The sequence below is a fragment of the Solea senegalensis genome, linkage group LG5 (assembly GCF_019176455.1).
Source record: "Solea senegalensis isolate Sse05_10M linkage group LG5, IFAPA_SoseM_1, whole genome shotgun sequence".
Lineage (NCBI taxonomy): Eukaryota > Metazoa > Chordata > Actinopteri > Pleuronectiformes > Soleidae > Solea > Solea senegalensis.
In genome coordinates this window covers 18,361,646-18,505,824 of record NC_058025.1, presented here as the reverse complement: position 1 = coordinate 18,505,824, position 144,179 = coordinate 18,361,646, and the positions used below count along the sequence as shown (strand labels likewise).

General features: G+C 40.5%; 6 protein-coding genes across 7 annotated transcripts; 2 read left to right on the top strand and 4 right to left on the bottom strand.

Moving 5' to 3' along the window:
• Positions 1-30,834: 30,834 nt before the first annotated feature.
• On the bottom strand, positions 30,835-64,961 carry LOC122769992 (protein crumbs homolog 1-like). The gene is made up of 13 exons (XM_044026929.1): positions 64,737-64,961; positions 58,374-59,069; positions 57,550-57,745; positions 55,408-55,547; positions 52,946-53,131; positions 52,753-52,866; positions 46,890-47,843; positions 43,310-43,851; positions 41,928-42,093; positions 39,842-40,703; positions 34,294-34,410; positions 34,007-34,133; positions 30,835-33,618 (listed from the first exon to the last, which is right to left on the bottom strand). The coding sequence occupies exons 1-13, from the start codon at positions 64,804-64,806 to the stop codon at positions 33,397-33,399; spliced, it is 4,392 nt and encodes a 1,463-aa protein (XP_043882864.1). The 5' UTR covers positions 64,807-64,961; the 3' UTR covers positions 30,835-33,396.
• Positions 64,962-82,118: 17,157 nt separating this feature from the next.
• LOC122769029 (Golgi-associated plant pathogenesis-related protein 1-like) lies at positions 82,119-85,271 on the top strand. 2 transcript variants are annotated; one of them, XM_044025288.1, is made up of 6 exons: positions 82,119-82,286; positions 82,418-82,444; positions 82,587-82,790; positions 83,480-83,557; positions 83,822-83,971; positions 84,986-85,271. In XM_044025288.1, exons 2-6 carry the CDS (start codon positions 82,438-82,440, stop codon positions 85,069-85,071), a joined length of 525 nt encoding a protein of 174 aa, XP_043881223.1. In that variant the 5' UTR covers positions 82,119-82,286; positions 82,418-82,437; the 3' UTR covers positions 85,072-85,271. The 2 variants fall into 2 exon arrangements, with proteins under 2 accessions (XP_043881223.1, XP_043881224.1); XM_044025289.1 differs by having other exon boundaries at positions 84,728-85,271.
• A 7,224-nt stretch (positions 85,272-92,495) lies between these two features.
• Positions 92,496-95,320, top strand: tubb2b (tubulin, beta 2b). The gene is made up of 4 exons (XM_044026622.1): positions 92,496-92,627; positions 93,461-93,569; positions 93,655-93,765; positions 94,015-95,320. Exons 1-4 carry the CDS (start codon positions 92,571-92,573, stop codon positions 95,073-95,075), a joined length of 1,338 nt encoding a protein of 445 aa, XP_043882557.1. The 5' UTR covers positions 92,496-92,570; the 3' UTR covers positions 95,076-95,320.
• A 446-nt stretch (positions 95,321-95,766) lies between these two features.
• On the bottom strand, positions 95,767-97,905 carry bcl2l16 (BCL2 like 16). The gene is made up of 3 exons (XM_044026623.1): positions 97,803-97,905; positions 97,140-97,713; positions 95,767-96,008 (listed from the first exon to the last, which is right to left on the bottom strand). The coding sequence occupies exons 2-3, from the start codon at positions 97,620-97,622 to the stop codon at positions 95,880-95,882; spliced, it is 612 nt and encodes a 203-aa protein (XP_043882558.1). The 5' UTR covers positions 97,623-97,713; positions 97,803-97,905; the 3' UTR covers positions 95,767-95,879.
• A 26,498-nt stretch (positions 97,906-124,403) lies between these two features.
• Positions 124,404-129,982, bottom strand: si:dkey-90l8.3 (LIM domain transcription factor LMO4-B). Its single transcript, XM_044025293.1, has 5 exons — positions 129,616-129,982; positions 127,661-127,899; positions 127,453-127,549; positions 127,090-127,248; positions 124,404-125,128 (listed from the first exon to the last, which is right to left on the bottom strand). Exons 2-5 carry the CDS (start codon positions 127,873-127,875, stop codon positions 125,120-125,122), a joined length of 480 nt encoding a protein of 159 aa, XP_043881228.1. The 5' UTR covers positions 127,876-127,899; positions 129,616-129,982; the 3' UTR covers positions 124,404-125,119.
• A 6,297-nt stretch (positions 129,983-136,279) lies between these two features.
• ccn1l2 (cellular communication network factor 1, like 2) lies at positions 136,280-144,054 on the bottom strand. The gene is made up of 5 exons (XM_044025354.1): positions 143,768-144,054; positions 142,036-142,252; positions 140,600-140,956; positions 138,456-138,658; positions 136,280-137,561 (listed from the first exon to the last, which is right to left on the bottom strand). The coding sequence occupies exons 1-5, from the start codon at positions 143,834-143,836 to the stop codon at positions 137,262-137,264; spliced, it is 1,146 nt and encodes a 381-aa protein (XP_043881289.1). The 5' UTR covers positions 143,837-144,054; the 3' UTR covers positions 136,280-137,261.
• Between the last annotated feature and the right edge of the window lie 125 nt (positions 144,055-144,179).

Here is a 144,179-nt window from a genome sequence, read left to right as displayed (position 1 = left end):
GTACGCAGATATGTATAGTGAGCCTGACGTCTGCACGGGGCCCCGTGCACGAGAAGCACACACATGCAAATCTGCACACAGACACCCAGTCACGATACATGCAAACAATAAATCAAACTGCATTTACATGAAATCCAGGGAGAGGTAGATAGATACACATGCATTTATGTCATGCAGGCTGTATTCTTTAGGGAATCTGAGGCTTTCAGCAAAAAGGGTTGGAGAGGGAGGGGGTGGGTTGTAATTGTCAAATTGTCCGTCTTTGAATTCCCCAAAGAACATTGTATGTAAATATGTTGAACACAATCCTTAAGCAATTCCTTGGTTTTGTTTTCCAGCTCTGGTTTATGATAAATGAGCAAGACTCAATGTCACAAAACAAAAAATTTGTCAATGTAATTCAGTGGACAATGTACACACACACATATGTATATACATATATATATATATATATATGTATATACATATAACATAATAAAGCATGGATAAACAACTAAGCTCCTCCTACTCAGCAGTGTATTGTGTGTGTGTGTGTTCATGAAGTTCTCAGTGCCAGCTGCGCGGGACTGGTGCTGCTTCCTGGGGGCAGATGCCTGCAGTGCTGCCTCCATGATCCCAGCTCTGTTCCTGCACCAGCCCCTGCAGTCTGCTTCACACCCTTGGGCGGGGGCGACGACACACACACACGCGCACACACACCCTTGAATGCATGCACACACAGACACACGGAGTGACTGTGGATGGACGTGCAAATGCACTCACACTCTCGCATAGCCTACACACCTCCAAGGCTCTGGAGCATTAATTAAGCAGCCTACAAGTCTGCCACACCACGGTCTACCTCCATCACGAGCTGGAAAACAGGAAGAGGGAAGAGAAAAAAAAAGAAGTACAATTTTAAAACTCAAGCCACAGAATTCAGGAGAACTGCAAGGTGTGACTGGAGCCTGGCCACAGTGAAATTGGGAAAAGAAGAGTTTTGTAGTGGCTTCTTTTTTTAATGCCTCTGAACATCAGCTCCCCCTGGCCTTCATCCAGTTAATCCAAGCACATTGTTACTGACACCACACTGGCACCCAGAGGCCCTGACAGGTACTGCAGCCTTGCTACCACACTATACCCCCTCACCACCACTGCCAAGTCTATAAATAGACTCTAATTAACCATAGCACTGCACCTTTGGAGAAGCTGTTTGGAGTGGGAAAGCATGTTTGTTGTCTTGTATCTATAGAAGTCTCTCCTCTCTGGGACTGAAGCAGGACAGACGGTCTCCACATCTTGATAAAAACATACAAAGAATGTGAAGAGGTGCTTTGCCAGCAAATGGTCATTTTTTCGCAACATTAGGCTGATGCGAGTTTCCTGACCCAACAATATGTTCAGGTTAATTATTGGACTCTTCTACTTTTTAAACTTCACTTTAGAAACACGTGCAGTGAAACCTGCAGTGTGGTATTCTGAGGCATTGACACATACTCAGCCGCTGGCTGTTTAGCCACTTAATAACAGACTCACATTATACTATCCATGTCAGCATTATCTTAATATAAATGACATGTATATCTCACTGGTACTGATCCACTGCTGCCTCTCCTTAAGTTCAGATGTTCAGGTGTTTGGAATCCCCGCCCCTTGTTTGTTTCCAGAATGTTTCCTAGGTGTCAATAAGCCCCGCCCCATGGTTCAGCCCCCCCTTCTGTAAGTTTGGGATGCAGTCTGAGCGAGTACATGTACAATCACTTAAATGTGAGTACTTGCCGATACTGTGTACTTTGTACTACCATTTCAGCAAAAAACATGTTTTGAAAACAAATTTTATTTGTCTCATTTTGACTGCGATCAAAATACATTAGATATTGCTGTTGTTCAAACATTTACAGTCTACTGCAAAAGTATTGGGTTTTGTCATTAGTTAGTTTGTCATTTGGGTTTTAATGAATATATCACTATTTTAGCGTTTATTTCCAGGTATTTACATCCAGATATGTTTAACAACTTAGAATATAGCCATGTTTGTAATGGAACACCACATTTTTAGTTGTGTAAACGTGTGGAAACAGATTTGAATTCATTATATTAAATATTTGGTGGCAAATCCTCTGCTGTGCGTTGTGTTGGTTCTTGGTTGGTGAAGGAGCTACTTTTCTCCTCTTGACAGTCTAGCAGAGCACTGGTTACAGACTGCTCTACTTTTGTCGTCATTGCTTATCTAGTATCTCCAAACTGCTGACATTGCGACACATTCGCTTTTTGCTGCACACCTGCTCAGCTCACTTGAAGATATGTGAAGTGGTGTCGGGTGCAGCAGTATCGTTTTACAAATAGTACATATGAGGGCAGCATCTGACCCAATACTGGTGCCGGTTTCGTTGCATCACTACTCTTCACGTCAGCCATGATCCTTGGTTGATGGCCGTCACGTCACAGCATAGAAAGATATCTCTGTATTGGCCTAATGTAAGTAAATGACCGTCAAACTAGTCTGATCTCGGCTTTTGTGACACAAACTTACCAAATGAGGCAGCAGTAGAACAGCAGGTCCTGGGTCCCTATAAAAACATTCATTTTCTCTATGGACTTTTATTGTGAGGGGTTTACAGTAATAGTGATATAGTTTCCAGGCAGAAAAAGTGTAAAAGTGTCTATAAGTGAGACAAATCCAATAAACATCAGCATCTGGTTGCCTTTGGTCAAATATATCTCTAATTATTCAGCCACAGAATATGTTTTCCATCGGAGTTTATATTCAAGATGCTATTAAACAATAAAATAAGTTTTATTTGTGTTCATTCAACATTACTTTTGTGATTTTACATTAAAAACACAAATTATTAAGTATTAAGTTTAGAATATGCAATTAATCCTAGTGAATCACAGAAGATTGTGTGATTAATTGGTCAAAAATGTGATTAAAAATTAGATTATTGATGCAGTGTGGTATAACTTTGAAAAGCATCCTTGAGGTCAAGAACACATAAGTACAACTCGGCTTACACACATATACACAGTACATATCATGCTATTTCTAGCACTTGATATTGATGAAGAAGAATCAATATGAGATTATTGAGAAAGCAGGTTTAATCAGATACAACAGAATCCCTTTTTTCTTTCTGTTTCTTGAATAAAATGTGACGTCTCATCCGATGTTTGGCCCTGGCAAACTAATATTTTCTCTAATTCTTCAAATACTGCAAATAGTGAACTACGTATTAATTGAAATGTCAAATATAATCTGGGAAAAAATGGGTTCTTTGCAAAATGAAATTCAAATTGGAATTGAATGTAATTGCATTACATCTGGAACACAATGTTTGCGAGACGCTTCATACGTCTGTGCTTTTCTTACCTAAAGAATGGACCTTGATCTGAATCAATGGGAAGTGAACAGAAATAGGCTCCTGACCGCGCTGACGCTGACATTCTCTCTCTCTCTCTCGGTTATGAGTAGGCCCTGGCTGCAGAGACTGTGGCAGCTGTCTGAGCGCGTGTTTTGCCCATGTGGGGCCGAAAATGCTCATGGTGCGCTGATTTCCAATAGGTCTTCGCCTCCTCTGCTGCTCATGGCCCGCGGCTCCTTCCTCCATCTCCTGCTCCTCCTCATACATTCAATCAATTGACTGACACCACTGACCAGCTCCCACAGCACGCTGCCAGAGGAGGAAAGTTATTGGAGTCGTGTGTGTGTGTGTGTGTGTGTGTGTGTGGGGTGGAGGGGGTTGTATCAGATATCTCCAGTGGGGTTTTGCATAATCTGCACAAATATTTCTTCTCAATGTTAAAAAAAAAGTATCTATTTATTTTCAACACAAGAACTGATGGTGCTTCGTTTGTGTCATGTGTCATGAATCGCCACGAAGAATTTTAAACACTACAGTGAATTAACAATTCCTGTGTGCTGTGGAGTAAGAATGCTGCATTTCTGGAGTTTGGTGCATCCAGGAAAGTATTCTAATGGCAAGAAATAGTAGCAGACATATTATCATGGATGTTGTGAAGGAGCACCTGAGGACAGCTGGTGTAACACTAGACATAAAAGGAGAAGTCGAAAGTGGAATTAGACGGAATTAGACGGTAAGCAGGTGAGACTTTTCTGAGGTTGCAAAAATCTTTCTTGGCCTCCCTGCTGGCAGCCATGTTTCCAGTGAGGACAAGTGTGTGTTTCATGCTGGTTTTTCAGTGATGGCTGCATGTACAGTGCAGACAGTGTTGACTTTGGCCTTGTCCACATGAAAACAATACATCTCCATGCAAATTATTTGTCTTTGTCTTTTTTTTATTATTATTTTTTTAATAAAGCTGTATTCAAACAATATATATTACAATGCACAATGTCTACAATCACAGAGACAAAATAGCATTTTTAGGTTTTCTCACCCTCATGCTCAGAAAACATGAATTATACCTTTCACTTTGCCCAATTTTGTAGTTTCCAGCTTTACTGTTATGAGGGACTGAACTACTCCACAATCCCAACCAAATTTCATCCATAGTAGAATTCCAAGTAGATTATTAGATTGTTGCATGGACCAAAAGTGTATATAATTTAGTGTTTAGTCAGGAGATTAACACAAAAACTAACAAAAAACATCAACAACTAAAAAAAAGAATGACATAAAAATTTGAACATTTCAATACACATCAAATGTCTGCAGAAAAAAATAGGGAATCAGTTTTCATTTCCTATAATCACAGCTGTGTTTCAAAACCTTTACGACACACACACACACACACACACACTCTGCTGATCTGTTCAGCTGTTTTTGTGTTGTGAGACTTCACCTCTGAGACAGGGGAGCTGTAGATACCAGGTGTGTGATAGAAAGTAACTTCCTCTGGGAGCACAAGGTGCCTGCTGTCATAGCCACCAGTGTACCAGTGTGTGTGTGTGTGTGGCCACCACCTCAGGGAGCTGGTCAGCTGTTGTTTCATGCAGGAGATAACACAAGTTAATCAGGCAGCAACGTCAGGTGCAGCTGATGCTGAACAGTCAACACACACACACACAGTTTGCGCTGCTATTCCTCATAGGACACCGCATTGACTTCCATTCATTTGGACAGCCTAAACAACATGTTATCCATAGTAACTTACCTATAACTTTAACCCTAATCCAAACCAGAGAGGATCAGGTTTTGGTCTCCATGAGGACTACTGGTGCTAACACGGTCAGTGTTTATGTCAGAGACGGTCCTAAAGAGGTAACAAATACAAGAGCACACACACATACACCCCTCCCTTTGCACCCAATTAGCTCTGGTACCAGGTCTCTCATGACAGGGGACCACAGACACGCCCGCCATGAACAGGTAAGCACAGACTCATGAGCAGGCCTGTACATGTAACATGATAGTCCAAATGTGCACACACACTCTCTCTTGCTCTTTCTCCCTCTCTCTCTCTCTCTCTCACACACACACACACACACACACACAGATTGGTGCAGCTATTCCTTTAAGGGCACCGCATAGAAATCCATTGATTTGGAGAGCCTTAACGAAGCATGACCTTAACCATTACCAGTAAAGGCGTATACATACAATTTAAATCTTAGACCTCAAATTAACCAGTTGTTCTACCTCATGAGGACCAGGTTTTGTTATCAGTGAGGAATACTGGTCCTGACAAGGTCAGTGTTTATGTCAGAAAATGGACCTGACGAGGTAACACACACACATTAACAGAGTCTGTGGACATGGTCAGACTATTCTTAGTTTGTCAAACTTTACTAGCACAGTGGTGATGTTGCCTCCGACTGTCTTCACATTAAACAAATCACCTCTGTGTGAAGTGGGGGAACGAAAGTGCTTGATTTTGATTTTCAGTATGAATACAGACCATGAGAGCGTTGCTTCACAATCCTTCTGGCTTTTTGAATTTTCAGCAGGAGTTGTCAGAAAAGTTACCACAGGGAGAACTGGCTTGTGGCGGCTAAGCATTCATTGTGATGTCGCTTTGTCGTTTTGATCCTTCGATGTCAGCTCTTCCTATCATCATCGATGCACTGTGTACATGTGGGAGTGAATGGGTGTGAAGGGGTGAATGGCGAAAGGAGTGTTTAGGAGCTTTAAGTGGTCATCAAGACTGGAAAAGCACTAAATAAGTACATTTTTCCATCGGTTCATCCATATTCTAAAAACTGAGACTGAAGATGTTTTTCAGCAGAGCTTTAGATGAGCATATCAGATTTTTGGAAACTTCTGCTGTGTCTTCGTGTCCTGAGGGCTGACATAAAGACAGACAGAGGCTCTTTGTGGCTGTCACTGCTTCTGTCTCCATCTTTATTTCCCTTATGTACTCACTCCCCTCTTCTAAATCTCTCTCCCTCAGTTTCTCCCTGTTTCTGAAGCCTGTCTGGAGAATAATTAAATGGCTGACCAGTCAGCCAGCTCGGCATCAGCCATCATCATCCTCTCTACCATCAGCTCACAGTGGGGCTGGAGAGAGAGAGAGAGCTCATGCACAACTGTCTATGCAGGTACCACTGATATGCATTTCCCATCCCATTCCATCCTAATTCTTGTTGTAATCCTTTCAATTCAATTCAATTCAATTTTATTTGTATAGCGCCAAATCATAACATACATTATCTCAAGGCACTGTACATAGACAACATCAAGGAGAGCAGAGACCCCCAACAGTTCACACAATGAGCAAGCACTAGGCATCAGTGGAGAGAAAAAACTCCCTCTTAACAGGAAGAAATCTCTGACAGAACCAGGCTCAGAGATGTGCGGTCATCTGCCTCGACCGGTTGGGGTGAAAGGAAAAATGGGGGATAGTGGAGAGGTGGGGGACAGAAAATGGGGGGAGAGAAAGGACAAGAGGGAGAGACAGAAGAGAGAGAGGGAGACCAGCAGCAGATACACAACAACTGTATCAGGTTACAAGTTTATACAGTTACTGATATCGACTTTTTAATTTACAAAATAATAATAATGGTGACGATGAGCGTAGCCTCGGAAACTGGATCTTGATCCTTCAACCTGCATGATGAGAATACGGAGAGAGAGAGAGAGAGGGAAGGAAGGAAGGACACAAACTAGGGAGAGAAAGAGACAAGGTTAATGACATATAAAAAGTCATAATCAAATGCTGAGTGTGCTTTGATTGGTTTCTTGGGATCTATGGCACTAAAGATAGGGTAAGATCACCGGGGTCAGAGCCAATCACAGGCAGAGGATGGCAGGTCTCTGATCAGAGTGAAAAAGTGGATGTCAGAAGATTAAAATCTGTGGCTAGAAAGTGATTTGGCAAGTCTTTTCTCTAGGGCTGTCAACCCAAGGATTAATGCAATCCTTTTTTTAACGCAATTAATGCAAGTTATTACTTCTGGTGTGTGCTGACCTCTGACATGAAAGCCAGAAATGATCCACGCAAAATAATAATTACAATAATAATAATAATAATACCAACAATAATGCATTTAATTTAAGGGCACAGTATATTTACAGTACATGATTAGAAGAGCAGAAAAATCCAATAAAAATAAATAAAATACAAGCAGTAAAAATACAATATTTAAAGCTAGAATTCTAAGATCTAAAAACAACGAGAAAGTTAAAAAGGATGGGGGGGTGTCCATAGGGATAATGCAATTCTGAAATGTTGTGTCTTGAGTCTGGATTTAAAGGTGTTGTGTGGGAGAGAGTGTGGGAGACAGACGGGGGGGCAGAGTGGCTGAAAGTCCTGGACCTCGTAGGATCTTGTATTGTATTCAGTATGTGACAGGGAGACAGTGAGGTTGTTGGAGGCGGGGTTGATGTGCTCCATGGATGGAGTTCTACTGATGATGTGGGCTGCAGAGTTTTGGACCAATTGGAGCTTTCGGGGGGGATTTGTGCGGGAGACCAGAGAGGAGAGAGTTGCAGTAATCGAGACGGGATGTTACCAGTGCACGTACGAGGATGGCGGTGCTGTGGGGTGTGAGTGAGGGGCGGAGACGATTGAGTGATGTTATTGGTGTGGGCAGTGAAGGAAAGTGTACCATCGAGGATGACCCAGACTCTTTACCTGAGGAAGAGAAATATTTCAGGGAAATATGCATAAGAGTGTGAGAGTGTAGATTTTGTACCAATCAGTAGGACCTCTGTTTTATATACCTACAGTATACAAAAATTTGAACTTCGGAATTTAAACCAAAATGCAAAGCATAACAATGAGACCAAAGATCATATTCATGGTTAATATTCAATGGAATTATTTTTGTAATCGTAATAAAACTTAGTGTTGTCATTATTTTCTTGAGTCATGTGACAGTTATTAGCATACATATATAATCAGTGAATGCAAGAAAACAACATAATTCCTGTAACAACACATATAAAATAATAGCTAAGGTCAATAAAATGAACCATTAAATTGATCATTTTAACCTGTAATGATGTCATGATACTTTTCAGTTTACTGTATTCACTATCGTTGGTTCTGCCATTCATTTACAAATCCATGGTTTAAAGCCTGAAGCAAATGTGGCATCGGTATTCATGAAATCCGCTTGCGCATGTCAGTAGCGTACTCCCATCATGCCTTTCGCTCTTTATGGACGCGCCGAGCAAGTCGAGAATGCAGACGGCTCGTTCACATTGCCGAGAGGCATTATGGGAGTAACACATTCTCTATGGGCGGCATAACCCGGAAATAAACCAGGAAGGCAGAAACGTTTTTGGCATATGCACTGGGTGAGCAACTCCATAGGAATGAACGGAGCCAAAGGGATGGTGCTCTCTTCAGTTCTTATAATACATCCATGGTAGGGCAAATATTTATTACGTTTTTGGCTCAACAACTTTATTACATTATTGGCAATTTATTACGTTATTGGTTTTATTCCATTGAAATTATTACGTTATTGGTTTTATTACATTATTGGCCATTATTACATTATCGGTTGCTACAGGCCTCATAAAAGAGTGAGCAGCTTACTCACAACATTTAACAAGTATGTACTGGAGAAACCATGTCCATGAGGGTGCTACACTGTACAATGATGATGCTGCAGAAAACAAGTGCAGACTCAGAGAGGATAGAGCATCCACCAAACAGGCCCAACCCAAACCCACTACCACTGTCCCCTGTCCACACTGCACACAAACAATTGGGTCCAGGACTGACCTCTATGCTCATCTAAAGACCTATAAGGACCAAGAGGGAGGACAGTCATACTTGACTTTGAGTGACATTATAGGGACTTATCTTCCTTCCCCATAATGCAAATTATTACATTTTAAGGTGGAGATGTTATATGGTTAGGATGAGATTAGATTTAGGGTTAGGTTAATGTTAGTGTACAGGTTAGGGTTAGGCCAGTAGTAGTTATGGCTAATGTAAGTATTTTGTCCTCTGAAGTCATGGAAACCAGACTGTGTGTGTATGTGTGTGTTCTGTTGGATGTAACTCACTCCAATAAAGACCTTTACCATGATGGCAGCCGTCAAACTTGGCAGAGGTGGTTATGATTGCGGGCAGGTGCGTGGCAGGTGTAAGGGGTCTCTGCAGTGAGATGTCGGATCTGAGTGTTTATTGTTTGCCATGATTGTTGTCGTTACGGCTGGCTTTGGCATCATTGCCACGGTGTGTGCTCCAGTCTTATCATTACCGTCCCACCTCACCGTAGTTCTCCACATGTCAATTTACAGTACAGACTCCTCTCAAGAATTTCCCCTGCTGTCATGCTGTTGAAGGCTTCCTCTTCCCCTCTACTTCAGTTTTCCCTCTTTGTTCTTTGCAGTTCGTCACTATGCTTTCAGAAAGTGTGTAGACACAATTTGTGTGTGTGTTATATAGGAGATGGGAAGGGGGGTCAGTGAAGCTGGCAGCTCAGACTAGCTCTGTTCGGCTTTCCGGGCCTTAATTGAGACATACTGTCAGAGTGACAAACACATTTGCATGCGGTGTGTTTTTCAGGATGTGCCTGTTTTTCATCCAGTAGCTCACCACTCTGTTAATCAGCTCTCTGTCACTCACAAAAAGAACACACACACCGTGCATATGGCTTAAAAAGCTGTTGGAATGGTCATTTTATTCAACTTAGCACGAAAAGTAAAGAAATGTGTGTTTGGTCGATTATTTCTTTGTTGTAACAGTGCTTATGGTCACCGAGATGACTATAGATGACAGAGACTATACCTCCAGGATTCAGGATTTGAGAGATGGAATGGCATGCATTCAGTCCTGACCTCAACTCCATCTAACACAGCTTGGGCATGCTGTTCATGCCAGAATGACCAACACAACCACATTACCTGACTTGCGATAAATGCTGGTTTAAGAATGAGATGCCATCCCACAGCAGTGAGTGACCGAGCTGGTATATATACAGTATATACTGGAGGCGGGCCATTCCATCCTCTCCACTCCCTCAGATGAGTATTGTCATCTTTCTTGACCATAAGCCCTGTTTCATTTTGTCAGGGAGCGTGTGACCCACACTAAATATGTGGTAACATTTTTTAAATAATTAATATTATAATTAATTAATAAAAATTGTATTTTTCTTATTTTGGATTTTAAAAAAAAGAAGCCGTGTTTGGATTGTTTTGAGTAGGTTTCGTGATCTTGTTATTTATCCTGGCAAGATTAGAAAAGCTCTATATAAATACAGACCATTTGCCATTTACAGAGACGCAAAAGTTGTGAATAAGCATGAGTGTTATCCAATGTTACCATTTACAGTTCTGATTTTGGTATTTGTGGCTCCAATGCATGTGATTAGTTTTATATGTTAAAGTGTTTCATGTATTTTTAATATAATAATATAATAATATAAGTCACTTCCAGGTGCTACCTTGCCTAGAGCAAAGATAATCAAGGGGTTTTATGAGAGTGAATGTCACAGTTAACAGAATTTATTTCACAAAACAAATTGTTAATTTCTACAGAAAACATGGTAGACATATATATATATTCCTTTATAATGGGCCATAATATTGAGATAAAGGTCCTTTATTATAAACTAAGGTGTTTATTTTATATATTTTTTGGTTTATAACAATATGAAACTGAAAATGAGAGACTGTGTTTATCTAATTAATTAGTTAATTAATAAGTTCTTTATTGTTTCCCTATTTCACCTGTTTTACAGGACATTTATGTCTGGCTGTTTGTCCTGCTATCCAGGACCTGCAACACATGTTTAGGACTGTGGGAGGAAACCGGAGTACCCAGAGAAAACCCACACGTGGGAGCACATGCAATGCTTAAACTGGAATTTGAACTAGTGACCTTGGCCACGGCCATGTGACCCCTTATCTATTCACCGGACGACCAAATAAAGCCTCCCTCATTCTAAATGCACTTATAATTATCTGTGACTACATTTACCCATACAGGTCCAATCTGAGCAATAGTGTGAGAGTGTACTGTAATGAATGTCAAAGATGAGCACTGAGAGGTATTTTATTCTTGCTGCTCTGAAAGAATATGGATTTGGGCAGGATCGGACATGCTGTGGTTTCAATATGTATGAGCGTTTAATATGCACTAGCCCTGCTCCTTTATATGCCACAGCAGGTGTGGCTCAAGAAGCACTTCTGACCCTGCCTGAAAGCAGCCACATGGGTTTGGATTCTTGACCGTATGCTAAAACGTTGTTAATATATGTATTTGTCATTTGAGAAATCATACTTTATTGGTTATTTTCCGGTGTTGACCGACTTTGTCGAATATCAAAGTTTCTCCAAATAACAGGGATGTCATATCAACATTTCTACAGTGATGTGGTTCTTAAGTGTCTGAGGGACTGATCGTGGCATATACCTCACAAGTGAAAGGTCTACAAGGGAGCAGACTCAAAAGAATTCCAGACGAAACGTCAAAACATACATTGCAAAAGATATAATGCTGTGTTCTTTTGGAAAAAAAAATTTAAATGATGTGTTTTCTTAATAGAGTGGATGTTGATGCCATTTCCTGGCTCAAGGTTACCAGAATTCTGAGACTGGCAGTCAATATATCATTACAATATTAACATTTATTGACTAAATAAAATGTTTTTTTGTATTCTCATAACAGTATGTTGTTCAGTAGTTCAATGCAAGTGTCACAAGGATTTTAGCAGAATTTGCTAAATTTAAACCTGAAAGGGCTTTTATTAAACCAGTCCATAGCAAACATAGAGAAGAACAACAATTCACTCATGTAAAGAAGAGTCACCTTTATTTCTACATTGGGAGTCAAATAACATAATGTGATAGTATTTGCATATAGCTGTAACAGGTGAGTTTCGAACTTGGGAAGCTCATGTCCTTACCATGAGCTAATGGAGATGATGTGAGTGTCTTGGTGATTTTATATATGTCCCTGGCCATAAATAATACATTATCAAACCAAAGCTGCCGTCCATACAAAATCTCACCAAGGGCCGTTATTGGCCGCAGGCCGTAGTTTGGACACCCCTGGTTTAGAGTGTCCAATTAACCTCTGCATTAGAGGTGGTCGAGTCACGTTAGATAACTCTCTGAATCTCTGATGAACCCAGATCCACCGAGTACTAACTACAATATTACTAAACTATAAACCCCATCGCGTACATAACTCTTATAAACATGTTAAACTCATTAAAAGATCAATTTAGCCATAGTAGCAAGTATAGCTGCTAAAATTGCATAACTTACAGTCCGTTTGCACCAGCTGAATCCTCCTGTCAGTCAGTTCAGCAGCACAGGGCAAAGCACACGGTTAAGGCCAAAACGAGTCAGAACCGCTGTTCCACCGGTGACGAGTCTGAACCTTGGTAAACCACCAGCTACAACCAGAAACATGTTTAATGCCAAGGCAGGCACTGCTATTTGCAGGAATTACAGATTACAGCTTTTCAAACGAATAATAATGTAGTAATAAAAATAATTATGATAGTTTTACGACCAGGCCTATGGGGGAAAACCTGATTGCAACATCGATAATGAGACTCCCTCTTCCCAAGTCCAAAAAAACCATCAGCAACACGTCAAACAAACAATTTTAACGGTTTATTCAAATCAACCAAAAAGGGCTGCTGGCAGTCTGACTGTGAGTGGTTTGAGGAAGTCCACTGCAGCTGGGATGTTCAGGCCTCTTATTTCGGATTCCTCCTGTCATTACAATGACCAGGGTCATAGAATGGTCCTGTCTCAATTAAAATGTGAATTTTGGAAGTCTTCTTGCAAACAAGCATGTCAACTTCCCCTGACAGTTTTGCCTCTCACGGCGATGCAGATTATTGATTGGTCAGAGCCAAGAGCATTCCTACGACATCTCAAGACCACTTTTACGTGGTTTCGGTCTTGTCTTGGTCTCGATATCCTCTGGTCTTGCTATTGTCTTGGTTTCCATTTAGGCGATCTTGACTACAAGTCTACATCCTGACACCCCTAAAAATGTCTTTTTCAGAGTTAGGACCTGATTTTAGGATTAGGGTGGTAAGGGGCTAGACAATGCATTATGTCTATGAATGTCCTCACTATGAATGCTATACAAACTTGTGTGTGTGTGTGTGTGTGTGTGAGCTTTGGCCCGACCGTACCTGTAAATTACTGTAAAAAGACTGTTTTCATTATTCTGATTTTATCATTAGATTTAGTTTCTGCACTACTACTTTGTCCATTTGCTGTTTTTTTTTTGTTTTTTTACATATCTTCATAGCTAGTTGGTGGGACTCTAAGAAATAAGTAATTTAATTTGCCTTTATGAGGGAATGACATATAAAAATCTATGAAATGTGTAACAGAACTTTCTGTACATCATGTTCTCTCTGTCTCTTCTGATGTAACTGCATAACATAGCACACAGAGGTGAGAAACACCTGCTGCACAGAAGCACTGAAACAATTTACCCACTAGTAGTAACTAAAGTGTGTTGAGAAAAAAATGAATTCCACATTTCAACAGTTCTGTTGGAAAGATTGATCATTTCATACACAATGGACAGTATCTTGAAGTCTGTAAGTGGTCATTTTGAATTAGTTACTTAATAAATCAGTCTACTCAAATACAGCTCAATTTTGTCAACTCCAGACTGTAACTAGTATTTTACTCACCATTTTAAAGTAATAAGACCATACAGATATGTGTAACTACAGACTATGGGTCTTTTAGAGGCAGAATATTACACAAGTAAATTCTTAATCACGTCTAATGAAGTACATTGGTGTAATGTAAACATTAGAGGCCTATTAACCCTTAGATGCGCCTTCAAAAAAGTAACATTAACACACCTAAAATGTACTCATAAAAGTATACAGCTATAAAAATGTTATACATTTGTAGATATTATCTTCATTTTTTTTTTAGGTTTTAGACCAACCCTCATGATGTACCTCCATTTTATGATCTAAAAAAACACCAAAAAAAAATCAAAATACTTCATGCAAACTGGATTAGTTTTGGTTTCATTATTGCAGCCTCATATTGTGTAAGAGTAGCAGAAACATTTGTTGATATGTTATTATTTTTTTTGCAATGTCAGTTTTCATAAAATACTCACGTTAACACACCCAGAGGACCAAAATGTGCTCATACAAATACAAGCTATAAGAATTGCATACATTTTTATTTTTATATATTTTTTGGACCAACATCAGACCTTATCATAGATATCAAATACATTTCATTCATTAGTCCCAACTCGGAGTGAACGACGCCAGGGTGTGAGACAGAGCATCACAATAAATGTCACACGGAAATGTTACATGTCTGATTATCTCTCTCCCCCAGCTCTTTCTCTTGGGTTGGGCCTTCCCCTGTCCCTCAGAGCCAGCTTCAGCACCAACCCTTCTCTCAAGTCCCTCAGTCCAAACCGCCATATTTCCCTCACATGATGCTGCAGAGCTGTACGTCACTGTTAAAGATTAATCAGAAACTGTTATCATTCAAAATGTGAAAAAAGTCAGGAGCAGTGACAGTCTACTTTACACTCCTGTTACAGTTGGAAGCAGTGTGACTCTCAGTGCCATGTTGGATAGCGGGTCAATGGCCTGGAGAATAGAATAGAATAGAATAGAATAGAATGCCTTTATTGTCATTATACAAGTTGTACAACGAGATTTACTAGTTGTACAACGAGATTTACTATTGTACAACGAGATTTACTCGTAGAAGTGCAGGAGAAGCTTATTACAGCTCGAGTTGTTGATCTGAACAGTGAGGAGTTGAACAGTGAGGAGTTGACTTCAGTTGTTTTGATCGAATATGGTGGTGTTCGTGTGAAGAAAATATGACGACATCTCCCCAAGGGTGAAGCCAAGGGGTTTGTTCATAGAATTCGGTTCACAGATGAGAGGCCATTCCATATGCCCTACCGAGATATTTGAACTATTCAGAACTATCTCAGCCTGTTGTGTTACCTTGATGACGTGCTGGTCTTTGCTCCGACTGAAGAGCTAATTCTGGAAGGGCTGGAAATGGTTTTCAGTCACCTTCACCAGCACAACCTGAAGTTGGTGCCAAAGAAGTGTTGGCTGCTCAGGAGGTCTGTGAAGTTCCTGGGGCACTACTTTGATGAGTCTGGTGTGTCCACCGACCCTGCCAAGGTCAAGGCTCTCGGCAGAATGACCATGGCGGATCTAATGGCGGTTGATGGAGTCACCCCATCTCAATCTCACATCAGGTCTTTTCTGGAAATGGTTATGGCAAGACCCCTCTTTGACCTCCTGGCTGGCCAGAAGCAGAAGTGCAAGGGCAGACCACACACAAAAGCCACTGCTCAGTTTCACCTGCTAGATAGATTTTAAAGTTAAGGAGCCGACAACGCCACTTTGGGACTTTCACCCAAAGATTATTTATATCAATTACAAGGACACGAAAAATGCAAAATTAGCGTATTATGGCACTAACAATATTTTAGACGCGGCAATTAAACAAAAAAACAAACCTTGTTGCCGAGTATGATGCCCGCACAACAATAGGGGGAGAGAGCGAGACACACGGCGCTACCGGCATTCACCTGCAACCACACTGTGTTAGCTGTGACGCACCAAACAGTATGATGCAGAGGGGGGGTACACTTACCACCGCAAACTGGAGAGACGGCGCACCTTGAGCGTGGCGTGTAAGCCCAGCCGCTCTGCAGTAAAACAAAAACACTCCGATCAGCACACAGGTGAATGGGCATTAGAGACGTGAAGCAGCGCACAGTCCTATTCACCGAGAGCCAAACACTCCGACCGGAGGTGACGTGTTTACAGGAGTGCAGAGAACGAGAACCGGTAGAATATGCCGCATTTATAGTCCCGTCCACCTACAATGCATAGCTACCATTGGTGTTCAAATTAAGGCCGTCATAGTGCATGAGATGGAGCACATCCATGCTGCTACACTAACAATGGTTAGCCCGAGGTACATGTGCTTCCAACTTTTTTTTCCCCCGAATTCTCAACTAGAATGTGGTGAACTTGGAGGGTGACGTCACTCCCAGTTCTGACTTCCAATGAAAATGGGACCCAGCATGAGTCAGGCTCCACCCTGTGTTACCAAATATGGTTAATAACCAAACAAAATAACCCAAGATAGCACTGGACATAATACTCAACTGAAAGCTTTAAAATGACTGTTTATAAACCAGAGGATGATGGGTTTATTGTTGGATAAAATCCAGAAATGTGGCCTGAATCATCTCTCTCTCTCTCACACACACACACACAGGCTCTGAGCCACTTGGCTGGGCACTGTCAGCTCCACTTGGCTAATTAGCTCTGTTGTTCTCCTCCTCCCTAGATTCTCTCCATATTAAGTACAGACAAACAGAAACAGCACCAGGCTTTCATGGTCACTTTCTCATCTCCCCCATAGTATACAGCTGTGAACAAAGCATGAGTGAATCTGGCTCCCTGCATCCCAGCTTAAAACTGCTGACTGTGGCTGTGAAGTGACCTGTGAACAGGAAACGGGACACTGGCTTGATTGCACATACTGTATCTTGCACACATCACAAATGCATTTCAAAATAGATTCTCAGTCTCTATCAGCAGCACCTGTCACCTCACAGCAGGAGTCTGCTCTTCTTTCTGTTCCTCTTCTCTATACTTCATTTCCTCATCTTTAGGAATTTTAAATAAATTGTCAGAGCTTTTCTGTGACTTTTTACATCCATTTTTCAGGCCAAAGGCATTTTAGCTGGCTACCAAATCAAGGGCAGTTGTACAGTGACTCACAGTGAACAGAAAAAACGTGCGGTAAGGGTTTTTATATTGTTACAGCATTTCAGGAGGAGTTAGCTATGGCTCCTGTGCATCATATTTTTCAATGTGCCAAAAAATGTGAAGACTGAAGAGAAATTTCATATTTATTGATTCCACGGTCGTAATTTTTGTGCTCAGCCACTATCTGCTATAATATGTGAAGAAGATTAACTGTATTTTCTACACAGGTTTTTAAAACAGAAAAAGTAATAAAGCCAATGTTGTGTTTATCCACCTGCCTTTACGTACATGAAATACTATTTCACGTTTTTGCAAAGTGTCAATATATGTATTTAAGGTGAATGGTGGAATGAAACGTGTGATTTTTGACAAGTGTGATTTTTTTTATAGTCACTCAACAGCCATTTTTGTGCCTAAACCTAACCTCATTCATAACCAGGAAATGGCTGTCATAAATGTCATAAATCTAATTTCCTTTTTTTTAAATACTCTCATTTTAAAATGTATCAGTATTAGACCTATAAGAAAAACAAAGAAGCTTTCAAGCATATCACGAGAAATTAATCACAATATTACTAATATAATAATATTACATAATATCACTTTTTAGTGGTCTAATTCCATCAGTTAATTTTAACGCCCTAAAGCTGATGCTAACGTGGTGCTGATGTGACGATTACTTCCACTCTATTTTTGACAACTGCATGATCGCAACAGTGAGCTAGTATCAGAACCCTGAATGAATCTAAAAGGATTCCAGGAATCCGTCACTCTTTTTATTTATTAGCATTTTACTATTGTTACATGTCAGATTATACCAAAACAAAGGGAAGCATATGAACTCTTTTTTACTACTTAGCCGAACAAGCAGCCACTTCACTAACAAAACATCAATGTTTGTTTTTGTCTTCTAAACACAATTAAGCCCAAGCTTTTTTTACTTGTTTTATTTTGAAAAACGAAATGCTTAAATTTCAAAATAGTATCGGACATTGCGCACCTGTGAATGACATGTGCCAGGATATGACTTAAACAGTAGGCTGAATGGGCTGCTACCGCCTTAACATCTATGCTTGTTCCCTCTCCAAATATTACTTCTTTTTTTGTTTTAATATATTTTTTAAAATGTATTTTGCACAATGAAAAAAAATGTACATCTTGAAATATGAATCTGCTGCAACACGCATATGCAAAAATAACATGTTAATTTCAATACAAAACAAAGCATAAATGACCTCTGCTTCCTGATACCGATATCCATCCACAGATACCAATATCAATCCGAAAGTCATTTTGCAGCTTTTACACAGTTATTCATATACACAATCCTCTAACTGTGTAGAAAATAATATAAATTATAATAAACAACCCACAACATGACAGCTAAAATGCTGTTGTGCATAGTGAAGCATGGCATATATGATTTTTGGATTGGTATGAAAACAACTAACTGCAACCAGGCTCCTCTTTGAGCTGACTACCAGCTGTCAATCACACTACTGTCCATTGTTTATCATATAAAAAAAAACTAACAATATTAATTATTTTGCTTAGGTCATAAATCAAGTCCCATAGACTTTCATTCTGCTACTGTCATCGAACTTCATGGGCTTTAATTTTCAAACCAGAAGACTATGTCTGTATAGTCTCAAATGCAAACACGTGGCCTGCCTGTGTTTTATATACATAAATTCATTTTGCATCACAAATGTGTTTTTTATTGTTTTTTTTTTTGAGACTTCTGGTCTATGGCCTGTACATGTTTGCATGCATGTGTATGTACGTGTGTCCTCTTTAGGACATAAACACTGACCTTGTCAGGCGCGTTAGTCCTCATGGAGACCAAAACCCGGTCCTAATGAGGCAGACCCTCATTTATGCGGAACTGGTTAAGTTAAGGTAAGTTAACTTAAGGGCTAAGATTTGAATTGTGGTTAGGTTAAGATTAAGTTTAGGCATTAACTGTTAATGGTTAAGGTTAGGGACAGGCTGTCCCAATGAATGGAAATCAGTGCAGTGTCCTAAGAAGATTAGCTGCGCAAATCTGTGTGCATGTGTGTGTGTGTGTCTGCGTGTGTGCGTGTGTCTGCGTAAGTGTGTGTTTGAGGTGGAAGTGGTGTGCGTTTCTATTTCTGGGCCAGGGGATCCTCTCCTGCAGGTCTAATTATTTTAATGAGGGATGTCTCCCTCTCTATCAGCTCTACCCAAGGGTGCACATTAACATTCCCCCCACATAGTCATACACACCAACACTCACAATTAACTACAAATTCATCAGCAGAGTAAATACTCTTACTTGCCTCTGAGTAAAACTTAACTTCTCTGTCAAAACTCTCACTTCAGTGAGAAACACATTCCCTCACCCCCACCCAGCCACTCCCACTCCCACCCCCGGGTCTATAGCAAATTAGCCCAGATTGGATGTGATTCCTGGGCTACTTTAAGTCTGTCTCCCTTCACTTCCAGCAGACACTTAAAGGTGAGAAGACACCACATTTTTTTTTTAAATAGATCAGGCAATATGCAATTGAATCATTATATTCTGCCGCACTGTATGACTCTCACCCACTCATCCAATTTAGAATCCAAGACGGGTGACAGCAGGATATCTAATGATGTTTCTGTTGTGACCCGCAACTATTACCTGTGTGCATGTGTGGGTTTTTGTGTGTGTGTATGTATGTGTGACTGTTTATTAAGCTTCAGAGAGCAGTCTTGCGTTGCCAAGAGACAGTGCGGGCTCCACTAAGGGCCACAGCTTTATTCATGAGAGAGACTTGGAAGCTGGGAGGGTTAGTAATTTAAACTGATCTGATGAGCAAAGCCCAAGGATGTGAGATAAACACACTGAAACCTGGATGGTTTCCCTCTGCTCATCAGTCTCCAGCCACAGTCAGGGCTGCAGCTCGTGTCTGCCCTCTGATGGCCACAACCACTAGCTGCACTACAGAGGATAGACTCTACAGTATATTTCTCAGAAACCGATTTAAGAACTCACAATAGAAAGTTACGGTTGAAGTCACTTTGAAATGTAGTGACTTAAATAATCATTACATTCATTGTCATTTAAATTCATTCAAGTAAAGTATAAAAGGAATAGAAACCTATTTGTTATAAGTAGAAGCATTGTCCAGTGAGGAATGAATAGATAGATATAATAGATATAGATAAGATTTTTCCTGAATGTGCACAAAGAAAAGTTTTACCAGATCAAGACTAAATTGACTGAGTAAAACCTGTAAGATCGGATTTAATTTGCTTCTACAGTATCTTTACTTTGTATAAACCAATTATCTTCATCTAAAAGCTTCCCATGGGTGCTGTTTACGTTATAATAAATGAAAGATAAAAAAAGAGAGAAATCTTGGCAAAGGACGCAAGCAGCATGTGCAGTTCCCCTGCAAAAATGGGCTAAATGATGGACAAAGAACTTACAGTGGCTCAAAGTGGTGCAGTGGTGTAGAAATGGTAAGAATACGCTTTTTTGGAAAGAAAAAATATAAGTTATCCACAAAATTCAATTGCATTCTAAATTATGATTATTTGCTTCACCAATAGTGATGTTTTATACTCACTATTTAGGCTGTGATTATACCCAATAATCACAGGCTGAGGGGGAACTCTTTCTGATGAGGTATTGATTATCCTGTATATTTATCATAGAAAGCGTCTTATAAAAAATAAATATGGCAGGAACGGAAGATCTGACACTATGACCTGCACTGTTTGCATTATGGGAATGGGTATTGTGCCCCTTTATTTTTTCACATGTCACTTATTGTAACAGCTGAAATTCTAAATCAGAAAAAACTCATAATTAACAGGCACTGAAATTTGGGTTTGATTTAATCCCACAATTATGTTACTTAAATGTATAGTCTTTAAACGAAGTTCACACTAATTGGTAAATATAAACAGCTGTGGGGCTTCAGGGGCCTCGGGTAAAATGGATCTCTGGTCTTTACATCAAACCAAAGCCACGAGCCATGGAGCCTCGCCTCTGCTGCAGTCTCCTGTTCACAGCTGATCAGTGACTTAAAGGGTGGTTGTCACACAATTGTTATTGCTGATAGAAAAACGAAGATTAATCTCATCATTTAACAGAGGAAAGCCTGGGATCGTGACCGGCGAGCTGTATCACAAACCCTGCCTCTGTATTTCAGCTCAGTGACTGTGTCAGACGGAGTCTGTGCTCCCATCATGGAGGGTGTACTGCACAAATAGTTTTCATAAGCTGATTCTAATGATTCACTATACTGAAAACAGCTGCTTTACGCTTGACAAAGTCACGGCAGCTTCATGCAGTGAAACGAGGCGAGGCGAGCTTGAACCGTGTAGCGGAAACACAGCATTACTCCGGTAACTACCGGGACATGCTATTGTGCCGCAGCTGCAGGGAACAAAGAAAAACAGATTACATTAAGAAAAGGTTCACATATAATCTTTAAACTGCTAATATTTTAAGAATATGTTTGCCAATATACATCACTGTTAGCATTTTCAGCCTGGAAACAAATCACACTTATGCACCAACGTCCATAGAGAAAATCAGCATCGCAGCACACGTGAGTTGCAGTGAGTTCATGACGTTTTATTGTTGATATCTATTTTTATGTTGATAATTTTATGATGCTTATGACATTTTTCCTAAAGCCGCTTTTTATCTTTTAAATTGATGCAATTTCATATACCCTTGTAATAATTTGAAATTTGTTTTTAAATGAAAAGTGTATCATGAATAATATCTCTTATATAGGCAACTATCTAAAAATGTTTTATAATAAACATACAATGTCAAGTATTGACAGATCTGAGCCCACACAATGCTAGAATCAGCAGGTCATCTCACTGTTGCCACAGCCATAGTGACAGAACAATAACAACAAAGACGGTATGTGTGTGAATGATGTACTGTGAAACAAATTACGGTAAAAACTGCATTAATGGTAAACGTTTACATCGAGGTAGTCATCTTGTAATCCTAAATACAAGCGGTTGCTCCGACTTTTAGAGTTGGAAATACGAGTTCAGGTGTTGATTTCAAGTTCCGACTCCAAATGCATCATAAACCTAATCACATTTATAAGCAAGAATTATTGTTATTATCACCCTCATTTTCTCATTTCAGTCTATAGATCGTTTACTAATGTCATTTTGTTTCAGAAATGTGAGCCACATGAACCGCATGCATCTGTGGCAGAAACACACAAACACATAATATTGTGGGGACATGGGCTGGCAACACACACAGTAAACACGCTGAGCTTGTTGTTGACTAATGTGTAACTTTCTGCTGTGGTTTGTCTTTTTTTCTTCCATAATCAGATTCCTGCAGGAAACAAAGACCTTTGTTGGCCAGAAAATGAACGAGCCAACAGACAATAAGAGCAGAAAGCAGAACATCAAGTGTTCCTAATTCAGCCTTTGTCAGGCAGAGTTGAAGCAGGGGAGTTTACAGAGAGAACCCACCTGGCTAAATGAATAGGCAATGCTATCAGGGTTTAGAGGAGTCAGTCATTTTCTAAGGCTGCCATATAATACGCCGTCTGTCAACGATGACAAGTCTCAGAAACACACACCTCTAATCTTAACCCCTCCCCCTGGCTCCCCTCAACCACAGCACACAGAAAAAATGACACCCTGCGCAAATATTAAACATTTTCCAAGGCTTTTTCCAACATCTTCTTTTCTCTCACACTGTTTTAGCACCCCTCCCTCTCCCTCACACTCTGTATCTCTCTCCCATCCCATCTTGTCCTTGTCTCCTCAGAAGCTCTGGCAGTCGGATCATCTCTGTCTCTTAGTGTCAATTAAAAGTGAAATATCTGCATTTGTCAACATATCATTTGTGCTGGGGTGCTGCGATGCACTGCTGATTTGTCGGCTGATTCCTGACACTAGGGAGGCAGCAGTGCCGAGGCGGCAGTCTCCCTCATTAGACCTGGAGATAGCACCATGATGGCTGACAATGCTGGGACCCCCCCTCACATCCCACCACCACCACTTACATGATACTAACCCAGGAACAGGCCTCGTCTGTCAGTTCTGTCACTTGCCAGCCAGCCATCCAGTCAGTGAGAGTGGAGGGCAGATGGGTGGAGAAGGAGATGTGCAAAAAAATGAGTGGACGTATGAAGCATTCTCCCTGCTCAGACAGCCCTGGAGAATGGCACTATAATCTCATTTATTTGTGTTGCTCTAAGCCAATATATAAGTTTTCTCTAATAAGGATTTTAAACTCTGGTAACAGCATTATTTGCCACACAACAACACTGCATTCTGATTTGTTTCGTAACTAATATATGTTTCTACCAGATTACATTTGTTATTGGCATATCACCAAGTGTAGTTAAAGTATTTGAGGGAACATTCTCACGTGGAGGTGACAGGTTACAGCACGCTACAGTTCAAGACCATTTTGACACCAGGTGTTTATTAAGAGGTACCTGTGAGCACTCTGCCACACTCTATATGCAGATATGTACATACTGAATTTTCAGTCCCATTTATAAATGGACTATACATGCCTGCCCCACGATGCTTGGTGCTAGAGGAGGCTGTAAGAGGTTAGCAGCAGCTAATCACTTCTATTATGGCTAATTACATAGCAAGTTGCTAATGTTGCTTAAGTAATGGTGATGTGATGTTTACTGGATCCACCAAAATACATCTGCAACGGGGAGAACAACCTTTCCTGAATACATTTCATTTACATTTAAGCCTTTAGCAGACACTTTTATCCAAAGCGACTTACAAGAGAGGAATAAGCTAAATAGAAGCATCTTAGAAAGAACTCCACTCGATAGGAACAGTGGACTGAGGGTGAGCGTGCCAAAGTGAATGCAAGTGCAGAAACAGATGGGAGGGGTAGGGTGCCAGGACAGAAGATGTTCTTGGAAGAGTTGGGTTTTCGAGAGCTTCTTGAAGATAGACAGGGACGCCCCTGTTCTGGTAGCGCTTGGTAAGTCATTCCACCATCATGGAACAACGCAATTCTCTACCTTCAAAACTCTACTCAACCCTCCGCCTCCACCACCCGCTACCAACCTGATAGTAGACGCCTTTGCTTCATTGTTTATTGTGGCAGCTATCAGCAGTCAGTTCACTGCTTCTCCGGTAGAGGGCCTCACCAATCCTCCAACATAGCAGTCCTACTACATACTAAGCATGCAGAAGCCTATTCTAAACGCCTTACGTAGCTGTCCTACTACATGCTCACTGGACCCCATCCCATCCAACCTTCTGCAATATATAGCTGATCATATGATCAATGCTTTACTGACATCAGCTGCATTTTCTACTGCTCAAAAAACCTTCCCTCACTCCCACTCAGGTGGAAAACCGTCGGACGGTCTCTCTCCTCCCGTTCCTCTTTAAGACCATTGAAAGGGCGGTGTTCAAGCAGGTTCCTCTCCTGAAATGACCTCCTTGAACCTAACCAGTCTAGCTTAGCCTTAAAAGAAGCCACAGCGGTAACTAAGTCCTCAGAACTCATCCTGCTGGAACTATCAGCAGCATTTGACATGGCTAATCACCGTATCCTATTGTCCATACTCCATAGGAAAGGTACACTCCTGGTTCATATCCTACCTCACTGGGCAATCGTTCAATGTGTCCTGGCTAGGTTACACATCTGTACCACACAGCCTTGCCACAGGGGTGCCCCATGGCTCGGTGCTGGGGCCTCTCCTCTTTGACATATACACCACCTCGCTAACTCAACAGGCTACCCGAATACATATGCTAACATGTATGTGTATGTTTGCAGAAACGTCTAATGAAGACACCAAAATTTAACCTATCACAAACTTTTCGTGGCACACGAGAGGCAGGCTTAACACGATGACAACAGAGAAGTGATGTCTAACAGATTTCTATACATGCAGCATGGTGGCCACCGAAGACCAGCTGTCTTTCCATTCAGTTGTTGTTTTGCTCCACGGAGCTCACCTATGCAATAGTTGTTACTTGATAGCCATCGCTCCAAGAAAACTACAAACAGGTTTTTTGACACCAGTGGTGGTTGCTGGTCTTTGAAGGAGTTGAAGCCCAGTTATTTATACATGAATTCCTACATAAATTCTGCAAAGAACAACTAGGATTATGTGACAATAATCCATCTATCCATCCATTTTCTACCACTTTATTCTCCGCAGGAGGATCGTGGGGGGTGCCAATCTCAGCTGACATGGGCAGTTCAGTAGTTCAATGTGATAATATGTAAACTGAACTGAAACTGAAATCCTATAGTAGTGTATATGCACATATGGTAAATGAGAATGGTCTATATCTCTAAGCAAATATCACATAACAACCAGCTATTTGTCTACAGACTTACCTCGCAAAATCCCTAAAGGACTGAAGTGGAAAAAGTTCCAAAATCTGGTTCTGCCTTTCATAAAATCATCATGCATGCATCCACGCTGGCCCACTGCTCCATTGACTCCCAAAAGCAGGGCTACCGTGGAAGGGATGTTTTTGCCAAATTTGTCCAATCCCCTTCAAACTCACCACAGTGAAAATAACCTATACTGTGTTGTCCCATAGAGAACAGTTGAAGCTGTGCTTCAAGCAGAGGCTGCTATGAAAATCAAATTGGATGTTTCATCATCCCCCATAAATAGCTGTTTCTGAACAAACAGCTGACATGTTCCAGTCGTATTCTAGATGCAAATGTTGATACAACACTGTACATATTTGACAACATCACTCTGCTTACGTCATCTATTATATAGGTATATCTACATACACTGGTCATGCCTCTTGGACGTGGGAGGTGACATACTCCATCCCAAATGAGATTCCCATTCATACCCATTCACTCACACATTCATACAGCACATTTTTCTATCACACATCTTTCAAACCCATTCAGCCTTCAAGAGCAACACAGGGTCAAGTGTCTTGCCCAAGGACACATCAACATGTCGACTCCCAGAGCTGGGAATCAAACCCATAGCCCTCCAGGTGAAAGGTGACTGATCTACAATCACCCCAAATGCGGTATATCCCCCAGATGCAATCGGGTGTTAGCAACTGAGTGGTTCCTGTATGACCTGTGTTACACACGAAACATACTCAGACACACAATCTCACATGCAAACACACACACTGTATAGATATGCTGTTTTTTGTCTTTCAATAAATGTTTCATAATTACACAGTGCAGTCTGGCTTATTATGCATAAGAGTGAATATTGCTAACCTCTTCCCCTTCCTTCAATTTAAGCTTTTATTAATGTGGCATTGTGGTTTATCAATTTTTAAGTTGATTTTTAATCATAATCCGAATTGATAACAAATTGATAACTTTTCGTTACCTGAGCAACATCAATATAACATGTTTAATTAATATTGTCAATGTTAATATTATTGATATTAATGTTTGATAGACAATGCCTGATACAAAAACACATAATTGATGGTGCCTTGTTTGATCCAGCAAAAATAAACAAATAAAACCTGCCGTATCTTTAACATGAAGACAATATGATCATTTTATACCCTAATATCTATCTATCTATCTATCTATCTATGTATATATAGATACTCACCAGACCGGAAACTACACATATATATATATGTATATATGATGTGTCCTTGGGCATTTATATGTATGGGTTTGGATCATTGAAGTGTGTTTCTGAGCTGAATAATAATTATCATTTCATTGATGTTTTCATTGGAATTCAACTACAGGGATCGATGTGTCACTAAAATCACTGAAATTAATCGACCGGTTCTGGTCTGTCACCTCTAGTTAGGGTTAGGGTTAGGGTTGGGTGGTGTTACAGTGGATGAATGAAGGCTGCAGTAATAGAATGAAGTTGCAGTTGGTCTTGTGACTTGCAGAAAAATGGGCGCCATGCTTATTAATTTAAGAAAAAAAAAACATTCTGCAACACTGCAACAACAAATACATTGAGCAGGATGAATATCTCTCTGTCTAGTACTTCTGAATTAAAGAAAAAGTACCAAATCATTGTTCTGAAATGTAAATTAAGTTTCCCCTCACTTTAGATTATGTCTGCTCTTTCTAAATTGCTTTGTTGTTCAGTGAAACAATCTCAGGGTGAAATAGCAGCATTTCTGGATTGTTCACCCACAAGGAGGAGGAGGATGTTTGTCCTGCCATCATTAAAAAGCAAGTCTTGACCAAGCCAGAAGCAACCATAGGAGGGAGTCGCTCAGAGGCACAAAGGAATGTACCATTGCAGCATCAAAGAGGGATGAGAGAAGGGTGGGGTTAAAAGTTGAACTCATCTGTTTTTTCTTTATTTTCCTCGCTGTGTGGCGGGAGAAGGCCTGTTTGAATTACAACCGTTTTTTGGGTTGCTCTTTTTTTCTTTTTTTTCCAAATGTTCATACTTAAACAATGAGCTTTGGTAGTCTCACTGCTATGATTTACAATTCGGACATTGTGTGATAAAAACAAATGTGGGATAAAGCCAAAATATGTTGCTTTTTATTGTTACAGTGTCATCTCTTTATATCTAGCACATGTTTAAATGAGCTGCAGGCTCTCAGAGGTGTGAACTTGTGTGTTTGAAGGCATTTGTTGTGCATTACTTTAGAGTCACAGAGGAAGCTACCACTGTTATGATTTATGTATTTATTTTTTTACTTTGTATGTTTTTTTGTATTTACGGTAATCTCTGTTGAGTCTTTAAGAATGAAACAAAAAACATCTTAATGTTGGGATGTATTTTTGTACATTCATAGATGTACTGTGTCAGAGAGTGACTGTATTAAATAAATAAGCGGGAGAGAGATGAAACTAATTAGAGTAACTAACTGACTCAAAAATAGGAGACACTACATGGCTGCATGGGGAAGGTGTGTCTTTAGGAGCTTGGAGAAAGTGACCAGCTTCACCACACAGAGGACCATACCAGGATAAAAACCCTGCGCCTTCACACCATAGACAAAAACTGTGTTTTTAGCTTGCAAGGACTACTGCTGAAAACACAGTTTTTGTCTTCATATATAGATAAAGTATCCATCTATCTATCTATCTAGACAAAAACTGTGTTTTTAGCTTGCAAGGACTACTGCTGCCTCCTGCTGGATGCAGTTCATTAAAGATCATCGCGTTAATGTGAAGTGAGATCTCGCTCAGTGATCCCTGATTATTGTGCTTCAGCTGAGATCAGAGTGCATCTTCCATACAGTGGCTTATGTGGCACTGCCAGACGATGTGGCAAAAAGTCTTCAAAATGAATTCATTTAGGGCACAGGAATACTGGAGTGTTTTTACTTCAAAATTGATACATTAAGTTGTGTTTGTGATATATTCCATATTCCCACAGTCTGGGTCAGGACCAACAGATAGTCAGTTTGGAGAAGATTTTCAAATATTTTTACTTTAGATTCACAACTATTCAGACATCCTTATTGCATGTACATTTGCTTTCAGTAACATGTGCATCAAATTATAATTAATGTTTGATTTATCAAACACTCAATATATCTCTTGGATTTGGCGGGGTTACCTGTTCAAAATATGTGTTAATGGCAGTAAAAACATTATGATTTTTATTTATTTATTTATTCAGCTCCTAATGTTTTGTCATCTTCACAAATAAAACATATTCAAACCACTGACATATTTGACAGACATGAAACTGTGGAGAAAAATGAATTGTCATTGTCTATGTTGCTGTGAACTGACAGCATTGTGGCAGCTCTGCTCTAGCTCTGAAAAGCAAAGATGTCCTGCTTACATGTATGGCCCAGGCCTTGTTGATGAATCACATGTGATTCCAACGTAAACAACAACCTAATTCACACTTTGTGCAGGTCAATGAACTTATTCCATGAAAGAGGAAAGAGAAAAAACACCACATGCTTGGAATCAATCTGTTTGTCTTAAATATCACTGGTCGCATATCACTGCTGTAACAATAGAAACATACTTAAGTGTGTAGGCAGTGGGGTCAGTTGCATGCTGCTTCCTCTGCAGCAGCTTGGCATCTAACCTAGATCTCCCCCTTCTGGACTCTGCAGGCATAACTAATCAATCACAAAAATTTATCACACATGTAGGTTTTCTTTTGGGTTTTAACATCCTACTTAAACTATTTTGCATCTTATTTTAACTGTTTAAGAATGAATTAATTGCATCCTCTTAATAACTAAATATCAGTCTCCTGTTCACATACTGTTAGCCCTGTACTGCTGTATCACATTTGAGCAATATAATGGATTTGAGTGAAATTAAGTTAATAAAAATGTAAATACTAAGGCCCTATCCACACGGAAATGTAAGGAAAGTGATTTTTTCTTTGCCATTTTGAAAACACAACATATTTTCAGGAAATTTCTTCATTCAACTGAAACCAGCTTAGACCGCCTCTGAATGCTGCAGTTCATATGCCAAGCCTGTGTGTGGCGCAGTAGTACTGTTACAGAAAGACATTGAGACACAGAGTGTACAACTGTTTTTTTTTTAAACAAAACTTTACTCGCATAAGTATGCCTTACAATGTATACAATCAGAGACACTGAGACAAAATGAAGAAAGACAGGACTCAAAGAAAAATGGAAAGAAAATGAAAGTTAACAAATAGCAAACAGACCAAATCATCTCCAAACACAAGAAGAAGACATTGATGACGAAGATAAGCAACAGTGAGTGTGAGCGCAAGAGAGAGGTGTGACTGTGACATTGTTTTCCCAAAGAAGTGTATTGGTTGTCTACATGAAAACATGAGGGTGATGTTTTTAGATATTTTGTTCTCATCATCAGTTAACTATAAAATAATCCTGGTTACAGCAAAGTTTGGCAGCAATGTAGAGAACAGAGTGAAAGGCAAGGACCTGGAGAACACCTAGTATGTGCAGTGGACTGAATCCTTTGTGTTAAAATGGTCTCTCAGTTTGGTTCACTAGGCTACACACTCTGATCTGACAGTTGTCCAGAAGACAATCATTGACACCGTTGAGGGTAAGCCACAAAAATCCATCGCCAAAGAAGCTGGCTGTGCTGTATCCATGCATGTTGACACAAAGTTGTGTGGAAGGAAAAGATGCACAACCAACCGAGAGTACCGCAGCCTTGAGAGGCTTTTCAAGCAAAATCGACTCAAGAAGTTGGGTGAAATTCACAAGGATTGGACTGAGGCTGGGGTCAAGACAGAGACGTGTTAGGGAATACACTTGTCTTACCTGGGTTAAGGAAAAGAACTGGACTATTGCGTAGTGGTCCAAAGTCCTCTTTTCAGATGAGAGCACGTTTTGTATTTCATTTGGAAACCAAGGTCCTAGAGTCTGGAGGAAGGGTGGAGAAGCTCTTAAACCAAGTTGCTTGAAATCCAGTGTTAAGTTTGCTTTGGGTTTTGGGTTTTTGAAAACCAAACTCACTAAACCTGTGTGTGAAGAATATATACATATACATGCATATATGGAATGATGTAGAATGGTAGCACATCTCCCAATTAAATTAAATAAATTGGTGTATAATTAATATTTTTAAAGTTTCAGATGATGTCAAAGTCACTTTGTGCAGTGACATAAATACATTTTTACATACCAGTTATAGACCTTATGTTTAGCAGTAAAAGAAAGTAGACGCCCGCCTTTATTTTTGTGCAAGACTCAAATACATCACTTCTAGAGAAACAGGTATCATATGTGCTATCAAAGCAGTCGGTTTACTCAAAATATTTGAATAGAACATGAATGTTTTGATCACCTGCCACAAACAAGACGGGATGTGGATGTGAAGCACTATACAAACATTTTACTCCTCCAAGGAAATGCTTAGCTTGTTCCTTAGAGCCTTACGTTTGAAGAAGTCACCGACGTGTCATTATGTGGTTTCACTTTGTTGAAAAGAAAACCTGCAGAAGATCATCCTGTACCAGAGAAGTGTCAGGACTATTAAATGCCGGCAAAACTCCCAAGGTGATGTCAGGAGCTGCAGGTAAAACCACAGCTAATTACAACTGTGTTGTTAGTGCTCTGAGGTGGTCTCCCAAGTAACAGTTGATAAAGTTGTGTAATTAAAACCAGATTATATTACCTCATTTGTTATTTCATTAATGAACACCAAGTGACAACATAAAGTAATTCAAATATGTTAAATGAGGACACTTCCTCATGTGGCCCTCCCACTATTAAACAAATGTGGAACTGACTTGCCATTTTCATTTGTAATTCATCGTTTTGAGTGTTCACACCACATAATAATAATAACAATAATATTAACAATAAGAAACAAACTCATCCGTTCACAGGTAAAGGAAATTATGGGAAGTGCTGCAAAAAAAAGTCAGTACGTCAGAAATCACCATAGACAAATAAGGTTTTATGTGAAGGGAGGCAATTTCTCCCACCTCTTCAATTTGTATATTGTTTATTGCAGGCTAACTGTATCTGCCTTTAGTTATTTAACATAGATAGGTTTGAATAATCTTATTCCACTTTTGGAAAAGAACTGTGCATCTGTATTTCTACAACTATTGCCTTAATAAGCTAAAAATTAGCTACAGTTGTCTTGCATTCTTTTTTTTTTATTTCTGACATTTGAAACAATTTGTTCCCACAGATACTGACGTCTGATGACCACACAATACATTTTCAACCATAAAACACCATTTTCTTTGAAGAAATAAAATTAAAAAGTAAATAAGACAGTGAATTGAACTTAAACAAAAAAAAAAAAAAAAACACACATTCTACACAACACATAGACGTAAAAAGCTCACAGCATTAACACAGTAAAACAATAGTGGTTAAATCGTTAGCCATACAGTGCTCACAATGTAATACAGCATTTATTAACAGCTGCGGAAGCTGCGGTCGATGTCCATCTGCACATTCAGGACGTTTCAGTGCAGCATGTGGCTTTTCAGTCACAGGGAAAACTGCAGCAGTTCAGAGGCAGGCAATTATCTGCTCCCCTCCCCCCCCCCTCCCAACATCTGCTGATTAGTCCACAGCAACTACAGTTTTGTTCAACCCTCCTTCGTTTTTCTGATTGTTATTTAGTGCATTACAGTTTAGGTCATCATTTTCTTTCTGAGAAGAAAGCTTCAATCACAACTCCCCCTCGAGTTGTAATTCCTCACGCTTTGAGTTCTTAATTCAAAATGGCTGCTATAAACAGTGGAAAATGTGTTGTTGTTGTTTGTTTTGTCTGTGGACATGTTGCTATATGACTTTTTATATAAAAATACTGCATGTTGTGTTCATCAAAAGGACTACTCTACTAGTATTACTCACTCATCCTCTACTGGAGCCAATTTCAGCTGACATAGGGAGAAAGGCACGGTAACATACAGGGATTCATTTAGAGTGTCCAGTTAACCTCTGTGTGGTTTTGGACTGAGGAAACCCAAGCGTTGGTTGAAACAGGATTCAAATCTGTGACATTGTTTGACAAACTGGAACAAATCTCACTCGGGTGAGGTGTCTGACTTAAAACCACTGAGGTAACTGGAATGCTAATTCTTTATGTACAAGAGACTGTGATGACATGACGGTGGGTCATTTTGGGCGTTTTGCCTGTGGCCCCAAAGGTGTCATGAAAGACCTGCAGAGACACATGGTGGACAAACACTGACGTAACTCATTATGTCATCAGAGCTGAACAAATGCAGAATTAACACTATCAGGAGGCCTCTAACAAACATCCAGTCAGATGAGATGATGAGTTTCTGTCTCCAGAAAATCTCACAATTAACCAGATGTGCTTTGTAGATGTAAGTAATATAATTACAAGGAATGTGTTGTTGAAGGAATAATATTATACACTTTCAGAGTAAAGTGTGATTCGGAAGAATTTGTTTCAGATGTGTTTTCCTCCCTCTTCACATTCCTCTTTCCTTCTATCTTGCAAAATAAAGTCAGATGTGGAATCTGCAGATCAAGGTTTTTGAATAAATTTCAGTGATTTTTCAGTCTGTGTGGATTTATTTCTTTGCATCCACAGGTTTGTTTTTTCTTTCCTTTAGATCGTGCGCTGCTCATTGGCTTTTGGTCTGAATTAAGCCTGAGATTGTCCGCAACATAGACAGATCCAGGTGGGAGCATATTTGGACCACAGGAGTCCTGACAGGACAGCTTGGTCTTCACCGCCCTGTCAGTAGCCTCACTCGTGAAGCTTCAACATCAGTAGTTTTCCCAGGCAGAGGACATGTCATTGACTTGTCCCCCATCTTCTTTTTTTGTAGGGCTACAGAGCCCAGCAGTGTCACACTGCAGGACACATGTCTTCTACGCCCTATACATAGATACAGTACATCCACTGGATGTAATTGTGTGAGGCACAGTTTCAGGACTCAGATCAGCCTCTCCTCTGGGGGCACTTTGAGGACACTGCCCATCTCCAGCCTGGCGCCAGCTACTTCCTGCGAGCTGGGGCTGTATGTGCCCTCCGACTGACGCTTCTTCCGGGCTGTCATGACGAGGAAAAACACCACCAGGATGGCGAGTAACATACACAGGGAGAGGAGAGGGATGGTCACCACCAGCCAGGGAATTCGTTCTGTGCGCTCCTCCTTCTGCAAGAGCACAGATTTTAAAACAGTCATTTTAAAGTGCAGATTCTAAAGCTTTTATATGAAATGTCAGGGGTTATAATTTCATTATCAGATGATTTTTCCTTGATGATTTATGCAGCTCCTTTGTCCCACACTAGGGTGCAGGAGAGAGAGAGAAAAAACTTTGGTTTCCAGTTGGGAAAGGTTCTCTATAACTGACAGCTTCTAGGAGAAAGGGAACAAACAGGGAGTGTGCATACCACAGTCAGCTATGGTTATTAGTCTTCAGACATTACTTCTAGATTATGGTTCATTAGCAGCTCCGGTGAAACTGGGCCTGAGGTGTGGATTTGAAAATCACTGCTCACATCCAGGTTCTGTGAAAGTAAATTTGCTCGTTGTCACTTACATTTCTCTCACACAGCGAGCCACTGAAGCCCGGCACGCACAGGCACTGGAAGTGGTTGAGTCTGTCCAGACAGGTGGCACCGTTGAGACAGGGGCTGGAATCACACTCATCTATTTCTGTCTCGCACCTGAAACACATCAGCGGGGTTTAAACACAATGCTGACTGACACAGACCAGCTGCTCATACACACTCTCTCCCCTGACCTTTACACTTGGTTCAGACGCACTTTCCTCCTCCTGTGTGTGTGTGTATGTGTGTTTGTGCGTGTGCATGTGTGTGTTCTCACCTGGCACCAGTGTATCCAGGCCTGCAGGTGCAATTTCCTCCAGTGCTGCCTCCGATACAAAGCCCTCCATTAAGACATTCAGTTTTTGCGTCACACGCCACTGGGGGGAAACGCCACCTATTCGACACACAGATTATTATTTTAATACAGTCTTAAACAATAGTCCTGTTATAAATCCTTCTCTAAAGCCCAGGCCAAACTGGATGCAGATTCCCCCAGAATGGCATTCCTCATTCACTGCCCATGTTCATCAATCATGTTGAACCACAGCCTCTGGATTCTTCACGACTGACATCAGGTCTATTTTTTTGCGCATGATGCAGCAAGTATGACCAGAAAACACACTCAAATAAAAGTCTTAAAAATGGATTGTATGTTATGCAGATCTGGTGTTTCAAAGCCACATGCCAGGAACCCATACCCGATATTGGACTGGGCTAAACTGAGCCACAAAACTCAGGAGGAAGCAAGCCTACTCCATTTATTCATTCATTCATTGAATACCGTTTCTACTGTTATCCACCACACAAGGCTGGAGTCAGTCCCAGCTAACATTGGGGCGAAAGGCAGCGTACACTCTGGACAGTCCAGAGTTTGGGTCTTTTTACTATAAGGCTAAGCAACAGTGCGCAACACTGCTCATTGTGTTTTGTAATTTTCTTTCCTGGAAATGTCAAGCTTTTAATGCAACAGGGTTCACACTGATGTGGGTTAACGCTAATAAACAAATGTCTATTAGACATTAAAGCATTCCACACAAAGCAGATTAAGTCTATCAGCTCCAGACGACTGTGTATCTCAGTATAGCACACACAAAGTGATGTCAACACAGATGGAGACAACAGCCACTTTTTACTAGTATATTTTCTGAAGTGAATTCTACTGCTGACAAAAAAAGTCGTTCAGCAGTTTTTTGTGATAATTGGTTCTTGTACTAGAGGCAAATCTAGCAACTTTCTGTCATAAACCTAAAACACGTCCCTACATGTTTTAGATCACTAGAACACGTTTTACTAGACGTGTTCTAGTTATGTCAGCACCGGCAGTCGGCTCCGTGGCAAGAGCGCTGCGCCGGAGCGTGGTAGACAATGGTTTGGTCCCTAACTATACCACCTTTTTAATATTTTTTTTTTATTTTTACTACCTAACCCTGTCTTTTTGCCCTAACCCTACCCTCAGTAACATCTGTTCATATTCAAATTGGAAAATACTACCTTTACATCGCATTCAGGGTTTTAAAAAAAAAAGACCCACAGTCACGTTTTCAGAAAACGACCTATATGTACGTTTTCAGGGGTTGAAAAAACAACCTATTTGTACATTTCAGTTGCAGGACAGGTTGATCTCTTGCATTAAATAATAAACAATAAACAATAACATATAAAAACACAGATTGGTCCAAATGTTAAGTCTTTGTGACAACTTGCGTTCCTCATCGACCTTGTCACTTTGTCTGCAGACTGTTTTTATTCACTTTTGAAGCGAGAATCCATGTTCGGCAGGTGTGCCGGACACAGGAATTATGATGGTGGTCTTCCCCCGTTTCGCCCAGTCGGGTAGATTTCCCTGTTTAGCTATAGACATCCTGTTAAGTTCATCATCAAGCTGATCAAGTTTGAGAACTCTGCTGTACAGATACACAATCTACCTCCATGTATGAGAAGTGCTTTATAAATAAAACAGCCTCAGCAGACCTCTGTGTGAAGCAGACCTGTTGCACAGCAACACAAACACACCAATCCTCAAAATTCTCCAAAGGTTAAAGCAACACTTTGTACCTTTCACTGGACTTGGTGTAGCTGCAGCAAACCACACCCTGATGAAAGCAGATGTTTGGGAATTTCTCTGATTTTGGCTATTTGAGACTATCATTAGGTAACACACAGTGTTTCTACCCATGCACTAAACTTGCACAGTGCAAGGACAGAGTTTCAGATGAAGCGTTTGAATGAAAGTAGCAAATTAACAACATTTTTAAGTGCAGTCTCTCTCTAACACCAAGGCAGAACATTCCCCAACATACTAGTTCAGTCATCTGATATACAGTAGATACCTGTAAAGTATTTTACGGATAGCAGATCACAAATTACTAAAAAACTGGCAAAGAAACAGAAAGTTGAGATTGGCCTAATCAACATCAACACAATTTGTTGGGGGGGTTGCTGAGATCAAACATAACAAACTCATGTTTGAAAACAATGAAGGGGTTCCTCTTAGTGGTGGGCGGATCGATCCAAAAATATCGATATATCGATCCAACGTTGGTATTGATATTGATCGATACCAGCGTAATGGTATCGATACTTCAGTTCCTGTCCTGTCCGCGCTGCTGCAGAGGTGACCTGTCTGTCTGTTTCTGTGTAAGTGTCGCTACTTTGAGTGCTGCTGCTACTGTCACAGCGCGGAGCACAGCCAGGCAGGCACACTCTGCTCCTCCTCCCCCCTCTTGTGCTTTATTGTCACGTGACCCAAAGTAAAGTGTGTAGTTTTGTAAAAAGCCTGTACAGTGGCAATACAACTAATTTATACAAACACATGAAAAACCAAGCCAAGGAAAATACCGAGCTTCAGAGACGGTCATTAACAGAGGCCTTTCAGTTTGGCAGAGAATATCCAGGTAGATTTTGTATTCTACTTGAAAGAAAAGAATTTGTTTATAACATTTGTTGTGCAATGATAATTTACACTTTGTTTATTTAAGAAAAGAAGTGTACTGAACAGAGATAATTTGTGACAATTGTGTGCACTGTTTTGTTTGTATTATGTTAATAAAGTATTTTACTGTCCTGGATGGATTACTATTAACTAATATTTAACTAATTAATAATACAAACGAAAGGACAGAGCAGCGTGAAAGGAGCGCCGTAAGTATCAGTATTGGTATCGGTATCGGCGATACTGACTGGTATTGGATCAGTATTGGATCGATACTAAATCTTACGGTATCGCCCAACACTAGTTCCTCTCTCATGTTTTTGTTGTTTCTTATTGATGTTGCTTTAAGTCAGCAGAAACAAAACTAATAGTATCCTTTATGTGGAATGACGTTCAGGTAGAATGTTATGGTGAACTACTGGGAAGAATGAAAAGCATATGAGAATTATCAAAGCTGCCTAACAACAGCATGTGATGGAAACATCCAGTCCACACCGCAGCCTTAGACAAACTGCTATTATTTTGTAGGTGCACCAAAATGCCTGTAAAAATGCAAACAACCTTAATTTTCTCAAGCACAGTTCAAAGACCCAAAAAGAGTGATTATTATTATTATCATTATTATTAGAGCCTGCGCACTTGAGGCGAGGACCTATTGTTATTCGAGGAATTCTTATTATTTGTTTTAGAGTTCAATCTCGAATTTGATCGCTTAAAAGTGCGTGAAAACGGACTAAAATTGGCACACAAACTAGAACTGGCGAAAAATGTTACAAAATAATGGAAATTTAAAAAACAATGCAAAATGGCTCAGTAGCGCCCCCTCAGGTCAAAAGCCTATAGACCCTTTCATTGTATACAAACAGTTTGGGGTCAGAAAACGTCACAACAGGTAAGCGAATAGCATGTAGGTCCACGGTCCTCCACCAAATAATTCTGAATATGTTCTTACGTTGCCTATTAAGGACTGCGAACAATACCTAAATAAATTAGTACTAGCTGACGGCAATAGTCTGCCTGACCCAGCTTCCATAAAAGATTGGGTAGACGATATTACCAAGTGGCCAGATATCCTTATAGATAAACCTAGCCCAAACATGCGAGAAAGTCTACGCGCATACAAGTCTTAACAGGAACGTTTTTAGCACACCATGTTAACTTGTCAACGCATTAGCCAGCCGGCAGCTAACTACAAGCTAGCTACGTCCAAGACCACAACATAAATTTAGGCAGCATAGGTTTCATATACATATGTGCATTGACACACACATTTCTGTGAAATCCAAGCTTTTCATTGTAATGTAACAGAAAGAACTGATAAATGACAACTTACATGAAATGAAGTGAGCACTACAAACACGAGTCTCTTTGACTGCAGTAGCATTTGTCTGTGGCTTGGAGCCACAGACAATGTCTATTTTTTTGAAAGAGATGAGATCCTGTAGGGATTCTGAAGAACTTGACACCATTGCTGATTCTATTTTCACAGCCAACTACGCTACAAGTGGGCATCTTATGTGTTGGACTGTTGTACAAGTTAATGGTACGAGTGTGTTTTCTGACCCCAAACTGCATGCGCACATTACTGTGATGTAGCACTCTAAAGGGTCTATGGAGTGGGCCAAAATTTAGTTGTGCCGAATTTCTCGAAATTTGGCCCAAGATGAACAACCCATGACTGTGGGCGTTTATCGTAGCAATACGAAAAACACGCATCAATTCCGCCATTTCGCCGCTAAATTTGAAGTGCCCCGTAACTTGCCCATATATTGACCGATTGGCTCGAAACTTGATATGAAAACGTCTGCAAGACACTACCTGCACACAGGAAGTAGGTTGTCCGAAAAAGGAAGTGCCCTTTAACCCGCCATGACAGGAGAGAACTGACAATTATGAAGGTAAGATTTCTGAAATGAGACTGCCAGTGAGGTGAAACTGATACTACAGTAGGTAGGAATGTTTTCAGCATGGCTGATCAATAATGTTCATGATACCTTTTAAGCATAATAACAGTGGCGAGGGGTCACACGGTGGTATAGTGGTTAGCACTCTCGCCTTGCAGCGAGAAGACCCGGGTTTGAGCCCCGGTTGGAACAAGGGCCTTTCTGCATGGAGTTTGCATGTTCTCCCCGTGTGTGTGTGGGTTCTCTCCGGGTTCTCCGGCTTCCTCCCACAGTCCAAAAACATGTGGGGATTAGGTACATTGGACACTAGGAGTGAGTGTGAGAGTGAATGGTTGTTTGTCTTTATCTGTGTGTGACCCTGCGATGGACTGGCAAACTGTCCAGGGTGTACCCCGCCTATCGCCCGATGTAGCTGACATTGGCACAGCGTGCCATACCTGCTGGTCTATGTTGCATGTTACTCCTGACAGATGTGCTGACAGTGTATGAATGGGTATGAAAGATGAGTTGAGTGGCAAATACATGCACTGTATGAAAGTGTGAGTGATTGGGTGAATGGCAAAATTGTAGTGTAAAGCATCTTTGAGTGGTCAATACTAGAAAAGCGCCACATAAATATAAACCAAGAGAGAAAGCTGGAGTTTCTAGAGAAAACCCACACAATCATGTCGATGATTGTGTGGGTTTGTGATTGTGATTGTGTGGACAATGTCGATCTAGTGGCTAGCACTAGATCGACACAACTGCTTTTTGTGTGTGGGTTTTCCTCACAGCAAGTTCGTCACCAATTTGAATCCCAATTTCACTGAGCATCTTCATGTGTGGAGTTTGCGTGTTCTCCCTGTGTGTGGGTTTTTGCTTCCACAGTCCAAAAACATGCAGGTAACCACTGCACTGCCTCAGTACAGGTAGAAGCAAATATGGGTTTTCAGACTCTTCCCGAAATAATCTAAAAAGTGCATTATGGAAATATGAAGGTGTGTACTTACTGACAGCGCTTGCCGATATATCCAGTTAGACAAGAGCAGGTGTGAGTTCCCACAGTTTCCACGCAGGTTCCTCCATTCACACATCTGAATTCCAGGCAGTTATCTAGCTCCTCTTGACAGTTTTTCCCTGTGTATCCAGGCTCACAGTCACACTGGTAATCTGCCTGGAGGTCTGTACATGTTCCATAGACACAAGGATTTGACAAACACTCGTTTATCTCTACCTCACACAGCTCCCCCTCCCACCCTGAGCTACAGCTGCAGTTAAACTTGAAAAACTGGTCCTGACAAACACCCTGGTTGAGGCAGGGCTGGGAATCACAAACTGGTGCACCTTGGCACCCGATGACTGGCCCATGACCACCCAGTCTGGAGAAGCTGCTCATCTGAGGGGCTTTTGGAACATTTATGAGTGGCAGGTAGACTCCACCCACTCTCACGTCCGCTAAGCATCCAGTGTAATTCTCAGCCAGCCGGATTTCTGTATCATTGAGGAAGTTGAGATTGCCAGCAACACCGAAGCTGCCACCAGCTCTTTGTCCATTCACAGTGAGATGCCACCGCGATGCTGACTTTGTGGGGTCAACCATGGTCAGCTGGATTTGGTGCCACATTCCATCTGCTATGTTCCTATCACTTTTGAAGGCCAGCAGCTCTGCACTATCCCCACTGTACAGCTTGACGAGCAGAGAGGAGTTGAGCAGGAGCACACAGAAAACCTCGGCTTTGCTGGTGGCCCGCAATAAGATCCCATCCTTGTCTCGCGTTCGTATGTCCATGGTGATGTTGGTAACAGGACTCCTCAGGGAGCTGTTGGCAACATACAGGAGAGAGTTGCTGTGGAACATGGCTTCAGTTAAACCTGTGAGAGGAGAAGACCAAATCTTAGCATTTTTGAAAGTAAAAGATGTTCAGAAAATGTCTGTCTCCACAATGGAGCCCTCCTGCATACAATCAAACAACTGTTCAAATCAATTAAACTTAACAAAAGTAAACGTTCATAACTACTTTTTTGATTTTAAAAATGCTATTTTCAACCAAAACTATAGTATAGAGTTCCACTTGCTATTATCACACGATCATTTTGGAAGACAACATTACAGTTCACATCCATAGACATACAGTATAAAACTAGCAGCATAAATACCTGGCAACTCATCTCTTTGAGACACATACTATGACATAAATAGAATCATTCATGAAGTTGCGAATCTAGATGCCAAATTCACTATTGTTACAATGCATATTAACTTAAGATCTTGTTTATTTTACATGCTTTTATTGTGAGTGTATTGGAGGGAACTTTTTGAATTGGGTTGAAAATATAATGCTGCCTCTCTGGCTTATTCCATACATGTCAAAATCACCCAGGGTTTATTGTAAAAACCAGAATCAGTATGTCAGGTTTTGTGATACTGCTTAATCTCTGTGGATTATAGTCCATATTGATCTCTTGAAACCAGCCACAGTGACTATGTGGGCAAAGTGAGTCATGTGATGTCCGGAACTCTATAATGTATTTGGATGTGTGTTACAGTGGTAAATGTTTTCTCTCTCTGTTTATAGCGGTGGTAAAAACAGATGAGAGCCCTAATCTCAAGAAAAAAGAGCACAGCTCGTGTGACATATGCACGTCACATGGTATTTTACAGTGTATGGTCTACATTTCTTCAACCTCTAGTGCCACAATTAGAAAAGCTGTGCCAATTAAAAAAACAAATGCTATGTCAAAATTATCAATGATAAATGGTAATAGATCCGTGCTTCTTCCTATAAGTGACCTGGGGTCTATAGCAAGAGTAACTCACTTACTTTATGATGGACTCTAATATATACAACCAGCAGAGTCAAAAGTAAACTGATCATAATGCTTTTTGTGATGTTAGCACTATTTGCAGGACTCTCAGGGTCATGATTCTTTGTTCTTTTTATGTCAGTGAGCATCATAGATTGACAGTTTGTCCATACATTTAATGTGAGACGGCACCAGTCAAACTTTCCTCGACTATGATTAAGATTAACTGCTAAAATCATTTCCACTTAACCTGGCTTGATTCGCCCCACTTTGATAACTCGGATTACTCACACTCATAACCATCATGTAGGTCCACACACCGCACTCCATCCAAGCAAGGACTGTCAACACACCACAGACGAGTGTCACACAGCCGGCCTGAGAATTTGATGGAACAGTTACACTTGAAGTCATTCCAGGTGACCTGGCACTGTCCACCATTGAAGCAGGGCTCATCCTGTGCACAAACAAACACAGATGGATGGATTACACAGTCCCTTGTAAATTCTCTCACCTGATGCGACCACTTGGGTTAAAGCTGTAAAAAGACTTAGTGATGACTTAGAAGACAAAGTGATTCAAAAGCAGGTCAATGTTTATGTGGTTGGGGCAATACAGTAGTGCCCAGCTGTTTGTCAGCAGCACAATGCACAAATACAAATGGTGTGAGCTGCTTTTATGTGGACCAGTTATCAATGTGATGCTGTTTGTTTATTTTCATAACAAGCCACAGTGACCATCATGAACCAATGTTAGTTGGTGTTTTCAAATGGACTTAGAACATTTGGTATGGTGCCCACTGGATAAGTTGGCTTTGCTAATCAGCTCAAACAATCAACTTGTTCAACACTTCAGCCTGATTTATCCTTCATCCTTTTACACTTCTAAAGATTGTCACCCAACAAAACTTAAACAGGTTTTTAGTTGTTTCAGAAGCAACTGCACACAATCCTCCAGTTATCAGTTTACTTTGTATCATCCTAATCGGTTCTGTCAGCTGTTTTATTTGTGTCTACTCTATTCATCCATTGTCTACCACTTTATCTTCCATATGAGGGACGTTGGGCTGCTGAAGCCAATCCCAGGTGACAAAGGGTGAAAGGTGGAGATGAACAAGCACACACACAGACAAACAACCGTTCACACTCGCCTTCACACCTTTGATCAATTTAATTTGAATCAATTTGAATTGAATTTTACTGAGAGGAAATTTAGCACAAAAGCAGGTCATTGGTGCATCAATTCAACCAATCAAGACATCAACAGGGAGTGTCTTGTCTGAAATGCATCATTCTGTTAGGTATAAATTTTGCTCTCTTGTAATTAATCTAATTCACATTAGTCCAAGCTTACCTTTGCATAAATGCTAAAAGAAAAAGCATATTAGCATAGCTAGAAGCTGGTAGCAAGTATCATGCTGTTATTACAGAGGAAACAGTCCGGACTTTAGAGTATACCATTTTCTCTCCTTACAATAACAATTACTCAAAACCCCATGATTATGCTGATTCCAATTAAATGAAATTTATTTGGTCTATATTCATTTAACAGCTGCAGCAGTAGCACCTGAGGTCCCATTAGTGGGACAGTATAATGGAAGGAATTACCACGACCTACCATCATCATTTTTTGCTTCTCTACTCTCATACAACTGTAAACTGTATTTATTTTACCTTGCATGTGTTATCGCTTTGGCATCCTTGCAGCACGCTCATCTCTGTGCTGGCCTGGTAAACTTCCACCGTGTCTGGATGACCCTCCATGGTTAGGTGCTTGTTGTCCAGCCGGATGTCCTGCAGACAGCCCTTGAAGTTTCCACCCCAGGCATTCAAGCTGTTGCCTACAGGGAGCCCCCCAACATAAGCGACATCCCCTGCCTCTACACTCACATTACCTAAGGCACGATGGTCCCCTGCTTTAGTAAAGACCACATGGCCATAGCGAAAGGTAAGAGTCACTAAGTTACTGTGGCCATCTGTGACAACTGTAGCCTCTGACAGCAGGGTAGTGTGAGGGCTGTAGATAGCAACAGTGCCTTCCTTCAGGTAGATTGTAAGGTAAGGCTTTTCTTCTCGACGGAGCTGCAGGAGCAGACCATTGTGTTTGAGGGAGCGCATTAAAAACGAAACAGTGAAGTTGTCTCCATGGGTTTCTGAGATACTGAAGGCAGAGTAGCTGGTGGTGTTCTCATGGCCGAAGGTCCAGGATGGGTACTCTAAGGTGGAAAAAGCACAAAGAGTCACATTTTTATCCCAACGCATATTTACATGCAATATTTTACTTAAATGTTGCACAAAATATTTTTTTACAGTCACAAGATGATTCAGTGTGGTTCTGAGGAAGCAGTGCAAAGAGAAATCACTTGTGCATCTGGGGTCAGACTTGAATATAATGAAAAGCACAATGATTGGTCAAAACACTTGCTAAGCTTGTCTACCTGCTCATGTCAACATCTCCAGGAATGTCTAATAAATCCATTGCCCATTACATGCTCAGCACCAAAGGCATTGAATTAGGCAAATAAAGGGACATCATTTTCAGAGGATTTATTGAGCCTACAGGGACCAGACCACTTGGTTGGGACTGTCCTGATTTGAAACCACATGTCTCAAGTACAGTGTGAGTCATGCATGGTGAAATACTGCTATAACAGATCATATCAATGTCATAATGGGTGGAGTGACCCTACCCTGTGTGCGAAAGACATCATGGTCGCAAGTTCGATCCCACCCCTGGCTGATTGTACTTAATTCCATTGTAAGTCGCTTTGGATAAAAGCGTCTGCTAAATGACATGTAATGTAATGTAATAATGAGAGACAAATAATTGAAATAGCTCATACTAACTTGGATGGGTCTTAAGCACCACCCCTTGAGCTATCTCAGACCATGGGCTGCACGGACATAGGAGTCATTATGATGGCTGCTGGGTGTTGATCTTAAATGTGAGATTTATTAGTTTTAACAGTTTTAATGATTTTACCCAACATTTCAAACCTAGCCATTTTTTAAAAAAATCATTAAAATTTGTCTGAATGACAAGGGCTGTTTATCAATTTTTTTTTGTATTTTATGGATTAAGTATTCCATCTATTCTTAAACTCTTCTTCCCTGATAAGGGAACCAATGCCCTCGGTACCTGATGCCACGTCACACGCAGCAACAAATTCCATGTCTAACTTTGATAAACACAGACACAGCCGTGCTGCATACCCACAGAGGGGTCAGAGACTTGGATAAAGCTCATAAAACCATTCTTATGTTCACCAAACACAGTTAAAAGACCAATCGATCAAAACAGCAGGAGTAGAAAACGGGAATCAACTTGACTATGTAAACGAAGAAAGGAGTGTCAGCTGGACAGCAGAACCATTTTTATGACTTTACAACCAATATTTAGTAGTATCAGCTATACTCGTACCCTTTGCCATGGTTAATAAACTTACAAACCCTCCTAATCAGTTAGCTCCAGAATTCCTTTTCACAAAAAAGGTGCAACGAATTGTCTGGCTTTTCCATACAGCAAAACAATAAAATAATACAATCCCTAAAACTACCCAGGTCTAACTCACCATGTAAATATTTCATGCAGTTGACCAAAAGATTATGGAGGAAACAATTTAGCAGTTGAACACTTGCTGTCTTATCTGACTTTTTAAGTCTGTTCAGACTGATCTGCAACAAATAATAAATAGTTCACTTCTATCAGACACAGTTCCTAAACCTCTTAAATAGCTGTCATTAAGCCAATCTTAAAACAAATAATTCTGGACAACATGACAACAATAAAAACACAATCCACGACTCATGGCGTGAACGGCCCACGCCCAACATATAAAGCCAGCAAGAATCAAAACCTGTGCAGTGCCTGCCCTTGCTTTAAATCAGCCAATGAGAAGCACTCTGGGGCCCTGAACTACAGGCCCCACTGCCGAAACAGAGGAGGCGCAGCATCAGGCACAACAAACTATTCACACACAACTACACAACATAAAGTGTCTACAGAGGAAATTACGTTCATCAAATGAAAACTGCGGACATTTAATTGGTCACAAAGTTGAACTTATTATTAACTCAACGACATTTTTGACATTGGAAAATTTATCAAAGCTTATAATCCTCCTTTGCACAGCAGTGCCCTCTGGTGGGGCTCAGATCTGACCCTCAGCAGTCATATCAAAGCAATAACCAAAACAGCTTTCTATCATCCACGCTTTTCACCTGCAGTGGGCTCGACTATTGTAACAGTATTCTCACAGGACTCCCCAAAAAGAGCATTAAACAGCTGCAACTCATTCAGAACGCTGCAAGATCAAAGCACATTACGGCAGTTTTAAAGTCTTTACACTGGCTTCCAGTCACTTATAGAATATACTTTAAAGTTCTGCTGCTAGTCTACAAATAAATGTGAGTATATTTAGGGTTAAAAAGGGTTAATCCAGATTAAAAACACTGCTTATATGCTATGTGCCATATGATTGAACTCTTTGAAGATTTTTTGATCTTCTGCACTTTTTTGCAGTTTTTTTTAATTAATTTTCAAGTAAATTGTTGTCATTGCATTTAATGGTCAATTTTGATCAAACTTTCTGTTTTATTTAATTTATGTAAATTGGGTTTTGTTCAAATTGTACATTTTAATGTTTCCAAAATGTTTAATGTTATTTTGTGTTTATGTAAAGCACGCTGAGTTGCCTTTTTGTATGTAATGTGCTAAACAAATAAAGCCTTGCCTCACCTTGCCTTGTATCATGAAGAATATTTTCCAAATGTAAAAACATGATAAAGCAAAACCCAGCCCAACAAGGCAGATGGCAGACTTCACCGCATTCACGCAACAAGCCTCCGTCTGCCTGGGTCAAAATTCTAAAAAAAGTTATTCTAAATTCCAACCAGACCCTGTAGGACTCTGTTGCTGATAAGTGTGGAAGTACACACTTGAGTTTGAGTGTTTCATGGAGTTTACAAACAGTTATTTTCTGATTTTTAATCATCAGGAGAAAAACATCATCAGAAAACCGTTTCAATGTGTTTATCATGTAACTTTGATTAACCTATTAAATATAAACACAATTTACATACTGCTTTACCAAGATGTTATTGTTGGTTTTTGTGTTGTGTGTTTTTTTTTGTTTTTTTTATGAGATAAACTTAGATTCTGATTCATTGAACGATGGATACAAAAGCCACAGTGTGATCTTTCTAGGGACCCATAGATCTGGGTGAATCTTTACAGACCTAAAACTACTCTCACCCTTCTCACAACGTTCTCCGTAGTAGGGCCGGTGACACTGACATCTGGCACGAACCCACATGTCCACACACTGCCCACGTTGCATGCATGGGTCACCCTGACACCAGTCTTGTTTGGTGCATCCCAGTTCCAGGCCATGGTTCTCTTCTCTGATGAGGTCCTGAGGCAGAAGCAGTGTATGGTCAACTCTGAGGTCTTCCATACAGCCAATGAACCCACTCCCACTGGATGCATGGCGTAAATAACCCAGTGGTGCTCCTCCCACATAAAGCTGTTGAAAGGAGCTGGACTGGAGGAAGATCAGTTGGTTTTGGTACTCATTTATTACACGCCACGCTCTCCCACTGTCAGGTGTTACAGTCAGGACCAGCCTCTCATTCATGGTCACAGAGACCTGGTGCCATTCTCCATTATTGACTGGGCCAGGGTAGATGGCCTGCAACAAAACCATCCCTGACAGTATCGTGGCTTGGAGCGAGCCACTAACAAGCTCCAAGGAAGCATATCGCTCCAAGGTGCCGCGATAGTACATCACCATGTCAGGTAGAGTGGTCTTGAATCTCAGCTGCATTTGGAGGCTGTGGTTATGGTCATCATTCTCTTGTCTGGTCCGGTTTTTGAAACCTGGCAGCTGCATGTGGACGTAGCCCTCAAAGTTAAAGGAAAACGTGGTTGAGGTGTTGCAGTGTTCTCCAGCCCAGCCAGGCGGACACAGGCAGGTATATCCATGCTCTCCATCCTCAGTCAGCATGGGGTAACAACCTGCTCCATGTTGGCACTGGTGGTGTTGGCAGCCAACCAGGCGGATGTCACAGTCTTTCCCACCCCAGGGCTCCAGGCCAGGCTCTGGCGGCGGGCAGTGGCACTTATAGGAATTGACAGCATCTTTGCATGTAGCACCATTCTGGCAGGGATTGCTATCACACTCATTGATGTCCACCTCACAGTGTACACCTGCATGGAGAGAAGCACACATTAAGCATTTGAATTATTTAATTTAGAATTAATTAACTTAATATAATTAGCATTCGACCAGTGATTCAGCTTTAAAACGTGCACAAATCAAAATGGAAGTCATATTTATTAACTGAACCAAACGGTGGAGCATTTGACTCGCACTGTTGCCTTGCAGCAAGAAGGTTGCCACTTCGCGTCCCAGTTTTTGTGTGGAGTCTGCATGTTTTCCCCATGTATTCATGGGTTTTCTGGGAGATATCCAGTTTCCTCCCACATTCCAAAACATGCAGATGATAATTGGACGCTCTAAATTGACCGTAGGTGTGAATGTGAGAATAAATGGTTGTTTGTCCCTGTATGTTGGCCCTGAGAGTGGGTACGCCACCTTTTTGACCTTGTCAGCTGGGAATGGCTCCAGCTCCCTGTGATCCTCATGTGGAGGATAATGCAGTAGACAATGAATGAATGGATATTTAAAAAAAAAAAAAACTCAAGAAATAAACCAAGGAAGAAGGGGGCGATGGGAGCCCAGTAAGTACAGCTGGAGCAGAGGTTTGCATCCAGATACAGATGTACAGGCAGATTTGATTAAGACTCATTATCTGTGCAATTAGCAGATGAGGAAATGAGGAGGAAATAGCCAATAATTGTAACAACTGGAGATAGTCACTGAAATATTGTGTTATCATGCCCTAACCCTAACCTGAACCTAACCATACAGTTTACAATGTAATCATTTGAGTTATGTCCCCATTTCGAAGACATGTCCCCACAATGTGACTGTAAAGTGACATATTTTAGGTCACAACTTGAGTAATACGTGAAACACACACACCTTCTGTCAGAAGTACAGTATATCTTCCAGTGTCACCTCAACATAATCTCTGACAGTATCAATCAACTTGCATTAACACAGTCCTCTAAATACTCAACACTGAAGGAACCATCAAGCTGTCAGTCGTGTCTGTGCCAGGACTACACACACACACACACACACACACACAGCGTTCTTCTTAGTTAATGCAGTACTAGAATGTGCTGTACCATACTATACCTGTAAGGCCCCAAAGCCCACAGCAGCAGCAGAAGAGCAGCAGCAGCCTCCTTACAACCATGATCCACTGAGTCAACAGCCAACACATTCTTCACACTGCTGGGTAGCAGCAGTGACACAACCTGCCCCTCTCTCGCTCTCTCTCACACACACACACACACACTCTTTCTGATGGTTACCATATACAGTTCCTGTCACTCCTCCACTCTGTACCAGGCAGGAGTGATTAAAAGTCAGCCCTGCCCGGTTTTTCTTTTCCTCCCTTCTCCATCCCTCCCTGAATCCCTCCCTCCCTCACACCTCTACTCTCCTCCCCTGTCTTCAGCCCAGCCCAAGCAGCTTCGAGGCTCCATCTGGGTCCTGTCAACCTTTGACAAGAGGAATGCAGTGCAGCCAGTGTTGCCCTCTGTGCTCCATGGCCTATGGATGCCCACTAGTGGCAGAAGGGTGTCAAAAACAACCAGCAGGTGCACAGACTCAGGTGGGCCGGGCCTGAGCACAACTGCACCAATATATAGAGCCAAATAATACAATATTACTGTGTTGTTTGGTGTTATGAGCAATGACAAAGAAGAGTTTAGTAATAAAGTAAGAAATAAGTAGTCCCCGAGTATAGTAACGGCTGGTCGTAGAGCTGCACGACAACGATTTTTGATTTAATGTGGCCCACGACTTAATTGTCAAATCAAGTCAATTTTATTTAAGTACCAACATCACAAACACAATTTTCCTCAAAGGGCTTTACACTCTGTACAGTGACACCCTCTGTCCTTAGACCCTCACATCGAGTGAGGAAAGACTCCACAAAAACCTTTGTACAGGGAAAAAAATGGGAGAAACCTCAGGAAGAGCCACAGAGGAGGGATCGCTCTCCCACAGGGCAGATGTGCACTGTGTCACATGTACAGAAACAAGCTGATTACAAACAAAACAGCACATTTACGAGAAGAAAGATAAGAAGATGGAGACTAGGGGCATTTCATATTGTTGACAGCAAGATAGGGAACCGTTTTGGTTTCATTTCATAATTGTACACTTTTTAGGAGAATGGGTTGTTCTGGCTTCTGGAGTTTGAGACCTCTTTGCATTTAAAGTGGGGAAAAAAAGGGAATTGTTTTGATATCTGAGACTATTTCTTGCAAACTCAATGTCCAAAGTCATGAAAGTAATTTTTTAACAAGGCGTTATCTTACTTGTCTTGAGTTATCAGTCATAGCATTCATTTAAAAAGGGAGGAGTTTCAATCCTTATTGTAAAAAAAAAAAAAAAATCAATTAAATCAAATGATAGCCTTGATTTTATTTTGACAAGACACAGCTTCAAATGGTTTCTGTGTGGGTTTTTTTTCAGCTTTTTTGCGCAGCGAATAAAAGAGGTTTGGTCGACCATAAGGGGGCAGCACTAGATGGTATAATGGTTGTATAGAAATGTTATTAATCCATAAAGTGAATTATATGAATGATTTCTCAGTAAATATTGCTCCCCATTGATAAGCCATGATAAAATAAGATGCACTCATGTGCACAATGATGCTTCCTTGTATTGTTGAGCCCCTAACCTCTGTCTTTATTATTTAAGTGTTGTACCAAGTTACATTAAAGTAAAAGTTACACCTTCTCTATTTCAAATCAGGAGACTCAAGTAAATGTAACAACCTAACAAATCTAAATAATGCTTTAAAATGCTGAGAAATATTGTCCAGCATAATAAATGTATACACAGTACATGTTGCAGTAACATTACTATCATCAATTTAACATCAATTCCAATCAGGACAAACTAAACTCTGGATTAGAGTTAAATTAAAACTCTTTTGTGTTATTTTAACACTAAATAGTTAGTTAGCTCTTTCAGTGTATGTAGTTAGAATAAATTTAACACTGTTGTTGATTTGGTTGTAAGCTGAATTGGTGTTAAAATGATTCATACTGTGAAACTGCATATTTTACTGTGTAGGTAATAGAAAAAGAAAGACTAAACATAGTTAGTCTTTGAGAATCCTTGTTTTCACTTTTATTCTTTTTTCCACCAGGATACTTTCATTTGTCTATAAATGAATGAATGAATGTATTGTTCATTTGTTTGTTTGTATCACCACATGTATGTAGTGAATAATTATGATTGATATAAATGATATTTTCTATTACAGGGTAACAAAGCCACAACTAACTAATTAACTATCTGACTAACTAATGAATTGGCTTACTCACTGTAAAGCTGATGTTACTGTTGCGCTCTGTTATTGACAGAAACAGCTGCTACAATATGTGTTTGTTTCATAATGAAAGTTAAATGTACCACTGTAGCTGAGGTGTAATGAAGACAACACAGGAGGAGCCAAGAGTTTCCCCTCCATCATTGTTCACTGCTGCAGATGCTGATTTAGTGAGATAGTGTTTATGGAATACAGATCCGTTAAAAACAACAACAAAAAAGAACCAACTGTTAAGTCTTTGTCCTTTTTCAGGCCTTAATTAGTCTGCTAAGCAGCTTTGCTGTAATCCCCCTCCCACGGACACATTTCCTAAGAGACCCCCGTTTAATACCCAACATGGCTGTCTGACATATGGCCCCTTCATTGGCTTTGTTGTTTTGCGTTGTGCTCCTCTATAACATATGCCCCGTCATCCCAACTGACTGCTCACTCTTTTGTGGCTTAACATCGTGTGGCCATAACATTGTTGGCAAATTATCTTCCCTTTTGTTAACAGAAGCTTGTGGTTGAATTCCTCACATCTAAGCACAGACCAACTTCGGCGTTCTGTGTCGTCCCCCCGTCTTGAGTGATGCACAGCTAAATCTCGGCTAATGACGAATGAATGTTGGTGGACCATGAGGAGTGGTCAGGTTAAACCCTTTAGTGTTTGTTGAAGAAGATTGGGAGTTGTCTGACTTCACCGGCCTGTACTGAGGACACTGACACAATTAGAGGAAATGACTTGAAATTAAGCAATAAAAGGAAAGACAGTCCAGCGTAATTTTGAATATCGAGCAAAAACATTGTATCTTTATCAGGCAAAACCTAATTTAATCAATTTGTTCAACAAAAAAGACTAATTTATGAAAAGTGTAATTTTAAAAAAGAGCTAAAATTTGCCTCCAATTGTTGCTACTGTCTTAAAACTTCTTCTGTCAGAGACAAAGCCCTCAAAAAACCTGCCTTAAACTAACAATAGTGATAATGGTGACATTGTATTTAATCATCAACTTGTTAAGACACAAACATGTGTGAGATGCACAAATATATTTAGCCTGTTTGTATTGTTAATAATTACTGTACATTATTTCACTTTTGACATACGCTAATAGTTATTTTATGATATTTATTCTCCAAACTTACAACAGCAGTTTCTTTTTCAAACCAGACATCCATCCATTATCCACCGCTTTATCCTCCACCGGAGGGTCGTGTGCTAATCTCAGCTGACCAAACCAGACATATGTCAATTAATTGTCAGTTCTAGCAACATAATCTCTTTGAATCAGTCCATGTTTCTTAGAATAAAGTCTCTGAATTCTGAATGAAATTATGTTTTTTGTATAGATAAGCAAATCATTCAAATACTGATGCTGGCGGTCCAGCTTTGGCCCATGGGCCTCCAGTTGCTGATATATATGTAGAATATATCAAATGTTGATTAGTATCATGACCTTGGCCATGTGGGTCAAGATGGGAACAATCCAATAATCATAATAGAGGATAAAAACAAATGACCTGTATGGTGGTTCAGGCTGGAGGTCATGTTTTACATTTACAGAAACACTGACAGGGAGAGAGGGCAAGGAGCAGCTCAGCCATGATGTTATGTTAGGAGATAAAGAGCAGTAGAGCAGATAGGTCATTCCTCTTACCTGTAAATCCATCTGGACACACACACTGATAAGAGTTGACCAGATCCTCACACTGTCCTCCATGCTGACACGGGGCTGACTCACACTCATCCACGTTGATGGAGCAGTTGTCTCCTGCATGAGGAACACCTTCCGTCAGTTCAGGACAAGTTCACCAAGAATGTGTAAGGCTCTGTGCTGTGATGGTGCTCACCTGTAAAGCCTGTCACACATTGGCAGATGAATCCAGCTGCACTTTCATATGTGAGAGTAGCAGTGCCCAGTTCAGGGAACAGCCCATAGTTCCGGGCATCTGAACGCTGGAAACACATGCCACCATTCTCACAGGGATTCTGTTCACACTCGTCTATATCCACCTGACAGTTCTCTCCCTCATAACCTGGACACACACATACAAACACATAAAAGAATATTTAGAAGTGTTCAGTCCTGCTGCCTTGGCCACATTGTTCTGATCTTTTTCTCCCATGTGGCACAGAAATGATATCACCCATGAATGTGTAAGCAGGCAAAACGCATATGGATTCAGATATCGAATGGCTTCAGGCCTCATTTGTAAGTGCAAATAAATCAGATATGAATCTCATGCCAAGGTTTCCTGCCTTTTAAGCCTATGAGACGAGGATTTCAAAATAAAACCACTTTCACCGCTTCCACTTTAACTCCAAGTCAGCATACTAAAAATGTCCAGTTCAGTCGCCCTAGGTGCTATCCAGTCTAAATGCAGATTTCAAATTGGTCACATTTGAATGACAATGTAAGCAAGTTGTCAAATAATAAAAAAAATAAAATATAGGCAACATATCAGAATTGGGCATCAAGGCAGTCTAAGTATGTATCTGTAAACAGGGGAAACAAGCAGTAACTTGACCTCACCTATTCATCTATATAGTCTAACATATAGTCAAATTTAACTTTAACAGTTAACAATTTCACACTTTCAGAGTGGATATTAGAGATGGAGAACAGAGGGTGTCAGATGTGGAACAGGTAAAGCTGCAGGTGCCACTAGCAGCAAACACATTACAAGTCTCAACCAGAGCAGAGTTTTGCTGTTCTCTACGGTCACTGAAAGTGTGATTTCTAAGCATTCCAGCAATGTCAACAATGAAGAAGATGTGGCAATTTGAGTGTAGGCAAATTGCCACATCTTTAAGGAGAATTTTAGCCTCAAAAAACCCCTGAGGGTTCTATGAAATGGTCCCAGAGTAAATAATAATACTGCGTACCATGCTATTAAACTTGATGATTTTTGTTGTTGATATTATTCTGCCTGTTTGTTCTTTGTCATTAGAAATGATGTAACATTGTTTGCATACTGTGCTGAAACTTTCCTTGGGCTCTTCTTTGTGATTTCAGTCATACTTCAATCTGTCTATTTAATGCAATGTTGCCTCAACTCGACTTGACTCGACTCAGCACTGTTAAGTTGCGTTTCCACTAGCATAGTACCTTGTACCAGGTACTTTCGTGGTACCTGCTCTGGCGAGGCGACGTCGCCAGACTGCCGGCCACTGATTGGTCAGAGTGCTGTCACAGGAAGTGACGTCCGACACAAGAATCAAGCCGAAAAATGCCGAACTTACAGTTATATTTAACAGAGGAGTCAGTAAGGAGTAATGGATGAAGTTAAACAATAAAGTACAATAACAATTTTTAATAAACTGAGTAGGGGCTATTTTTGTAGTGGAAAACCAACATAATTAAGGCGAGGCGAGCTGGGACCGTAGGTGGAAAAGGGGCTTAAAGCAACACCCTTTAGTCTTTACTCAACATTGGTCACTCAACTATTTGGTCCAAAGGCCTGTGCTTGATTAAAGTTTATTTCACTTTGAACGTTTTCCTGCTGTTTCTGTTGGAGACTGTGCTGAGTAAGAAGGGTTACGACTCCTTTCTCTGGTTTGGTGGGTGCAAGTCAGCCGCTATTGTTAACCTGAGGCGTAACACACTCTTCACACCAAATCTGACCTGATCTGAATTTAGACAGTCTACAGGTCATTATAGGCAACAGAGGAAGATGAGGAAGATCCATATGGCACTATTAAGACACACACACATCATAAGGCAGCAACATGGACAGTAAGCCTGCCAACATCTGCATTCCACCCACTGCTGAAACATACTCATGCATTGCTTTTCATACATCCTAAACCTGGAGGATGAAAAGAGTACAACACTGATGGTTCTATTTAGCTGAACCTGTGATATGGAATGTTCTTCAAACTCAAGGCACAGTGTATGATTTATTTGTGGGAATCCTCCAGGATATCTGAAGTCCTTTCAGAAAGTTTAGACTTAACTTGTGATATACAGGGTCTGGTGTTTCCTGTGGTACTTAAATGCAAATGGTGGACCCGCTACCACACAGGCTTGATAACAGCATACTGCAGGAGTGTGATGCCACTCTAAACACTGTGTCTCTAATATCATTTGTTTACTGACATTTTGTGGTATGGAATGTTGCATATTGGACCTTTAAACTTGTTCCAAAATCCTTGCTAAATCCAAGGTGATTGTTAAAATCTACAAAAGAAGGAGTTCACATTGTGATGGTGTGTCAGCCATAGTGTATACAATAAATGTTGATGGTGGGTGGATTATTGTTTGACTGCTGCCATGTGTAAGTGTTGGGTAATGTGGTGAGTCCCAGTGTACCTGGCCAGCAAAGACACTGGTATTGATTGATTCCCTCCAAGCAAGTGGCCTCATGTTTGCAGGGGTTGGAAGCACATTCGGGAATATCTTCTTCACAGTGGTTTCCCACAAAGCCTGTTCCGTCACAATCACAGTTGTAGCTACGGGAAACAGTAGAGATGCAAATAACAACAATTAAAGCATCAATTAGAGACAATTCTTTTTGTACAGTGACAAGAAAGTTCAGGCACAAATCAGTTGCATACCTGGAGAAAGGGAAATTTTGAATATATTTACAAAAATATCCTTTTTTTTATTTGTCAATTTTACTGAAGATGGTAATGAATTCATTAATGGTAATGCTTTACACCACAGTTTTGCCATTCACCCATTCACTTTCATACAACACATCTATGTGCAGTGTATTTTCTATCACTTGTCTTTCATTGACACGCTGCCGGCACAGCCGTCAGGAGCAACATGGGGTTAAGTGTCTTGACCAAGGACACATTGGCATATAAACTAGCCGACACAGGAATCAAACCCACAACGAGCGTTATTTTTACAATACTATTCAGTGACAATACAACACTTGGAGCCGAGCTTTCGTCTCATCTCATATATTTACGTAAACATCCATCATTTCCCTGATGCCCTGCTCTTCCCAACAGTTTTATCACTATACCAGGTATTGTCAGCACTTCCAGCCCTTTAATGCCTCACCACTGTGACTCACTGTTAAGTGGATTAATTCTCATCACTGGTATCCTTTAATGTATACCATGCAGCCTGGAGCTGACACAACACACTGCTGCATGACACACTGGCTTATCCAGGCTCAACAAGAGAGGGACAGATAAACACAGACAGATTAGAATTATAATAGCTACAGTACATGTGAGAAGGATGGGATCATGGGTTTGCTCATTTGATTATAATTGAGTGTTATTGTTAATTCACAATTTTCTACCACTATAGACACAGGATTGAAACAACCCCTACTGACGGGCAGGGTACATCCTGGACAGGTCACCAGTCCATTGCAGGTCAAGCATACAGAGACAAACCCCTATTAACTCTCATACTCACACGTATATGCTCCATTTACAGTGTCCAATTAAGATAAATTAAAACCTATGTGCATGTTTTTGGACAGCGGGGACAACGCATGCTCACTTGCTTTTTGCTGTGAGGCAACAATGCTAGCCGCTGCTCTGCCATGTAACTTGTTTTTCCAGCAATTTCTTGTGAGTCAAACCAAAGGCAAAACTAATACACCTGTTGTTGTTGTTGTTTCTCTCACTGATAAGATATAAAACAATGGATAAATGGATAAAAAACTAAATCCAGTGTCCAGGATCATACTGTATGTTGCCACTGAAGGTTATAAACCACACATTTGATCTATCAACAATAAATACATTCAAAACAATATTACCAACAATCTTTTTACCAGACAGGAATCATACATTATATTATAACATCATAAATAAACATAAATACCCAGGAAGCCCAAGCACCCAACCCAAATTTTAAAAAACTTACACCATTAGTGTCTTCCCAGCCAGCATGTCCATGTGGGCACCATAAAGGTTATATCTGGGCTGACAATACGGGTCCCAACTGTATTTGTCCATGCTTTCCATGGTGGCCCCACCCATGTCGGCACACTTCAAGTGCATACTTACTTAGGACCCTTTCCAGATGCATACTAAACTGCTTGGGACCCATATTATCAGCCCTGAATATAACCCTCAAAGGGTATGCTGGTTGGGATGACACTACTTAACTTTGGAAACATGCCAATAGTGTAATTTTTGTTATAAATTGTAGATTGGAATAAAATGATCATCATTGCCGCACACCTACACAGCTCACTTGAAGATGTATTAAAGTGGTCGGGTGCAGCAGTATCAGAGTAGTTTTACGAATACATATACCAGTACACGAGAGCAGCTATGAACCCAGTACCTGATATTGGTGTATCCTTCATCAAATCAGTTTCCCTATAGTTAAGAAATATAGGTGGCGTGTGTCAGACCTGTATATCAGATGTATCCAGTTGTCTAACCCTGTACCCACAAAAACACAATCATTCAAACACTACTGTAGTTCTCTGTGTGGGGGGGGGTTCTCGTAGTATAAACATGCACATGATCTTACCTGTTGACCCCGTCGATGCACTTGCCATCGTTCAGACAAGGGTCGTCGGCGCATTCATCAATATTGACCTCGCAGTCATGGCCCTGGAAGCCCGCCACGCACTCACACCTGTACATGGCAATGTAGTCTTGACAGGTGGCGCCATTCTGGCAGGGGTGCACCTCACACTCATCAATATCCACCTCACAGTTAATCCCTGACAGAAACAGAGAAGGAGTGGCAGTGGGCCAAGACATGAGACTAGCAACACGCCTAATTATTGTAGTGAGTGCAGAGACACAACATAATAAGCATGTGGCTGCCAAGTGCTCAGCTGCAGACAACAGCAACACTAATGTGACTTAAACAAAGCCAGGGAACCTCTTGTCATGCATGCAATGAGACAAGAAAAAATGGCAACAGTAAAATAGAGCATATTTCCTTAAATGTAGATTTATTATTTAGTGCAGAAGTACCTGCATGTTTGGGGATTCTATAGGCTTCAAAGTTGCAAAATCAAATGCAACGTGAGAAAAATGATCTGCACAAAGCCAAAACACATGCATCAACAGAAACACGTGTTTCTCGCGTTGCATTTGTTTTTGCTTTCGTTTTTGCTTTTGAATCTGTGGCGTTTGAGAATATGCAGCAATCTGGAGCTCACCACCACCATTACCAAACATGTTTACGAGGTGACATAAGAAGAAGGAGAGTGAGGAATGCAGCAGCAGACAGGAATTTAGCTAAAAGATGACATACTATAATTGACAGCAGCTTTAATGTATGTTTCTTGGCTCAAACGCCGAGTAAGTAAAAACCCTGACATACTGTAACCAGTGTTTTACCTTTGAATCCTGGAGCACAGTCACATGTGTAGTGATCCACCTTATCCAGACATGTGCCGTTGTTTTGACAGGGGCGGGAGGCACATTCATTGATGTCCAAATCACAGTGGTAGCCTTGAAATCCGGGCACACAGAAACATTGGTAGGCATTGACACCATCTTTACAGATGGCTCCATTCTGACAAGGCGTAGACAGGCATTCGTCGATGTTCCTCTCACAGTTTGTCCCCTGGTATCCAGCAGTACACTGACACCTGTGGCCAGTATCAAGGATGTCCGTGCATGTGCCACCGTGCTGACACGTTTCCTCTGAGCAAATGGTCACATTCATCTGACAGTCCTCACCTCCAGACCCACGGGGACAGTGGCAGGAGTGACTGTTGTTTCCATTGACACAGTAAGACTTGGTGCCATTGCAGGGGTTGCTGTCACATTCATCTATATCCTCGGTGCAGTAACGCCCCATCAAACCATCGGGGCAGTGGCACGTGGACTCGGCAGTCCCAGGGTTGCTGGTACAGTTTATACAAGGTGCTGTGATACAGGCATCATACAGCACATCACAGTTTTTACCCATGTACCACACTGGCTCTTTAGGGCAAAGGCAAAAATAATCATCCGTAACCGAATCACATGTGGCACCATTTTTGCAGGGAGACGAGAGACAGTTGTCAGCTGCCACTGTGCACAGAAGACCTGGAAATGAAGAGGAAACAGAGATTAAATATTAAAGGAGCATTCAGCAACATTCCACTTCTGTATGAGTTTGAAATGTTTGTGTCATGATGCCATTTGTAGTCTCCTAAGTTGCCTTTCCCTCCTCCTTAGGTGCCCCTTTTGTACCATAATCATGATGTGCAAGTCATGACTGCGTGTGTAATTATAGGTTACCACTGAGTGAGTGCGGTGATACCACATTCCAGGGCTTTTGTTGTTTTTTCGGCTACAGAGGAAACACATGGCTACTTAATATGCAGCTGCTGCTGCTGCTGCTGCTGCTGCTGCGCTTCTCACTGTTAGAAGCTGCGTGTGTTTGCAGCACTGAATGAAGATGGACAAGGAAAAAACGCTATCTTTTAATAATCCACGATGAGTCTATCTGTTTATTCTATAATATCCTTAAGGGGTATAACACCCTTTTTCTGAAAGGCTTATGGGAAAAGGGACTCAATGTTAGGATAACAGACGATGGCTGGAGTGATGCTTGGTGTAAATCTGTTGTAAAGGCTGCAATAATCACAACAGAGGTGGAAATAATACCACTACAAAAATGCTATGCTAAACTTCCCATCGGGAAGCTCAGTGGTACAACGAGTCGTCTTATAACTCAAAGGTTGTGGGTTTGATTCCTGGCTCTGCTAGTCTACATGCTGATGTGTCCTTGGGCAAGGAACTTAACCCCACGTTGCTCCTGACAGCTGTGCCAGCAGCGTGTGAATGATGAGTGATAGAAGATGCACTGTGTGAAAGGGTGAGTGAATTGCTGTGAATGGGTGAATGGCAAAACTGTAGAGTAAAGCTGTGAGTGGTCATCAAGACTAGAAAAGTGCTGTATAAATGCAGACCATTTACTTCTACATGCAAAACCATTTACATGCACATGTAGAAATGTAATCCAGCCAAGAAGAAGAATAACTCTAATCTGGAAATTGAAACTCTGATATAACAAGTTTGATTAAATCAAGTAGAAAATGTGTTTGGGATGAAAACACTGCTGTGGTTAACAGCTTAAACTCCTGCTGAGGTGCATGTTTGTAGGTGTTTGTGGATGTGCAATAGAAAAGCTCTCCGTCAGATCTAAAATACTAAATTCAGGCCTTCAGAAAAAGGAGTTCACAAACGTGGCTGATGTCACGCTGGGCTGACACTCACTCATTGTCTAGGCCAACAACTAGATCTGCATTCTTTGGTCCCGCCTCTTGAAAGTGGCAGGTGACTACACCCTTTATAGATTTATACTGAATCTAAAATGAGATTGAGATGCAGTTTGCTGACAAATCATCAGCAAACAATGTCTCAGAACCTCTGTAACGCCATTGTTTCCTCATGTCCCTGCATTCACTTGGACAATCCCAGTTACTTTCACATGCATCTGTTATCTGATCCTTCCTCCTCACATCAGTCTCACGTCAGTCTCACTTCCCCTCCCATCACCACCACAGTGTCTTCCATACCTGACACCTCATGAGAAATGCTGTGTTGTTCCTGCTTCCTCTCTTTCAATTCGAATGCTGATAACATGCACCTGTATGGTCTTTATAACCTGTAAGCCGACAGTTTACTGTTAGAATGAGGTGCAGTGATGAATCATAGAGCCAGACCTTATCCAATAACTATGTTTTCATTTTATTTTCAACATTTGCTTTATTTTGTATTTTTATTTGGATGTTCTGCTCAGTGTGAGACCAGCTGACACCACTGCTGCTATAATTCCCTTGTAAAGTTAATAGGGGCAACTTTTTTGTATATGTCTTTCAAGTAACATTTTTGTTTTGGACTTCTAGCGTGCCTCCTATATTAACATATTACTTATGAACTGAATACGTGATTATTTTTATAATATTAATTAATGCTATATGGGGCATTTGTTTGTTATTTAATTCCATATCATTCTCATGCCATCTCATATAATTTTAGTTTGCAAAGCACTTATATATAAACACAAATATACAGTATATGTGTGTATATATATATATATATATATATATATGTATTCTTTTTTTTTTTCACATCTATCACCTGTCTTTCATACCCATACAGTTGTCAGGGTTAAGTCTCTTGTCCAAGCATTGTCATGTAGACTAGCGGAGCCAGGAATCAAAAAGACTCACTCCACTGAACCGCCGTTGCATTCTGAAAACATGATTTGCTAAATCCATCTAATACAGATTTTTTCCATTAGAGAATTACTGTGGTATATGCTTTCTTTTTTATGTGAACCAAGCTGTGACATCTGTTTCTGAGGTGTCATGTCTTCTAAACCTCCACTAACTGTAATCTTCAGAGTCCTGCAGGCTTACAAGGACAGTGGGGGTCTCCTCTCTCTTTTTACCCCTCTATCTAAAGCCAATCAACTCCTCACACATTCCACAGAGCTGATAACGGCTCCTCCCACACGTGCCCTTGTCTCACAGCACTTCATAGATCATGGTTATTGTCAGACAAAGCCGATCCCAGGCAGTGACTGGTACCAGCATCTCAAGCTAACAATAACACTGAACAGAGCTAACTGATCAAACCACCAACGCTGTCCAGAGACCTCAGCGTGTCTCTCTTCAGTGTGGGGGGGTAGTGTGGAGTTTGCATGTTCCCTGTGCGATGGACTGGTGACCTGTCCAGGCTGTTTTCTGCCGTTCACCCTATGTCAGCTAAGATTAGCACCAGCAGCCCTGTGACCCTCATGTGGAGGATACAGCTATAGAAAATGCATGAATGAATGTCAATTTGCAAAGGTCCAGTATAAAAGCGGTAGATATGGACATCAAACATCAGAGTGATGAAAACATGAGCTCTCAGTGACTCTGGTGATGTAGGTATGTCATTATGAGTGTCACATTAGCTGTTTATTGAAATCCGGGCACACAACATTGCATTATTTTATCATGGACTTTAAGTCTGAAATACAGAACTTCAGACAATGTTTTTTCAGAGATTGTTAGCAACATGATGTGCTTTTAAGCATATAATTGTGTACAGTAGAATAACATTGAATAATAAGACCTAATGCAGAGTAATGTCAAAGATGTTTAGCAATACCAGTCAATAACAGATCTCAATGCAGTATTTTGTGCATGCAAATAGCTTAGCAACATGTCTACGGTTAACGGTAAAAGGAGCCATGTTTGAATCACGTTGGGTTTGGTGAGGTTGTTCTGAGTTTCGGAGTTGGAAATCCGAATTTTGTCTCCAAATGGAATGCAACATCACTAGTATCACAAGTGAAACATGGCTACTGGTGGAAACACAATGAAAACAGATAATGGCTTCTTTACAAAAGACTCACCTAATAACATGGATACCTGCTCAGGTCTAGAGGTAATTAGCGATTGTACATTTGGATTTGTTGATCCACTGCTGCGTCCATCAGTAATCCTCAAATGTGTTCTGACTTCAATATGTTAAATCCATTTTTACACATTTACCTGAATGACAGTCAATCACCAAATGAGGAGAGAGAAAACTGAAGAGTGGTTTACCAACCTCAAGTATCAATATTTTTTTAGGTCAGCCTTTTATTAAGTGACTAAAATCAGTTGGCTTTTTTAAAAAAACAGTGTTTCCCAAATTTACTATGTTGGGACCTTCTTTTTAAAATGGCAAACTATTGTGATCCAATAAATCATGAATCACAAATTCACAAATATACCTGTCATTTTGAATTGTTAAGCAAATCATGTCCAAGAGATGTTTGGTAAAATAAATAAAACTGTTGTTTTATTTTGGTAAAATGATGCAAATTAGTTTGGAAATCACCCATGGACCAAATATAAAATGTGGTCCTAGTCTTCCAGTTGCAAAATTAACTTATGGTATTGAAGAGATTTGCAGTTTGACTGGCACCATGTTAGTTTGTGAAAGGAGACATTTACGATCTCAAGAAGAACAGAAATTACTAAATCAACACCATGTTGTACTGTAAAAAAAAAAAAAACAGAAACATTAAATAGAGATCTTTAACTTCTCGGATAAATGTTTATAACTGACATTAAAAATCAAATGGGCTTATAATGTCCATTCAAATAGATCCCTAGGGTCAGTAGCCATTAACTAAATGAATACGTATTGTTTGAACTCACCCTGCCACCCAGATGGCAACATCCACTTATTATGTACCGTCTTTGATCAGTACCTCATACAACCATCCATCCATGCATCCATGTTCTACTGCTTTATCCTCCACACGAGGGCCGCAGGGGGCGCTGTGCCAAGCTCAGCTGACATAGGCGGGATACACTCTGGACAGTCCATCACAGGGCCACATATAGAGACAAACAGCCATTCACACTCACACTCACGGTCAAGTTAGAGTGTCCAATTTACCTAATTCCCATATTAAAAATATGCAATCTATGCAGAAAGGCCCTTTTTGCTGCAATGGCAAGAGTGCTAACCACTCTTGTGTCCCCCTGATACAACCATTCCAAAAACCCTTTGTTGCTTATTTTCATTCAAAAGTGAGATACCTCACCATTTAGATGGCTTTTTAAAAAACACCCACTGTCAACTCTTTCAGATAGATATGTCCAGGTTTTGTTCACTGGATTTCAACACTTTTTAGAGCAAAATTCCTTTTTAATTAGTCACATTTTTGCTCTGAAAGCCTGAAATCCACTTGCCTCGTCTGTGTGTGTCATCTGGAGATGGCAGACCTGTTTGGGAGGGAATGTGGGCCCTCTGCTGGTTTTCCTCTTTCATTAATCTGCACTTGTTTTGCGGCTTGATTTCATTAAAGCTTTTTTTTTTTATAAGACAACTGTATTTTTGAGTCATTCGTATCTTTATCTCCATCTGCACTCTTGCCTGCTTGTTTTCAGCTGTTGTTTCTATCTTTAAATCCTGAAGTGCCAAGTCTCTTGCCACACTCCTCAATGCTCATTTCCCCCCTCTCCTTTCAGAGAAGACACAAAAAAAACTGTGCAGCAGTGCAGCCGGACACTCAGCTTGTTGCCATGGTGACTTTTAACAATCCATCCACCAACCAATCCTTGCTGCCGGTCCACCACCTTTTAAATGGGCTTCAGACGCTTTATTTAAATAAAGGTCGCGGGAAAAATGGGTCAGCAGAATTTCACAAGGGGCTGGGGGTCGAGCGTGGACCCAGAGACCCCCGTTCTGACACGCCAGAGACTGCTGCTGCTCCAGCTACAGATTCATCACACATGAGCGAGCAATGAGAAAACTATAGACACTTTTATAGAGAGATTCAAAAATACAAGCAATTCAACTGGTTCGAATGTACTAATAAATATAGTGCACAAATATTGATAGTGTTTGAAGACAGATTTACATGTTTGTAAAATGACATGATTGATTTATTTACTGTTAATATGTTATTCTTCATATTTCTCTTTTCTTGTAGACAAAGTTCTAACATGCGGTGTATTTACTTTAAGTCCGTCTATACAAGTTTCAACAAAACCATCAACTTTTCTTTTTTGTACATTTCACTATACTTTGTATTTGCCTTCCATTAAAGCTGCACAATATTATACACTATTTGATATTTGTTATAGTTTATTATATCTTATTTGTTATCTATTTCTATTCTGATACTGTTGTCCAAAAGTGTCTAACATGTTCCTAATGCGATGTTCTGAGCTCATGTTTACGTCTCCAACTGCTCCACTGACAATGAGGACTTACCCAGTTTGAACACCATCACAGTGATCACCAACGTCCTCTGATATCTTGACCAAACGCTTAGAAATTCCATGGTAAAGTCCACTGCAGAGGGTCACTACAGTCACATCAGAACAATCCAGTCAGTCCATAGAATCTCCATCCAACCTGTTGCACCTCAGCTGCCGAGAGAGAACACAAGCACCTCCATCCCGGACCACTGAGACTCTGAGTGTGTGTGTGTGTGTGTGTGTGAATGAGAGACTCTCGAGGGTCCAAGCTGGGCTGGAGTAAAGCAGAGTAATCACCCCAGCAGAGATTGAGGGCAGTAAAACATGGGATGGATAACTGGATTAGACTCATTGAACCACTGGTTCTTTGCTTGCATCATTCATCTGTCACTCAGAAATCAGAGATAGACTCACCGTTCACAGCCAGTATTTTCTATATGTATTATAAATAATATAATAATCATTTAGATGGCCCTGGTTTACATATGCAATAATTATATATACATGCAACTTACATAAAGGCTAGATGTGTTTGTTTTGAATTTGGTAAAACATGGATCACGCATAGAATCTTGATATTAGTTATTGGAAATAGTCTGGATTTTTATCCCTGATAAAGTCTGATGATTATAAATGGTCAGAAGTGAAGTAGTGCAACTCAGTGAATCTAACAACTGCCTGGAACACCCAAGCTGAGAGGAGGAGCTGAGAGTTTTGAGACAACCCCCTTATTCTATGCTTGTATATGTACAAAAGTCTGAAACCTTCTGCCCCTTAGTCATTTTAGATTTAGATTTCTAAACAATGGAATGAAATATGGAATGAAATAGTCACATATGCCAAATGCTTCACTTGCAGCAGCAAAAAAATAGTTGTTTATAAATTCAATGGTAACAACAGGTCCATCCATTCCAATGGTCCTTTTGTATCGTACTTGAAACACTCCGGTCCTGTTTCCCGCGTGTAGGATCTCAAAGCTGCTTTACATTCATACATACATACGTTTTTATAAAGCACGTCGATGTGCAGGACATTTTCTATCACTCATTCACATGCTGCAGGCACAGCTCTCGAGGGCTTAAGTGTCTTGCCCAAGGACACATCAGCATGTAGATTAGCTGAGCCGGGGAATCAAATCCACAACCTTTGAGTTGAAATGCAACTCACTTTGCCACTGACCTACCATGACCTAGTATCAGATCTCTTATCAACCTAAATATGTTATCATGTAATGGTCACTCCCATATAAAGTGTAAATTCAACTGTCTCCCACAGACAAGCGCATGTGGTGAGAAGCCAATCTGGAGTTCAGTCTAGGATTAGTTTGAGTGGACGTCTCAAATCACTGAATCGTTGCTCCCAGTCTCCTCAGCTTCCACCCCCTCTTTTAGGAAAAGAGTTGGGGGAGGGAGGAGCTTAACCAGCTACAACTGGTTGGTGGAGGCCTCTCTGGCAGCGAGTCCAATGCCTTACTCACCCCCACTCCCACTCCTACACTCCCCCTCTCCCCCCAACCCCAACCCCACCAGTATGAGGCTTAACTCCAACCTGCTGCGATCACAACAACAAAAAGTTTAATCAAACACTTGCTGTGCTGAGGAGGGGGAGCGATGTTTGGCTGAGACAGGCCTTCTCACTTCAGTGCCTCCATCAAGCGACATGCAAATGTGCAAAAGTGACTCACAGCAGCCCGCAGCCTCACATTCCACAGTGGCGGGTTGCTGCCTTCATTAAAATGGGCTCACAATAGGGAAAGAGATGGCTGACGCAGTCACAGCTCTGCCCGCCAAACAAAGAGAGATTCTTATATCAGGCTACCTTGTATTTTAAATTTTTATACTTCAATGCCTGATACTGGGTTGCTGTAACATAGATTTACACAGCACGTTTGTAAACAAAGGAAACAATTGGTAACCGTGGTAACTCAAACTCAGCGCATCTAAAATTTGCTCCATGAGGCTCAAATTGAGTTTGGATTATATAGAATTTGCCTGTCAGATTCAGGTTGGGCTCTGTTAGTACTCACTCACTCATCTTCTACCATTTTATCGTTTAATCCTTCACAAGGGTTGCTGGGTGCACTGGTGCCAATCTCAGTTGACATAGGGTGAAAAGGCGGGGTTCACCCTGGACAGGTCGCCAGTCCATCACAGGACCACATATATCACATTTAAAATAGCATTCCAACATTTAGTGTCTGTTCTGTTCTTTGTTTTTTGTTTTTTTTTCCACCTCCATATAACACGAGTGGAACAATTTTGATGAGTGGGAGTGGGTTAGTTGTCAACGTCCAAAGAATCACCTGACTCATCCTACAGCCACGCAAACCAGTTTCATCCAGGTCAGAGAGAAGCCGTTACAGTGGCTCATGATACTGTGCAGATTAACACACAACTGTGGGTAACAACACATTACAGCCTTCAAGCCTTAGAAATGACAGCTATGAACAGGATGTCAACAGTCACTCCATTAACAACTGGATCTAATTTGCTGTTTCTGACTTTTTAATGAAAACTGCTTTGTTGTACAGTAATTAATCACAATCTTTGCTGTCATGTGTTACTTTATGAAATATTCAGCAGTGCCTAATCTTATAATATAAACTCAGAGACTTGCTACAAAAGGATATTAATGGGGGAGTGATGTGTTGTGTGATGTGTTTATCTCAATATGGAACTGGCTTCACTTTCAAGGTTAAGTGAGTTTGCTTGGGAATTGTTGTGTGTTATTCAGGGAAGTCATTGAAAGGAATTTATTATAAAAACATTATTAAATATGAGTTTTTTGAACCACAGCAGAAGTGATAGAAGGTCAGGGTGGAAACTGGGGTTGTTTGTGACATTAACCCCAGATGACCTCAAGACCTAAAGCAAACTTTAAACCTAGTTGGGGATACTAAATAAATCAGCATAGTTCACTTATTGTCACTATTGGACACTATTGTCATCTACTGTATATTTCAAGATGAAACGTGTGTATGGTTTACATCCATTTTAAATATCTATAAAGGCACAGGATGTGCAAGAACTGGATTAATTCACACATGTTGACATATAAATGGCCATTCAGTGAGGTTAGGTTGGATTTCACCTCTGGACCTTATTTGCAATAAAAAATAAACAAAGCGAAAAAAAAAAAACTGTATCGTTATCTTTGGTCTTAATCTAGGTGAAATTTAAAAGGGATATAATAATGCTGCCCTCCCCATTTAAATATCTGAAATCCGTATATATATATACATATATATATATATATATATATATATATATATATATATATATATGTATATTTTATAATGCATTTTATAATGCGTTTTGAGGTATTATGCTGCATTTAGCCTTAGTATCGTATAATTCTATTGCTCAGAACATGTGTGTGTTAAACTGCATGTCACCTCTCACATGTAAACTGCACCCACGCTGTGTCTGCGGCACTGTCCACGGCTCTGTTCACGGCTCTGTTGGTGGTATTTTACTACGTGTGGGACGAGCAGCAGCTGGTTGCTAATGGGCAGCCTACGTGCATTCTGCTATTGAAGATTAGCAACAGTCAATTACTGCCCACTGTACATCCATTAACACTCTGACCACAGTGTGACAACAGCAGAGTAATGGATTCTGGAGAAAACTTCAACATTAATGGGATGTTATGCATGATTATTAAGCACCAGGAATCAGAATGGATTAAACTGCAAATAATGATATTATAATAATAATGTTTTTTGTGCACACGAACAAGAGTGGCATGTCCTCCCAGGTAATTAGAAAAGCCTTCTTATCATTATATGTGGCATAGTGCAACCCATTTGCACTTTTAAAATGATAGTGTGCCCTCTATAATTCACATTCACACAATAACACAAAAAAACACTTAATAAAGCAGAACAAAACATGAAAAATAAGATGAAATGGGAAAGCTTAGAGTTGTTGAACACACATTTCCCACCTTGTCTTGAGAGAGGAGGGACTGAGCTGCTTATAATTTATGAGTCTCCTTATAAAGTTCCAGACAGGAGATTTGCTGTCACTCGCTCTTTCTCTCCCTCTCTCTCCCCCACGCACATTCCCCCCCTCCACATCTTGTCTCAACAATGGCATCTCAAAGGAACTCTGCGAGCATTAACCCCACCCTGACTCCCCTTTAACAAAAAGAAGAAGAAAAAACTCTACAAAGAATGCTGCCACAGCTCAGGAGGGGAGGCATTCAGACACTCAGCACTTACAAGCAGATAAATTAAGCTAAACTAAAGGTTCAAGGAACATATGAAAAGGACAAAATATATAAAATAACATTACTACTACAACTCTAAAGGTCCGATACATCATCATTTTCATGAAGTTAAAAGTTTTAGAAGTACTTCAAGAAAGGTACTTGTTCCGACTGGGTTGCAGACCTGTGTCTTTATCATATCTTATTAAATTAAATTGTATTTGTATAGCACAACATACACATCTCAAGGCACTGTACATGGTAAGGAAGAAATCTTTACAATATTATAGAGAGAAGAGAAAACCAACGGTTCATACAATAAGAAAACAGAAAGAAATCTCTGACAGAACCAGACTCAAAAATGTCCATCCATCTGCCTCGACTGGTTGGGGTGGGAGGAAAAATAGGGGACAGAGGAGGGGGTGAGAAAAGGAGGGAGAGAAAGTGAGGTAGAGACAGAAGAAGGAGCTTTCACTAGAACAGTGGGGAGCAGCTGTGGAGGGGGTGCACTCAGGCTTTTCACTTCAGTTATTTCAGTAATTCAGTTTAAGGTGTTATATCAACTTCATTCTCAAAAGTTAAAAATATTTCCAGATATAGACCCTACCTGTAATCACTAAACATTCCCCCGCCTCCCTCACCTCATAGCACAACATTATTTATTTATCTATATTCTTCTTTAATCCCACCTCATGCATATGCACTTGATATGTAACTTCTGTAACTGCCTACCAATAAAAAAGACCAGGAGCAGATATATAACAGTTTAGACGGGACAATTCTGAATGAGTTATGACATGTTTATAGTACTACAATGCCATTTATGCAGGCAGCACCAGAGATTGTTGATCAAAAAATATTCCAATATCAACTTTAATTATAGCATAATATAAATATACATGTGTGTATATATATATATATATTTGTATATACATATATATGTATATATACATATATATGTACAGTATATATATATGTTGGTGGGATTGAGGCTTAAGCACTTGGTGCCACCCGCCATTCAATCAGTAGAATAAGGAAGTTCGCATTGACCGTACTTGTGTATTCCCGTACTTCCCAAGTATGCTAAGTACATCCTTGAATACATTTATGAAAAGGATTTGTTCACAGAATCATTCAGTACAGAGCACGGACTCCGTCCGACTACCGCCACTAAACTGAAATCCGGTGGCATGGGTTATGATGGGGTTTCGTCGCTAACGATCACAATTGCTAAATACACCAGACTCCTGTTAAATATGGAGAATATTTTAGACATTTGCCATGCTCAATGTTGGACATTAACGCGAGTTTTCTAGATTTTAAAGACCTTTTAACTGATCTACAGTTCGGCATTGTTTGGTTTGCATAGGATCAGCTTAGCTTGCGTGGAACTTCGCCAGAGCAGGTACTAAAAAAGGTACCAGGTGCGAGGTACTATAGCTAATGGAAAAGAAAAAAGCCGTGCCATGCCGAGGTGAGTCGTGCCGGGACCATGTAGTGGAAAAGCGGCATATGATAATCTTGTCCCTTGGCCTGCTGCACAAAAAGAACTATTCTGTTCCTATTGTTTACCCCCGTGTTATTTCGGAAGGAGATGGACTAAGTGCTTCTCGGACTCTCGGACTCTGATATCTGGACGACTGCCACACACCTCAAAGCTCTGGGTACAGTCCTGAGCAGGCAAGAGGGGCATAGCCTGGAATCTGTGGAATACTCGGGCCACATAATTTACGCAACTGGGCTCCACAACACCAACAAATATGTTGTTTATCGGACGCAAGCTGCACTCTTGGCTGGATTTCGTGAAACCCAGGGTTCCTGGAGCCATGCACTGATCACAGGAAGCCCAACAAGCTGCCAACAACATTCTAGGGACAGACAGTTTGATGTTGGGGAGTCTGTCAATGTGCGTAATTATAGGAAGAGTTTTGGAAAAGACTGGACCCATATCGTACAAACACCTTGATTCAGTGCCTGAGCAGATTGCAGAGGACCTTCATGCAAGTGCCCAGTGTTACTACCCCAGAGTGATGGTTGTACGACACTTCACTCTCGTACACTACATCAGGAAAAGCATGCTGACAAAGTGCCTTAGAACACTGTCCCACCAGAAACCAACCAGTCTGTTGAACCATGGGACATACTCAGGTAACAGAGACTGCAGGATGCTATCCTGTGAGGATAACTAAACCACCAGTACATTACTGAGATGGGTGAATTAAATAATAATGACTTAAAAATAAAGAACCTCTTTTTTGTTTAAAGAAACAAAAGTCTCTAGTCAAAATAACATGTCCTTTGTGTTTACTGACAACATCCCCAAAATGCACATCCCTTGTAGCCAATGTGTCGAAGTGGCTGCGAATGTCTGTGTGTGCGTGTAAAACTGGGTAGAGTCCTTTGAACTAGCATCTTCTTCTAAAATCAATAAGATTACCAATTATCAGATCATTAACTAAAAGAGTTTTGGAAGACAGTGTAGTTTCATAGTCCACATTTAAATGTATTTTTTATTTATTAAATTTAATTAAATATGGGCCACACGGTGGTTTAGTGGTTAGCACTCTCGCCTTGCAGCGAGAAGACCCGGGTTCGAGCCCCGATAGGAACAAGGGCCTTTCTGCATGGAGTTTGCATGTTCTCCCCGTGTGTGCGTGGGTTCTCTCCGGGTTCTCCGGCTTCCTCCCACAGTCCAAAAACATGCAATGTGGGGATTAGGTAAATTGGACACTCTAAATTGACCATAGGAGTGAGTGTGAGAGTGAATGGTTGTTTGTCTCTAGTTGTGTGTGGCCCTGCGATGGACTGGCGAACTGTCCAGGGTGTACCCTGCCTATCGCCCGATATAGCTGAGATTGGCACAGCACCCCCCGCGACCCTCTGGTGGAGGATAAAGCGGTTAGACGATGACTGACTGACTGACGTTTAAATATGAATGCAGTACTAATGCTGATTTGTGATAAGTTTGAATGTCTAAGTCAGAGTAGAGGCTGGCACCATTGCCCAACAGCAAAAAGACCAAGCATGTTCTTTCCATAGCAAATGTATAACAATTATTTTGTTAAGTTCTCTCAGGACATGTATAATGTTATAATGTCATTAATAATAATGTAGTAGCATGAATATAACAAAATTATTGTAATCATAACATTATCATTAACATATAATAATACAATATATGTTATACTATTACAATACCCTTGAGATTTCTTAGCGAGAGAGAATTGTTTTCTGACAGAAAACATGTTTCACTGAAACTGTGGTTGTCTCTAATCACTGATTAACACACTAAGGTGGTGTACTGGCTCTATTTATGTCTTCATCTGGAATCTATACGACAGACCATACAATATAGTTCATTTCCAATAAAATCAGCGGATATGTGGCTAAATCTCCAGGCTCAAGATAAGAATGCTCTGCAGAGGTAAAACAGTCAAGCTCTTCTCTAATACGATTTTCTCTGTATGGTATAAAGAAATTCTGTTGTCCTGTCCACTGGCCTTATATCTACAGTAAATCTTGATGAGCGGCTAATAAGGCTAAACAGACGGTGGATCCCAGTATTGTCCACCTCACCCACCCCCCACCCCCACCCCCACCCCATGCACGCATCCCCAGTGGGCCTCCTCAAACTTCTAAAACATCCTCCATTAACCCACCTGGTCTGAAGTATGTCCACTCACATGCTCAAGTAATGAAAAGGGATTTGAGCAAAGCTGGGAGGGATCAAAGCAAACTTTCTCTAGTCATATTTGGAAAGTAAATATAAGAGTAAAAACACAGAATTTCATCTAGCTTTTAAGATTGTGTCTGTCTGTCAGCTTAACTCTGACATTCCTGTGAGGAATTCGTAGCAGGGGAGTCATGAATGACCTGACAGATGACAATGTGTACTGTATTAATGTTCTTGTTTCAAAACTAACGAGGATACGCGTCTATTATGAATGTGTGTATGTTTACATATATATATACATATATATATATATATATATATATATATAGCATAGTTCATTTTTATCTTATTTTATTTTATTCTTTATTCTTGTATAGTGTTTGATACCTGGGGTGTTTTCTCTTTCCGGTCTCCTGTAAAGTGTGACTCTAATTCTAACAGTGCTGTGTGTGGATGTTGGAGCTGTTAATTTCCCAGAGGGAACTTCCCAAAGGGATTAATAAAGTTGTCTGTCTGTCTGTCTGTCTGTCTGAATAACACATGCAAAATTACACGTGAGTTTACATGTGAAGTTTGTAAACCTTAATCCAAAGGAGCAACCTGCTGGTTTTCACAATAAAAGTCCAATTACTTGTGAGTAGGTTAGTAGGTGATTTTGAATTTTAATCAGTTTGTGAAGTGGTAAAAAGTGCCAGTAGTCGCCTTATCTATATATATCAGTCGGTATTATTAAATCATTGAACACTAAATTATGAAATCCATCCATCAATTTTCCACCACATTATCCTCCTCATGAGGGCCAATCTCATCTGACATACTCTCACTCTCACACCTTTTTGGACTGTGGGAGGAAGCCGGAGAACTCAGAGAAACATGCAGACACAGGGAGAACATGCAGAAAGGCCCTTGTTCCAACTGGGGCTCAAAACCCGGTCTAGTGCTAACCACACCACCAACCGTGTGGCCCCTAAATCAAAGATACCAGAAGATGTAGTGATTTTCATAACATGGATTTAAACTTTAAGCACACGGCCTATATTTAGTGTTAATGGACATTTTTTTTAAACAATTCCACTAGATATTGTTATTATTTAACAATAGAAATAACAACTCTAGACTCTAAAGAAACTAAAATTAAAATCTCACGATTCACTATTGCACCCTGGGAAGTCATTATTCTGGGCCAGAATAATGAATTGAAGGGATAACCTAAACAGAGCAAATAAAAGTACTGGTACTCAAAATAGGAAGTACCACTACTACCACACAAATCAATTCAAGAATTAAAATATTGCCTGAATGGCTTTTAAAACCATTCTAAAAAAGGAAAGATTCACTCACTGTTTTCTATGAAAACGGCATAACTTCTGTTCCCAGAAGTTTTTTTTCTTCTTTTTTTTTTTAATATTAATGTTGGTAAAACAGAAGATGTGGATTGATGTTGAAATATACAAATTGACATTTTATGGCCACAAGTTTGTCTTTTTTGTCACATGTCATGAGTGGGGGTCTGTAAATCTGTGAACTGAGGTGTGATGTGAAAGATGTGAACGGATTAGATGAATGACATTCTTAAAAAATCTAAATCCTAAAGACTTATTGTGTTTTTGGAAAATATCCTCACATCTTCTATAATTGCTTACATACTCATGACTAACACACACAAGACTCACATTTTTTTTCACAGATCTTGAGCCTACAGTCTCCATCTTGTGGCTGAGAAGTGAAACTGCAGTGTTCCTACTGAGTATAATGTCCGTGTTGAAGAGCCACTGCGAGTCATTTCAGTGCCCTAAGCACAATAGCTTCTTGTTGCCCCCAAACAAACAATTAAACAATTCCTTAATAAAGCTGTGATCATAGATTACTTTGCACAATAGATGTATGTTAACATTTAAAACACAGGTTGACCTGCAAGTGAGGGCCCGACTCCTACTGCCTCTACAACAATACCAAGAGTTTGTGATGTGCAATGGAATAGACCACTGGGAGATGGGGGAGAGGGAGGAAGTACCACAGGGTTATTGGGCATGAGGGCACATCCATATTCTTACTTAAATTACATTTGAGTACTTGACTATCCTGTTGATTCAACTAAAGGAATATGATTAATGTACTTGTTTACTTGATCGAAGAAGCAGCCCTCCTCTCATGTTACTGTTGCTGCTCACTGTCTACAGCAGGTTCATCTGACACCGATATACTGCCACACAACAAGGCGACCTCACGTGACCCATGGCCTTCTACATTTGAGGTGCCATATTTCTCTCTGGATATGAATATAGAGTCAGACAGACCTTATTTATTTTCACCTTATTTATATGAGAGATAGGACAAACATGTCAGTGTCACAAGACATGAAACATGACATTTTGCAGAAGCTAGCAGAGAAGATGTATAAATATTCGGCTTTTCCCCAAGAAGTAATCTCGGCACCAAACTCCGCCGATGTGGCAGATGTGTCCGTCAACAGTAATTAAACAAAACCCACAGAAGGCGGATGGAAAGCCATCAGGAAAAAATCTAAAGAGACCCAAACTTCCTACCAAACTTTCCACAGGGCTGGATTAACACTTGAAAGCGCTCGACAGCACGTGGTAAATGAAGAAAAGGTCACCAAATGTACTCTATGTGAATCGCCTGATAGGGCCAGACCTTCTCATTGAGACGTAAAGAAATCGTGGAAGAGCAGCCATCTGTAAAGCAGACATTGGAACGACATCAACAGGTAAGCAAAGAAGTAAATATAGAAAATACAAATGGGCCACCCCATGCAGTGGTTGTGTGGTTCTCTCTTCACTTTTGTACAAGATGTTGTGTTTTTGTTCTGAGTGGCAAGTAGGGATCTACTGCACCCCATGTTTCTTGGAGATCTTCAAGTCTAAGAAGGGGATTGTTGTTCAGTTGCATGTGCACACATACACATGATTCCTCTTTTTCAAACCCTCTCATTTACAGTAATCATCAATAGCCAATAGCGGGTTCCCAGGGAGATACTGTGGGAGGTGCTGCGGGAGTATGGGGTGACTATTTAGGGCCATCCAATCCCTATACGCCCAAAGTATGAGCTGTGTCAGGGTTCTAGGCCTGTTTCCAGGGCTGCGCTTTATCACCAATCCTGTTTGTGATTTTCATGGACAGGATATCGAGGCGTAGTCGCGGGGGAGAGGGGTTGTGGTTTGGCAGGCTTGAGATCACGTCGCTGCTTTTTGCAGATGATGTGGTCCTCATGGCTTCGTCGGCCTGCGACCTTCAGCGCTCACTGGATCGGTTCGTGGCCGAGTGTGAAGCGGTCGGGATGAAGATCAGCACCTCTAAGTCTGAGGCCATGGCTCTTAGCAGGAAACCGGTGGATTGCCTTCTCCGGGTAGGGAGTGACTCCTTTCCCCAGGTGAAGGAGTTCAAGTATCTCGGGGTCTTGTTCACGAGTGAGGGGACGAGGGAGCGGGAGATGGGCCGGAGAATCGGAGCGGCTGGTGCGGTACTGCATTCGCTTTACCGCGCGGTTGTGACGAAAAGGGAGCTGAGCCGGAAGGCAAAGCTCTCGATCTACCGGTCAATCTTCGTTCTATCCTCACTTATGGTCATAAAGGTTGGGTTATGACCGAAAGAACGAGATCGCAGGTACAAGCGGCCGAAATGGGATTCCTCAGGAGAGTAGCTGGCTTTTCCCTTAGAGATAGGGTGAGAAGCTCGGTCATCCGGGGGGAGCTCGGAGTAGAACCGCTGCTCCTTCACGTTGAAAGGAGCCAGTTGAGGTGGTTCGGGCATCTGGTGAGGATGCCTCCTGGGCGCCTCCCAAGGGAGGTGTATCAGGCACGTCCAGCTGGGAGGAGGCCTCGGGGTAGACCTAGGACCAGGTGGAGAGATTACATCTCCACTCTGGCCTGGGAACACCTCGGGATCCCTCAGTCAGAGCTGGTCAATGCGGCTCAGGAAAAGGAAGTTTGGGGTCCCTTGCTGAAACTCCTGCCCCCGCGACCCGGGCCCGGATAAGGGGAGGATGATGATGATGATGATCAATAGCCAAACCAACCAGTTTGTCAAGATGGCTGCTGTCCTGCGATGTCTCTCAGTTTTCTCTTTGTCACTTCAGTTCCAGTAACATGAGCGTCTCTGACCTGTCCCGCCCACTCATGAAGAGCAGCGTGAATGACTCATGTTGCAGCCAATCACAGGCCAGCACCATGTTGCATGCTTAACATGACTTACAGACATACTCAAATCAGATGAGGTTCTTAGAATACCCTATAGGTGAGTTTTATCATAAAGTCAGCTTCCTTTACAGAGAGTTTGTCGGCCGCTTATTGAATAGTGAGTTGATCTCTTTTTTCACAGCTTGTTCCCATCTCAGTACTTCAGGTGACTTCAGGGCTTCATTATAGGTCAGTGGCAGGCATGGACTGGCCATCGGGCGTAGCGGGCAATGCCCGGTGGGCCGACGGACATTTTAGGGCCGGCCCGGGGCTGTCATGAAAAAACATCTGCTGGTGTTCTTCTACAGCATTCTGAAACTGTAATTACAAACATTTCAATTCAATATCTGTTATCTATCATGACGTACAACAATGAGTGAACTTGAGTGTCTACCAATAGAGTGAAAGGAAATACTTTATTTCAATGGCTGTGTAAGTGCAGAAATAGTTTTGTGCCAGTTATGAATTATTAACTATGACTGTCATTTGTATGGATAGTAAATTACATTTTTGCTAATATAGCCCAAGAACTACTGCAAGAAATACTGCAAACTGTAACTTTAACTTAACATCTGCAATCGTTGGACCGTGTCTAATTCTACAAAACATATGAGTGGAAAGACTGCTCTCAGGCAGGGCTTGTAAGTGCAGAGCAGTCAACACCAACAACCGGTGTCTGAAAGCATGACTTGATTGCACTGTGCAAGGAATTTCAGTTAGTCAAGGCAAATGAGTTTTAATTAAAGTCATAGGTCATAATGGTAATTGTTATTAATGTTATCTCCCTCTCTTTGTAAATATGATGTGTGTGTATTCTGTTGTAATTGTTTTTGTGCATGTGACACCTACAGAGATCCCTCCTCTGTGGCTCTTCCTGAGGTTTCTCCCATTTTTTTTCCCTGTACAAGAATCTTCCTTCACTCAATGTGAGGGTCTAAAGACAGAGGGTGTCACTCAATGTGAGGGTCTAAGGACAGACGGTGAAGCCTTTTGAGGCAAATTGTGTTTGTGATGTTGGGCTCTATAAATAAACTTGGATTGAATTGTAAAAGCATGCTTCTGTTACATGATGGTTCTTGGTGTGTGTGTGGGGGGTGGGGAGGGGTGCATTTCATACAACCACACAAGAAGCTGAACTATTCCTTTAATCATCCATCCATCACCCATCCGCACCATTTATCTCTGTTATTTAAGAGATGCACAGTCATGCTCATAATTTGTCACACTAAACCAGTGGATTATGGAAGTACTGATTCCTGTTTTCCTCATAAAGGATGCATTATCTCACCTGCTCTCATTCCTGGTGAGAAAAATAAAAAAACAATGCTAACCGCATGTCTTCAATTTCAACATGTTGCATAACAGAACAGGTTTCTGACCATACCAGTTCCATACTGATACTGTGTCTCACGCTCCAGTCAGTCACTCAGAGTGTTTATGTGGTCCCCGAGTGCAAACAGCTGACTGTGACGGATGCTTTGTGAGTCACTGTCACCGTATGTGTGGCGCAATGTTCTGGAGTAGCTTGTTTGCTTCTTACTTGATTTTATCAAAGACAGCTATTGTGTCAAAAAGTAAAGAATTAAAGGGCAGAAAGATCAGCTGAGGTCTCTGAAATGCCCATTCAAACCAGCTGTTGCCCCCCTGGCAGAGCTATGCAGCATCTTACGGAAAGGACTTATCAGCCTAAGTGCAGAGAGTCCCAGGTGTCGTGCAAATGAGAGGACCAGGAAGTGGGCAGTCTTCATATCGGACCCCTTTGAGTTATTCAGACAGTTACTTGGAAGAAAACAATGCACAGTAGCCAACTGTCATGCTCCAAGGAGGAAATAGCATCTCCACATAAAATATCATAAGTGCAACAAGAGCTAGATCACGCCCTGGACCGAGCGGAGTACCATACAAAGTCTACCAGAGGTGCCCCAAACTTCTGAGACAGCTGTGGAGAATCCTGAGAGTAGTATGGAGGAGAGGGAAGGTTCAATAATTTGTGGTGCAAATAACATTTTTGCTGTAGCAATACAAATAACCTACAAAAATATGAAATGTTCAATTTTAACTATAATCGTGTCATTTTTAAAACAATAAATACATTTGGATAACAAAGAATACTTTACCAATATCAATAATTTGTTGTGCAAATATAATTTTTTTGTATTAGCAATACAAATGCTGTCCCCTGACTTAATCAATGAATAGACACATAAATGAGCTTAAACAACAAAATTGTGTTTATTTTCATCAGTGAGTGTTAACATTAAGTGTTCACAATGCACAAACTTAAATTCAAGTTACCTATATTCAAGCTTTTTCAGGACTTTTTGTAAACTTTCTATGTCTCAACACATTTTTTTGCTTATAAAACTAAAAGCTTATTACGTTACTACGTTATTACGTAGAGTGCGAAAATAAATTGCAATTAAATGTGTTATATAATAATATAATATAATATTTTTTATATAATAATATAAAAATATAAATACGCAACATAAAATGTTTATATATCAATTCAATTTACCGACAATCTCTGGGAAATAGCCTTAAATTTTCCCTCTGCTTTCATGATTTATATTGTGATTTGGGTCATGGTAATTTGGCATCTTTAAATAGTGGGTCCTCATATAGAAAGTTTGGGACACTGGAGTAAATGGTCTGCATGTAGTGTTTCTCTAGTCTTAATGGCCTCTCGAAGAGCTTGAGATACAGTTCTGCCATTCACACCCGTTCACTCACACGTGCAGCATTGTTTGTGTCACACATCATTCACACATGCCACGAGCAGCTTGGGTTGTATGTAATTACAGTTTTGGTTTAACAACATCGGTGGTCACAGCGCAAAGAAAAGTCAACCTCGCTTCCCAAATGTGTCACAGTTGCCACAATATGTCCGTCAATCCACACCATTTAATCTGCTCACAAATATGCAAACCACAACAAAACACACAATGTGTTTGGTCAATTAAATGGATAAGTATGTGTTTCTGTCTGGCCCTTTGTGTGCATCCTTTGTTGTTCGGTATAGACAGCAATGCAATGTCAACAGTTTCATTTCATAAATGTAACAAAAAATAGTTCCTAATTAGTCCTCACTGAGATATAAAAACAAGTGTGCGTGTGTGCGTGTGTGTGTGTGTGCCCACACCAATGACAATTTAGTCCAAACCCCTTTAAATTATGTGATCGAGTGCGTTCAAATGACTGCAACAAATGCAATGGCAATTGCAATCGCAATTTCTCGTTCAATGCAGGAACCATTAAGTTCACTTCAGAGCAGGGTTTCCCAAACACCGGGTCAGGACCTATGGACGTCGCAGCAATTTTCTTGGGTCCACAAACAAACTTGCAGAATACAGATACGACTGAAAATAAGTCGCTACATAATGCACAAATTTGCTCTTCTCATTGTTTTGAACATGCTCTCATGACACTTTCAGTTTGGGAAACACTGCTTTAGAGAGTCAAAGGAGAGAGCGCCAAAGGCCCTGAAAATTATCAGAAAAACCTGTTCTGTGAAATTACAGACAGAACAGTATCACGTGAACATGTCACAACTACTTTACATCCTTTAGGTTCCACCACTGAGCAAAACAGAGAAATATGTGGACTGCATGATTACAGGTGACATTTGAAGGAATGCGGGACATGTCAAAAATTGATCCTGTCTTGAGTTTGCAGTATATGCAAAGCAAGCTGCTTTGCATATACTGCAAACTCAACTCAACTGCAAATGCCTGAGAACATAAATGACTATATACTAAAGGCAAATGTTTTTGCTATTGCCAGACTGAGGGGCCGGTAAAAAACATACTTTTTTGCCGTTCTGTGAACACAGAGACTGAGTTTTAGGAGACCTGAAACTGTATCTTCTGTTTTTTGGTGTAACGTTACAGTGCTAGCTGGCATATGCACTTGGGCGATTCCGTGTGGACGGAGATATTTCCTGAAACAAAGCCGCTTTTACGCGAAACTTTTTAAAAATGGCGTCATTTCCTTCTGGAACGTGGCCTAATACTGGTGAAATATTCCCATTCCGTGCCCATATTGGAGTGATGCTAAGCACTAATTATTGATCCCAAAATCATAATCCATACTCACTCAGAGACTTGGTAGAAAATGTGCTTCCCTTATACATGCACTCCAGTCATTTCCCCGTTAGCAGCCTCCGCTAGCTGGCAAAAAAAAGGCTAACACTAGCTCAGCACATATTTCACGTGGTTACGATACCACTGCTAGTTAGTATTCCTAAGAACAGAAATGTCCTGGCTCATTTGCATGTTATTTAAAACATATATACACAGAATGTTTGGTGGATCTGCATGGAGACCTCCAACGCAGTGGCATCACACACCTATGGCAACTCCAGAGAAAACCTCCAGCCCTTGTACAGGAGCCAGAGCTGTTGTCTGTGTTTGTGCATGTGTGGTAAAACTGGACAAGTACATGTTTGTGCTTTTGAAGTCTGTGTGTAATTCAGGCCTTTGCTCGTTAAAACCGACTCAAACAGTCGAAAAGTGTGCTGTCACACCCACAACTGGTTTCAACCACCTTGTTGCCTTCAGACATTTGTTTTATTTATAGTTTTCTTGAATTTAACAGACAGACACGCCCCTGGATCCAGACAGAGCGGGAGAACTGGTTATGGTTTGTGAAAAACAAAAAAAGGATCAAGAAAATGTCTGCACACCTCACTGTTTTTCTCAGTATAGCTGTAATTAGATCTTGTGTCGCTAGAAGACATACCCACACTGCAAACAGGATTTGTTTTTACATCAAGACAGACAGAGACAACAGCGACACTGCACTATAAAGCAAGATGACATGTTGGACGATGATTGAAAATAAAAAAAAGGGCTGCAAAGTAAAGTAAAGGAGATTTCTCCATTGTTTGTGCTCTTTGCCCTTTGCTTTGTCTGTGAAAGCACATTGTAAACTATCTTTCTAAAGGTGTTTATACAACTAATAATTATTATTTTTATTTTTAAATTATTAAATATGTATATATATATATACATATATACATTTATATGTATATATATATATATATATATATATATATATATATATATATATATATATATACATATATATATATATATATATATGTATGTATATATATATATATATATATATATGTACTTTTTCAAATCTCTGGGGTTCCCCTGGGTACACTCTATTGAACCCAGCCAGTAATATGTTCTCATTATTATAAAAAAGAAAAAAGCTTTTCCTGTCTCTGTTCAGGAAGATTGCATCACAATATGCATTTAAATCTGCATAAGTGTTTTTAAGACCTCCTTCAAACAGCAGCAGTGTTCAGTGGAGCAGTAGTTACAGGAAGTGGTTGGGTGTTTGTCTCCTCCTACACACAGATACGAGGAGGGAGAGGTGAGGTCTGTGTGAATAAATACCAGCGTCACATTCACAACAGCAAAGGGATCGTGTCTACTCAGGACATTCATCCAGAGAGGAATCCACCCTGACTCAGGTAAGTGCTGACACAGGATCAAGCCCTCAGTCTGAGCCTGAGCATCCTCTGAATGCTTATTTCCTGACCGTTAATTTTTTTATTAGTATTATTGATTGAATTTTTTAATGTATGTGTATAATTTATTGCAGCTACGTAAGCCACAGACACCATGGCAGGTTTGTATGCTCATTTATTATTAGCACTCTCATTTGTCTCACTATAGCCTGCAGCTCCAGTGACTCATACAAAAAAACACTTACAGGCACTGTGCACTAAAAATCCAATCAAGTATATATCATAGACTGTCTGGGTCTGCAGATTCCAGATTTCAGAGGGAGTTCCTGGATGCACACAACACATACAGGAAACTGCACGGTTCGCCGCCCCTGGTCCTCAGCAGTGAGCTGAACGCTGCAGCTCAGAGGTGGGCTGAGCACTTGCTGTCACTGGGCCTACTGAGTCACAGTGACACATCGAATGGAGAGAACATCTACACAGCCATGAAATCAGACCCACTTACAGGTGGATTGCACACCCACACACACACACACGTTACTGTTCATACATATTTCTTTGCTTAATTGAATACATCATAAAAAGCATCAGTCTATGGCAGCTAATGTTAACATTATGAGTCGTTTCTGTGTTACACTATAGTGGTCTGCAACTGGTGGCCCATGTACCAAAACTGGCCCTCCAACATCAGTATTTGGCCTGGCAGATGATTTCAAAAATCTTTTAAATGATTTGCTTATGCTGACAAAAAGATTCAAAGAGATTATGTGGCTAGAACTGACCATTAACTGATATATGATTAGTTAGGAGAGTAAATGTCCATAAAATAACCATTCGCATATGTTAGCAGTCATTCTCAAAATGTCAATGACGCACAATAATTATTAATGAAAAGTGAAAATAAGTTAAATAGTTTAGTTTGTAAGAAGTTGGTGATTAAAGATAATGTCCACATTATCAGCAGGCGACTATTGTTAGCTTAACGCAGCGATTAAGAGATTAAGAGATTTTAAGACAGTAAAAAACAGTCAGCGTGTGTTTTTTAAGTTAAAGTTAAAGTTTTGCTGATAAAGACACAATGTTTTGTCCTGATATTAAACTGGTCTTCAATGTTAAAACAATAAAACTTGACCGACAATTGATGAAATAAATGTGTTCTCTATGTGCATGTGTTTCATTCTCTTTCTGAATATCAGCAAAAGATGCAGTAGATGCATGGTACGAAGAGGTGAGCAACTACAGCTGGAGCAGCCCTGGATTTAGAAGCAATACAGGTGAAACATCTGATAAAGACATAATCACAAGTTGTCTTTACATTGCTAAATGCAAAAATGTTCTGTCTGTATTCCAAGAAAATAAAGCTCTTTTAATATATAACCATCCATAAGTTCCTGGATAATGATTTTTTTATTATTATTCATGCAACAATGATCATTTTTGTGATAAACTCTCCACTTTTTTCAGGTTTCTTTTTGCAAGTTAGAAAACATGTAGCGCCACATTCCCAAAACTCACTTCACGTCTGTGTCTTCACACAGGTCATTTCACTCAGGTGGTGTGGAAAGAGAGCGCTCAACTGGGCGTGGGCGTGGCCACCGCTGGCACCAGGTCCTATGTGGTTGCTCAGTACCATCCGGCCGGCAACATGACAATGCCTGGATTCTTCGAGAGGAACGTCCTCCCGAAAGGTAAGTTGCGTTTCCCTTTTTCAGTCTTCGCTTTGGTGCTCAACACATGGAAAAGCACTTTGGATAGAGATTCCACAGCATATACAGACATATAGAATCAACAGTACAAAATTGAATAATGGGTAATAAAACTTTATTTTTAGCAGCATACTGATAAAGCCAATTATTAATATATGTATTGCTTTACATATGAGTGTAATAATGTTGATAATAATGATGAATAATGATGGTGACCTTCTTGCTGTGAGGAAACAATGCTTGCCACTCTACTACCGTATAGCCAATATTGTAAATGTTATCATAAAAAAGTAACATAGATGGAAAAAAGGCAAAAAAGTACACAATAATTACCAAAATAACCTATTTGACTTTTATAGCTGTAACTGTATATACAAAACTGCTTACAGTTCAAAAACCACTTCAATAATTAGATTGTTTCACACACAAGGAATATGTGAGAGGGGAGGAGTTCTGCAACACATCAAAGATGACAATAAATTCACCTCTGGCTGTCTCACATACATATATATGAACACAAGGCTGTCTGTCAGAAATGTGAACAAAAGACTAAGACTGAAGGTGCATCGTGAGCCTGTTCGGGTTTCAGATTGTAAGAGAGGAATGCTGCAGCTCTGGATTCATGAAACACTAGTGTGGAATAACGCTTGTGGTTTGGTATAGTTTACAGCATTCACTTACTAACCAATTGCATTGATTTTTCTCTCTCTCTCACTGTATCCTGTTGGCTGTGCGTAGTGACTGCTTAATGAAAACGTGTTTAGCTTTAACTGAAGTGTTTCCCCTCACTGCATGTACAGTAGATGCTACAGCCTCAGTCACTGGGGACACATGCATCTTCCCATGCACGTGGCATATTTCTGGCACATTTATATGTGCGTTTGAATGCTATTTTTCCCGCCTGCAGCAGCAGCAGCTTCAGGTGATGTTGCTTTGCCAGTTTAACCCTTTGCATGCCTCAGCCACTTTCCTGCATAAAGGCTATGACTTTTACAGGCAGCAGTGGAGGGAGTGGATCAAACAACTCATCCAGCGGAGGTGGAGCTACGACAACGTCTCACAAGGAGTGCACACTGCTATAGACAACCTGGACCATCACTGTAGCCAGCATCCAACACACCACTTCTTTATATACCAAGTTGTGCATGAAAAGAACAGCATTTCATGTATTATTGTTTTCTTCATAGTGATATTCAATATAAAGTCAACATGCTCAAAAAGAACATATTCAAACATGTTGTATTTAAGTATACAATACAATAAAGGTTTCTTCTCTATTTTATTCAATTCCACAAATGCATCAGGTATTTGAAGCGTATTTGAAGTAGAACTTCCCAAACTTCAGCAATTTGAGGACCCTTTCATGGCCTATTCATGGTCTAGCATTGATGTAAATATACATTTAAATGCAAGTGTTTAAAATAAATCATTATTATTATTATCGTTGTTATTATTATAAATTGAATGGCGTCGACCATGATGACAGGTGTGAATTCCCTAAAAGATACCACTAGAGGGAAGCATAACATAAGAAAACAAGGGAAAAGTCCACTGTCCACAGGAGTGGAAGAGATTGATCTGATCATCCGGTTTTTATGATCATATACAAGGATGCAAGCAACCAATTCAGGATCACATGTCACAATTATTTCACATTTCTTTCTGACTCAAACTGATGTCATATACAGACATGATATTTGATAAGTATAATATAATATACGTGTGTGTAAATACATACATACATATATGTGTATATATATATATATATATATCTACATATATATATATATATATATATATATATATATATATATATATATATATATATATATATATATACACATATATATATAGCCTGCTGTTGCAGAAATGTAAACTACCACTGATTTTCATGTATAAAATCTGCCAGAGCCTGACTGGTCTATAGCGCCCTCCCGTGCCTGTAAGTCCTTTGACACGTCGCTCTTATCAGGACTCCACCCTATAACACTGCCCTCGTGTCCTCTTCCGCCATGTTTCTAGAGAAGCCCAGAGCAGACAAACCATTCATTGGAGAGACACACCAGGCTTGGGCTGTTGGGGGAGGGGGGAGTCTGTGATCTCCCCACTAGATGCCACTAAATCCCCACACTGAGCTACTGATACTGATGGTTGAATTTACCCAGATAGAAATGGTTCTGTGTTTGTTACACAATCAATAATAAAATGCCTACATGCAGATACACAGTGTAAATAATGAAATGGTAATACTTTAGTGGTAAGGGTGCATTCACAAACATTACTTAATGCTGTTATAAGTATTTACTAACCCGTTAATAAAGTCATTCATTCAGATCATACAGATTCATAAAGATACTGGTAATGACAGTGTTAACATTTACAAATGACATTAAAAGTAACTGAAATGCTTTTCATTTAGTTGACATTTATTAAAGGTTTCTGTGTCTGTAAAGTTGGACATTTGTGTGACTTTTCATTTATGTATAATATCACTAAATCATCATAACATAACTTTACCTTTATCAACTTTTACCTTGTGACCCTTATTGTTAAGTGTTAACATGTGCATCCCTTAACTATGACTTTATAAATGTATGGAAGTATGAATTAAGCATTTCTTACTCATATTTGGTTAAAATTCGCTTGTGACCCTTATTGTAACGTGTTTTATAAATGTTGTCTTGTGTGGTTGGGTTAGGGTTAGCCCAACCAAATGACCAGTGGTGATTACATGGTAAATTGTGCTCAGGTAAGGCTTATTTAGCCTGCTTATGTATTTACGTTTAAGTCTTTAAGTTGAGTGCTATATGACCCACTTTACAATAAAGGTCATAAGGAGCATTAAAGGTTAATAATGTTAACAAATGGTTAGTTATAGTTAAGTAATGCTCATTCAGTGCTCCGATGAACAGTTAAACAGTTATTGTGTGCTAATATGAATGAACATATTACATAAGCTGAATAACAATGCTGAATTAAATGTGTAGTTATAACATTAATAATTAATATATTATATATAATATATAATATATAGTATAATATATATATATATAATATATAATAATGTTTTAGTATTAATTTTTAATAATGTCAATTAATGTATTTGCTGAGAGGTAGTTTTTTTAGATATTTAATTTGTAAGGTTTGGTGACTAGAGATCATTAATTATCTATGAAAAACTATATTACATGCTGATTGTACTGCGATTAACTAACACATTTAACACAAGAAAACTGTATTTTACAAAAAAAGGTGAATGAGATCAATTTAATAGAAGAAAACGAGTCACATAGTCCACAGCTATGGTTGTGGCTGTATCGGCTTCTCATTAAGTGTAATCCCGCCTTAGAATGTCTCACATACAAATTTGACAGGTCTAAAAACGATTGTAATTGGATCATGTAATTAATCTGCTCTCAGTAATGTCATGCGTTGGCTGACTTTCTGTGTGTTGCTGCTGTAAGTCCTTCTACCACCAGTAATGTGGGTGGGGCATTTATTCACTGAGAAAAAGAGAGGACCACCCCCTTTGTGGCTCCTGATTGGATAAGGTTATGGGATAGTAGAAATGCAAACGTCATTTTTGCCAATACCAGTCAATAACAATGGTCTACATGGTATTTTGTGCAGCAACATGTGTTAATATAGCAATGTTTGTATAGTAGCTGCTGTCTTGGAATCTCATTTCAGGGTTGGTGAGGTTGTGCCGTGTTTCTGAGTTGGAAATCCAAGTTCGGGGGGGGCGTTCCTGTGCCCATGACCTAAAATGGAACGCACCACATGCACTGGATTAGGAGTCAGAGACCTTTATTGTCCTTTAAGGGGAAAACTTGGTTTGCAGTAGATGACAGGAACAAACACACCATACAAGTGACAAGGAATGGGATAATGTATGTAATATTATATCTATATTGTGACATGAGACAAGATATAGTCTTTTATTTTGGATATAGCCAAGTTGTGATTGTGATATTTATTATATTGAATACATTAGTGAAGTACACTGATGGAATTGATTTGATTAATAATACACAGATCTGGCAAAATTTTAAAAAGTCACTTACTAACACTTAAAATATTGAGAATTATTCATAAGCCATGTCGCCCGACCTTACAGAAATGTTGTTTTGATTTATAAAATACTAAATTGTTTGATTCATAACCCAAGTGTTATTATCAGACTGTCCACCTCTAATGGCTTTAGAACTGCAGTGCAGCATTACTGCCAGAGAAATCTCTTCCATCACAAAAAGATACCAGCAAATGGAAAGGAGCACAAAGCAAGAGGGTTATTGTGGAAGTATGGTTTAAATTTGACAGGAAACAGAACACACTTCATCTGGAAAGCTCATCTTTGAATCTAAATTCCCACTGAAAATATGAGCGCAGGGATGTGGGAGGTGAATACCAACTGCAGCAAGAGACAGAATGTTAGCCAAAACACACCAGGGCTGACAGCAACGTTAATCCAGAGATGCAGAGATGACAGTGGCAGTGGATAGTACAGAAGAAAACATTATCACACTGATGTAACATGATATCCTGTGGTAGCAGGGCGGGTCAGTGCATCCTGGACATCCTCCAGACCACAATGACCATCCTGTTTTCTCCACTGCAGGGCTGTGACTGCACATATTGCTGTGGTGACTGTCTGGCTATACTAAATGGACGTCTTCACTCTTCTCTGGAGAGCAGCCATGCACACAATCCTGTTTATCTCTCTCTTAATGGCACACGTTAAAATAAAGGAATGCATATCTCCCTTTGTGTTGCCCAAGGTAAGACAAGCTCCCGTTCCTCTAGGCCTCACATGGTTTAGATAAATAGTTCAAATTCATTTTCTTTGAAGCAGAAAGTAACAACATGTCACATGATGGACCAACAGTCTGGTCCATCATGCAATATAAAGGCACACATTATTCCAGGGACTGTGTCTTTATTTCTTATTGTTTCTAGCAGTGCACAGGACACTGTATTTCATGTAGTTCTGTTCTCGATCTCAACATGAGAAGTCAAGAAAGCTTTTAGAAACAGTCTACAATAAATGATATTCACTTGTTTATCTCACTTTTAGACAGAGAAAATAATGTTTTTAACACAGAAGCTGTTCAGCTGCTGCCTTGTTTTGCACATTATTTACTGAGGTAATTCTAAATGAAGGGGCTCAAACACTGAATCACAAAATAACACTTTTGGACTTACTGGAGGAGACAGCAGTGCATCAAAACCTTCTGCGGGTTGTGATGTCTTTCTTCAAGGACTTTGGTGTAGAGAGTAAGTGCTTTAGAGAGAGACACACACTTCAATTTCCAGTTGGAAGAAAATGACTTACAGTGAGATAAAGCAGCACACATCTTAAAATAGCACACATTGAAGCAGGCATCAGTGAGCCTTTTGTTGTGGTTGAAATCAATTTTTACATTTGTCCCTGGCAGTCATGCCTTCACTGAGAGCAATTTATTAATAATAATAAAGCACAGAAAAAGACTATTCCTAACATGTAAAGTACAAGATACCAGGCTGTTTCATGTTTATTACACCCCTAAATCATGGGACCTCCTCTTCCTTAAAACAGATGCACAACTGCCAGCGAGGTGATAGAATATACAGTAGATACATTACAATACTAAATACAATTGATAGCAATATTTTGACAATAGCAATAAAAGACATTCTGTTAATTATCACATTATTAAATGTCTTGCATTCAACTTTAAAGTGTTTTAATTCCAAATCCAAACAAATACTTTTACTTTCTATGAAATATCATCATACATATCTTTACTGTGATGTCATGGAATATTGTGTTATACTTTAAAGCTCATGTTGCCCAACCCCTAATAAACAATTGCTTTTGTTGTCTGGATTGGCCCCCTTTTAACCAGATTTGAAGCTCATTGGCCCCCAGGTCATTTGAGCTTGACACCCCTGCCTTAGGAGTCTTAAAACATATGACAAAGACAGCCAAAAGAAACCAAAATGAGGAAGTAGAGCTCAACAATCAGAGGTGAGGAAACAGCCGACACTACACATACCGTAAATACAATGAATGAACACCAAAAATAAAAACATCAGGAATAAAATAAGAGCAAATCTCTTAATAAAAGCTAAAATACTGATGAAATAAGACAAAGTGAAGAATAGATAAACAAGAAGTGACGTTTAATGAACAGGGTTCCCACACATTTTTACAGATTCATTTTCAAAGGTTTTCCATTATTTTTCCACAATATTTTACCCAACTTCCATGACTCAATCAAGTAATCAACACAGGTAACAAAGGCTCCTATTGGGAACATTGAGCCCAGTAATGAGGTTCTTACTTAGATGCACTAGCCCTATCACAGGCTTTGTAGCAAAAATGAAACATGGAATTTGGAATTCAATACTTTCACAATTCATTCACAATTGACTTATATTTGTAAATCGAAAGCCAAACATTATTAAAAATGCACTTGCCTGGCATCCTGTTAGAGCTAACTTCATTTGGAAATGAACATAATAATAACACATGCATCACATAAGTGGTTTTTGTCATAGTGAAAAGTGAAAGTACATAAATGCCTCAAAGGTATCAGTGGCCTTTAAACTTACATCATAAACTCTATTCTTTCTGCTTCTTTCCCACAAAGGGTGTAACCTGTAGCAAAACAAACACAGTATTCTCCTCGCTAATGTAAAAGGTCCATGGTTTACCACAGAATGTGACACTGGCTGAATTCTATTGTAATGGAAGTAAGTAACCTGATATTGACAGTGAATCAGAGGTTCTTCCAACAGACATACTGTAAATGGGCACAGCTGTTGCTGTCTAACACCTGTCCACATGGTAATAACTGTAACAGAACCACTCGCACACTAGGAACATTTGCCCATGCTGGTGCATTATCGTCCTCAATGCAGTGATGTTTCCCTGTCAAAAACAAGTGTTTGCCTGTTGATCTGTATACACACATTTTAACTCTGACATTTACATCTCTATTTCCTCCAGTGAGACATGGAGGAACATGTATAATATAATGATAAATGTGGAGAAGAGTACGTATATTCGCACATCAGTCACATCCAAAATATAGAAAGACATATTTTCTCTCCGATCTCACTCTTTGATGTCCTTTTCCCAAATAGAGACTGACATTTTTGTGGCTTTCTAAATTGAATAAATTAACAATTGTATGTCATGGCATGCAGGGATGGTTGATCCACTGCTACCTCCATCAGTTAAAATGTGGGTTTTTTTGTGCCTTGTGGGTGTGAAATCCTTCATTCAGTTTTGAAGAAGTGACACAAACTGACCACATGAGGCAGCAGTACACCAGCAGCTCCTGTCCCTGCTGGTTAAAATGCAGATTTTCTCTAGGAAATTTGGTGCAACCCTCAGAGATGTAGAACCACAGCAACTGATAATGCGATGTTCACCAGGGTTGTGCTGCACTGACACTTTTATTTTTGGAATAAAGCAAGTCACTGTCATCACATGTTCACGTTTCAGCAATGACACAATCAAAAATATCCCATACATTGTATAATTTCACATTCTGTATCGATATGTTCTTTTAAGACAGATTTCCTTGTAAAACAGGTCACATGCCAGTTTTCCCATGGAGACGCCATTACAAAATTACATTTAATCTGTGACATCATGAGGATTTTTAAAAGCATTACAGGGTTGATGAGGGTGTGCCTCGCCCTGCAGTATCTGTTTCCTTTTTGATGTATTGATCTGGCTGCTGGAGGCTGAGTGCCAAATGCTGCAGTATCTTGAGAGATGCTGAGTCACAGGTATCAGCAGTGGCTCTACAGGGCCTTGCAGGCTCAACTATGGCGAGGTAACATCTTATGAATGCAGCAAACATCTCCTCTCAGTGCACTGAAAGCTATTGACCTGCTCCAGCCTTCACCACAAACCACTCATTGCACTCATCCTCCAAAGAAAGAGGGCAATGAATAATTGATCCTTTTCCCCTTGTTCCTCTTTTCACACAGAGACAATACACTGCAGATTAACAAATCTGACTCAGATCAAACAGAATATAAGAATAGTGTAAAGACATACTGGATAGATTCCACTTTCAACTCCCACCTCCCTGTGTGTTGGCAACTAAAATGGATGCTGAATGAAATGACTTAAAAAATGTGTGCTGAAGAAGTGACTCGAGTTAGTTTGAGGTGCACTGAGAGAACAGCGGCCACGCATTCTTAACATTTATTGACTTAAATGACGTTTTACTGGCATTACCAGGAACAATAGAGCAGGCAAAATGCAGCTTCCAGTATATCAGTGTAACGGAACTACTCCGCCATCATGAGAAAATTAAGTCAACGTCTTCAGATTACGCAGTCACATGAACGTGACTGACATACGGTTTGGGCCAATGGCGTTTAAGCAGTGTAACATCTGATTTGTCAACGGTTATGTCTGTGAAGCATGTTGGCGCGTATGAACCAATAGGAAATCGAGCGGCGACGGAAGAGGCGGGTCTAATTGTAGTATAAATAAGAGTGCAGCGCTCTTTCTCGACCACTGAAACGGAACGTTGTCTACTTTAGTGAAAGCCGAATTCACATCCACGAAGTCAAAATGAGGGAAATCGTTCATCTCCAAGCCGGACAGTGCGGAAACCAGATTGGTGCCAAGGTTTGTAGATTTTAATTATATTTTGTACAAATGCAGTGAGTTGTTCTTTGTCAAAATTCCGCAATTTGTCTTTGAAGAACCGAGGCTTTGTGTCCATACGCGCTCCAGAAAACCACACCCTGGGAAGAACAATGAGTCCTCTTAGAATCAATGGAGTGAATGCTAAAATTGAGCTTTACGTTTTTGCAACGATATATTGAACTGGTAAATGTCGAAGTATTGATGATTAAAATAATTTAATCATATTTTTTTTTTTTTTTACATTAGGAAGGTTACTTAATCTTTTATCTGCCTTATTTAATAAACAAGCGTCATTGAAATGGTAACGAATTAACGTGAACTGTGGGATAAACCGTATAAATAAATTTGAATGAAACCATTCTTCCATCTGCGATTTAAGAAAAAGGAAGTGAGAATTGTGCGGTGGAGAGCCGGGCAGGCACAAGATTAATAAATGAGTTTGTGCAAACGTTATGGTTTAACATCTGTTTTATAAAATGTGGTTATTCAGTTTTGTTAAGATAATTTGTATTAAGCGGTATCGTTACCGGTTCAGAGGCCTACTTGATAATGCCTTTGCACCCGGCGTTTTCTCCGGAGTAGGTGGCGCTAGCCGTTAGTGACGTAGTAGTTTTTTTCGAATTCATAACCCATGAGTCGTAGCCAATAAGGGGCTACGGCGCGCGCGCCAGTGCAGCATGGCGGGCAATCCAGTTTAAATAAAGATTGCAAAATATGAAACTTAAATTATTAATTTAAAAAAATGAATAATTACTTTTGATTTTATCATTTTTAATGATGGTCTTTAATGTTTTTTCCCCTTTTAATTACAGTTCTGGGAGGTCATCAGTGACGAGCATGGTATTGACCCAACTGGAACTTACCATGGTGACAGTGACTTGCAGCTTGACAGGATCAATGTCTACTATAATGAGGCCACTGGTAAGTTGCTGTCAGTGTGTTTTTTTTTTTTTCTTAATCAAATATTACATTTATGTGTTTAAACCTTTCACTCTGTTTTCTCTAGGTGGTAAATATGTGCCCCGTGCTGTGCTGGTTGACCTGGAGCCTGGCACAATGGACTCTGTGAGATCTGGACCTTTTGGTCAGGTATTCAGACCAGACAACTTTGTATTTGGTAAGTTATTGTACTAACACATTGATTCTTTAGTGATGCATTTTTCTCTTAGGTCCATTTTGTTTAATTTCTGTTTTTTTTTTAATGCGTTCTTCACATGATGCAAAGAACGCCAGAATATATTAATGCCCAAGCTGAATTTCAAATCAACATGTGGGCAATGTTTGAGATTATAAATGTTAAATGATATAATAATGCTTAGTTGCCTTTAGTGTTAGGAATTTAATTCCATGTTCTGTTCTGTTGTAGGCCAGAGTGGTGCTGGAAACAACTGGGCCAAAGGTCACTACACTGAGGGTGCAGAGCTGGTGGACTCAGTCCTAGATGTTGTGAGGAAGGAGGCAGAGAGCTGTGACTGCCTACAGGGCTTTCAGCTCACCCACTCTCTGGGTGGGGGTACTGGCTCCGGTATGGGAACCCTCCTCATCAGCAAGATTCGTGAAGAGTACCCCGACCGCATCATGAACACCTTTAGCGTGGTACCATCCCCCAAAGTGTCAGACACAGTTGTGGAGCCCTACAATGCCACACTGTCAGTCCACCAGCTCGTAGAAAACACAGATGAAACCTACTGCATTGACAACGAGGCCCTCTACGACATCTGCTTCCGCACACTCAAACTAACAACCCCGTCGTATGGTGACCTCAATCACTTGGTCTCTGCCACCATGAGTGGCGTCACAACCTGCCTCAGGTTCCCTGGACAGCTCAATGCTGACCTGCGCAAGTTGGCTGTGAACATGGTGCCATTCCCTCGCCTTCACTTCTTTATGCCTGGCTTTGCTCCCCTCACAAGCAGAGGCAGCCAGCAGTACAGGTCCCTCACTGTCCCAGAGCTGACCCAACAGATGTTTGATGCCAAAAACATGATGGCTGCCTGTGACCCACGTCACGGCCGCTATCTGACAGTGGCTGCCATCTTCCGTGGTCGCATGTCCATGAAGGAGGTCGATGAGCAGATGCTGAATGTGCAGAACAAGAACAGCAGCTACTTTGTCGAATGGATCCCCAACAACGTCAAGACTGCCGTCTGCGACATTCCACCCCGTGGCCTCAAGATGGCCGCCACCTTCATCGGCAACAGCACAGCCATCCAGGAGCTGTTCAAACGCATCTCCGAGCAGTTCACAGCCATGTTCAGGCGCAAGGCTTTCCTCCACTGGTACACCGGCGAGGGCATGGATGAGATGGAGTTCACCGAGGCAGAGAGCAACATGAACGACCTGGTGTCTGAGTACCAACAGTACCAGGATGCTACTGCTGAGGAGGAAGGAGAGTTTGAGGAAGAGGGGGAAGAGGAATTGGCTTAAATACTGAGTCTTTCCAGAGACGCTAAATGTTCCCTTTCTTCCCAAAAGCTGTCTGTTGTTGTTTTTGTGTTCTAAAGTCCAGTTGATGGAAGCATGGTGGGGACTTGACTTTAATACAATTCTGTATGTCTTTGTAAAGTTGAAACTCCACTTCACTGACGAGGATGTGGTGTAACGTTCCAAACTTTCAGTGTTCTGTACTGATCTTCTGATTATGTAATTAAAGGTTAATCTGAATATTAAAAGCTGCCTCTGTATTCATTGAGAAGATGACAGTCGTGTGCTAGTAAATATCAGGTTTGAGTAGAACTAAAATCTAGAGGTATTACCTGGGTTGTTTGCCTGTATCCTGAGCGCCTGTGGCTTTGAAATGTGTAACTTCACCTGATTTTAGAACAGAAACTCAACCACTATCTAGTCCACAGCAGCCTGGTCTGTCTGCTCCAATCTTCAAACTATATGTAGCCTGAACTTTAAAAACTGGCACCACAGCTTTTCTGACTACATTTGGTTATGTATTTCTCTCATAGGCTGGTTTTATGTATGGCTGCAGCTAGTTTGATCAGTAACATGTCAACATAGCTTCCCAAATGATGTTATACATGTGTCCAGACAAATTGGTTATTGGGAGCAGCAGAACCAAAAAACTTTTATGAAGCAAGAAACTACAGCTGTCAAACACCCACATCAATTCATTATCAAAACTGTTTATTTAATAATTGCATTGGTGCAGCCCAAAAGGCAAGGTTCCATTCTGACAAGTCCATGCAGTATTCATGTGTGGTCACTAGGTGGCAGTGCATGCTAAGCCATTCTCTTCCAAAACATGTAGATGAGAATGCTTGTGGCCAGTGCCAGCAGTGTCCAGCAGCACACCACCTTCACCTGGCCCTCCAGGTTCTGCTTCTCTCCAAAGCGATTCACAAAACCACTCTGTCGGGCAGAAATTAGAGTTTTAATTTTTTTATATTTCAATGCAAGCGACAGATTGAGCTGCACACTATTCATTCACAAAGGTAAGAAAGTGGTCCAATTATGTATAACTCCCAAAAAAATGTTTATTTCATAGTATGTTGTATGATTGGCCTTTTTCATTATTTTGATAGACATTAGTGGTCACATTAACAAGGGCTCTGTCAATCAGGATTAAAAATAAACCCTGAAACTGACCATGTGTAACAGAATTCATTTGTTTGATTATTCACAGGTTTGTTTTTTTCTTGTTGTATATATCCAGTGTCAAAGGTTATGCCCCAAACAAACCAGGAGAAGCTCATCCATGCTTTCATCTCCAGTAGGCTCAACTAGGACTCTCCAAAGACAGCTGACATTTTGATCAGAATGCAAAGATTGAGCACATTACTCCAGTTTTAAAGTCTTTACACTGGCTTCCAGTCAGCTATAAAATTGCCTTTAAAGTTCTGCTTGTCCAACATAACTGAATCGGCACTAAATGTGAATATTTTGAAATTAGTCTAAAAAAGTCTGACTCCAGCCCAACTAAACAGATACATACAGGAGTAATCGGACTCTGAATCACATTATTCAGGTTTGTTATCTAGTCCGACCAAGACTAGCTTGATTATCATGACATTAAGAAAACCTTTTGTCTTAGTTCAACTAAAATCGGACTTACATACACAGGTATTCTGTGTTGCTCCAACTAACATTCATTCCTCTTCTCTCCAGTGCAGACTGCCCCCTCCCCAAACGCTCTTCCACCTGTCCCCTACTTTCACTACCATTATCAATATCCTCTGCAAACAACATAGTGTACAGAGACTCCTGCCTGACCTTATCCGTCAACCTGTCCATCACCACTGTAAACAAGAAGGGTGTGGGGCTGATCCCTGATGAAATCCCACCTTCACCTTTAACCTTAATTCGTCATTCCAACCGCACACCTCACCTTTGACAACACTAGAATTAGATTTTATTTATTATTTAGATGAGTTTTTTGTTATGTGGCTAAAATCCTGTAAGAGTACAGAGTGACACGATGTATTGGCAGTGCATGGAACAGGGAGATAGAAGAGTCCCATCTTCAGTCTTCTGAAGACTTACCCATCCTCCCTTGTCTCGTATTTCGGGGCAGATGACCCTCTCTACGTAGGCTCCCACACATTCTTTAAGCTGGGGCAGGACCATCATCATGCCCCTCTCATGGCAATGTAGAGCCATCTGTCCAGCCAGCACATACACTGACAGCACCGCACTCCAGGCAAGGTCCCTGCGGCGTCCCCCGGGGGAAGGGGGACAGAAGTGCTCATCAAGGATGCTCAAAAGTGTAGAACAGGCCGTGTGCTCTGTCACATCCTGAAATACTCGTGGCCAGCGCCTGAAGAAGATGGGGAAGCGGGTGAGGAGCTCATCTCCGGCATGTCGTAACGCTGCGGTGCAGGCTGTAGGGGGAAGTCCCATGGTTCCGTCTGTCCCCCCTGTGGTAACATAGTCTATGTAGTCATGAGCCATTAGAAAAGCTTCTCTCACCAGAGGATCAGGGCTGCCCAGACCCAGTCTGGCCTCTGGCTCCTCTGACTGACACATGCTGGCCTCTGACTGAACGCCACGCCACTAATCACCAAGCTGTGTTCAGTTGGCAGCTCAATTTCCATGCAGCATGGCCATTCTAGTGTTGCTGGTGGAAAGTGAAACGTTAAAAAATGACTTTAGTATAAGAAAGAAGTAATAAAAGTGCACACTGCAGTGTCCACATTTACAACTCACCTCCTCCATGAACAGCCAGCAGATGGAAGTGTCGGTGGTCAGAGAAGTGTTTCACTGTGTGTTTTGCTGCCACACATTGGGTCAGTCTGTCCCTCCAGCAGCTAAATATAGAGCCCTTGTTGGAAACTGACACTGATTTCCAGCCTCATATGCACAATCATAGCTGTTCCTGCACACACATACCCACACCGACGTGAGCAGTGGGGCTAAATAAAGAAAGAGACCTGCACACAGAGGGCAAGCAGGTTAGAGCAGAGGTGTCAAACATGTGGCCCACGGGAAAAATACAGCCCCCCCAATCGAAAGCATGCGGCAGATCACTTAATATGCTAAACATGCTATAATGAAACCATGGGCCGTGACCTCTTCCTCCTTAAAACACAGCACATTGTTTATATAAACATATTTGGTTATAATTAATGTATTACATTAACATTTAATCATTTCATAACATTTGCTTGTTTAGTGTTTTGATTATAGTTGTTTTTGTTATTATTTACTTATTGTTTTATTTATTTCTTAGATATTAAAATAATTTTACTTTGAAATATGTGAAATATCATCATGAATGTCTTAATTACAATATCATGATATTAGAATATTGTGTTAGAATTCCTTTATTCAGTAATGTTCGCTTCGATAGGACTTTATTTTGAAAACCGGAAATAGGACTGTTTGGTTCGGACCGTTTAAGTACAATGACGTAAAGGAGAGACTATCGGCGCATTGTACATATAGGAGCGGCTGATTTGACCACGGAAAGCAAAGTGACGGCTGTCTTGGCCGCAGTGTCTGACCCGCACGACTCAACTCAGCTGTATCTGAAAAGTTCTTTCTTCTATACAACCCTGCTTCACTACAGTTAGCGTCCTGCTATGTCAAACCAGCGCTTACTTCCGGTTAAAAGACGGACAGTGTGTGCGTCCAATCAGCGATGACCCTTCTTGACCGCATGTACTTACCTTTTCTATTTCAGTTAAAGTCGTAGTGTTTTCAGCTAATGTTGTGTTTTCCTAGTTGTGGTGGTGATTTGCACTCCTTTTTAATAGGAAGGAATCTGTGGCAGAACCAGACTCAAAGATGTGCATGTCTGTATAGTATTACAATGCAATGTATGAATGAATCTTTACAAAAATAAATACTGATATCAATTTTAATCATAGCATATGGCGTTTTTCCACGGTTAAGTTGCGTTTCGTACTAGCATAGCACCTGGTACCAGGTACTTTGTTTAGTACCTGCTCCACGCACTCTGAGGAGGCGCTATGTGTGACGTCACCAGACTGCCGGCCACAGGAACAGACGTCCGGCACAAAAATCAAGCCGAACAATGCTGAACTGTCGATCAATTAAAAAATACTTCTGTCTGTCGGAATTACTACAACATTACAAAACAACAACAAAATGATGACATTTTTCAGTAAATAAAAGATACCAGTAGATGTTCAACATCTACTGGTATCTTGTCATTGACGTTTAGATTATTCTTTTTATTTATTTAGTTCAGTATTTGTTGTGCACACCAAGACATGAAGAAATTCCCCAAACGATTCCAATTTGAATTTTCATTTAAAATGAATTCATGATAAGGATGACGTTATAATGAGTAAATTGTATATCCAATGAACTTTGCTGATCAGGTAAAAAGAGGAAGGCTAATGTTGCCAAAAACGGAATTTTTTATTTTTTTTCGAAATGTGGAGACAGACAGATGGACCATTTAAGAAATGAGTGTAGTCAAACCTTTATTTCACCACATGGGAGCAGCAATGTATTACTAGATACATACAACCTCTTATTTACTACAGACAGAGAGAGAGAGTGTGTGTGTGTGTGTTAGGTGGGTGAGTGGGGGACATTTACTCATAGCACAATTATCTCTTCTCACATGTTCACCAGTAATCCTGTCTATAATCTAAAAACACGGTATATGTAAATGTGTGCATAAGGAGCCTAATTAGATTGAAATGAATGCATGTAAATTATGGATAATGCCCATTAGAGCTCTTCTGTGGACTCACACTCAGGCACGTGGTTAAACTTAACATGTCCTTTAAGAGTTACTTCTTTATGAACTGGCATATGCGTCACAAGGGGATCTGTGCTTTACACGTATGTTAGTTGTTAATATACTGATTTATAGCAGAGCAAAGACATGATCAAGTGGTGCCATTAGAGGCTCTTTGTGATCTGGCCATCTGGCGCAGCATACATTGTGAATGTGCATGGGAGGGAAGATAAAGCTAACCATCCAGAAAGAGCCCAAACCTTCCCCCCTTCACAAACACACAGGGCTTCCGATGTAGCCCACTGTCAGTGTGAATGAGTAAAATGGCTACCTTGTTGTTCCTCACTGCACAGATCAGGGGAAGTGACACGTTAGATAGAGGCTGCTATCTGGCCTCTCATGTTCATGCAAGCAGTGGGAACTTCCTGCCTCCCTGTATTGAGAACTCTTACACATGGGCAGTAGAAATAATACGAATGTGCAGGAAACAAGCTTTAAAAGTGCAATGAATGATATTAAGGCTTTTTTTTTTAATATACTACTCATAATTATCTACTGCAATTTTTATTCAGCAGCCATAAAGTAACACAGTGTAGAATTTGCTCTTAAGTTCCCCCTACAGTTGGTAAACTGTATTGTTTATACTGTTATAACATCTTTAAACTTCTAATGTATGTTGTAGCATTTCATATATATACTGTAAGTGTTTTTTCATGTTGAGCAACAGATGTGCCAAATCAAACAATAAATCACTTTTGATTTATTTGGTGATTTGGAAGATAATGATAATTACTTGATCGGTTTTAATTGTTGAAGTCAAATCTGTTGCTTACAGATTCAAGTATAATTTCTAAGAGCAAAAAATTAAAACAATTTCAAAGTCTTAGGTGAGTGGGCTGGTGTCTCCATGTTTTCTCCCGATTGGCAGAAACTAGCAGTGAGAGGTGATGTGATCATGTGGGCCCACTGGTGGTCATGTGACACTGCAAGGAGGGTTTCTGCTGCACGCATTCAGGGAACGTGTGCAGTACTCGATCATGGCAATTTACATATCCTTAAAACAACAATCATAATTATTTTAGAAAACATGTCTTGTCTTCCTCTACAATGACACTATTGTTTGAAAATGGGTGGAAAAATCTTGCGTTTTCATGTAACCGATATGCTACTACGGGAAACGATGATAATCATAATCCCACCTCTCTCTTGTCTTTGTATTCGCTGTCTCTAATCGTCATTGTCATCATCTTCCTCTACTTGTGTTTGGATATCATTTGTTCTGTTCGCTTTATGATAACCTTTATTCTTCATTCTGTCTCTGTTTAGATGTGGCCTTAAGTGAGGATAAATAAATAAACTAACAGCAGATGTGAATGTTTGTTTGTCCCTGCGATACAATGGTTGCCAGTCCAATATCAGCTGGGAATGACTACAACTTCCCTCAACCCTCAAAGGATAAGTTGTAGTAAAATCATGAATGAGGAAGGGCACGTGAGGAAATTGCGTCATCATCTGCACCAAATATCCAGTTGAGATGTTGTGTTCACAGATAACGCCGAGAAAAATAGAGAAAATGTCTGCACTTTAGCTGTTTGGATTGTTTTATTTTCGGCTGTTAATCCACACCTCAGTTTGAATTCAATTGCTGTAATTTTTACATCCCCCACTGAGGTGTTTGTCAGTACAGGTCAATGCACGTCTGACACACAAATTAACTACTGTAATATAATCCAACGCCTCACAAACACACTGCAAATGACACGTTTTTAAACAAAGGTGACAGCGATCAGCACAGAGAGCAAATGTAACCTCTTTGCAAAGTCTGATGAATGGAACAATGCAGTGTGTTTGTCTGTTATCTTACAACAGCATAAGTGTATCTCTCCCTCACAGGAAGTGTCTTATCAACATCTACACAGAAGTTGAAATGCACTTTGAAGTTCCTACCCATTGCAAAAAAAAAAGAGTAAGCTCCAATAAAAGCTGCAAGGTGACAGAGAAAGGTTGGATGAGGCACACAGATGAAAACCAACCTCCTCCTGTTCCTCCCCACTAACCTGCAGTCAAACAATTGCAATCTCCACGCCTCTTTTTTTCAGGACTCCCATCAGCCTCACAGTGGGGGGGTAGTTGAAAACACCTTTATCCCCCTGTGTCTCCATCACTAACCACTTTAAAAACCTCACCATCTATACCAGCGCACCCTAATGGCCCCCCTTCCCCAGCCTGTCCTCCATCTCCCACTGCACAGATTTGATGCAAACGATTGCTTGCCCATTTGCGGTCTGGAGGAAATTTGACCCACTTGTGTGGTTTGCTCACTGTCTCCTGCCCCACCTTCTCCCAATTGCAGGTATTGCTGCCCCGCCATTGTTTCCCTGCTGCCCAGGGGGTGGAGTGGTTTGTGGTAAAATCGGGGGACCCCTCCGGAGTTTGATGGCTTTTATTGATTTGAACCAGACTCTTAAGCTCCCATTTACCCTCTGCACCACTGTGCTAGGTTTTGAGATAGGAGCTGGATCCACACAGGCAGCTATTGTTAAGTGGTGTTATTCTGTTCTACCGATGGATAAGCATACTGTAATTGTGTTTTTGCCTTGCTGCTCAACTATCAAATGTGCTTCATCTTTTTTATCATACGTCTTTTTATTTACTTTACATTATGTTGTTTATGCAATAGTTTAATTTGATCTGCATGGTTTCATTTTATTTCATTTTATTACAGTCAATGAAGAAGCATTATAAACATCTGTGTATGTGTCTTACACTGGACAAAGTAAATCATGTGGGCTCAGTGCTGCTAAACAGTGTTTGTCTTCAGTCTTTCTTAAAGGATTCTGGAATGAAATTCAAGACAAATTACATTTTATTTAAGTAGCCCAACATCACAAACACCCTCTGTCCGAGTTAGAAAAAAACATCTTAGGGAAAACCTCAGAAAGAGCCACAGAGGAGGGAGCCCTCCGTCAGGATGGACAGATGTGCAGTAGGTGTCACTGTCACATGTACAGATGTGCAGTAGGTGTCACTGTCACATGTACAGAAACAAGTTCAGCAGATAACAGACACAATTCATACTTATAAAGAGAAGAAAGAGAAGAAAACAGAGACCAAGAGTGTTTCACAAATCAATAACATTAACATTTGGGGGGGCGACAGTAGCTCAGTCGTCTTTCAATTTGAGGGTCGTGGGTTCGATTCCCGGGCTCCACCACTCAAGGGACTCGCTCAGAAGAGAGAGTGATCTGAGGGGCCGCACACATGAAGAGCAGGTTCGGTGGGGCCTGGATAATTGTAAACAAAAGGAAGAATAAATAAAATCAACTCCAAAATAATAACAACACAAAAATAAGATACAATGAGATATAATTTTTTTATCATTTGATATTGACAGGGACTTACTAGTAATTTCAACTCAATTCTTCATATTATATGATTATTATTATTATTTGTGGATTTATGAGAAGAATCAAGCTTTACCTGTGGTTGCTAATATTTCATGTCCAACGATCTGCTGTGAATAATTTATAATAATAATGGAGGTGACTGCACTGGTTTAGCTGACTTACATACTGTATATCATTTTGTTGTTTTATTTCTGTACAAATTATGTTCTGTGTGGAGATAAATCATATTTGTAAATCAAATTCCAGGTTAGTAACATTTCAGGGAAATTGTTTGTCCATGGTTGTCTCTCAGTCTGGGAAACACACCACTGTCATCTACATTTACTCCAGTATTACAAAAAATATTAAATTAATAATATTAACTGTATGTTACAAAAAAGTAAATAATACTACTATTAGTTCTACAACTATGTTCAAAAATAAAAGGTAGGAGAACTGGGATTCAGGACTTTGAACTGTGGAGGGCAGCATTTAACCTCTTGGTGTACACACTGCCAGAATTTGAAAAGGAGAGGAAGGGACATGAGTTGTGTGGGCTTGAACATCTCATTCCACACAGCGCATGACTAAAAACCTATAATATATTTATAGAAAATCATCAGAGGCAACACTGTGTCTCTCTGGGCCATGAAGGACGACAGAGTCTTCATTCTTTTTGAAGATGATGACCAGGGGATGCACTTCTTGTCTGGAGGCCACAGACAGATAAGAAGTCTGCAGATCCAGTGGCTTTTATCATATATGTACTTTTGCCAGAGGTAAGATATCAGACACTGACACTGATTCATAGACTACATATTTTATATCACTGCATATGTCTCTTTGTAACTGTCACTGTCCCACACAATCTTAAATCTTAATCTTCATGAAACAGGCAACACCCTTGCAGCTGTACACTCCATCTCCCTGGACAAAGACAAAGACATGTATATAATGTGGAACTGAGTTTGACTCAAGGTAAATTGGATAGTTAAGGAAACAGTTTATATCCCATAATGTAATTAAATAAATAAATAAAATAGATTTTGTATTTTTAACATGTGAAATGCTTAATCCACAATCAAGTAGTAATTAACTAGATTTATCTATTGCATTATTACTGCATTTACCTATAAGACTTTCCCTGTCCCTAAAATATGTGCAGGCTAACTGAAATGAATCAAATCAAATGACACTGTTGACCGTGATTCAACAGAACCTTTTTTATTTTTAAACATGAAATATTTTATTCATCTTAACAAACATAGAACTGAGGTCACAAGTTTTCAAATTAGCAAAGCTGTGTGCAACCTCTCAGAGTCATTTAAAGATTAAAAAAGAGATAAAACTGAATTAAACTAAATAAGGAGCATGTAGATTATCGCCTATATTTATTTGTTGAAATTCAAAATGAATTGACTATGGCTATTAGTTTATGTGTTGTTACAGGAATCATGTTTTTCCTTATATAAATCAAATCAAATGTTCTATTTTGGTTTGAATTTCAAAGTTCAAATCTGTAACTGTTTTTGTGGTTTACAAAGCTAACTTATCATTATAATTAATATTATGGTTAATATAATGATCAAATATTCAAATAAAGTCACTCTAACACGATCATATTATTAGGAACAATAATAACGGGTTTAAAGTAGTTTTATAACTCCACATTCTTTAACTCAGCATCTCAACTCTAATTCATGTGTTCATCACATTTATCAGTGACTTTATTAGTTAACATATGAGAGTCAAATAACACAATTAGAATTATTTCCAATTGTGCACACACACACACACCAATTAGTGATATTACACACCAGTGGTGAACATGAGTGAGCCATCAGCAGTGTGCAGCACTTATCCGTGCTCATGGAGCAATGGGGGATTAGGTGCCTTGCTCAGGGGCACATCAGCTCAAGGCCCTTCCCAGGATTGAACCAGCAAACTTTCAGTTGCCCAATTCCTTTCCTCTTGGCCATGGGATGCCTATGCTCACACACCCCCAGCATTCAAAGCCCCTTCATTTCCTGTCCTGAGCATGAAAGAGCTGTCACGTTTACTTTTTTGATGATTCAGCTGCAGTCACTTTATATAACGCTACTTTGTTCTGCTATGAGGTAATGTACTATATTCGTATGAGTGCTGGATGGCAAGCTGTTCAAACAGAGTGGGCAGGATGAGCTTGCGTTGATCTGAGGCTAAAAAGTGGGGAAGTGGTGCCAATAGGCCTGGACCCCACAGAGTGGAACAAGTCAAATTTGCCACTATTTGAGTTTAAACTAAGCAAAGGTTAATGGAGTTTGTGACTTTGGGAAAGTAACTTCACTTTGAGTAGATGCTACACAGAGGGTTTTATGGTGACATAATTCAATATTCTACTGTGCTTTTTAATAACTGAGAACCTTTTTGTTTCGTTTTAGTTACTGATTATTGGGGCATGTAATCATAGACTGTTTATAAAGACAGATATATGGAGACATTTGTTATTCAAAGTGGGAATTTCCAAATTTGGATATCTGACTGCCACCGTACAAACTCTTGCTTCCTCGAATTTCATTATATTAGAATTTTTCATTAAATTTGTAATACACTAACTTAATATCATGTGTTTGTTATGTGTTCTGTCCATGAGTGGGCATACGATATTAAGCTACCAATAAACATTAGGAATTTCGTTAGGTATAATTAAGCTTATAGGCACAAATTAAATCACTTGTCAAATGTCATCTTTATAGAACATTTAAACACATATCTGTCCTCATTGTTCCTGCCAGCCTCTTTAAATAAATGGGCTTTCTGTTTCAGAGGTGGTCTTTAACAAGTATTTTCACTATTGGACAAAAACACAAATGGATCCAAACAAATAAAATGCCAAGTGTGGTGCTTATGAACATTAATAATGAATAACTTTCAAACAGCAATTCCAAACACATTTGGCAATATTTGGTCCTAAAGGTTGTTGGCCAAAAACATAAAGGGATCCACATTTTCTGAGTCCAGTGTAGAGCGTTTTTTATTTACTATGATCCCAGCCAGGGCACACAGTGATATAGTGGTTAGCACTCTTGCCTTGCAGCGAGAAGACCCGGGTTCGAGCCCTGGTTGGAACAAGGGCCTTTCTGCATGGACCTTTTCTGCAAATTGACCATAGGCCCTACGATGGACTGGTAAACTGTCCAGGGTGTACCCCGCCTATCGCCCGATGTAGCTGAGGCACAGCACCCCCCGCGACCCTCTAGTGGAGGATAAAGAGGTAGATGATGACTGACTGACTGACATGACAAGCCGAAGAGAAACACCTTTCTGCTCTAACTGAGGTGCCAGGGATACCTTAGCTAGCTTAGCTAGCTTAGCTAGCTATGTTGAGCAGCATGAAAACATCTTTGTCATTACCACAGCGCTTGTCGGTAGCGATCTTTGTCTTCTTTTCAGCTATTGCTGGCTATGGTGACCTGTAAATTCTTTAACGTTAGGTAGCAATGAAAACAATCTACCCTATTATTACGACGATATCAACAGTTTGCTCTAATTTCCAGGACTCACCGTCTGGGTCCACTCATTGGTATTCAACTTGAGGTGAGTTGTTTGTACATAATGACAACTGCTACTGGAGCTTGTTGCTTGGCTGCCTGGGACACTTACGATATGTAAGTGCTATTCCATCGTGTAATGCACTTATTAATTAGCTTCGCCAGTTTTCCCTCCGAGCTGCTTCTGTTTAGACTCCAGGAGGTACTGGTAGGTAGTGAAATGCAGTGCTGTGACCTAAAGTCTGCTGACCGGAGTTTCGATAGCTTGCACTGCTAGCCCTTAGCTCACAGCCAGCTTCATAGTTTGGGTCATGCATGGGACATTGGCGTCCTGCAGGTGCCTTTCGACAGCGTTTATATGAACATTTTCGGCAGAGTGGCTTGTCTGAGCTTTGGTTGTTTTTAAGAATTTAACCAACCATCTGTGGACAGGGTGATCTTTATTCCACTTACCATTTTCTTACGTTGTCTTTAGTGGATCATAGAGTTTAACAACTCTGGTAAACTCCATGATGTGGAAGGATGCAAAAAATATGTAATCCTTGCTAGCTGCGGTTCCTCTGACTTACTCTTGGCTAGTTTGCCAGGGTGCATTGTTAGCAGGTGTCCCCTCAGGTTGCTCCATGTCAAATGATATTTCATTATGATGTAGAATTTTTTGATAGTCAGGAGTGGTGACTTCCATTGGTGTATTATCGCGGTCTGCCATTTCTGACTGAACATGAAATTGTTGGGATTCAGAAAACTTTATTGTTCTGCAAGGGTCGTATGTGAGCATTTAGTTTTCACATGTGATAGGCAGAGGAAAGAGTGCTGGGCTTCAGTCGCCGAGCCAACATGTGTATAAAAAAAGAATACACATTCCAACAGTAATTACAGCACTCAATTCGTATGGATTTGTTTAAATATTCAAAGTATAATACAAACTCTGCCACTTTTACCATTTTACCATTAATAGCTAATAACTGCTACTTTGTTTGTTTCACAGTAAATCAGTTGTTCACATAGTACTATTGCATTTTAGATAACATAGGATGAAAGGCAGGGTACACCCTAGACAGGTCGCCAGTCTATCACAGGGCCACATAGAGACAAACCACCATTCACTCTCACACTCACCTATGGTCAATTCAAAGGCTCCATTTTGCCTAATCTGCATGTTGAATGTGAGAGGAAACCGGAGAACCTGGAGAAAACCCATCCACACACAGGGAGATCATGCAAACTCCATGCAGAAAGGCACTTGTTCCGGGTCTTCTTTCTGCTCTGGCGAAAAAAAGGGCTTGTTGTTTTTAAATATGCTATAGAAATACATTTGAATTGGATTGGGTTGGAGTATGGATAACATGCCCCAATACATGCAGTATTAAAGCAATGTAATAAAGTTCAATAGCTGCTTGGTTGCAGGTGTAGGTGGCCATACAGTAGACAAAATCCTAGTCAGGAACAAGCCGAGTTATATCTGGTTTTAAACAACCACCATGGTGCTTGATAAAATACTAAACATGAGGCAATAATAATAATAATGGCTCCTGGCATAGATTTGTGTGAGGAACCTATTGTTTTCCTTCACATTATTGTGGCTTTCTGGTCATTTCTGAGGGGGTTAACATGCATAAAAACTCTGGAAACTTGGCATGGAGGTCAGGTCCGGGCTAAATTTCTAACTTTTGGATTTATGCTATCATGTCTTAGTTGCAAATCATTGTTCCGGCTTTAACCAAACTTGGTACACTTGTTGCTCTCATGATTCTGAACTCATTTCTAATGTATTTCCATTAGCTCCACCAACCCAGAAGTCGGCCCTTTTGGAAAAACCTTTTGGTTGGAAATTTGTAGTTGACATATTTGAACAGACACGTCTGAGCAGGTTTGAGATAGCCGCGTCAAACTCTGTCCATCAGAGGAGGCATTATGGCTCATTATGCCCCAATGCATTTTGGGCTCTCATGACAATGTGGTTGATCCGGCCAGGGGGGCACAAGGTTCCTTTCATGACAATGTAGAGACAACAGTTTCCACAATAAAGACCCCATTTAGACCTGGTATTAACAGCCATCCAGAGTGACTTGATCTAGTTGATGGCAGTTCAGGTCTGAACTTCAGGGTCCTATGGTGTCTCCAGATCCAACCCTCAGTTAATTTATATTCCTAATTTGTTTACATCACTTCCAGTGTTTTGCACATGGGTGTGTTTTTTCCTGAAGATAAAGCAGCAGAAGATGAGTGAGTGTGGTTTTTAATCATTAAATCCACCTGTTCACTGAGGTTTTAGACAAAGAGTGTAAGTTTGGCTCTATCATTTTCTGTTGAATGGGATAGAACTGCTTATAAAGACGCATCTCAGAGCATATTTATTGCATGTAGTTACAAAAAAATCTGAGTTGCAAGACATAGCACCATGACAACCTTTGGAACCAGTGATGGTGACATCATCTCGAGCACATGTAAATGTTAAAGGGTCTGTATTTATGTATTTATGTATTTTCTATTCTTGATGACCACTCAAAGTTGCTTTACAGTGCATGTATGTGCGGTAGATTTTCTATCACTCATCTTTCAAACCCATTCACAAGCCGGCAAAGTCCTTGTCTTGGATACAAGGACACATCAGCATGTAGACTAGCAGAGCCAGGAATCAAACCAAGTTGAAAGGTGACTTGCTCTACCACTGCTCTACCACTGCTCCTCAGCAGCGAGTATAAACCATAGACTGTATATTCAAATCAATTTAGAAAGTGAAGGAAGTAGGACAGAAGTAGCAGCCCTATGTCAGCTGGGATTGGCTCCAGCTCTTCGTGTGGAGGATAAAGTGGTAGACAAGTGTGATGCCAGGTGTGAACTTGTAAAAACTGTTATATTGTGAAAAGTTGAGGTTTCAAAGCAGGACAAACCTTTAAAACCATTAGACTACAGCCATTTTTATAGACAGTCTATGGTATAAATCAAGCTTTAAAGACCGCCTCTTTATCTGCCGTCCTCTGACCTGCTGTAGCATCAAAGGGAACTGAAATCATATAAGGCCCATATATTGTAAGATTAAGTAAAACACCATAATTAAACAGGTGTGGATTTTATTTGGTGAGTTATGTGTTACAGTGAGTGGCTGGAATCTGTTACACTGCAGTCAAAACTGACTAGAAATAATAAAAAAAAAAGGTTTATTTGTAATGCAGTCATTAAGGAGTGGCTTAAAAATAAGCTGCACCAAGTTGTAGGGAGGTGTAGCCTATAGGTTTGGTGTTAAAGGTTCAGCGTTGGTGGTCTTGGGGGACATTGGGGCCATGGGCTGTGCTGGCAGCATCCCACTGCCTCATTGAACAGCAAATCAAACCAGATGGGCTCATTTATGTGCTGTGAGTGGAGCACCACTAACTCACCTATACCGTTGTTATTATTAAAGCTTTTATCTGAGAAACATGGCAGCCACTAAGTTTGTTTGACCCCAGATGCATGAGGAAACTGGAGAGCTCTGGTCCTGAGGATTGGAACAGTGGCAGATTTCTTATGTAGGACCTGAATAGTTGCTTGGATTTGGAAAGATTTTTGAAAACTCTGCATATTATCAGCTTCAGTAACATGAAAACACAAAAATCAGAGAGTTTCTCATGTGATGCCCTTGCCACAGAAACAACAATGTCCTGCTGCAGAGAAGGAGGTAAGTCCTATACAGGAATGTGTGTCCCCCTTCATCCCACCCTCACTCTCATCTAATCGTTCCCTCCATCACTTACTTGGCCTTTGCTTGACTCCCTCTGTGATGGTCCACTTCACTTAGCTCATAAACAAGGCCCCCAGCTCCTTCCACACCTTCATACTTCTGCCTCTCTCTCACTATACATGCCTGCCTCCAAGTCATATCAGACCTTTTAACAGTAATTAGTTGAGGGACTGCAGCACAGTGAGAGATTTCCCTAATTCCTCCTCATCTCTGGGAGAAGGAGAACACTACGGTAAAGCGGTGTTGGCTGGAGCCCGCGAGATAATGACAGACTTATCGTACGTTTTTAAACAAAGACAAGACTTTGTGAAAAAATGGTGGCATCACAGGAAATGAAAAGGAGCAACTGCCGCACACACCTATTGTCTGAGCTCATTGTGAAGGTGAAAGTGCAACTGCTGAAAGACTGTGGTTCCTGCTGCGTCCAAACTGAACGGGGTGTTCTCTCACCAACAAGCGAGTCATGTTCCCAGGGGGTAATAGCCACCAATGACAGCCGAGTGTCGTTTGAAAGCCTCTCAGTTAGAACTCCTAACTCTAATTGTTCCTGCAATACTTATCAAGGATGCCAATCCCAACTAGAGCGGAAAGACGGAGCAATTTTCCCATTACAGCCGGATCAGAAAATGGAGGAGAGATGAGGAGACGAGGGAGCCCGATGTCTCCAGAGAGCGGTGCAGATGGCTTCATCTCCAAGTTGAAAAACACAGACAGGAGGGATGGGTTGGGGGGGTTTGCACGACACACACACACACAAATGTTCACGTGCACAGGCCGAGACATGATTCATGCGCTCTGACAACATCAAATCAATTAGCTTTTAACCTCCTCTTCTTCTTTTCTGGAGCTGCTTTCTTTCAAGGCCACACGGTGGCATAGAGTGCAGCTGTGGAGGCTTCATTTCAATAAGCACTGACTGAGATCATGGCTGTTTTCAGCTTGCTGACCCCTTTTGCCATAGCAGTTAGATAAGCCCCCATTCAACACTGGCTGTCCTGTCCTTTGATCTCCCACAACCAGAATAGAGGCCCCATATGTTTAGACTCCCTTTTTTAATATGGAGATTTCCATTTAACTGGAAGGAAGACATTTCTTCTCTCAGTCTGTGGTTGTGCAATAATGCAGAACAAATGCTAGGTTATAACAACAAATGGTGTCCTGATAGTATCGTGTAGAATTTGAGCTGAACCTGACATCCCAGCACTGATGAGGTTAACCTGTTTACCTGCTTTCTTCATGGAATGTTTATTCTGACACATGCAACTGTGTACACTGTTCACAGCAGGAGCACAGGTTCAAAATCACACAGTGACTGTTTCGTGTCGGTGTTTATGTTTGGAGGAAAGGTTGCTGTAGTAGTAGACTCTCTCCTTATTATCAACGCAGACATCTTTAAGTGTCTGCTGTCTGGCTCCATGAGGCTTATCATCTCCTTATTGACTTATGTAATTACAGCGCACACACACAAAAGTTTGCAGATATGTATACTGCCAGAGCGATGCCTGTTTGGAGTGCGTACAAACAGACGTAAATAGACATTTTGCAAAGGGGGCATCCACACGGTAACGGGTTTAGGTGAATATCAAATGTCTTTGCAGAAGAGACGTTCCAGCCACACGGAGACGCCGTTTTAGGCCTGAAACGGTATATTTTGAAAACGCCTCCCAGAGTGGGAAAATCTCAAAACGCCGGCCTTGCGTTTCCGTGAAGACGGCGAATACACTATACTTTAGGAAAACGATGACATCATTTTTCTAGCTCTCATTCATGCACTCATTCATCGTCTTGTGTTTGGAGACAGTGTTACCAACGACTGTCAATGAAAAGTAACTAAAATCCATCTGAAAAGATGTTACATATCATTAGAGCACGTCCTGTCTTTAGAGATTTCACACTCAAAAAGTGTTGAATCGTGAAATAAAGAGAGAAGAAAACAAAACCTATTTTTCCGCAGCTCGAGACCAGGTGGCGACCAAGTGTCAAATTTGTCTCAACACTGTCATGGGCACATCATGATGAAGAGGATGTTGACACTAAGAGTTAAAAAACATGTTTAACAGCCATAGTCTGCTAAACATGTAAATAAGAAAACAAATTTTGATTGAGAAACATGTGCTCTCATTTATATAAATGTACAATAGCAACACACTATACAGTCCTGAGAGACTGCCTGGGATGTAGTGTTGGGAAAAGGTTTGGTATGGTTTTTCATATTTAATCACATTTTCTGTGCAGAAATTGCAAATGAAAAGTGTCCTGTTTTTGCAGAAAATAAAATAGCATTGTTGTCCTGGGAGAGCATAACTGGGATTTCCTCTGTTTGCCTCCCCCCAACCACCAACTTCCACCACATATACCTCAGTGGCCTGCTATTGTAGTGGCTGTGCAGGTGTATGCGTGCTGATAAGAAGCATGGGTGCCCTGTGGTTCGTCAAGGTGAGGCTGCATCAGGTGAGCTGTGCCCTTGGCCCTATGCTGGCATTTCCAACCAGGAGAGGCTGCACTGCGAAGGGCAGAAGTGACGCAGCTTATCAAGCCAGGAAGGAGCAGGCACCCAGCACGGCCATGGGGACTGGAACCATCCCAGCCCATTGTTGTCTGGCAGCAAGGCTCTGCCCGAGTGTGGAAAACCACAGTCGACCTGTGTCAGTGTGTCAGGGTGACACCTCTCTATCCTGCTCACCAATGATATCTCTATCTGAAATGCCAAACCACACACACACACACACACACACACTGACATTTCAGCTTCAAGAGTGAGCAGATCACACTGAGTGCTTTTAGTTTGTGGGTAGAGTGTTAGGTTATCTCTGCATCATATGCTATCAAAAGAATGTGTAATACTAATCATCAAGAGGATTTTTTTTTGTGATTTTCTAAGTGATAATTATTTCATAAAGGGCAATTGAGTGACTGTGGCATTTGAGCTTTTATCAGTGTTTTTGGCTGTTGCTTCCATTTTAAGTGACTTACTCCACAGAGCTCCCCAGGCAAAAGTCTTTGGACGCCATTACTAGATAACCATCACTTATTCATTATTTGTTGACACGTTTTTTTTGTCACTCTGCATATGTCATCCAGATGTGTGTACAGAGACATTTTCATCTATATCCTTTGGTCACGCCTCTTGACAGTGTGAAGTGACGTCACTCTTTGCCAGGCTAACTTAAAAGTATAATGACATCAAACTCTTAACTTAACAGCGGTGTAGCCTTAAGAAAACCACTTATCGATGAAGATAATCAGGAAAACAGCTTTAGTTTGCTCGAGAACAAGGACTGAATTATGGAGCAGTGGAAAAAGGTGATGACTCATGAGTCCAGATTTACACTGTTCCAAAGTGAGGGAAGCGGGGGTAAGAAGAGAGACAGATGAAATCTGCAGCATTGCTTGGGGGTGGGGGAGATGAAGGAGTTCTAGAAAATAAATTCCCCTGTAATTTGTTGGCCAGCCTTTGTTTTTTTTTCTTTCTTTCTTTTTAACAAACAAAAACACAAAAAAACTGCACCTGTATCATAATTTGTACTTATTTTTATAGTTTTTAACTTTGTAAAAAACTGCTGCTATAACATTCGTTACCTTTGTACACTGGAGCGCTGTGACGAAAGAATTTCCCGCAAGGGATTAATAAAGTATATTCTATTCTATTCTATTCTACTCTATTCTAATTGGTTTTGTCCTTGTTGGTCAGATGCTGTGCTTTTATTTATTATTTGTTGTGTGACAGTTGTATATGTATGTGCCTTATTGGCCAGGTCACTCTTGAAAAATTTATTTTTAATCTCAATGAGGCTTTCACCTGGTTACATGAAGGATATATATATTCTACCCACTTTTACCACACTGGATTGAATACCAGCAATGGAAGTGAAGAGTGGCAGGAGGCAGGAACTGAAAACAGGAGGTCTCTGATCTGAGAAAAAACACTAAATCACTGGAGTTAGACACTAGGTCACAAAACTGGGGAGAGTAGCACAAAAGGCACTCCAACGGGTTTGAGAACTAGTACTACCGCACTGGAAGGAAATGATCTGATCTGGCTGTAGGTCAGTCAGGTGTGTGGATTGCAGCCAGGAGAGACTCATTGCACTCCAGAGAAAGTAAGTCAAGGAGAAAACAAGGAAAAAGAGAAACAAGGAAAAAAAACAAATAAACAAACAAAAACAGTGGCCCAAAAACACAACCAAAAAAACAAACCATCACAGGTTTGTGGAGCCTTCACTGTACAATAGAACGGGCATTTAAAAGTAACCCAAATGCTATTTTCCCAAATCATTCCTTTATCCTAAATTTCAGTTTTGGAAACGCGTTACTAAAAATTGCACCAACAAACTTGCTGCACACAGTGCCGACTCCCGTGCTCATGCATATCTATTTTCAGCACGCACACCATCACACGTATTAGTTATATAATGAAACACGTTTCTAAATGTGTTTTCCTGCTCAGCAATCATAAAACACCACTGAGTGTCAGCTTACTAACTGGTCCCCGGTTGACAGAATGGTGTTAACTTATGAAATTCTCTGGGTTGTGCCTTCATTAACATACATGTTGTCCAAAAATGCATATCAGATTTATTGTGTAAACATAACAAAGTCTTAAATTGAAGAGGATGACAGTTTGATATCGTCAGATGCATTCTGACAGATAAACAAATTAGATGCCGTTATCACATTCCTTTCAATGTCACTCCTGGGCCACAGCATACACAGCACAGTTCATTATTTTAGTGTATTCTTCACCAAGCGTAGACCAGGGGTGTCTACAACCCCATGCTGGGTCCTAATCAGGTCCTTAAAGCCTGGTCCTCTTGTAGGAAAGCAGTCAAGGTTGGAAAACTCAGATGGCAAGGAGTGGTGTAGTGGTGAGAAATATTGCCTTGCAGCAAAAAAACGATGGTTGTTTGTCTCTGGGTGACCCTGCGATGGACTAGCAACCTATGCAGGATTTACCCTGCCTCCCACCCTGTAGTGGCCATTTATACCACAGTCCAAGTTCCTGCTCACAAGTATCAGGAGGCAGATAAACGTTGGCATCAGTTTATTGAAGACAAACAAAAAACCAAAGGTCTGGTCCAGTACCAGAATATTGCAGTCCAAATTAGTTTATAGTTTATACACACACACGCACTTATACACATCCACATGTGCAAATTCCTCCATATCCTAACACTACTGCCCACGTACTACCCAAACTGTCGTAAAGCTCAAATACATGCTTTTAACCAACACAAATCAGTTTCAAATGAACCATAAACTTGAATATATTAACAACGTATTACATATACTAACAACACTAACATTTGAGTGACTCTCACAGCACTATACAAGTTTGGTTGTATAGTGCTGCCATTGCTGTGAACACAGACGCTTGCCTTCAATGAAATCGCTGTTACTGCTGCTTATTACTGTTACTTCAAGAAGCTGCGCGTGTTTTCACCGTTGAATGAAGATGGACAAGGAAAAATGCATTGCAGAAGAACTAAATCGTGGCTGTTACGGCGCAAATCTTTGGCTGTACTTCTTAACGAAGAAAGAGGCTTTTGGTCATGCCGACCCACTCTCACTTCAACTATGCTAGCAGACTTTATCGCTAACGCATTAGCATTTGAGATAGTAGACTTCACCGTTTCAAAACTTTCTCCTGCGCTCATACACAACAAACGGAAGTATTATTTAGCGGCTTCTGAGATGACAACATGACTCCAGTGATGACAAGATAACCTTCCATCGTCTTCTGGGGTGAGTTTTCATTAACTGCGTTAATCTGCGGTAAATTAGTGCTCATTCAAAGTCGCATACAAGGATTAAATGTTTTTTTTCATGCTGGAGGCTGTCTTTTAATAATCCACCGTGGGTTTCAGAATGCTATGTGGCTACATTGTTGTTAGCTAGCTCAGTATTGTCGTTTTAAAATGCAAATATTACATCGAGACTTCTGTTCGATCAGATAGTAATATAAGCTGTAACGGGAGCATGTGAGCATCTGCCATTAATAGGAATAACAAACCAACCTGATGTGCTTGAATAATGTGGGAACGACACAGCTTTGGGTATGAAGTATTGACTGTGATGCTAATGATTTAGCAACTAGCTAGAGTTAGTACATCTTCAGCTCATTCAGCAACAGACTGATTCATCCACACTACACCATGGAGCCACTTTTTATTTGATATTAGAAATATGTAATTTTAAGTATATTGCCTTTCTTGTTTTTAATTTTTATGAAATTTATATTCATATTTGTCACGGGGTTCTGCTGCAACTGCTTAATAAATTATGAAAAATGTCCCAAAGTGCTATTTCCAAAAAAAACCTGTACTAGTCTCAATCAAAATAATTGAATTTAGTGGTGAGCAAAAATAGGTGTTACCTCCTCTGTAACCCAATATACACTGCTCGAGTAGGAGGTTGACCGCTCTTTATATAGGTCCTCTGCCCCTCCCATCCAAACATCAATTATCCAAAAACACAATAAATGAACACAAGCATGATTTTTATAACAAACAACCCAGATGAAAATAAAACCAAAATATTTCCCAAATTAACCGTGCCACAATAAATATTGCCCCCACCTTTAATTAACAAAATGAATAGATATTTAATAGAACTACACAATATTTCATTTTACTTTTCTCTTGGAACCCCCTGGGACCTCTTTATAGAACCCTTTGGGTCCCTAGACCTGTTATTGATAACCATTGTTCAAACTATTACAATAGTTCCTGTCCTGTGGGCTAACAGATATCAGATGTCACTGACAGCTTAGACCAGTAGAGGGTTGGACTATGTAAATGTGATGATACTTTCTCTTGGCTCCCAGAAGGTGTAAATCTTTGAGACTAATATTCTCCTTAAACCAGTTTGAGGTGTGCCTACATTCAAATGTTACTCCACTGATGCTCCATTACTAGCTCAAGTCCTGCACCTGATGACATTGGCACCAAGAAGCAGGCACGGTCAAGATTTTGTCACAGTTTATTTCACACTTTGTCCTGTGTCTGTATTCCGTGCCATGTTTGGTGAATGTGCTTTGTGTTGTTTTAGCAATGTTTTAATGACCATACAGTAAAAGAAATGGAACACATTTAGAAAATAAGGGAAACATGTCCGTAGTTTTCAAAAACGGCTTATTCAGGTTAAAAGTATTTAATGTGACCTACATTTGAACAATAACACGGCTCTTTCTCTCTTAAACCTGGTGTGGAAAGCCAATTAATGTTAGTGGTACAACCTGTCTTTGTTCTACTGTTTTTGCTGTGAACAGGTCTATTACCCCAGGTTTATTCAAGAGCTGCTTGAGCATTACATATACATGCTGTATGAGTTTAACTGACAGCTTGTAATATATAAGACCAACTTTCAGTCACATCATTCCAATCCAAATGCCAATCCAAGACTTTTGCACAGAGCCAATACACCCATCAGCTGTACACACTAAACAGCTCTGCTGCGGTTATTGTTAGAGATTAGAATTTCACTTCTTACAATAGTAAAAGTAAAATCCACAGATGGGACATTTTTCGCCTGACTCCTGCAGCTCACTTGGATCAACTTTCTCCGAGATAAAAATCGTCTGACAGAAGGGGAATGATATATGATCTCAGTCATTCATCTAAATTGGACAAATGAGGCCCAGACGTCTGAGCTGTGAAAGACGCCCCCCCGCCAAAAAGGACCAAATGAATGGCCCAGTGGGTGTGTGTGTGGGAGCAAATGCACACACACATACATTCAGTATGTATTTTCATGTGTATTTGTTTTAACGTGAGATGTAAAGCTTTTTTACATAGTTTTTGATGGCATTCGCGTGTCTGTATGTGTGCTCAGATCTCTGTGTCTGAGTGTGAGAGTGAGAGAGTGAGAGGCAGCATTGTTGCATCTGCTCCTCATTAAAGGGCGCTAATGAACGCACGTGTTTTCCACCTGGTTTGGTGGAGTGGGGGTTGATGAGGGCCTGGCCTTTCCCAGCTCTCCTATCATAAAAAAAACTGTCTCAAGACAAGCAGGGGAGCGTGATCCCCCAGACGCTCATCTGACAACAGTTTGGCAGTTCCTCCTCTAATGATGAATGGGATGCTCGGTGGTGGCAGTCCTGGGCAAGAGTGTGACTCCACCTGGAAAAGAAAAAGGAGGAGGACCTGAGAGGAGTCAAGAAAATGTCTGCAGAAGTTACACATTAGACACGTTATATCCCACTCCCACTGGTGTGTGATTAAAGAGATAGTTCATGTTTGTTTTTTTGAAGTGTGGTTATATGAGGTACTGGGTTAACTTTGTGCCTTCCAAAAAGGTTTTGAAAGTTTAGGGACCTTCTGGGTGGAGCTTGCAGCTCTGAGAATACGTGGTTGTGCTTAATCTCCTCAACAACTCATAAAATCTTTTCACATTAAATATCCAGCAGTTGAGATGTTTTAAATTTGCATGACAAGAAACTCCATCATCCTTTGACATTATATTAATATATCTGAGGCCCTATTCACTCATGTAAATAGGGTAAATAGTAAAAAATTATGAAAAACAATATTTTTCCTTTCACCAGATTTGTAGTTTTTCTATCATCAGAGTTCATAATTTTTAAGTGAGGTAATGATGGGTGAGATTGTGTTATGTTGAATAAATTAGTTATACCAATAGTTTATTACATAGCGGCAACTGAAAACAGTTGGTTTTCATTTCAGTACCAACTCATTAGATATTAGACATTAGAAGATATGTTTGTAAAATGTTCTGGAGTCATTTTCAGGAAGTCAGTGCTGCTCCTGCAGAGGAGGACCTGCTCTGTTAACCACTCATTTCCACATTAAACCATGTTTTCTTAAAGTAGGCATGACGATTTTCCACCAGCTCTCATGAATTGGCTCAGGATCAGTGAATGGAAGCCAATGAACCACCATAATGCCTTGCAGTGTGATACTGAGGTGATTTTGTGTCTGTTTTTTTTTCCATGAGCACAACAGTTGAGGGGAAAACGGGGTGTGAACTGCTGCTTCAGTTGCTTTGCAAACAGTCCTTTGCTGTCACTCTGCAGCTGTCTGGGTCTCAGTGGTGAGAGGCCCTCCCTTGAGTTTCTCCCACAAATGTCTGTGAGTTGGGCTGTGCTGAAACACCTGTGGTGCTCACCTGACTCACTGCTGCCATCATTATCACACAGCTTCACTCAAGTGTTACTGAGGACAGTGAATTCATGCTGCTCATAGCTATTAGCTGGAGTCATTGTTCATTAGCCTAGAGGTGAGGAAGAGAGTACAGGCAGGGTGGAGTGGGTCTAGATGAGTGTCAGTCATACTGATAATGACAATGCGACAGTGAAAATTGGTTTGAAGATCTTCTTCTTCTTTCGACTTCTCTCTTTAGGGATCATCACAGTGGATCATCTGCCTCCATCTTGCCCTATCCCTCCTGTTACACCAACTGTCCTAATGTCCTCCTTCAAAACTATTTCCTCTTCGTAGTTTTTCATTACAAACAATACTGAAGACGATTTGTAAAATAGTCAATAATAAGAAGAAGAATGTCAGACTTTTTGATCTGAGTTTCCTACATACATAAACAAACCTGGATACTCAGTAATTCAGAGTTATCTGTTGCTTTGCTGCTCCAGCACTTAGTTAGTAGTGAGGTTTTCCATAAACACTGCATTGCTTCAGGAAATGCTGAGCATGGATATGCCAGGCCTGAGCATGTGGACGAGGATGTTGGGCATCTGTTCACGGCATGTGCAATGTGTACAAATCTGTATACAATCACAGAAACAGAGACAGAAGAAAGCAAGTGCGAAACCAAAGTTATCATAGAGTGAAAAGACCAAACAAACTCAAAGAAACACAAGAACGAGACGACAACGACAAAGATATGTAGTAGGGAATGCAAAGGCAAGAGAGAGGTGGGATTAGGCATCATCATTCTCCTAAAGTAAATTGGTTGTCTACATTAAAGAACCAGGCTCAGAGATGTGCAGTCATCTGCCTCGACTGGTTGGGGTGAAAGGAACATGGGGGACAGAGGAGACAGAAAGGACTTATATATAAATGTAATTTGTATAAGCAGCAGCAGAGAGTGTTGATAAAAATTATACTGATATTGACTTTTATAGCACAATAATAATGGTGATGATATGTATGATAGCAATAGCCTCGAAAACTGGATCTGTATCCTGCAACCTGCAAGATGAGGATACAGAAGTGGCCTGTGTCCATAACACACCTAAAAACGTGTGTCACATACAATGGGCATGTGAGCTGTTGTACACAGGAAGCTGATTCTCTCTACAGTTATTTGTTTATAGCGTGTTTCCTACTACTCGCCTCGCCACGGCACGGTTAAGTTGCGTTTCCTCTAGCATAGTACCTGGTACCAGGTACTTTTTTAGTACCTGCTCTGGCAAGGTTCCAAGCGTGCTGAGTAGGTACTATGCGTGATTGGAGTGCCGTCACAGAAATCAATTGTGTTTCCATTCAGAATAGTGTCAAAATAACCAGCCACTACCGTTCCATTTTTTGGTACCCTTCCCTTGGGGTAGCAGAGTAAAATGGTACAGTAAGGTCATATTGGAGCTAGACTGGCTCATGCCAGGTGTCAACCCACCATGATATCACACACTGGTTTGTATTTTGTCAGCGCTTTGTTGTTTTTTTCTTGCCACCAAAAGTCACCATATATGAATGAAGCCTGAAGAGCATTGTATTCAGGACACAGAGCAGAACAGAAGGCCGTGTATTGAACACATAGGGTGCCTGAACATGTGCCTGTCACCTCCACTTTGGCCTCATGTGACGTGTGTCAGCCAGTGTTCCCGTAAGATAGATATGGAAAACAGAATGTGAGCTTATGGAAGGGAACAAACATCACAAGCACACACACATCGTTCTGTTAATGACAGACCTCAGCTCAACCTTTGCCTACATATGGGTGGCGCACTGTGCTGAAAGTAAGGAGAGCGTGTTATTGGGAGGGTTGGCGTGGTGGTGGTGGTGGGGTTGAAATGCAGGCGGTGTTAAGTCAAGCAGGAACCCTCAATGTTGCTAATTTATTTACAGATTTAATTAGATGGATAGAGCCCTCACAGATATAAGAAAGAGAGGAGAGATGTTGCCAGCGTTACAGCACTTTAATTATGGTAGCAGGCTCCTGATCCCTGTGCTCTGCTGTCTGGGGAGCCAGTTAATTAAAATCCTCATTATTTTACTTTTAATTAGTTCCCCCCTCTTTTGTTTCCTTTCACCATATGGCCATATTCCGTGGTCAAATTAACGTAATTGAGCTAATTAAGCCGATCACTTTAATTATTCAAAGCGTTCTGATTGGCCGGGAGAACTTTTCTCGCTTTCCCCTCCCTGACATTCCGGTATGAGGCTTAGAGTTATAAAGACGGCGTCTTTGTCATTACACTCCTCTACTGCCATGCTGAAGAGAGTGAATTATGGCTGCAACATGCCTCACTTCCTACATGTCCCAGCACTGTCTCATATTTCACTCCCGTATAACACAGCTTTCACACGCACACATCAGTTCAAAGAGGAAAATGATTGGAACGTTTAACACAATCTGGATCTGACACATTAAGTAGTGTGTCTGTAGTTGTTGCTAGGTCTTGACAATCGCGAGCTCAGGGATCAGAAGCGATACCAAAAATAGCTTCAGCCGCCCAATCAGCTCTGAGCAGGATTTAATGCCGTAAACGTCTCTCAACACAGAACCACTGCATTTACATGCTCAGGTTTTGAAAATGGTGACAACCAGATGGTGGTTTTACAGCAAGCATACTTACATTGAGCTCAGTGCCTAAGGGTGGACAAGACTTGTCTGTCAACATTCTGCTGCACAGACACCACATATATCCTCCACTCTCAGCTGCCTATTACTATATGAACACTAATTGTATTAAAATCTAGATAAACATTATAAAATGATGGGATCTCAATGTAATATTCAAAGTGTAAGCTCAAAGTAATGATCTATTTGACAGTGGAAGTAACAGTGTGCACCCCAAAGGTTGAGACAACGAGAGGATGGACTTTATAATTCCAGTGTATTACAGTACACACACAGAACCAGAACATACTCAACTAAACTTTAATTCTCACTCACAATTTGTAAGGAACATGTTTCCTGGACCAAAATGACATTTCATATTCGCGTGTCATACACATGAGAATGTTTTAGCTGCTAGTGGCACTTTTGGCATAAGTGAGGAAATGAGAGCCATGAAAAACATTTCCTGTTTATGAATATGGTTTAAAGAAAAACAAACACCTGGCTTGGGCTAGGAAAGAAATCACTGGTGGTCTGCTGCTTGGCGGACTCCATAAAAACATCAGAATGTCCTCCTAACACCATTCAAATCTGCAATATGTTTTCAACATTTCAGCAACCCTCAAACTTCTGGAAAGAAATTTGCCTCAAATGCTCAAATGCCGTTTGTTTCTTTGGGAATGTCATTTTTGAGACACAGGGTTGTTTCTGTTTACAAACTGCTGTGCACAGCTGTAACAGATGGTAACGCTTCTTATTTCTGTATTAATTACCAAGTAATAGCTTGGTAATAACAAGGGGAACAAATAACAGAGATTCACAGCCTATACTAAGATACATATTAGATGTTAACCAAGGTATGATATACTAAGAAAAATATATTACTCACTCATCTTCTACTGTTCCCCACATCAGTAATACCTGGAACACACACACACACACACAGGCCTTCTGCTTCTGGCTAACAAACTAGCAGATGAGCTTTAAAATGCATATGTAAAGGCTGCCGTTCTGGATCTGTATCATAGGAGTGTGTGTGTGTGTCTGGCTCTTCATCTCTGTCATGAGCATGTAAAAATATCCTGGCATCATCCTGTCTTCACTCAGTGTGAGGTGGAGGAGCTCAGGCAATTACACTCATCTGCATGTGTTAATATGATTAATTAGCAGGAATAAACACTTTCCTATGACACAGGCTGCATGGTGAGCCACACACCTGCAGAAGCTCTGATAAAAGACATCGCCTCATGGCAAAGAGCCTTTTCATGAGACCTGCTAATTGGCATCTGAAAATGTTCCGGCTAATTAGGAAAAAGCAGATGAGGCTTGATTAGTTTGAATGCAAAGTGTAACTTGTGGCGCGCGGGGACTCGTGAATGTGCCGAGGTTTTATTTCTTCACCATCATGATACAAAGATAATTGTAATTGTGATCATTTGCATACGTTAATGAATTTGCATGACGCTTCGTGATCAGACGTGGAATAAATAATTGATGCAGTATCAGCACCTACCATGACAAGTGGGACGTTCTGAAATAGCTAAGCGCATTAAGGTGCAAGTTTGATGGCTGCCATGCTCCCAGGCAAGGTGTGAAAGTAGAGCAGATGCTATCTGCTGCTTCCTGCACGCTGCATGCTCCACCGCTATCACACTAAGATTAACTCCCAGCCTCTGATGGTATGTTGAGACTTGGTACACAGCTTTTGAAAAAGGCACACCCAGTTAGAACGAATTTGATGCAGCGGAGGAGAAATAATTTTCAGAAGCCATGCAGAGTGGCAGAGAACAAAGAGCGGTGACGGGAAACAACTCGGGCTGTGTGGGCTCTTTAATTAGAACATGGTAAACAGTAAATGCATCAGATTGTTCCTAATGCTCTGGATGTAAAGGCAGCCACTCCCCTTTAATTAGGCTGCTTTCAGATTAGCTTTATTAGAGGCTGGCAGCCACTGAGCCAGTCAGCCACGGGATATGCCCCAAGTTCAGCCCCGCAGGAGCACTGCATGCACAGATACAGGGCTCACGTTTAATTGCTTCCGCAAAATGGTCAGAGCTCAAGTCTCCTAATTCCTCTCCATGGGGTAATCAAGCATGTTTTCACCACAGGGTTAAAGAGAGTAACAGAGCTCGCCACATCCACCACGTAGGTACCATGCAACACAGTGTCACTCGAAATGATCTTAGCTCACTTTGCAACAAGTTACAGGAAAATTATTTTTAATAGGATTTTTGTCTTCCAAATGTTTTTGCATACACTGAACAATAGAAATAAAATTCCACTGCATCATCACTGGATGACTTTACATGACTTCAGTTCTTTGTACAGGGCATCAGAAATATCAGCAACAGTGGAGTCATATTTTCCTCGAGTGCTTAAAAAATATTTCAAAGGTTTCCATATGACAGTGTCACTGTTTGCATTTACATTCAGTCCTCAGTGTGAACAATATCAGAAGTACACATACAGGAGAGAGAGAACAAGAGTTTGTTTGGGGAAACAACGCCAACATGGCATGAGCAAAGTTTTACCAGTCATGTAACAGCAGTCCATCAAACACCCATTCAAGCTTCTTTTGTCCCCTCTTTCAGTTGATACTGGCACTTTCATCCTCCAGCTTTGTTTTTGTCCTGAAGACGCCTCTCTGCCAGCGTTGTCCAAACACACATTGCTTCAAGCCTTTGCATGATGCACAGACCACTTTAACACCAAATACAAGATCAATGGGACTTCCTATGCACTATATTTGAGTCTGATATGGAGAAGTGGGAGGTCTTGATGAAAAACAGTGTCCCCTCTTAGGGAAGAGGCAAGGCGGTGATGAAGATCCACAACATGGGTGACAGTAGCGGGAGAAGGGGTGAGCAGTGAGGAGAAGTGAAGCCCTGGAGATAAAGGCGGGAGCTCCATGCTGCCACTCAGCAAACCTGAAGACCAAAGACAAGGAGGAAGGTCACTTCACATTCAATAGTCAATACAAAACCCCACAGCCGTGTTCATGTTTGATTGTTTTCTTCTCATTTAAATCAAGTCCATGTTTCACTTACAGAGAAAACCTCATTAACTAAATCAGATCTAATAATGGAGCTTCGTTCATCTTCAAACAGGACACAATATGACATTAAATCATATGTTAGAAACATTGCACATCATGAATAATGTGATATCATAGGAATCACAATTTGACGATTAATTATAATTCTTAAATGATTCAAAAGTGATTTTACTATTATTATTATTTATTGAATTTTTTAAACGGTGTATTTAAAGATCCATCATTGCATACTGACTGGAGGACGCAGGAGGTGAGACGTGGGTAAAGTTATATGAGGTTGTGGTGTAATGTACTGTTGAGTGTGCTTACTGTATCTCAAGGTGTATTCTAAACGTAAAAAGTGATTCCGAGGCTGTTATAATAGCGCTCGTTAGCATTAGCTTGTGCTAACATTTAGGAGGACTGTCTAATTGCCATACTGTTCTTTGTGCTACGATGTGGATTTTAAATATCTTAAGCTAATAGCCTAACGGTGGTTTCCAGCGCTGTTCGGAAAACAAGATGAAATGCATGTCTGGCTTTCAAATTTTATTAATTGAATACGACTTTAAACATCTGTCAATACACTGTAATGCAGCGCATATTGTAATGAAACGTAAACCGGATGACAAAACTGCGCTTGCCTCCACCTCCGGGTGGTAACGTGACATGTGGTTGCTCACACTGATTGTTACTGAAGTGTTTTTTACACAATGTGTGGCTTTTGTCCGGCTCACTTCTTCGCCATACTTCATAGAAGCCAACATTTTTCCAGTTTTTAATCCAGATTAATCCAGGCACTTTAGCGATAGCTCTCACTCAGTCATCTTTGCTCAAGCTTATGAGGTGAGGCGCACACTTACACTGTGTGACGTTTAACCAGTTTCGTGGTTAAGGTAATATGCCTTAATGCACGCAATGATGGAGTGACACATACTTTGGTTATCTTTACTGTCAACATTCCGTTGATTCAACCGACCACAGTGCTATTAGGCAAATCAAAGTCTATTTTTGGTTCAGTTAGGAAGAACTTAATGATTTTTGATATGTTTCACAGCACCAGCAACAGCCAACCACACTGTGTGATGCAAATACTCCAGCACAGGTAATAGTAGATAGCCAACCAAATCATGTTAATGCATCTATGTTTGAACACTGTCTAAATGTCAGTGTCAGTGTTTTTGTCAGAGAGAATGCACCCAACAATGGCAGACACCACATCACCACTGCATTCACAACAGCAACTCCTGCTATGCAGACACAGCGCTATTAGCTTGTGAAAACTGCCTCCAGCACTAGGCATCAGGCAATGTCATATGCATACATATGAGTGCTCTGTACCTGCTAAACCGGTTTTAAACTACACAAAAACTCACAATAAGTTGATTGTCATTCATATATCACAAGTGACTAGAAAATGCTAGTTTGCCATAATGCAAAGTGTGAATATTTCCAACCATCCAAGGAAGCCATAAGTTCTTAGCATCTGAATTTCTTGTTTTTTTATGTAGTCTTGATTTTTGATGCAACAAAATGTTTTTTCTTTCAGTTTTTAATGGACATTTTACAGTAGTACAATTTATAGCCAATATTGGACGATACCTATGTCATGATGTTGTGCATCCCTACTGTTAATCACTGTTATTTTGGTCAAGATACTACAATAGTGCCAGTCTGTTGAATTATATTATTGAATGATAACTATTATCTCCACCAAAAAGGTTATGTTATGGCCTCATTTGTCTGTGAACAGTAATGACATCAAGTTAAAGAATGGATGTGATGGAGAATTTGCACTGGACTATAAATACAGATGGCTCTTGTTGTTGTATCGTAAACAGCTCTTTTATTTACCTTCTGGTCTGCCAACACGGAATTGCTCTGAAGTGGTGGCAGGTGGCTGTTGAGCAAGGCAGCACTGGGTCTGTCATGCTCACAGAAGATTGTGCCATTGATGTAATGGAAGCGATCGCCAGGCATCAGTCTGTTTCTACAGGTGACACAGCTGAAACACTGTGGATGAATAGTGTTGATTAAAAAAAGGAACACAAGAGACACATCGGCAAATCAGTACAGAAGATGGAATGGAAAACCCATTTCCTTCCTGACACTATGAGGACATACAGTATCTTCCCTTCTTGTAGTGTCTTACCAAAAAATCTAACATTTTTGTCAAACAAGCAGCAGGAAACAAAAGTGCATTAGCCTGGGATTTACCTTGAGGTGGTAAACATTTCCCTGTGCCCTCATTACCATCTCGTTGGCTGGAATTGACTGGCCGCAGGCGCTGCACGCCCCACTGTGCCCAAACAGTCTGCAAGCAAATGCAAAAAAACACTGATTGCTCAGTCTGTGCAGCCGCTAAAATCTAAAAGTTGCAGCTTCCTCTTCTCCTCCTCCTCTACCACGTCCTGCTTCCTCTTACCTGATGTAGTCGCTCCGACACAGAATCATGCCCCCTTTGCTGTAGCAGGTGGTGCCAATATCCCCCAGCTGGGCTTGGCAGCAAGAGCACTTCAGGCAGCGGGTGTGCCAGTAGCGATCCATGGAGAAGAGCAGGAAGCGGTCTGCAATCTTTCCTCCGCATCCTGCACATGACCTGGGAGCCGGCAGAACGCCTGATGCCTGGCTGTTCACCATGTTGAAGTGGGCCCTCAGCAGCTCCTGCACACACACAACAGAGAAGCCACATCTGTAACAGCTGCTAGTGCTAAAGCAAGACGTATTAATTACCTGTTTTTAAGCAGACACCACAGCTTTGAGACACATATAATCACAGAAGATGTTTCATAGGGCTGCACCTAATGATTATTATACTGATTATTGTCTCAATAAATCGATTAGGGCTGCAACTGACCATTATTTTCATAATCTATTAATATGTCAAGTATTTTCTCAATTAATCGATTTTCGTGGTCCATAAAATGTCAGAAAATTTTAATAGGTGTTTCCCAAACCTCGATATAATGATGTTCTCTAATGTCTCTGTTTTAATGATTTCTTATGGAGTAAAGAAACATTTTAAAACAGTGAAAAATCAGAAATCTTATTATAATTATTAAAAAAAAACACTCAAAATGTCAAACAACGATTAGTAGTTAGAGCCTTAAAATCAATTTGCCGTTTACTCCATAAAATATCAGAACATGGTCTTGTAAGTATTGTTAAAATGACAGTGTCCCCAAATGTCTGTACAAGAACCAGAGATATTTGATTTTCTTCTTTCGATCATACATAAAATATTAACATTTATTAAGAAAAATCATTGCAATCCTAACAATTATCGCCATATAATTTTGTTCAATAGCAATACAACAAATCATGTTTATTCATTGCACAAACACTCTGAGATAAAACTCACATAATATTTTTTAAAGGTTGACAACTTCAATCTTTGATGACCTGACATTGACCACGACAGTTATCAGCCTCAACTGACTGATCATGCTCATGTACCTCACATACCCACTAACTGTCTGTTGAACACGGTCCCTAAACTATAATCTCACTGTGAAACATTCACTTATTTGCTTTGTTCTAAATCCACAGCGGTGATGATGTTCCAATCTGTTATGTGGAATCCAGGTTGTTTGACAGCAAAGGGAGAGCTGACCCATGATTAGATTAGATGATGGTATTCCTAAAACAGTGCAGTCAGTCGTAAATTACTGTAGCAAATTGACCAAGATGGGGAAGCTAAATTAATTGTATTGGTTCAAATTTATTTTGCATTTTGCAGATGTGTATGTGCGTTACCCACGTGTGTGATAGGTGTGTGTGAGTGTGTTTGTGTGTCTATACTTGTATATGATAGTTCTTTTTCTGACAGAAAGCCTAGGGCTAATTAGGGCTAATGCTTTTGTTTATTCAGCCTAACGCAGTGTCCTACTAAGAAAGGCTGCGCACAACTGTGTGGGAGAGTGTGTGTTTAAATACAAAGGGGTACTCTTTATTTGAGACCACACACACACACACACACACACACAGGTCTCACCTGTAACAGGATGACCTCTACACCTACACACTGAACAATACAACGCAGAGTGATCGACACGTTAGCAGTAAGAAGTAAAATGTGCTTCTAGTTATCTGTATCTACGTTTGATTGTACTGGATTACAATGAATAAACGTACTGTTAATTACGTTCCTGTCTATTTTCGTGTAAGAGTTTTGGAAGGCACTAAATGTAATATAGAAGCTTTGCAATCGAACTATTTCCTTCAAAACTTACTTTTGGCAGACGACTTATTTTCATTGACATGTTGTTTAGCACCAGTTTACATGGGAAGCTTGTAACCTGGAGGCGTGTAAGTCTAAAAATGAGCGCGCGGAAGAGGGAAAAGGAAAAAAAAAAAGAGGAAATAAGAAAAAGTAGTTACCTTGTGGCGCGTACGCTTCTCCTCCTGTGCTCAACTTTGATAAGACGGAAGGATATTCACCAGGAAGAACGTGAAGGCGCTCACAGTTGGACGACAGCACTTAGACTCACGGTGTGTTCTGTCTCCATGTCGTAACAAAAGAAAGGCAGAGCAAAACCAACAGCGGGTCCGAAACTTCTCTGTCAAGTCATATATGACATATAACTACATGAAGCCGTGGAGGAGAGACGTGACGCAGCTTCTCGTCCTCACCTCTGTCCTGCGGCTCTCTCCCTCTCTCTCCCTCTCTCTCCCGCTCTCTCGCTCTCGCTCTCTCTCAACACACACCTCCGTCTACTCCTTCTTACGCGTTGACAGCGACACTATTCTTCAAATTGCGCAAGGGTTATTTAAATAAGCGAGAGAGAGCCCCAGCCGACACGAAGCGTGCGGCAACCAATGGGAGTACAGGGGGCGTGTCCACAGTCAACATGATTTATGAGTTTTATAGTGGCTTATTAATATGCACATACCCGTCCATTAAGCTGCCCGTAGGGTGTTACCGTCTGTCTGTGTGTGTGTGTGTGTGTGTGTGTGTGAGTGAGGGACTGTGAATGTGTGTGGACTGTGTTACTGTGTTATGACCTTTTCTGTCATAAATGTGTTATGTGTTTGTGCTTAGTGTCTATTTAGTTTAGAAGCTGTGTCTAAAAATAGTGGGACCTTTGTTAGATCCTTTTTCTGGTAAACACTGACCTCCTACAGTAGTCCAAACCTGCATAGTTACAGACTTGTATGTGTGAGTCAATGACAAATCTGGGTCAATAAAAACTCCACAGGCCACACAGGTTCATATATTCATGTTTTTATTGTAAACATGTGTAAGGTACAGTGAGAAGGGTGGCCATACCAGTGCCATTTATAAACATATACCGTGTTAACTGATACCAATGCCAGTATCAAGAATGTCCGTCAAATGCATGATAATCATACATACAAGTTATTTAAATTGACGTTGATGTGAAAACGAAAATGAGTTATGGCCTATTAATGCCACTGCTATGCATAAACATACCTGTTATCTTGCATATAATATTGAGCTATTATACAGTGTATGTAGTAGGGCCAGTGAATGTAGATGCTCATCCAGTGAGGCCCCAATTCACTGATTGGCTGAAGACAGTTGTCAGTGATTTATGGAAAAAGGAGTGGGTCCAGATATGGCCTCTGGTGTCCAGATCCAGACCGGCATCCATCATTTAGTGACCCAAATGCTTCATACATTGGTAGCGGATGTGGTGTATGGAATATGATGTGGACGCATTTCAAAGCAGCAGTGCTGAAGCTGATAGTTTCAGCAGTAGCTGGATATTTCAGCAGAACAGAATCAGCTATTGTACTTCCAGCTCAGAGCCTCTAGAGGACAGCATCCTATAATGCTGGGAGCAGGACGCGAGTTTGTCAGTTAATATGGTATATTTGTATGCAGCACTGTTGAGACAAACAGGACTGAAAATGCAAATAGTGAAATGTTTTGTTGAAACACTTTTGCATGTGCACTATCACATTGTCACTTTGGATGACATCACCCTGGCTTCCAGTTCCACTGTGCAGAACCTTGGAGTTACTTTTGACCAGGAAATGTCATTTGATTCACACATAAAACTAATTTCCAGAACAGCCTTCTTCCACCTGCGGAACATTATGAAAATGAGAAACATTTTGTCCTTACAGGATGCTGAAAAACTAGTTCATGCTTTTGTTACATCTAGATTAGATTACTGTAACTCCTTATTATCAGAATGTTCTAACAAGTGTGTTAGAACCCTTCAGTTAATTCAAAATGCTGCAGCACGAGTTCTGACAGGAACTAGAAAGAGAGACCATATAACTCCAGTGTTAGCTTCTCTACACTGGCTCCCCATACAGTTTAGAATTAAATTTAAAATCCTCCTCCTCACTTACAAAGCACTTGATGGTCAGGCCCCTTCATACCTGAAAGACCTAGTCTTACCCTATCACCCTAATAGATCACTTAGGTCACAAAATACAGGTTTACTTGTGGTTCCCAGAGTCTGTAAGAGTAGAATGGGAGGCAGATCCTTTAGTTACCAGGCTCCTCCTCTCCTGTGGAACCAGCTTCCAATGATAGTTCTGGAGGCGGACACTCTCTCTGTATTTAAAGTTAAACTTAAAACTTTCCTTTTTGATAAAGCTTATAGTTAGAGCTGGTTCAGGGAAACCTGGACCATCTCTTAGTTATGCTGCTATAGAACTAAACTGCTGGGGGATTTTCCTGTGGTACACGCACATTCACTCTCTCACACTCAGCATTTGATTATGACTTTTTATATGTCATTAACCTTGTCTCTTTCTCTCCCTAGTTTGTGTCTTTCCTTCCTTCCCTCTCTCTCTCTCTGTATTCTCATCATGCAGGTTGCAGGATCAAGATCCAGTTTTCGAGGCTACCCATATCATCACCATTATTATTGTGCCATAATTAAAAAGTCAATATCATCAACTGTATAAACTTGTAACCTGATACAGTTGTTGTGTATCTGCTCCTGGTCTCTCTCTCTCTTCTGTCTCTACCTCATCTCCCTCTTGTCCTTTCTCTCCCCCCTTTCTGTCCCCCACCTCTCCGCTGTCCCCCATTTTTCCTTTCACCCCAACCGGTCGAGGCAGATGACTGCACATCTCTGAGTCTGGTTCTGTCAGAGATTTCTTCCTGTTAAGAGGGAGTTTTTTCTCTCCACTGATGCCTAGTGCTTGCTCATTGTGTGAACTGTTGGGGTTCTCTGCTCTCCTTGATGTTGTCTATGTACAGTGCCTTGAGATAATGTATGTTATGATTTGGCGCTATACAAATAAAATTTAATTGAAATTGAATGTGCACACGCAGCTCACATTCATTATTTGTTAGCTTATTATCCTGTCAACGTTTTAGTTTCATATCATCCCATCTTACGACATGCACACAGTCTTTGAAAACCACCACAAGAGTTCAGTGTTTTGTGCACATTCAAGGCAAATTTCCAAATGGAATGGACGATATTTGCAAACACAGCGGAGACCATGGAGGTTTGCCAGTGGCAAAAACTGAGAAGTGTAATTGTGCATCATTTTGTAACTGTAATCAAGTAAGTGGTCTTCACTGCCATACTTGCTCTAAATTGTCATTTAGTGTCACAGTCAGGTCAAGGTTTATGTCTTAATTTGTAGACAAAGTCCACAAAGAACTCCAGTCATTCCACCTGCATGTTTTGTGCTTAGTGCTAACTATTGAATTAAACATTGGAAACTGGAAATCGTTACAGTTCAGGCAGATTTGTGCCGAAAAACGTCAAGTTAAAATATGGACAGGAAGCTAAAATGATTTGAATTCAGTGTAAATACAGAAGATTCACATTAAATTGTTTATACATGAAGTTCCTGTAGTTAATGCAATACCTTATTTTAAATGCCAGGCCTGTATGTGTGAATGAGCTTGTGTGAAGAAGATACTAGCTGTGATTCTTAAAAGAGTATGATGAATGCTCCTCACATGTTCACAGCACAACAAGCCAATAACAATGCATTCAGAGTCGTGTTATTGCTATTTTGTGTTGACGGTCAGTGTGGCAGTTTAGACCAACCTCCAATACTACAATGTGAGAAGTCCATTGATTTTGGACATATTTCCTGTTCCACTGTCAAGCCTATGCTGAAAGTCACAGGTCTAACCTGCACTGGCTCCCCAGCTGTTGTGCAGTATCACAGTATCCTTCCATTTGACATTTGAGAAATCAGAATCCGAACGTCCCTTGAAAATCCTCAGTGAAATGAGTGATATTCAGTGGGATTCAGTTTAGGGAGGGAGTTACAACATCGTTCAGGTCTAATGGATCAAACACTGGTGACTTTTAGTGACTTTCACAAATTCAATTTGAATGGAGAAGACGGTCTCATTTTGAAACAAACTTTCCCAAGCTGACTAAAACCCTGTTTCTGTTTCTATTTCTATTATTGTTATGGTGTATGATGCCGCATCTGTGCTCGTGAAAAGTTCCGACCTATCACAGATTATGTCGCTCCCCTGCCTGTCTGACTAGGCCTAAAGAACATAAAGCAAGGCCCATAGCCAATGTGTGTGCCAGTACCTGCAATTTAAGAAATAAATGTCTGAAATGCAATAAAACATACTCTGTGGTCATGACAAAAGACAGCAAACCCCACATGTGCATGGGAAAATGCAAAATTTGTGGAGACACGAGGAGTCATGTGATGAGGTGGAGAAGATGGCTGCTTAGCCGAGTCTTGCTCTGCGGTGTCTATTCTTTTCATACGATAGTCGGATCCGAAGGCAGTACAGTCCATTCATAAACTAGTCAGACGACGGCCGATACCGTTGTAAATGATCCCGGGCACACAAAAGAATATGAATCGGCCTAATACGAGACATGTAGCCAGTGGAGCAAAAATGCTAACGCTAGTTCACAGATGTGCCAAAGTGGCGGCAATGATAGGCCGACGGAAATGTAGCGGAGGATGTTGCAAGCATTTCTTTGATCCTGAAACCCATTTCAGTTGAACTACAGACCTGAGGTGAAAAGCAATGTCATCAATGGAGGGGAAACTACCTATGCTATCCATCAGCAGGCACAACCTGGGAAGCTTTTAAAGCATTTATTAGGGGTCATGTAATTCAGAACTCATCATATAAGAAGAAACAGAACATAAAAATGATGGACGACATGGAGAAAAAGGTGGAAGGGGCTGAGAGACAGTTGAAACAAAACTTCTCCCCACATAATCTGAGAGAATTTGGGCTCAGAGTCGGACAAAAATACTTTGAATCCAGGGACAAGGCAGGGAAGTTACTAGCCGTTATATTAAATATCAAGAGTCTTTAGCCACAATACCTGCTGTTCGACTGGGGGCTTTGAATAAGTCCACTGATATAAATTAAATGTTTAGAAGATTTTACATGGAATTATACTCTACATTGTCTACCAGTACACAAGATGAAATTATGGCATTTCTGGAGGGACTGGATCACCCTAAGCTAAATTCTGACCAAATGGATACATTGGATGCCCCAATCACAGTAAGGAAATATTTGAGGTTATTAAGACTTTGAAGGCAGGCAAGGCACCGGAACCTAACGGTTTCACAGCTGAATTCTTTAAATGCTTCCCAGAAGAGATCACTCCATTACTGCTACAAATGTATAACAAGTCTTTTATCAGGGGAACACTGTCCAGCCAAGTAGGATTCATTTGTAACAGATATGCCTATGACAACATTTGACGGTTGATAAATTTAATGTGGGCAGTCAGGAACAACAATTCACCCACTGCAGCAGTTTCCCTTGATGCAGAAAAAGCCTTCTATTTTCAAGCTTGGCCATGGTACCCAACAAGACCTACCTCTTTCTCCTTTATTGTTCTGCCTAGCATTGGAACCCCTTGCTGCAGCAGTTCGTAAAGACCCCAATATTCCCGTTATCATAATATAGTAAGCGGCAAACATAAACTTCTGCTTTAAGTTGATGATATTCTGCTCTTTATTACAAACCCAAAAACAACTGTTGCTGCTCTACTTCGAATTATAAAAACCTTCTCAAGTTTTTCTGGCTACAGGCTGAACTGGCCAAAGTCCCAGGCCCCACCTAATATTGCCCTAAATCATTATTTCGTGCTGGCTCATTCCAGTGGCCTCTCAAGGGAATTGAATATCTTGGAATACTTATTCCCAAACAATTTGATGACGTAGTGTAGTACAACTTAGATCCCCTTCTGGAAAAAATCCGTTTAGATATGGAAAGGTGGTCCCCACACTATCTCTCATTGTGGGGCAAGGCTAATCAAGATGAACTGCACTCCCAAATTACATTATATTATCCAGTCCTTACCTCTAAAAAGGTAAGGACTGTATATATATATATATGTATATATATATATATATATGTATATAGTATATATATATGTGTGTGTGTGTGTATATATATATATAGATATGTATATATTTATATATATATATATATTATACATATATACATATATAAATATATATATAGCTTCCATGTGCTCTCAAATGTTGACTTTTAGCGTACGTGTTTAAATTTGTGCAGGTGAAGTGGCTAGAACGCCAACGGTAATGAGTTTGCAGGCCTACCTGAACAAGGTTTCGGAAGCATAATTGGATTAGACTTTTATCCAAGAAATCCCCAGAGAAATGTGCATCATCTTGAACGTTTTGGAAAAGGTTGATCCAAAACTGCTGGTTTGCGGTGCTGCATCCATAGATGAATTTTAGAACTATCATTAAGAACTATCCATTTTCTGCTGCTTTATCCTCCACATGAGGGTAGCGGGGGGTGCTGTGCCATTCTCTGGCAGGCTGTACACCAAAAGGTTTAATGCTATCCTAAATCAGCCTGACTGCTGAGTTAAGCCCTTATCAGGCAAAACATCCTAAAAATCTATATATTTAAACAAATTTAATGTAAAACATCTAAATTTCATTTCATTTTTCAACGTAGTTGTAGAACTAGTATTTCTTAGTTAGTGAAATTTATTTTCCTGGATTATCATGTGAATGACCGCAAATGCCTGGTCTCCACACAGCTGACCATGGACAGCACAACCTTAAACGTGTCTCTGCAAAACCTCTGAATACATTTATTTGAAAAAATAACAATGCATCACAGATCCATTATGTTTTATTTCCATATATTTACAGGAGTTTACAGTCATCACATATAGTAGATAATGCCTTAAATACAGAGGACATTTCATCTCTTGAAATTAAAGAAATTGGATGTACAATTTGTGGGACACAAACACGCACACACATACCACAATTCGCAACTTAGCTCTCAACTTATTACCAGTTTCTCAGAAATTAGCTTCTGCCTCATTTGGACCAAGTTTTGGTCTTCATGAGAACTTCTGGTCCTACTATGCATGCATGCACATACACACACACAAACAAACACACAATAAGTAAAATCACACCCCGAAAAATGAGGTGATCCTAGAATTTACCCCTCCACAGTTGCTTTAATCTATATTGTCTCCCAGCCATGCGCACATATATGTACACAGAAAACAATGATATGACAAAGGGCAGGACAAAATGAACAGCTGTTATTATAGTCACAAATTAATATGTCTTTGTCACTATTTCAGAAGAAGAATCTTTCACTTTTTCTGGTCTGAATCACTTCAATATCTATGACTCAGGGTCACATGTACATATATGGGGATTACACAAAGCCACTAATAAATAACAGTAAACACCGTCAGCCGTGTGACACAGCAACATACTGTGTGTTTTCATCAGTGCTGCCCTGGTACTAGAAAGATTGGGCAATGTTTCATTATGCAGAGGGCTTAAGTGCAAGAGTAAAGCCAAGTTCATTCTTCATGACAATCAATTTTCTTCTTTTTTTTCTTCTTCTTCTTCCTCCTCCCTCGGATGAACTGCTGTGTGGATTTCAGCTGGAGTGGAATCATTGCTGACTCAGTTCAAATATGTCAAACATGCTAGAATTGAGATTAAGGGTCTGTGATGCATGGGCGCATGGAAATTTTGAAAAATGGACAGAAAGCAACTGCAGACCGTGTGTGCTGAATTGGATGAGAAAGGGGAAGTTGCAAAAGCCTGGTCATGATGGGGCAGCCTCAGGGTCTAAAGATGTGGATGTCATTGTGGAGACTGACAGAAGGGTGGAGGGACCCCCTGTGTGTGTGGCAGTTTGCAGTGCAGCTGCAGCGCTGTATCCACATGACATTTCTGTAGAAATCCTCTCCATCTGGGCAGTGGAAACGGAGGCGCACGGTGCGGGAGAGAGAGGGTGTGCAGCAGCGGCCATCAGTGCAAGTTCCACAGATACGAGGCCGGTAACGCTGTGCTGTCGAGCATCCGGCAAAGGTGATACTTACTTCTTCCTGTAGGCGGATAATTCGCTGACACTTCTTTCCCTTTTGGATGATAGGAACAGAATATTTGTCAATAGACGATTCACTGCTCATTCATCATCTAAAGATTTATCCTCCACGTGAGGATCGCGGGTCGCTGGAGCCAATCCCAGCTGACATAGGGCGAAAGGCAGGGTACGCCATGGACAGGTCGCCAGTCCATCACAGGGCCAACCCACAGACGCAAACAACCATTCATTCACACCTATGGTCAATTTAGAGTGTCCAATTAACCTCTATATGTTTTTGGAGGAAACCCAGAGTACCCAGAGAAAAGCCACATGCATACCAAAATGATAGTGTTTTAACTGCCTGTGGCGTTCTTGACTGACAGGAGGAAATTACTGTGACAAAAATGTAGTGATTAAGAAGGTAGTTGTGTTTAGACACAGTAAGTAAATTGTGGTTAGGTTCAGACACAAAAACTATGATCAAGTATCCATTGTTGAATCTCTACTAGTAATCAACAGGTATCCACAAAATCAATGCTGACACAATCGACAGAGAAGTAGGTAAATGATGGTTAATAACACTGCAAAAATAGTATTATAGTCAACATGCACTTATGTTTAGGGTTAGAAACATACTGGCAGTTAGTTAATTGTATGTACGTGACAACTGATTATCTGTTGACATGATATTGAATACCTGTTACCAAGGGAGGCAACAATGGACTATCCAAATAAAGTGTTTCCAACCACCACCAACCTCCTCCTACTGATGAGAATTGTCTAGCAACTTGCATTGTATAACACTATAGTACGTCAGAAACAAACATGATATGAAAGAACATACTTTATGTTCCTTACAAAATGTAATTGAGATACAGGGTTGTGATAGAGATGAGTTTGTAATGTAACACCTGTATAAGGCAATTGATTGATGTATATAATGTACCTTGGCAGGCACAGGAAACTGTTGCTCACAGTGTTGGATCCGGCAAAGTCTTGTTTCTCTGGCCAGTCGACAGTCTGAGTTTCTATTGGTCACGCGACTCGATATGCCCATGCCACATGTGGTGGAACACTCGGTCCACTCAGTGGTTTGTGGAAAACATATGGGTTTGTGTGGTACCTCAGACACAGGGAAGGACACCATGTCTGTGGGAGATTACAATTCAATTCAATTCAATTCAATTCAATTCAATTCAATTCAATTCAAGTCAAGTCAATTCAATTCAATTCAATTCAATTCAATTCAATTCAATTCAATTCAATTTTATTTGTATAGCGCCAGATCATAACATACATTATCTCAAGGCACTGTACATAGACAACATCAAGGAGAGCGGAGAACCCCAACAGTTTACACAATGAGCAAGCACTAGGCATCAGTGAAGAGAAAAAACTCCCTCTTAACAGGAAGAAATCTCTGACAGAACCAGGCTCAGAGATGTGTGGTCATCTGCCCCGACCGGTTGGGGTGAAAGGAAAAATGGGGGACAGTGGAGAGGTGGGGGATAGAAAATGGGGGGAGAGAAAGGACAAGAGGGAGATGAGGGAGAGACAGAAGAGAGAGAGGGAGACCAGCACAACTGTATCAGGTTACAAGTTTATACAGTTACTGATATCGACCTTTCATAACAATGCGTTACAATTAAAATAATCATGAAGATTTTAATTTAAAAAACGTCATCCGTCAATTCTTCAGCTTCTTTTCTAAGGCTAGTGTCACAGAATAGATTAGAAACGTACAGAGGATACATCTGTGTGTAGCTGAGTGTTTTGTTTTCCCAAACTCAGGTCCTGAGCTTCATATTTCAATTACATTCATGCTCCCCTGAGGTTAAACCATGTTGATCTCTTTCAAGAGGAGTTGCGGTACCTGCGCATGTGAAACCCTGGATGCACAGATTTTGTATTATACACTTACGCTATGGTCCCCTGTCGTACGACCCTGAGAATAAAAAATAAATGTTGCTAACAAGAAGACCAATAATATATTAACTCATTGACCCTGTGACTATTTTGAATTTATATATAAAAAAAATTACTATTAAGAGCAGGCCACACAGTCCCTATAGAACAGGGGTGTCAAACTCAATGACCTGGGTGCCAATGAGCATATAGTCTGGTCAAGTGGGGGCCAACATAGAGGAAAAAAAGCAGAAAAAAACAACTATTTAAAAAGTGTGGAGGATTTAAAAGTGCTTGTTTTGATATAAAATGATTCACAATAAAAACATATTTATGACGCACAAAAACAGAGAATTGAATTGAAAATATAGCAAATAATGACGAGGATAATTGTGATTAAAACAGCTTAAATATATGTCATTTTCATGTTGAGTGTAATACATTTAATAAAGCAATGATTACAACCGAATGTCTAATTACTATTATAAAAATATTGCCAGCAAATGCATTTAGTCTTATATTCTGTCTCTATTCCATCACCTTGCAGAAGCCATTCAACATTTAAATATTTTGAAATGGTTTCCTACCTTTCCTCTGATCTTGGCCTTTATGAGGTGCTGTTGGTAAAGTGGCTGAAGCTGAAAATAACATTTAACATTTTGCCACATGTTTAAAAACATGTGGCACTTTTTTGTGCCACATGTTTTTTAACGTTAACTTTGTCCCCATTTAGACCAATATTTGTTAACTTATTCATATATTGATGTTATTTTCAGCTTGAGCCACTTTACAAACTGCACCTCATGTACATAGAGCCACTTCGAGTGAGTTTTTGTTTAGTTTTTTTTGTACCGACATACAGAGCATACTGTGGGAACTTATATCCACAGCAGTGTCTCAGATGTGTGAAACCACAGCAAAGAGGCTGAACACTTTTATAATCAGGGGCTTTAATATTTTATTGTGTTAAAGAATCTGTAAATGTCACCTATTGTATCAAAATGTGTTCATTTACATTTATTTATGAAAAAGATTTTTTTAATTAATTAGATGGAGATAATTCTGGAATGATTTAATGATGCTGACTTTGGCCCATTTCCTGTCCTGCACATCAACATGAAAAACATCTTCCAGACCATATTGACTGTCAGTGGCGATCAACAGGAAATGCACCACCATGTTTACCTCTGAACGTGGTCCCTCTGGTGAGGGCAGGGTGTCGAGGCTTGGTCTGCAGCAGAGCACTGATGTGGTTGGGAAGGTGCTGGCTGTCTTGTTGGGAGGTTTGTGTCATCTCATCTGGCTCCTCACTGATGTGGTTGTCATCTTCACACACCCACTGCTCACAGCAGCCGCCCTCAGGTTGGGTCAGCCGGGGCCACAAGCAGTGCCGCGCGGGCAGGAGAACGTGTTGAGGACAGAGGGGCATGCAGCCCACCACTCCATCCATGCAGGTGCACTGGTGCTGGCAGTTGGGCTGAAAGTCCTCGCCATGCTGGAAAACCTGGCCACTGAAATCACAGGGCAAACCCTGGGTCTCAGCTGTCAACACACAGGAAACAGATATGTGAGGCATGACCTTTGAACTTCACAAAAAAGAACACAACAATAACATTGTACGTCTTCAACTCTGTGTCTCTGTATTACATTACAAGTCCAGATTTAGAAAAGATGATGAACCCTTTTGAGCATCTCCTCATGTTGTGAGTGGCATCTAGGGGTGAAGTTGCACATTACAGCAAACTGAATATTGTAAACAAACATGGTGGTACAACATGCTGGACTCCATGACCCGCTATAGTGTAATATTAAGGGTTTATTCTAAGGAAACAAATTCACAAAATGACACTAAATTGAGAGAACTATTAAATTACATTTCTGTTATATACATATATATATATGTATATACATATATGTATATATATATATATATATATATATATATATATATTATTCAGCTGAGCTAAGTCACCTTAGGCAGATCATTTGCTCTCTCATCATTCTCCTCTTTCTCACATATACTTCAAACACTTGGTATAGAACAATGGAGCAAGACATAGGTTGACTCTAATAATTAATGTATGATTTATTATTATGTTTTTGTAATTTATTTCATTTTCTACGCACTCTTCTCTGATCACATATCCTGGTATATTTACAGTAGGAGAGTATTTTCCTCCTAGACCTTTAACAACATTGGAATTAAAAGAAATTTGTGACATTTACAAGTGTTGACCTTTTCATTTTTCATTTCAAGTTCATTTTCTGGTGGATAGTAAGTTAATATATTGTAATTTTAGTCCTTTATTGTTTGAAACCGTTATATTTATTATTTCTGTCATTTTACATTCTTTGAATTGCATTCAATTTACTCAGAATCTGGCTGCTCTTGCCTCGCAACTAGTGTTTATGATGATCATGATTCAAGGGATGTTACTCATTTGGAGCATAAAGTTTTTGAAATCAGCACAACATCTTAAAATAGGAATAAAAAACAGTATTGTACTGATATTGTCATCAGTATTGGACAAGAAGTGGTATTGAGCATCCTAACATTTGCATCATACTTTTTGTGATACAACTCAAAACTCAAAAATATTTGTTTAGTTCGTCTCCCTCACCTCGACATAGTCCTCTCTCAGGATCTCCTCCAACCCCAAGATGGCAGTGTAGCCCCTTGATGTGGTCACAGGGCTCAGCGGCGCTGCAGTCCTCGTTGAACTGCCGTGCACACACTCTGCAGCAGCCGCACTCGTCTGTTACCCAGCTGACACCCAGTGGGCACAGTGGAGGCAGGGGGGCGCAGGAGCACTCAGCTGGGCACTTCCCCTCTGCAGACTGGGTCAGGGTCAGAGGTCAAGTCAAGGTTTGAGATAATTGATGGTATGTGAATATTTACACACAGCAATTAATAGAGAGCAGATTTTAAAGCACCACTGGGGCCACTAACAGGAATATGCAGGCCCTTGGCAAAGGGGCCAACACCAAACCACCCCATAGTTAAGTATTTAATGAAACAGAATCTCATTTACTTTTTTTTTTTAATTTCCTCCCCTCTTGCCTTCACTTTCTTCAGTGATTCTCTGATGTATAAGATTACTTTATGGTTCACACATTGTAACTCACACACATCTATTGGCAGCAATCTAGTGACAAGCATATGGTCAATAATAGAATTTAAAGCAATAGTTCAGGTTTTTGAATTGTAGCTGTATGACATACTGACACCGAGTAAGTGCTGTGAGCGCCCCCTGCACCAAGTCCCAGTGTGAGTCAAGGCTCAATCACAGAAATATTGCTAATAAACAGTTTTCTATCACTTTATTTAAGTTTTTGTTTTGCTTTGTGATTTTCAGAACAGAACAGCACACAGGAGTTGTTGATCCACTGCTGCCTTCATCAGTAAATTCAAATGTGTTATTTTAAGACTTCATGTTTGAAATTCTTTGTTTAAATTCACCTCAGTGACCTAAACAACTCTCCGTCCCCACCAGTGGTGATCACTTCCGGGGCAGCTCAGCTTCCTCTCAGTAATGTACTGTGTTATATCTACATTTCAATGCTAAACATGCGCTAGAACGCGATTAGAACAGCTGTTTACCACGGATGGCATATCGTGATTTTCATAACCAGCTCAGCTTCAGCTGTTTCTCTTTGGGACAGCATGGAGTTTTTTTCAGTGTGGTGAGCTTGACGGTTATTAGACAAATGTGGCAAAAAAAAACTTCACTTCCACAGAAGCTCAGCTTCTCTCAAAGTCAACTTAGCTGTGGACGGGTACAGATGCTGGGCTTCTGCATGATAATTGGAGGAACTGTCCCTCTGTCAGCATACAAGACAGCCTTTTCTGCATCAGTCCTGTGAGGATTTTGTGAAAGAAGTCTGTGGACAAATAGCTCGGCGATGTAGCTCATTTTTGTTTGTACAGATACAGTACATGTAAATAAAAACACCATTTTAGCATTTCAATTTTTACATTAATATTGCGTTCCCTCATTCTAGTTGTTCAATTTTACATATAAATAACTGGACCTGAAAGGACCCAAAATGCTGGTTTTCTGTTTGGACGTGGTGCAGAAGAGTAATCAGTTTGCTAAATTGGGATTCCAGATGTAAAAGTCTGTCCAGCAGTGAACATGTTTTTAATTGAATTGAATTGAATTGGTATCTAAAAGTATCCTATGACTACAGTAAAGATCGCTGTGAAACTACAGTGGGTCAGAGGCTGGTTGTAGTTCAATACTGACCATACCTGAACCTGAACTAGCACTTTAAATTCACAGGTGCACGTCTCTCAGCTCAGGGGCCCCAGGCAGTTTCCTGTTGCGTCCGGTCACAGGTCACACAACTCACCATCACCACAGCACTGCCAAGCACAAACAGGGTGGAGATAATCTGCTGCATGGTAACAGGAATAAGCATCCTGATCACAGCAGACCAACAACGAAAGCAAGAACAAAAAATGAATTTAAAAAAAAAAAAGTGAGAGGCTGATCAGATCAAATTTCTGGCATCCATAAAAGAAATGAAGTCTTGTTTTTCAGCTCCAGGAGGAAAATGTATCCACCATTGAAATCCATGTACTGACCCACACACCAGTCTGCTCCTGTTTGCTCATCAGCAGTGTTTTAGTGTGAGCACAGCTCAGCTCTGTTTTACAGAGAGGTCTCCCTGTGTGTACTTATAGACACGCATGCCACCGCCCACTCTGTCACATCACTGACTCTCATGGCTGGAGAGTGTCCAGGGGGAGGAGGTGGCAGGT

Excerpts from the sequence above, each read along its gene's own strand:
- si:dkey-90l8.3 (XM_044025293.1), bottom strand. The coding sequence starts at position 127,875 with ATGGTGAACAGCCAGGCATCAGGCGTTCTGCCGGCTCCCAGGTCATGT. Across the intron at positions 127,550-127,660 it reads TGTCGGAGCGACTACATCAG|ACTGTTTGGGCACAGTGGGG; the intron begins GTAAGAGGAAGC and ends ATTTGCTTGCAG. Across the intron at positions 127,249-127,452 it reads GAAATGTTTACCACCTCAAG|TGTTTCAGCTGTGTCACCTG; the intron begins GTAAATCCCAGG and ends ATTCATCCACAG.
- ccn1l2 (XM_044025354.1), bottom strand. The coding sequence starts at position 143,836 with ATGCTTATTCCTGTTACCATGCAGCAGATTATCTCCACCCTGTTTGTG. Across the intron at positions 140,957-142,035 it reads TGAGAGAGGACTATGTCGAG|CTGAGACCCAGGGTTTGCCC; the intron begins GTGAGGGAGACG and ends GTGTGTTGACAG. Across the intron at positions 138,659-140,599 it reads CAGAGGGACCACGTTCAGAG|ACATGGTGTCCTTCCCTGTG; the intron begins GTAAACATGGTG and ends AATCTCCCACAG.
- LOC122769029 (XM_044025288.1), top strand. Across the intron at positions 82,791-83,479 it reads GAAATCAGACCCACTTACAG|CAAAAGATGCAGTAGATGCA; the intron begins GTGGATTGCACA and ends TCTGAATATCAG. Across the intron at positions 83,558-83,821 it reads TGGATTTAGAAGCAATACAG|GTCATTTCACTCAGGTGGTG; the intron begins GTGAAACATCTG and ends GTCTTCACACAG.
- bcl2l16 (XM_044026623.1), bottom strand. The coding sequence starts at position 97,622 with ATGTGTCAGTCAGAGGAGCCAGAGGCCAGACTGGGTCTGGGCAGCCCT. Across the intron at positions 96,009-97,139 it reads TACGAGACAAGGGAGGATGG|AGTGGTTTTGTGAATCGCTT; the intron begins GTAAGTCTTCAG and ends TCTGCCCGACAG.
- tubb2b (XM_044026622.1), top strand. The coding sequence starts at position 92,571 with ATGAGGGAAATCGTTCATCTCCAAGCCGGACAGTGCGGAAACCAGATT. Across the intron at positions 92,628-93,460 it reads GAAACCAGATTGGTGCCAAG|TTCTGGGAGGTCATCAGTGA; the intron begins GTTTGTAGATTT and ends TTTTAATTACAG. Across the intron at positions 93,570-93,654 it reads CTACTATAATGAGGCCACTG|GTGGTAAATATGTGCCCCGT; the intron begins GTAAGTTGCTGT and ends TGTTTTCTCTAG.
- LOC122769992 (XM_044026929.1), bottom strand. The coding sequence starts at position 64,806 with ATGGAATTTCTAAGCGTTTGGTCAAGATATCAGAGGACGTTGGTGATC. Across the intron at positions 59,070-64,736 it reads TGTGATGGTGTTCAAACTGG|GTCTTCTGTGCACAGTGGCA; the intron begins GTAAGTCCTCAT and ends CTTCATTTCCAG. Across the intron at positions 43,852-46,889 it reads CGGAGAACGTTGTGAGAAGG|AGTACCCATCCTGGACCTTC; the intron begins GTGAGAGTAGTT and ends TTTCCACCTTAG.